The sequence below is a fragment of the Macrotis lagotis genome, chromosome 2 (assembly GCF_037893015.1).
Source record: "Macrotis lagotis isolate mMagLag1 chromosome 2, bilby.v1.9.chrom.fasta, whole genome shotgun sequence".
In the NCBI taxonomy this organism is placed as follows: Eukaryota; Metazoa; Chordata; class Mammalia; order Peramelemorphia; family Peramelidae; genus Macrotis; species Macrotis lagotis.
Genome location: NC_133659.1, coordinates 214472566 through 214616744, shown reverse-complemented (window position 1 = coordinate 214616744; position 144179 = coordinate 214472566). Strand labels below are relative to the sequence as shown.

The following is a 144179-nucleotide window of genomic DNA, read 5'->3' as shown; positions in this document are numbered from 1 at the left end:
ATTTAACTGCCCCTTTTAAAATTATCATTTCTTCCCCCTTTTCCCCCCTCTTCCACTCATCTTTTTTTTAAAACTTCCAGAAATTCTTGTTGTGGTTTAGTACATTTTGCATTTTTCTTTGAGGCCTTGATTGTAGCTGTTTACATTTTATTGCTTTCATCAGAATTTATGCCTTGGTCTTCCCTGAAGTAGCTACTGAAGTAGCTTTTCATGGTCAAGTTCTTTTTTTTTTTGTAATTTGTTCCTATTTCAATCTATTTCTTGACCTTAGACTTTAATGTTAAAAACTGTATCTTTTTTCTTGGGAATGGGGAGGCACTGTTGCGAACTTCAGGAGTTTTTGTGCTGCTGTTTCTAGAGCTGATTTGGGTTTTTTCCCCAAGTTTTTGCTGCTTCTGTGATCTGAGGAGAGGTGTAATCATTGTTCTTTTAGTCTGTGTTCTGGTACTAACATAGAAAGGATCCTCTTCCACACAAGTGCTAACTCTGATCTATGCCCTAGAACTGTGACCCAGAACTGCATTTGAGCATGCCCATTAGTACCAGCTGTACCCAGTTCCAGCACAGAGTTCCCTGTAATCTCTTTTTTTTTTTTTTTGGTTTTTGGAAGGCAAATGGGGTTAAGTGGCTTGCCCAAGGTAACACAGCTAGGCAATTATTAAGTGTCTAAGACCAGATTTGAACCCAGGTACTCCTGACTCCAAGGCTGGTGCTTTATCTACTACACCACCTAGCTGCTCCCCTCTAATCTCTTTCTGACAAGTTGTCTGATCTTTGTTTACAGAATTTTTACTGAGCTAGTCTATAAATTGGGCCTAACAGAGTGCTAGTAATCAAATGGCAGTTTAATTAATTGCTTTAATTGCAAGGATCAAATTTGCAAATCTGAGAATTTCTCCTGATTAGAGATCCTCCTTGCTGAAGTGGAAACACATATTATTTACATGATCGTAAGTGGGAAGGGAGGGGAGAAGGTGTATCATAAATCAATCAGTTTGGGGGCAAGCGTGATCTTCCTAGGATCAGCCCACCTGTGCAGGACAATACAACAATCACAGCAAGTCTTGGCCATCCAAGTAGGACAGCACAAGTGTCCTTGAGTCCTATGGGAATGGCCAAATTTATTGTATCTTCTTGGGTACAAAACAGGTTATACGGTTTTCTGATTCACTTCACTTAACATTGGCAAGTACAACTCAGTGAAAGAATGCAAACCTTATAAGGATTAAAATGAATCTTTGCTTTGCTCTCACTGATTCCCAGACCAGAGACTACCTGTGAAAAAGGATCTCTAGAAACTAAAGCATTATTATTAAATAAGAAAATCATAATTCTTTTAAACCTCATTGCCATCATCACTGGACTGAGACTCCTAAAGTTGTTACTTTTGCTCTTTCGACTCCTCAAAGCCTGTTGCTGCTAGCAGTGCACCCTTCTGCTATGATTGCTGTTGGCTGCCCCCTATTTGGGTGTTATAGACCTTTCCTGCTGACCTCCTAAATTATTTTAGGCTGGAAAAATATTTCACTCTGACCCTTTGTTGGCTCTGCAGGCCTAAAATTTTATTTGAAGAGCTATTTTAAAGTTGTTTGGAAGAAAATGTTGTAAGCTTCAGCTGGTTTGCGGCTTCTCCTTAACCAATTCCAGGGCAACTTTCTATGATTATAGATTCAATTGCTGCAGGAGGTGGTAGGGTTCTTTAGCTATGGAAGAGTTTGTCAAGAGAAGCAAGCTTGAGATCACTGGGTGGATCTTGAATAAAGTAGTGAATCTATGTTTGAAAGCCATAGACAAATTATTGTTTATAATGATTGAAGATCGGTTTTGATACCCATGGTCTGGTTTTGTAAAGGTAGTAATGATACTCAAGGTTCAGTCAAAACTTGTCCTTTGTGAGGCACCATGAAGGTGATCATAGTTTGTCCTGGACCTTGCAAGCTTCCTCAAAGATGGCTCAAAATTGGGAAGGAAGGAAAATTCAAAGATATACTGTTTTACAGCATCTGGGGAATCCAGTAGAGTGTGTCAACTACAGGAGATACAATGGTGAAACATTATTCTAAGCACATGAATTGTTTATTATTTAATGTTTCTGCAATTACATGCTAAAACAATTTTTTTGTTTCATTTGAATTCTAAATTCTATACCTCTCTCCTTCGTTTTCCCCCTCCCTACAATGGTAGGCAATCAGATATAGGTTATACATGTTCAATCATGTAAAACATTTCCATCTTAATCATTTTGTACAGAAGACTCCAATTAAAGAAAAAGAGCAAAATAAAGAAAATGAAAATAGTATGCTTTAGTTTGTATTTATACAATATTAATTATGTTTCTGGAGTGCTAGTATGCTTCATCATTTGTCCTTTTGGTTTGTCTTGGGTCATTGTATTGCTGAGAATAGCCAAGTCATTTACAATTCATCATATTATATTGCAGTTGCTGTATGCACTGTTCTAGTTCTGCTTACTTCATTTTACATCAGTTCATGTAAATATTTCTAGTTTTTTCTGAAATCTTCCTGTTTGTAATTTTTTGAAGTACAATAATATACCATCACAATCAGTTTGTTTAGTCATTACCCATTTGATGAGCATGCCTTTGATTTTCAGTACTTAGCTACCACACAAAAATTGCTATAAATATATTTTTTATAAATAGGCCCTTTTCCCTTTTTTGAAGTCTTTGATATATTAAACCTAGCAGTGGTGTTGCTAGATCAAGGGATATGCCCAGTTTTATAGCCCTTTTGGCATAGTTCCAAAATAGGTACATGAATATTACCAAAATTTTTCCATATTGTAGCAGATGTAGGACCCCAGATGAAATGGAAAGCAAATTATCCAGCTTTATGAGGATTCCAGTGTGGACACTATTAGACTATAGTGATTTGGCTGCAAAACTTGAAATACAATGGTTCAGGGAAAAAATAAATACATCTTTCTGAATATAACAGCCTCTGAACTATTATGATTTTCCATGGGTAGTCCAGGAATCAGCAAACTAATGTTAAGGCAGACCTTGCTTCCTTAATATAAGTAGAAACATGTGGTCCTGGGAAAATGTACTAAGTGGTGAAAGGTTTGGATTTGGGTTCTTAAAGAGACCCTTCCCTGCCTTCTAGAATATGGGATGTTCTTTTCTGTTCTGAGTGCTTTGGGAAGGGAAGGAGAAGTCTGTGTGAAAAAAATGGCATTTACCAGGATTTCAGGTATAATCTGTGATGTTTTAGGAACCTTCATTAGATCTGAAAAGAATCTTAAAGGTCATTAATCTGTTATCCTTATTTTACAGATAAAGAAAATGAGGTCCAAATTAGGGAATGACTTCTGGAAAGTCACATAATACATAAATGACAGAATGAGGATTTGAAATTAGGTGCTTAGATTCCAAAATACCTTTATTCTTTGGAAGCAGTTTTGGTTTCAAGCAGATTACCTAGTTCTATTCTTAGGGGTTTATTGCTCAGAATAGAAAGTTTATGGGGAGAACAGGTTCTGTGGTTGGAAGGATAGCCCTAGTGATCAAGCTGAAGGTGTTGCCTACACAGCAAATGACTGTGGAGTTTGGGTGAACTAAAATGGAAGAAGTTACCATCACCATAGACTAGAGGAAGACAGTGTGAGTGATCAGAATCTATAAAAGATAAGCATCTTTTGCCCCTCCTCCCTTCAAAGGATGCATATACACTCCTAATTTTAAAAAAATTGAAGAACAATTAACATTTATATAATAGTCTTTCATATACAAAGTATCTTATATATATTTGAACCTCATAAAAATCCTATGAGAATTGGTATTATTGTTCCCATTTTATTTTTTTTACTGGACATATGCCCTTAATCAGTGCAAGCTATGTTTTGATTAATATGAATAAAAGTTTCCCCTGGACTGGTTGTATGTATTCAAATTCACAGAATTCAAAGTAATAATTATGTAAAATGTGATAATGGATTATAGGACAATGGAAAATACAGTATAAATTTAAATGATGCAACAACTTTGAGGGACATTATTTGCACTAATTAGACCTAGCTGTTTAGGGAATGTCAGGTGAGGAAACTCCCTTTACCAATGCAACAAAGCTTTTATTCAACTTACAATCATAAGAGAGTTATTGGTATATTGAGAAGTTAAGTGATTATATCACATGTTCAGTAGAGGCAAGACCTGACCTGGTTTGCCCCACTTTAAAATAAGTTCTGTATCTTCTATATCATATTGCCTCTCATCTGGCCATTTTATAGATGAGAAAATTTGAGCTTTGAGAGACTAAATGATTTTTCCAACATATGCTTGGACAGGAATAAAATACTGATTTGCCAGATTCCAAGATTCCACCCACTCTTCTATGCTACCTCTTGAAGTTTCCAATAAACCATTGCACCACCTTGTTAATACCCTCATGAATATGTTGGGAGAGGAATCTATCTACTTGCTTGAATACTATATTAAGAAATTAAAAATCTCTAGGTAGAAAATGAATTTTCCCAACTTGGTAGAGAGGTGATATTTTATAAGATAGTGTACACATAGTAGAAATGCTCAAGATAAGTAACAAAAAAGAGCAGAATGTCATCAATATAAAGTACCATGAAGCTGTTGAAGAAATCAAAAAAGAAATGACAGAAGAAATTATACCTTAGTTTGGCCTTGGCCACAGAGCTTTACAAACTGAGTTCTGGTGTATTATACATTGTATTTATGATGAAGCACAGGAACTGACTGGCATGGTGGTAATAATATTTTTGTTTTTGAATTTTTTTTGTAAGGCAATAGGGTTAAACGACTTGTCCAAGATCACACAGCTAGATAATTGTTAAGTGTCTGAGGTCAGTTTTGAACTCAGATCCTCCTGACTCTTGGACTGGGACTCTATCCACTGTGCCACCTAGCTACCCACTGTGATAATATATTTTGTGTGAAAGGAACAACTTTAATTAGGTAATATTTCACCACCCAAAGATGCAGAACACACAATAGTTTGCAAAGCTTAGGAAAGGCATGTTACAATGGGCATTACTATTCTACTAGGGGAATAAAGAACAAACTCAGAAAACTATAATTGATATTCTGAGATAAACATACCAGAATATTGCAAAATAAGATGTTATAAAAGATTTGAGGAATACATCTCTTAGCTTTTAAAAAATAATAAGAAGAAGGAATAGGGAAGTTAGTAATAAAATTCTGTTTAAAAGACCAAGAATGACATAAACAAAGAACATGATACATGGTACATTTACGATGCAAGGGACTAAAAGTAGGTCATTTTGACTAGCACTTAGAGAGTGTTGAGGGTGATAACAATAGACAAAATTGAAGAGGTATGATGATGCTAGATTTTGAAGGGCCTTGTGAATGCCAGACAAAAGTATCTGACTTTTACTTGGGAGATAAAAAGAAGTCACTGAAGATTTTTGAGCAAAGAAATGATGTCGTAAACTCTGTTCATTCATTCAACAAGGTTTTATTATGTGACTATACTTAATATGAGGTATTGTACAAAGTGAGAATACAAAGACAAAAACAAAGCAATTCCTTCCAAGAAGTTTATATTCTAATGGGGGAAAGGGGAGGGAGCCACATGTATATAGACACATAAATACAAAATACATACAAAATATGGAGACTACCAACTACAGCAATCAATATTGACCTAATGTGAGAGTGGAACTTGGGTACAGGTACAAGAGATGGAGTGTCATCAATGGGAAGCAACAAGTTTGGCTAAAATGCTGAAAGCATGAGTGAGATCATTGTGTAATAAATTTGGAAATGTAGGCTGGAATCTTATTATTGGGGGGGGCGACCAGACAAGTTTGAGAAAAGAGGGAAACAATTGGAACTTTAGAGGCAGACAGGTGGCTCCGTGAATAGAACACTGGGCCTGTAGGTAGGAAGACCTGCATTCAAATCTAGTCTCAGACTCTAACTAGCAGTAGGTCCCTGGGCAAATTACTTAACCTTTGTATGCTTTAATTCACTGAAAAAGGAAATGGCCAGCCACTCTAGTATCTTTGCCAAGAAAATCCTTTGTAAGGTCAAGAAGAGTCAGATACAATTTCATCAATAAGATGAAAACTGTAACATTTTTAGCAGAAGGTGAAGAGGGATTGGCCTATGCTTTAAAATGATCAATTTAATTGCTATAGAAGAAAGCCAGAGAGAGAAGAGACTGGAGGCAGGGATACCAAGTGGAACACTGTTACAATGTTCTGGTGAGAAGTGATTTATAGCTTAAACTAAGATGGTGGCTGTGTGAGTGGAGAGAAAGGGATGTATGTGGGAGATACTGTGGAGAGAGAATCAAAACATTATTCCTGAAGTGGCATGATTGATGCATGTATTTGTGAGACAAACAATAAAACTTTAACTGCTGTAGTTTTTTTACATTAATTTCTGAAATACTATATCCCTTTTTCATTTATTTTAATTGGACATAATTTTGCTCTTCTGAATTTTGCATGTACTATTGTTTTCCACTTTAAGGAACAAAAAAAATTATTTCTTTTTTATACAATATGTGTGTACATACATTCACACATAGGTACATATGCAGGCACACATATTTGCACTGATTGTTAAGGACTTTTTCCCTTGTTAGTAGCTTTTGAATATTAGAAATTTATTTTCTTCTCTTATGGAATCTGAGGTAGATTTTACATGTAAGAGGAAAAAAAAAACAAAATATATAAACATTTCCATTAGACCTTTGATACCAGATTTGAGGGACTAAGCCAAGGCCAACCTTCTTGCATTTTCCAGGGCAAGCATTCTGTAAGTGTTCATTGTTGCTCCATCTTTGCTCTTATCTCAAAAACTTGTCAGCAATGTCCCATTCTCTCTGTTCAATGATAACCTCAATGCTAAGTGTCTATCTGGACTCAGATGGTTCTGTGGCACCTGGCATCATAAATAATATTCTTTACATCATTTTGGGTAGCCAACCTTGAATAAATAAAGGACTAGTTCACTCCCATACTAACATCTCTACCTACTTTCTACACTCAAAGATCTCAAAGGATAGATCTGGAAGCAGAAATAGCAAATAAAACTCACTCTGTAAATGAGTCTTAAAGACTTCCTAGCTGTGTGATGCTGGGCAGATTTGCAAAAATGGACATAATAATAATAATACCAACCTTTCAAGGTTTTATGGGGACTGAATGAATTAATACTTGTAAAGTGCATAATATGGAGACTGGCACAGTAATAATGTTTAGTAAATGTTTATTACCTTCTATTCCCTCTTTTCCTCTCCTGGCAAAAAACAGAGCCTGTTCTGTAAGAAGCGTTTTCCAGTCCTTCTGACTTTAGTGCCTTTCCACTGTGATTATCTACCAATTTATTGTGTCTATATCTATATACACAGTTGTCCACATTTTGTCTCCCCCATTATATTGTGAATTCCTTGGGAAAGAGTATTGCTTTTCTAATTTAATTTTTTTGTTAGTGTTCATTTCCCTCCCTATTCTTTTTTTGTGTCCCTACTATTTAGTAAAATGTCAGGCAAATGGTAAGCATTTGACTGAGTATAGTGAGAGGCCCTAACTGAGAATTGCAGAGGGGAGATGGTGGCTGCAAAACACCTGTTAAGACATGTGGCTAAGTGGGGAAGTGGATAGAGCACTGGCCCTGGTGTCAGGAGTACCTGAGTTCAAATCCAGACTCAGATACTTAATAATTACCTAGCTGTGTGGCTTTGGGCAAGCCACTTAACCCCATTGCCTTGCAAAAACTAAAAAAAAAAACAAAAATAAAAGACATATTGTAATAGCTCAGGGAGGGGATTATAAAGGTCCATTCTGCTGTGGTTGAAGTGAGAAAAGAGAAGAAAGGAGAAATGAGAAGATGCTATGAAGGTGGAATCAACAGATCTAATCGACAGATTGGATATGAGAGGTAAGGGAGAGGGTCCACACAAAGGTAACACAGAGGTTGGGACTTAATAGACTGGATCATTGGCATATCCAAAAGAAATACAAATTATAGAAAGGAATGAAGTAGACAAATTCTGTTTAAATTTAAGTTGTAGTAGGACATTCTGGTGGAGATTTCTTAAATGTAAGCTAAGGGAACCTTGAAGAACCTAGAAAATCCAGGAGTGGAGGTAAAGAATTGAAAACAATCTAAAAGGAATTAATAGTTGAAACTATGAGAGTCAATGTGATTAACATGTAATTAATACAGGAAAGAGTGTAGAGATAGAAGAGAAGACATAACGTTTTAGAGAATACTCATTGCAAAAAAAAGAAACATCAGTGGAAAAAGGCAAGATGTTAGAAGTGAGAGGAGAAGCAAGAGATTTTAGTGTTTCTGTAGTCAAGAGGGAAGATACCATCCAATAACCAAGAGTGACCAACTATGTTAAAAGCAGGAGAGAAATCAAGGAGGATGAGGAATTTTTTAAAGTATTTCAACTTAGTTTTAGTTTATAGGTGACATTTAAGAGACAAACCTCAATAAAGTGGTATGAAGATGGGTAGCAGATTGCAAAAGCTGAGAAGAAAGTGTAGTGTGAAGAAGTGGGGAAATTGAGTAAACATAACCTTTTCAAGAATCCAAGTCAGGCCAACATGTATTAAACATTGGCACTGGGGTTATTAAGACTGTAAAAAAACCCAGCCCCTGCCCTCAATGAACTTACATTCTACTGGGGAGATGTAGAGAATAAACACATATATGAAAATCTTTTTTTTTGTAAAGAAAGGATTGATATTGGGAAGCCAATCAAATTGAGAAGGCTCTCTAAGCAACTTGTTGATTATGGACCTTTGTTGTTAGGTTACTAAGTGGCACAGTAGATAGAGTTCTTGATTTCAGGTCAGTGAAACCCAGGTTTGAATCAAATTTCACCTAACTACAGTGTGAACCTTGTCTGTACAAAATGAGTTAATGTAAAGTATTTATAAACCTTAAAGCTCAATAAAAAACACCTAGCTGTTATCACCTCCCCAAGACAAGGGAAGTTCAAACTCTAAAATTATTTCCCTCTCCAAATTTTCTAAGCTAAGCTCCTAGAAAAAGTTACTTTTCTATTTGTGTCATTTCTTTACCTTACTTTTCAGTCCTTTACAAAATTGCTTATCTAGTCATTCAACTGATGTGATCTCCAAAGTTATCAGTGATCTTTTCATTGCAAAATAAGATGATCTTTTCTCAGTTCTTATTCTTTTTGACTTTGCATTTGACATTATTGATTCTCTCTGTCTGGCTACATACAGAAAAAGGACTAATAAATAGAAATATATATATATATAATATTATATATATGTATGTATGTATACATGTATCTATCTGACTGTCTGTCCATCTATGTTTTTTGTCCTTTATTCTCAAAGAAGCTCCTGACATCAATCAGTGAGGTGATGCCATGACTTGAAAGCAAATTGGTTTAAGTGAGGGGGTATGCTAAATCAAAAGCCTCATTTTCTCCTCCAGAGTCTTATGGGTCCAGTGATTAGATATGGATTAAGATGACAGAAGATGACCCTAAATGCAGCGGGAGACCTTGGCCTTTTAAGGATCATTCCCAGATCGTAGTTTGACTGAACCAAAACCCATTCAGTGATTGAGGTTAGGAAGCCAAGAATGACTTCTTTTACTGAGTCAAAAAAAATTAAACTGAGAGGACAACACTCTCAGGGTTTCTCCATGATTAAGGCAAACAAGAAAGAAATGAAGTCTAATAGTGGCCATTGGAGTAAGGTTGGGGGGGTGGAAAAGGGAGGAGGAGAAAGGGTGAAGGGGAGGAAAAAAAAGAAATTTATATGGTAACTTTGTGGTATATTAAAAAATAGCAAGTTGTAGATATATATGTATATATATATAATAGTAGATTTGCAGTTTCATATGCAATCTTTCTTTTAATTATTATACTATGCTACAAAAATATTTTATTTCATAAATTTAAAATAATTTTTTATTAGAAGAAAGGAAAAGATGTCTTGAGGGAAATGTACCATATTTCCCCAAGTATAAGATGCACCTTAATTTTGGGGCCCAAAATTTGAAAAAAATTACATAAAGTTATTGAATTCAAGGTTTATTCATCATACAATTCATACAGCTCATCTCTGTCAAAAACTCCCATCCATTAGCTTGTCCTCATCTGTGTTTGATGATGAATCACTATCTTAGGAAAGGCTCTGACTACTCTCTTGCTTGTGCTCTGATCTATGGTTGACCACATGAATTCCCTGGGAAAGTCTGGTGTGTGGAAGCATGCTTGATCCATTCCATTTCATGAACCTGAAGATTAATTGTGTCCTTTGAAATCAGTCACTGCTTTTTCATCAGCATTTCTTCTTGCCTCATGCTGAACCATCTTTGTGGACACAGGAATTCCAATTGCCCTTGCTCTTTAATTCATCTCTTCAATTCCCTCTCTAACTCAGGTCATTTGGTTGATTTGCTCTCAGGACCTTCTTCTGCTGTGGTATTTTCAGTAGGATTTCTTCATCCCATAACCAGTCTTGGATTGTTTTCACAGTTAGAGGAGGACCAAACTGACTTTCAGCAGCATGATTTCCTTTCACTTTTACAAACTAGATCACTTTGAACTTGAATTCAGCATTGTTTGAAAATCTTTCCTAAGCCATTTCTGGGCAGAGTGTGGCAAAATGTACCCCAATATACCAGTAACAAATGTGAAACAATGAGCAAAAAGACAAGCACGAAAAAAGTGGGAAATGCAAGTAAAAAAAATCTACAACCATTGTGTAAAACCCTCCCAGTTTTTAGACCCCAAATTTTTTGGGAAAAGGGTGTGTCTTATACATGAGGAAATAAGGTATGTTAGGAAGAGAAGATGAACTGGTTATAAGACATAGGAGAGAAGCAATATATTGACAGCTAGAGTGTCTTACTGGTAAGCATGAGATGTTAGGAGAAATTGCAGAAAGTCCCTAGCACATTGGATTAAACCCATTGTGTTGAAATTAAAGAGTAATAATCCATGTCAGTTTGAAAGGAGGTATCCAGTGGAGTATGCCAAGGATCTCTATTTAACATTTTTATTAATAATTTAATAAAATATGGATGGCATACTTATTAAATTTGCAAATAGCACAGAACTGGAAGGGATGGTTAATATACTGAATGACAAAACCAGAATCCTAAAATATTCCACTGATTACAATACTGTACTTAAAATTAACAGAGATAAATATCAAAATGTGTATTTTGGTTTAAAAAAATCACAAAATAGGGCTGTTCATCTGAAAAGCCTGAGGGCTTTTAGTGGACTGCAAGCTTAATAATAGTCAACAGTGTGGTGCTAGCAAGAAAATTTAGTAAACCAGTCAGAAAATTTAGGGCAAACTTAGGTTATCATTGGGAATTGTATATTATTGAGGACTAGAGAGGTGACTGACAGCTGCAGTGTACTCCTCCTTGGTTAGACCAAAACTATAGTATTGTGTTCTGTCTAGGCTGTACATTTTAGGAAAACATTGAATATAGGATATGGAGTACCTAGAGGAGGGTGATTAAGACAGTGTCAGGACAAGAAGAAAAACTGGTTGACAGAACTGGAGATAGTTTTCCTGAAAGAGAAAACATTTAGAAATAGATGTCATGAAAGTATTCAAGTATTTGAAGGTTGATCTGAAGAGAGATGGCAAGACAGCACAGTTACTTGGGTTATGAAGTCATGATCAAGAGGTCAGTTATTCTACAGAAAAATCACAAGATTAAAGGTCAAAACTGAGTTTGGATTCACTAAAATCTTTGGTAGCATCAGGGAGAAGGATTTTAAGTAGGCTAGGGTTAGCATCCAGCCAAAAACAATGATTTTAGATGGGAATGCTAGGGAGAATGTCCTAGAGTCTAGCAGGGCCTGGCTAACCCCAAACCACAGAACAGGAGGGTTATCACCACTGATTATTTTAACCTCTACAAAATTTATTGCATCTGCCCCCTTTTCACATGGCTATTACTCTAGTCCAAGTAGGGAGTTGTTCATTCATTTCTGACTCTTCTGACCCCATTTGGGTTTTTTTTTGGTAAAGATATTGGAGTGGTTTGCCATTTCCTTCTCCAGATGAGAAACTGAGATAAACAAGGTTAAGTGACTTACCTAGGGTCAGATAGCTAATAAGTATCTGAGGTCAGATTTGAACTCAGGAAGATGAATCTTTCTGATTCCAGGTCCAGCACTCTATATGGCACTACCTAGTTTCCCAGTACAAGTAGTCCCTAGCTTTAAGAGTTGCTAAAGTGATCTCCCTAAAGTTACAGGTCCAGTCTTGTATGTCATTTGCCAGCTCAATAGCCTATTGAATTTAGGATCAAATATAAACTACTTTGTTTGAACTACTCCCAACCTACTTTTGAGGTCTTTTTCATACATGACTTTCACACTCTCTTCAGTCCAACTACATTGAATTTCCAGGGTTCCCTTACAGACAAAATTGCTATCTATTGTCCTCAGACTTTGAATGATCTCTCTCTCTCTCTCTCTCTCTCTCTCTCTCTCTCTCTCTCTCTCTCTTATTTTCACCCCTTAGAATTCATTGTTTTCTTTAAAACTATATTTAAATCCCAGCTTTTCCAAAAAATTTTTAGTGATAGCTGCTTGTGACTTCTTCCCCCCATTATCTTTAATTTATCTTGTATATATTTTTGCATTCTTATACATGTATTGATATTGTCTTATCCTAGAAAGAAGGTAAACTTCTTAAAGGTAGATATTGTTTCATTTTATCTTTGTAGTCACAGCACATAGCATGTTTCCTGAAACATAGTAACTTTATAGGGTCTTTCTGTCGTGCTTTTATGTAGCCTGTTAAATTTGGGTAGACAAGGGTTGGCAGGTGTCTGTTGGCAGCCAGAGATAGCTAGTACCAATGTTAATAGAGATGTTAAATATAGCATAGACTAGGCTAACTTTATTTACTTGTTCATTCACTCATTCATTTAACTATTTACTCATGTATCGATCAATCAATGAATTTATCTATCTGTTTGGTTGGTTAGCTAGCTTTTCTGTAAGTCTTTTGGTCTGTCTAGTTATGTAATTTCACTAACATAGGGAATGAAGTCCTTGGTGAAGAAACTCCTTCTATCAAAATTCAAGAATCAGAAAATTGCCTAAAATCATGAAATGTGAAGCAGTTTTCCCAAAGTCATGCAGCCAGTATGTGTCAGAGGCAGAATAACAGGTACTTATGACTTCAAGGCCACTCTTTTATCCACTGCCTCTTTAGTTAATTATGAGACTAAGCTGGCTGGTAGCCTCTCCTGTTGGCTTCTTTTTGGGTAACTTGAATGAAAGAATGAGTGAACAGATAAATGAATATGGATGGATGGATGGATGAATGAATAAGCACTTCTTAAATACCTACTATGTTCCTAGCACTGTGAATATAAATACAGAACTGAGACAGTATACAATGCTAGGAGTTAATATTCTAAAAATAGGAGACAGTACATTGTGAGAGTAATGAGTAGGGAAAGAAGCCATAGGAATGGTGAGTTGAGTCTACAGAAATTAACTGCAAGTCCTTTCAGTTTCTAGTCATAATTAAGTATTGGATTGGTTTCTATGTCCAAAGCAAAAGGTGGGAAAAGAAGTAGACAGAAATAATATATGTGGTGATAGGGTGAATAGCAAAATGCCCTGGATTAACTATTGCGACTGAAGTTTTGAGGTTGGCTGATATAATGTTAGATAGGTTTGTATGGACTCATTTATCAATCATGATGTTTCTTCCTGAATGGATGAGCTACTTTAGGCCTGGTCTCTGAAGGTCTTTCTCAGAAAATTATCTTTCACTTGAAGATAGGGTAATTATGGCAGGACCAATGGCAAAATATTCTAGATTGGTGAATTTTAAGTATATCAAAGCCTGCAAAGATTCCTGGGGGTGGGGAATTAGTCTGAATTTGCACTTACTCTTCTCTTTGAGAAGACAGACCATTTTCCTTTTCCAAATAACTCATTTTGAATATCCGTTCTCTTCTCTTTTATTTATCTTAGAGGACAAGATATCTCTATTTCTCATTAGGGCTAATTTATTTACTTGCATCCCTTGATTCCATTCATAATTCCTTTGGGAACTTGTTCTAGTTATTGCTGTCATATCTTTCAATCTCTCCCTTTTTGGCTGTATTTTTCATAAATGCAAACTCCTCCCCTTCCAAAAAAGATTACATATCTCTAATTCTTAACAAAATTCTTCTAGCCTATCTATCTATTATCCCATTTTCCTCTTGCTCTTATTGTTAAATATATTGGAAAAATTTATCTCTCTCCAATATTTCTACTTTCTTTCCACTGTCCTCAGTATCTTGTAATGTGTCTTTCCTTTACCTCTCTACTAACACAATTCTCTCAGACCAACAACATCAAAATCACCAAATCAAATGCAATTTTTGTGGGCTATTTACCTTGACCTTTTATCTACATTTCACATTGTGACATGTTCTCATGACCTCTAACTTAGAGAACTATCCAAGAGAATGGGAAAGGATTCAGATGTTAAGTGTCACTAACTTTGTAATAAAAAAAATCATCATTGTCTAAACTCTTTGGTTTTTTCTGAGCTCCACACTTTAGGTGGCTCACTTTATGGTCTGATACATAAACTTCATCAAAGACAACCACAACACAGGTGTTGTAGGAGCTTGACAATCATTATAGAGTGATGGTCATTCTTATAGAACCCCCAAGAGTTGGAACATGACAGAGTTTCAAAGCTATTATGCTTTCCTACATCTTCACACATTTCTTAATTGGGAGAAAGGTGTCAAGAAAGAAAGTGAGCCCCGATAACTAAAGAATAAGAGCTCCACTGTGATAAAAATCTTATTTAAAATATATGGGGAACTTTTTTGGAGTAAAGAGAATGATCTTAATGATTTTGTGATATTAGTAGGATGCATGTTTGAGGAAAGCAGAAATGTCCCATTACAAAAATCCATGGAGTATTGCCAAATATAGCCCAAAGAAGTATTATCAAAACAAGGAAAGTAAGAATGATTTGTCCTTTGGTATTAGACAATTAAAAAGAGAGATAGAGGAGGATATTTCTTAAGTCAGAGAACCTTTTATTGGATTTGTTGTTTACTCATGTGATGAGGTCAATGTTAATGGAGGTAGGGATTAATAGTTTTATAGGTAAAATGATTCCCTCTGATCTAGAGATAGCTTCTCTGCAGAATGACTTAAAACCTATAGAAACTGGGATAGCTAGGTTGCACAGTGGATAGAGCACTGGCCCTGGAGTCAGGAGTACCTGAGTTCAAATTTGACTTTCAGATACTTAATAATTGCTTAGCTGTGTGACCTTGGTCAAGTCACTTAACCCCATTGCCCTAAATGTAAAAAAAAAACCCTATAAAAATTAGAATTATAAAACAGGAAAATAAACACGAAGTAGATAAAATAAGTGGACATTAGAGCAAAACATAAAGAAATTTATAGCTTACTATATTACTTCCTCTCCCCCACCCCCACATGCCATTTTTTTTTTTGTGGAGAGAAATGTCTGGGAATCATAGTGTGGGTGGGCTTTTTAAAAAAAATTAAGAAACTGGAGTGATTAAAAGAGAAATTTACACAGTATGCAATAAGGGTGTGTTCTAATGGGAGTGATTTAGAGCATTTGTCAGTTGCATAATTTTATCCACTGGGAAATCTTACAGACTTTATGCTCTTGCAAAATCACTTCAGTCAACTCAGGCCCCAGATGGGGATTGCTCTTTATTTCTTTAAAAATCCTGCACACACAATCTCATAAAGATTCCTTTTATATCAAGGATTTTTAACCTTTTTTTGGCTCCCTTTGAGAGTATAAACTTCTTCTTGAAATAATGTTTTTAAATGTATAAAGTAAGTTACATAGGATTACAAAGAAAACCAAATTTTTTTAGGTTTTTGCAAGGCAAATGGGGTTAAGTGGCTTGCCCAAGGCCACACAGCTAGGTCTGAGACCGGATTTGAACCCAGGTACTCCTGACTCCAAGGCCGGTGCTTTATCCACTATGCCACCTAGCCACCCCAAGAAAACCAATTTTTAATGAAATAGTTACCAAAGTATTTCTTTAAAAAGTCCAGGTACTCCAGCTTTAGGAACTCTGCCCTATGGCCAGTTCCAAAGGAGAATAGTGGTGAAGGGAGTGAAAATTTAAAATCAACTGACCTGCCCACAACTTTCTATTCCTTATGACCATCTTGCTTTAGGTTCAGTTAGATCCAGTCTCTTGGAGTAGAGCTGTACCAGAATGAACCAGGTCTTAGCTATGATTCTTTTAAGTCCAGAGCACTCTATATGCCTGGGTCTACCAATCAGTGAAGTTTGAATAGATTCATGTAGCCCCAGTTACCTTGGATAAATAGGGATGTCCATATAAATAGGAACTCTATATAAGATGGAAGGAAATATAATGCCACTGCCATGCTACTCTTTCCTGAAAGGCTTGTATCTGCTTTATTAAATGTGGAGATAGATAGGAACATGACTGATGGTTTGCTTATGGGGTGTTAATAACATGGTAAGGAGAAATCCAGGACCAAGGTAGTAAATAAAGATCCTTCTACTACTCTTCCTTTCAAACTAATTATTCCTCAGCCTAACCTCATTTTTTGGAGTCTTTCAAGTCTTTGTATCCAAATATGAAGGACTATTGAAATGAGTTCTCCTTGAATGAAGTCTGAGTTCCTCTATGACTAAAGCTGTTTTAATTGGGGGGGGTTGTAGTAGGAGTGGGGGTGCAGGAATTGGAAGCCATATGCTTCAATTTTATGGTTCAAAAAGGATTACTGACAAGCATATAAGTGGTTAGAAGGTACTGGCAGATGGATAATATATCAGTAGCTTCATAGGGATATTCCAATATCTTTGTGGAATAAACCACTGAAGGAAGGACATCCTTGTTCAGATGGAAGTAGCTAGAAGAATTCCTGTTTCGGTTTCAGTAATGGTAATTGATCAGGAGAAGTGTAGTGTGACATGACAATTAAGGATTCATTACCTATATGGGTGTTTATGATAGCTTTTTTGCCATTTATTGTGGATAGAGTCATTGTAAGAAGCTCTTGACGTTACTTAAATTATTATGTATAGTTCATATTAAAAAATGTTAGCTTCTACATGTTGACCAATATTCCTCCCTAGTAATGTAGATGGAAGTTGTAGTATTTATCTCTCCATATAATAACCTTGTATGGAAGGTATAGAAGGCAAATAATATCTACTAACTGAGCAGAGATTTTGAGAAGATATGAATAAAGTCACTCGTAATCTTGATTTTTTTTAGCACAGTAAACTGAACCCTATGAACTATATGGGTTTATTGATCTCAACTTTTTCTTTGTTCTTGAGATCAGTCAAAGAGTAATTTATATTTATTTGGGAAGGAGTTTTAAAACTTTGATAGTTCTTCCTTGTACTATTATATTAAAGATGTAATTTTGACTGAAGTGGATGATGCTATATTAGCAGAACCTATAGATTAGGTGGTAGATTATGACAGAGATAAGGGTTGGAAGATTATCTTTGATTTTTCTAAGAAATTTCAGGGCCTATTTTACTTAGTTAAATTTTTAGGAATTTGTTGGATTTGGAGACCTTAGGTGATTTCAGATATATTTCATATTAAGTTATTGAAACTTGCTTCTTCCAGTTTAAAAAAGGAAGTTCAGGAGCTTATTGTGCTCTTCAGGTTTTTAAGAAGTCATATTTCTTATCTGGATAGTTTTATGGGCTATATTTACTGAATTATTGGTGAATTTGCTTCTTTTTGCTGGGGACCACAATAAATTATGACTTGGTATCCATCAACCAACCAATCAATCAAGTATTTATTAAGTGCTTACTGTTGTCAGGTACTGTGCTAGAAATTGGGAATATAAGTACAAAGAATGAAACAATCTCTACTCACAAGAAGTTTTCATTCTAATGAAGGAGGCAATAAACACTTTCTAAACAGGCATGGCAAAACAATAAAGTAAATAAACACAAATGTATACAAAAGTAATTTGTGTGTATATGTGTATATAGAGAAATAATAGAATATAATAGATTATGTATAATATATAATATATAGTAAATAGATAATATATAGATTAGATATCTATATATGACATTATATATAGATAATAGATGATATAGTAGATATGCCTATCTATTATAGAATAGATAAAATACAAGGTAGTTTGGGAGATATTAGCAAGTGGGGGGGCTCAAAAAAGGCTTCATATAGAAGATGATGCTTGAGTAGTATCTTCAAAGATCTAGATTCTACAAAGTAGAGGTAAGGAGGAAATTCTTTTCTGGCATGAGGGATGAATAGTTCAAATTCATGGAGAAAGGAGATGGACTATAGAGATGAGGCCAGTTTGGTTGAATCTTAGAATGAGGAAGAAAAAGTAATGTCCAATTAGTCTGAAAAGATAGGCTGTGGAGAATTAGAGGAGAGAATATCCATAAGGAGATGATGGTCAACAGAGTCCAATGAAGTAGTAGGCAGAGAGGGATGAGACCTGAGAAAAGACTATCAGTTTGAGCAATCTAAAATAGACTGCCCAGCAATCTCTTACCTTGTGTCATTATCATCCTGTGGGATCTATATTTTTGAAGATTTCTTCTTTATAGGGACCAGACTGAGTGGACCTTTTGTCAGATACCAAGGAGTAGTTAGTCCAAATTACAGTTAGACTTTTGGAGCTATAAGTTCCCTAAAATGACCACTCATTACAATATGTGAAAAAAATAGTTCCTTGTATGTCACTGGATCCTGTTTGCTGCTGAATAGACAGAAAGGATCATACTATTATCCTTCATCCAAAATTGGCTTCCATGAGTTCTGTAACGCATGATTAAAAGCCTTTTGGGGGGGGTCAGGATCATTAGAAGAATTTTTCATTTTCAAACTATCTTGATGGGGAGTTTATATGGAAAAAGGGGGAGATTCTTTATTTAGCTTACTGGTAGTAATAATATTGAACCTTTAGATAATCTAGCTTCTAGCTAGATTTCAGAGAATACATAAACTTGGGTGGGAAAAATTATATATATATATGTATATATATATATATATGTATATGTATATATATATATACATATATATATTACTCTTTATGCCAATCAGTGTCTACCTTTAAGGATAAGTAATGTATGATCCTAAGTAGTTCTTTACTTATTTCTGATTAATAAATAGGTTATGTTTGCATTATTCCATTAAAAGGCAAGAAGTTCCCTCCACTGAAGGTGTTACTTATCCAAGTTATGGGACTGAAGTTTCAATTAAGTCTGATACTGATAAAGCCAGAATTTGTCCTTCTACATGAGCCCATTTGTATTATTGCCTCTGATCAAAGTATCCATTTTACTGGAAAGAAGACCCAAAGTATTATTATGTTTAATGAGTTTTTCATCTTCCCCATCCCTATGCAGCTGATATTGTGGTGCACTGGAATAGATTTTTTAAGACAGCAGCTTTATCATGATACCTTTGAATATCTGAGTTAGGTATCCTATCTTCTATAAGCTGTGTATCTGATAAATCAGTAGAAACTGAAAAAGGGAGAGAGTGAGAATTTTCCACCCTAGTAGTTTCTTGAATCTAATTATCAGTACTTTTCTCATCAGAATGGACTGTATACATTCACCTTTACAAAGCTTTTGTTCCTTATAGAATTCTGGATAACACAAGGAAATGATTCAAAACTCCTGAATTGACTCCCCTTCCTTTTGGATAACTCCTTTAAAAATGGATTTGAGAGACTAAGAGTGGAATTATTGGGAGGGGATTTTGTTTTTTAATGACACGGGGGAAATTTTCTTTTTCAACTATGATGATGGGGAATTTATATGGAAAAAGGGGATTCTTTTTTAACCTATTGGTAGTAATAATGTTGAATCTCTAGATAATCTTGCCTCTAGCTAGATTTCAGGGAATTCATAAACTTGGGTGGGAAAAATTAAATATATATTTTAATAAATTTTGTTTCTTTGTAATCCTATATGTTGCATTTTTAAGCTTTCAAAATATTCTGAGAAGGAGTCCATAGGTTTCACCATATTGTCATAGGGGCCCAAGACACATAAAAAAGACACAAAATAATGGAGAGTTTTCATTCACTTTCTTTAGAAAAGAACAGAATAGTCATTCAGTGGTCTCTAAAAGGGAGGTTTTCATCTCTGATTTGGTTCTTACTGAAAGGGAAGTTTTGGTTGGTAGGCAGAGGAACACTGAATATGAGTTCTAGTATCAATTTAGGACCAAGTACAAGCATAAAATCAATTCACTTACCAGTTTTAAATCAGATTATCTAATTCTGTACTAGTGTTAGAAATATCATTCTTTTATTCAGTGCAATGGATGTTCTGATGCTATGTAATCCTGGCTATCATGATGGTTTTTATCCCTCCATTTTATGAATTGTTCCAATATTACTCCCTTGATATTTTAAGAAGACTAATATATATATATATATATATTTTATATTTCTATGTCTTTTATTTGTTTTAAATTCTTCCTCCAGTTGTAAAGGTTGCTTTAAGATTGCTGTGATGGTGGACTATCCTTGACAGAATTTTAGGATCTTGTCATGAAAGGGTGGGATTTGATAGGTCTTACCCCTCTAATCATTGAGAATGGAAGTAAGTGTACAATCCTGTAACTGTTATGATCACAACTCAAATCTATTTCTCTTTTCTCCCCTAATCCCCTCCTCCCACTCCCCATTCCCGCCATCTCTCACCCCTTTGTACAGCAGTGCTTTAAATAATGGAGGATTGAAGCATAAAGAAGCTTAGCTTATTGAGATTGATATTTCATCTTAGCTATTGTTGCCCACCAGGGGAATACTTTCATGTTCCAGTTGCTATGGTGACTATAGAGGGAGTATTTTATCTCTCTCTCTCGCTCTCTCTCTCTCTCTCTCTTGCTTTGGAATTGTGTTCTTTTTAATCCTTTCTTAATAAAGGTGGTCTTAATTGTGTTTTATGCTCTATAAGGGCTTATTGTATTTTTAACCTTGAGCCTGCTTGAGGAATGGTCTACAATAATGGGAACACTAAACCAGACATATAAGGAAAGCCACATAGAATAATGTTCCCCTTCCTTTCCTCCTCCCTCCAGCCCTGCATTGTGTAGAGGTCTGACGTAGTTCTTTTGCTTTTCTTAGGCTGTCATTATACACAGTTCTGTTGTTTCATTAGAATTGGACAACCTAAAGAGTAGCCAGGTCACTTGTTTTTAGAGGGAATGTTAAATTTAAAGAGGGAGAGAGAGCTGTAAGAACTGGCTTCTCCTTGCTTTTATCTAGTGACTATACGTAGCTTGAATGTGAGAGAAGGGCTGAATGGTGCTTTTGTTAAGGGTATTGAAAATTGCAGTCTACTTGTCATCTATTTCAACTTCATTGCCTCCCTGATTGTGCTGACACTCTCCACTCTTGTTTTTAAAAACTCCACACTCTCTAGATTCTTCTCCTGCTTTTTTATCTGATCGCAGTATTTCACTCCCTCTTTTTCGTCTTCTTGGTGATTTCTTTAGGTGCTTACCAAGTCTTCTATTATCTTTTGCACAGCTTACTTCCAAAGTTTGATCTCTAACCTTGATTCTCTCTAGGGATCTAGATCTGCATCTTCATTTGTTTTTAGAATTTCCTTAGCTTTCTCATTAGCATCTCCAATTTAATATATATATGTATATATATATATATATATATATATATATATATATATATATGAGTCTGTTATATCTCTGCAAGAAGCTGCTCTTTCATTTTCTCTTGTGACATCACAGGTGATGTCTTGATTCTTATTTGAATTGAATTTAAGTGAGTCTTCCTGAGTCATCAAAGACAAAGTCAAAACAAAGCTCAGGAGGCAGTAGATACATTAGTTATCCTTGGCATCTTTGATGCCTGACCAAGCTTTAAGTGTTCTACAGATGCTTTAGTCACCTTCATGGCTATTGGAACAAATTGTTCTCATCTGTCCATTCTGCTTGGGAAAGTCTTCATATACTTGGGGCAGTATTTCCAACAATAGAACTGCCATTTATTTAATCACTCAGGGTTATCTTTGATTCTTCTCTTTCTTGCCCAAATCCAATCAATTGCAAAAATCTTATTTTTAATCCTGCACAGCACCTTCCTCTTTTCCCTTTTACACTACTGTCTAGGGCTTCATCATTACCTGTATGGATTATTGGTGTAGTCCTCTTTCACTTTTCCCCTTCTCTGATTCATTCTTTTTTTTTTAGATTTTTTTTTAAGGCAATGGGGTTAAGTGGCTTGCTCAAGGCCACACGGCTAGGTAATTATTAAGTGTCTGAGGTCGGATTTGAACCCAGGTACTCCTGACTCCAAGGCTGGGGATCTATTCACTGCGCCACCTAGCTGCCCCCGATTCATTCTTTCCACTATCGTTTGCTCTATAATGATTCTATTATTGAGTGTGGAGACTTTCAATATACTTTCTTTTTTTATGGGGGGGGACTATCAGGGTTAAGTGATTTGCCCAGAGCCACGTAGCTAGTGAGTGGCTGAGGCTGGATTTGAACTCAGATCCTCCTGTCTTGAGAATCAATATATATTCAATATTGCTTCTGAATACACTTTAATCTTCATTAGGAATGTATTTGAAAATTTAATTTTGTTATTCATTTGCAGGAAACTTGATTTATAATTTCCATTAATAGGAAAAATCACCCAGCACTTGCTGCTTTCAATTCCTTTTCTCTTCCTCCTTCCTGAAACTTTCGCAAGATGGATATTGACTTCAACACTCACCAGTGAGTGCTAATTGTCAAATGTGATAGCTTTATCTCAGTCTTCATCCTTCTCAATTTATCTGATGCATTTGACATCCTCTCCTCCTGCTTATTCTCTCCTTTCTGAGTTTTCATCATGCAACATACTCTTTCCTGTTCTCCTTCTACCAGTTTGACCACTCTTCCTCTGTCTCCTTTGTAGGCTCATCATCCACATCATACTCCCTAGCAGTGTGGTTAATAAATGCTTCTTGATTGAGAGATAATTGTTTCCCATAGAAATCAGAAGATCATAGAATGCAATTAGAAGGGACCTTAAACTTCACTCAGTCAAAATCCTCATTCCCATCAGGCAAGAAACTCTTGCTGAAGAAGATCACACCAAGGATGGAATAGCCTCCTTGAACCAGGGCCCCCAATACCAAATCCAGTACTCTTTCCACTACATGCAAACCATGGAAGTATGACTTTCTAATAATTTGAATGTTTCCTAAGGGAAAGCTGTGTTTGAAATCTGCAAATTTGGGAGCAATTTGAATATTCTTTATTCCACAAGAAGCAAAACATCCAGCATGACTGAATAACACAAACAACATTTTGTCTTAATTATTCTCACTGGAAGTCTTTGAATTTGTCCTTGGTAAAGAGTAATCATAAACCCAATTCAGCACAAGATTTTGGGGGACTTTCTTTTATTTTAATTTTACTTCCCTCAGTTTCATTTATGTTTGCTAGATTTATTTAAGGAAATAGGAAAAGAGGCTTTGGATTAAGAGCAGTAGATACTTAGGGATAGGAAAATCTTACACTGAAAGAACAATATGGCAATGCTTACATATTGTGATATAAGAAATTCATTGAAAAATGTCATCGATAATCTGGTATTCACCTATCTTTAATCATTAAGAGGGAATCTATACAATTCATAAGCCATCATGACTTAAAAAAATTAATCACCTGTTATCTCAATAAATCCCACCCAAATTCAGCTATACACAGCTTCTCTTCCTGTTTTTTTCCTAGTTCTCCAATAAATATGATTTGGCATATGGAACAAGGCTAATACTATTGACAGAGAAACCAGTATGGTCCTTGGTCTTTGTTGGAATGGTGCCTATAGTGCAGATGGATAGGAATAAAAACCTCATTCTTTACTGAATAAGCAGCTGTCACTCAAAGAATGGAGGAGAAAAGGTTTAATATTCCCAATTTTCTGCTTCTTTCCTCTCAAAGCCTTCTGAGATTGTCTCATCAAAATATACTAACCTTGTAGTTTGAGTGACCCTTTAGCTTCACAGTATCCTATTCCCTTCTTTTGCACAACAGCTGAGAGCATATTTATCAGTCCCTTCTCTCTTTCCTCTTAGGTGTGAAATCCTGTGTGAAAGAAGCTGTCTTTAACCTACCATTGCACTATACCAGGCATGCCATAGAGTAAATGTCACCTGTGATGTTTATCACAGAATACCCTTGGGAGGAAAAAAATAAAACCACTTCCAATTGGAGTTCTCTATAGCATTTTGTTGCCTTTTTCATTTTGTTCACAGTCTGCTTTTTTTTTGCCCTTGACTGTTAGCTATTAGATAAAAGAGGGACCATCATAAATCAAAACATGTTTTGTTTGTTGGCCTTTTCCCTGCTAGGACACTCATGGTTCATTCTTTTGGTTCTGCAGAAACACATGCGAAAGGAGTACAAAAGCACAGAGCAAGATATATGTGCCTTCCAGTAAGATTTAATTAAAGTCTTAAAATCTTACAACAATATTTCTGCAACAAAGTCCCCCCCTCCTCTATTTTTCCTTTGAAAGTAGCAATCAGATCAGTAAAGGATAGAGCTTGTGAAGAAATGGTGATCAAAGGAATCATTTTATCCTTGAATTTATCCCTGTTTTCCTCCCCCATCATTAGAGTTTTGCAACCAGGCTTGGAGGAATATTTCGACATGGAGTTCTGAGAGTTGATTAGATTATGTGTCTGAAAAACAATCCAATTTCTACCATTCTGAGACAGTGGTGAAAAGAGCTTTTTTTTCTTTATAAAAGATTTTTCCTCTCTCCCTTTCTACTTTTTTCAAAATGGGTGGATGGCTGAGGAGATTTTCCCTAGATGATACAAATGACACTAGAGCAATCTATAAAAAATGTTCTAGGTGCATTTATTAGAATTCTTAGGCCTAATTTTACTTAAGGCTTCTAGTTTCTTTCCTAATCTTGGTTCCATCATGAAATAACAGGTCCCAGGATGGACGGTTTTCATCTACAACAGGAACAAGCAGTCCTCCTATGTGGAGTCCAATGTGTTTGTTTTTTTAATACCCCCGGGGGGGGGGGGTCTTTAATGCAATATATAACTTAAAGGGAGAAAAAACAAAGGTGAAGTCATAGTGAATTTGGAGTCAGTCGAATGCGGGCTCCCACGGCCCCAGAGTTGGAATCATAACTTTGCTACTTCATGCTGGGAAGGGAGTCGAGTGCCCCCTTCTTTAATGGCCTCAGTTTCCCTGTGTGGAACATGATGGGGCTGGCGTCTTGGAGGATGCTGGTGCTGCCCAGAGCCTCCTGGGCCGGGCGCGGCTGCCGACACTGCAGCGATCGCCATGGCAGCAGCGGGCTCTGCCGCAGCCCCGCCGCAGCCCCCGCCGCAGCCCCGCCGCAGCCTCCGCCGCAGCCTCCGCCGCAGCCCCGCCGCAGTCCCGAAGCCTCCGCCCCGCCCCCGCCAGGGTCTGCAGAGCGGAGAGCGCAGCTGCAGAGGCGCCGCCCCGCCCCCGCCCCGCCCCTCCGCCCACGTGAGGGAGTCTGGGGCTGGGAGAGGGGGAGACGAGACGGAGCAGTCGGCAGAGGCGGAGAGCGGAGGCACAGCGGCCCGGGCAGGAGAGGTGGAGCCCGCCGAGAAGAGGTGGAGCCCGGGGAGCCCGAGACCGACGCACCGGCCGCTACAGCGAGACGGAGATCGAAAAACGAGGGAGGAAGAGTCGGAAGAGGAGAGGGTGTGTGCAAGCAGGTGAGTGGGCCGGGGGTCGAGGGTCGGGAAAGACCCGGGAAACAGGAGGGGGCATGGGGAGCAGCGGAGCGGGGCTGCCCGGGGAGCCCGCGGCCCAGGGTCCCGGGAAGGGGGATGGGCTTCCAAGGCGAGGCTCTCCGGAGGGGGAGGGGCGGCGGCCTTCCCTTTAAGGTTGCCCGGGGCAACCACCTTGACCGGCTCCGGGCCCATTGACGTCAGAGATCGGGCGCCGATTGGTCGGGGCTGTGTGGCTTCCGGTGGGGGGGGCCTCCGCGCAGGCCGGATCACCCGAGAACCGCCAAGCTGGAGGGGGGAGACTCCAAACGAGTGCAGGGCGGCTCCCGGCCGCCCACGCCGGGCAACCCCGAGCATGCGGCGGCCGCCACCCCGGTAAGTGGGGCGCGTCCGGGCTCCGGCCTGGGCCGCGCTTCGCTGCGGGGCCCCACCGGTCGTGGCGGCCGGAAGGATCCAAGATGGCGCCTCGGGAGCGCTCGGGGGCCGGGCCGCACCCACCCGTCCCTCCCCTCCCCCTCCCCTGCCCCGCCTCCCGGGTCCCCCCCAGCCCCTTCCCCTACCCCGGCTCCCTCCGCCCCTGCCGGCGCGCGCGTGCGCGCTCCCCCTTCTCTGCCTGCCACCCTCCCCTCCCCGGCTCTCCGAAAGACCAGCATCTTAATTCGATCCAGTCAAATAAAATGTGTCAAAGCGGTGTCTGAGCTTTAAACTGCCGTTCTCGTGATAATTACCCCTCAGGAGAGGCATTGGTTGGAGCGCTTTGCCGATCGAAGCGCTATAGACGTGTTGGCTATTGTTATTGCTATTGTTGTGTGCTGCTGTCATTATTATTATTCTCTATTGTTTCTGAAATGGCCATAATAGCATTTTGTTTCCAGCCCTCCCACCAGCTTCTTGCCATCTTCAGCACTTTGCTTTTTTCCTCCATTGAACCGCATTCCCTCCAAATTTTCCTTATTCCTCAGATTTTTTCGTCTCCTCTCTCTGCCTTCCCTGCCCCCTACTGTTGTCTGCCAGCTACGACTGGATGGGAATCGGCCTCCTGTTTTCATTCTTTTACGGACTATCTTGTGCGCATAAACGAAATGGACGCTTTTCTCCTGTCTCTCAAAACCAAAAAACTCAAATCGATTTATGGTTAAATGACTAATATGCAGTCTTGACGCATAGTGATGAATTGTAACAGTTCTCCTGAATGTGTCTTCAATTGTTCTCCCCCTAATGAATTGCAGAATTAAATCAGATCTTTTACTCTTCAAAATCTGAAATCATAATTTTTGATACTTAATTTTTCCTTTTAGGAATAACTTATTTAAATTTGGATATATAACAGCAAAAGGAGTTCCTTTTTATACTGGACAAGTTCTACAACAGTTACAATGTGGCTTTTGTTAATGGCTACAAAATCATTAATTTACTTATGTTGTAACATTGTGCCCCTTCCACAAATCAGCTCAACATTTGGGAGAGCTTAATAGGCATTGTTCTGGATCAAAAAGATTTTATCAAAACAAACTCTTATTTGACAGTCATTTGAACTGAAGGCATAGTCTCCCTTGAATTTCTAGATAAACGAAGTTTCAGGCACAACTAATAATATTCACATGACCATTGTAAACTGTAAAACAACAAATCAAAACTCTTTATTTTTATGCTATTATGGAAGATTAATATTATGAGAATTCCATTTCCAGGCAATTGGCAAGGACATTTCTATGTATCAAAATGGAGACCACCTAAACACAAAGATATTAGTCTTACCAATTAGTTCTTTAGTCTGAGATACACAAGGCAGGAATGTTTTTTAATTGTTGAGTTTGAATTGCAGTGCCTAGAAGAAATAACCTGTTTGGAGGAACTTAAGTGATTTTTAGATTCTTAAAAATAAGTCTTTGCAAACAGTTGATTCTGCATGTTTGGATTACACAGGGAGTGAAGAGAAGCGATATTTTTTTAAATTCCCTTTTATTGTACTTTTTAATTCATTATTGAGTTCTCAGTTTCCTTAACTGTAAAATGAAGGTTTTACCCTTGTTCACCTGAGGTCCCTTCTACCTTAAAATCTTTGATCCTCTGTTTTAAACACATTATGTCATTACTGTGGTTTGACTCAGAAGAATCAGGGTTGAAATTTATAATTTAATGTGTTATTATAGTGGTGACTTTTGTCATTTATAAAATGATTTCAGATTTTGAAGAGTAAAAGATCTGATTTAATTCTGCAATTGCTGGTTTTTGTGGTTTCAGAGACACCTCTCTAGGACTTGTAAATAAGTGAAGCTTTACTCCACATGGTTGAATGACCTGGAAAATGGGTGGTAGTGAAATCTAAGTATAGATGTTGCACATCACTTTTTTTTTAAGTAGCAGAGTACCATGTTTTATCAATTGTAGCAGCAAAATGCTTTTAGTGTCTCTAATTTTTGGACTATAATGAAGTCACTAAATTTTTCATTGCCAATTAAAATATTTATTTGTTTTAATATACAGCAATAACATTGTTTACCATCATGAATTGTAAATAACACATCAATAATAACTTTTCTTTTAAAATAGTATAGATTTTGTTTTTTGTGATTATGTCCACCCTAAGATCTCACAATTATTATTTTTTTTATGTTTTTTTTTTGCAAGGCAAATGGGGTTAAGTGGCTTGCCCAAGGCCACACAGCTAGGTAATTATTAAGTGTCTGAGACTGGATTTAAACCCAGGTACTCCTGACTCCAAGGCCAGTGCTTTATCCACTATGCCACCTAGCTGCCCCAGATCTCACAATTATTAAGAAAAAATGTTTATGATGAAAAGCCATGAGGGCAGCTAGCTTGTAAGACTACTTATTGTTGACATTTATCATGGAGGTTGTTGAATTAGGATGTATTCCTAATTACTTTTTCAAAACAGGCTTTGCTCTTTAGTTTTAAGAGGCCTATAATATAACCTTGTTGGAAAGGTATTGGTTTTTCAATAATGGCTTCAATTGAATGTATAATAGACTGCATAGTGTAATGGAAGGAGTAACCAGAGGACATGGGTTTGACTCTTGCCTCTCTCAATTCTTTTATGACCTTGAGCAAGTTGCCTTGACTCTTTTGAACTCAGTTTCCTTATTTGGAAGAAATGGGGTTGAACTGTATTAACAGCTTTTAAAATATGGTCTGTGGATCCCACCATAATACTAAAAATATTAAAATGATCTCTCCTTTTGCAACTGCACATTGGCAATGTGAAGCCAGATTTTCTTTACACACTTCAACCACAACAACAGATTGAAATGCAGAAACAGATATGAGAATTTATCTTATCTTCTGTTAAGCCAAACATTAAAGAAATTTTCAAAAATATGTAAAGCATGCCATTCTTGTTACATATATGTTTTGTCTTGGAAAATATCTTTCATAAAAATGTTAGCATTTAATGGTTTCATTATTTTAAAATGGATTGATATATTTTTAAAAATTGATGTTTTAATTTCTTGTGAGGATCAAATAAAGCAATATTTGTTTTTTTAAAAAAATTTTCTAACTACATGCAGAGTTTTCAGCATTCATTTTTTTTCTGATATTTTGAGTTTGACATTTTTCTTCTTCCTCCCCTTGACAGCAAGTAATCTGATAGGGTTATACTTGTATAGCCATGCTAAACATTTCCATATTAGTCATGTTGTGTAAGAAGACAAGACTCAGAGCAAAAGAGGGGGGGACATCAAGAGAGGGAGAAAAAAAACGTAAAACAAGTTTTAAAAATTGAAAATAGTATGCTTTGATTTGCATTCTACACAATTAAGATACGGTGAAACGAATGAAACTTTCCTCAAAGGGTTAACTTTTTAGCAGACTGAGGAATAATTGTTGAAAAATGTAGTTTCATAGTTTAGTGTATTATCTTAAAAGTTTTCACTATAACCAATCTTGCTTTATGGAAGAATGTTGTTTAGCTGCATCTTTGGTTCTCCCCCGCCTCCCCATTCTGATGGGGGAAGAAGGGCATGGGAGAAGGGAAAAATCAAAGATGAAGAGTTAACAGTATTCCATTAAGAAGCAAGGCTAATTCCTAAGGCAGAATTCAATTGCTGTGAGCCACACTGACACTGACGGAATTGTGCCTAAGATATTGAATAGAATAGAAATTCAATTTTGATTTTCTCTTTCTAAATAGTTGATGCCATTATATATGTGTGTGTACATTTTCCTTTCAGCTAAAGACAATGGCAACTAGCAGCGCCAGTACTGGTGAGGAGGAGCGGAGTCTCCGGGAATGTGAGCTCTATGTCCAGAAGCATAACATCCAGGCACTCCTGAAGGATTCCATTGTGCAGCTCTGTACTGTCAGGCCTGAGAGACCCATGGCATTCCTTAGGGAATATTTTGAGAGACTGGAGAAGGTAAAAAAAAAATCAAAAGCCAAAAATGTTGGAAGGGAAAAATGAGATTTAAACTTTTGCTAAATTTTAATTGCTAATCAATCTCACTAATTTGTACCCAATGGCAGGGTAAATCTTTGTTTAATGAAAAGTCTAAAGTAATCATTTTTTTAAAATGGAATTGATTTAACGTTTTTAAATGCATGTGTAATAATCTAGGTTAACAGGATCTGAAAGGACAGTGCCTTCTATGTACATACATTAAGGAATGGTAAGTCTGGTACACAATTAGCCAGTTACATAGTTAGATTGAATGAGTATATCAAAAGTTCTTGAGGATGGAATTTTTCTTAAATAACTTAAATATTTTCCACAAAATCTCTTATTTATTCAGTTTTGTAGCTTCTGTTTAGATAGATATAATTAACTGAGGAGCTCCTTTTTATTAATAGTATCAATCGAAAGTTATAATTTGTTTTTATATATGATGAATCAAGTTTACTTATTCTAAAGGGGATGGAGCTATCAAAGGAGCTCCAGTTTCCACTTTGTTTTTGGTCACCTGCTTTTTACCTTTATAGAAAGAGAAATTAATCCAGTTTTCTCTTTCCAGAAAGTGATCTAGGAATATCTGTTATCTTTCTGTTTTGTGTTTGTTTTTGAACTTTTTATATTTGTTCTGTGACTCATGGTGCATGTTTTTCAATACTTATTATTTTCTCTATTAAAGATAAACCTTAGATTTACTTTCTTCCCATGGACTGATGAATGAAACAACTGGAGAAGTCTTGGTCCCCCTCTCATAATGTTTTTAAATGCCTTAAAATAAAATATGTAGCCTTACAAAGCCAAACCAATTGCATTGAGATATAATTACAAAAATATTGAAAAAGGAAAGTTTACAGACCTAGGTTAAGAACCCCTAATTTAGAATCTTTCCAGTTGCTACTATGGATGGACAGAAAAGTTAGCTCAGGATCCACATTGAAATTTTGATTTGGAATTCTGTTAAAAAGCTAAGAATAATTAAAAAAACTAAAAAAATAGATTAAGATAGACTATTATCCACTTTGAGAAGCAATGTTATGTAGGAGATAAGAGGGCTTACTTTGGAGTCAAAGATAGATTTGCATCCTGCCTGTGAAATATACTAGGTATATGATCATGGTTAGTTAAATCTTAAGTCTTGGAAATTTTCTAAGACAAGGGACAAATGCAACCATGACATAAGTCCTGTCAAAATAATGTCACTGGTATTATTAAAGTTTAGAATGAGGAGAGGCTGGTAAGGAGAGTGAAGGTTAACAAGTTTTTTTTTTTTTTCCATAAACTACATTGAGACAAAAAGGGTCAAAGAAGTGATTGAACTTGAATATGGATGGGATGATGATGATGACAGGATAAAACAGACTTTCAGGGAATTGATATCTAAGAGGGTTTAGAGAAAGTGAGAGAGTACCTACTTGACTTTGATAATTTAAATCAGCTGACCTAAAGAAACTAGATCTATAGGTATTGAAAGAACTAGCAACTTTGTAAGAACAACTTATAGCAATAGCATATGAAAGATCAGGAGATGGAATCATACTATTGGAGAGGGGCATTTGTTAGCTCAATTTTTTAAAAAATTGGAAAATTTTACAAAAAAGCAGAAATGTTATATTCATCAACTTTGTAGGTCAAAGAACATTGATGGGGAAATAGTTGACACAATGGATGACAGGGTCTAAGTCATGATAAGTTATGACACTGGGATAGATCTAATAAGATTAATATTCCGTAGAAATAAATAGCAAGCCTTATATTTGGTTACCAAAAAAATTAGTTTCACAAGTACAAGATGGAGAAGAAGAAGAATGGTTTGAGCTGTTGAGAAAAGATTTGTGTACTGAAAACTCAGAATCACAAAAATTTGAGAGTTGTAAGAGAACCTCATTGACCATCTAGTTCAACAGAGTAATTGTCAGAGTAATCTCTTCTATTGCCTACCCAAGAGGTTGGTCATCTAGCCTTTGCTTGAAGACATCCTCCAAAGAGGAAGAATCCACTTTTCTCTCAGAGCAGCCTGTTTCACTTGGAATACTTAGAGTAGTTAGGAAGTTTTCCTGACAAGACAAATTTCTTAGCAACTTTCACTAATTGCTCTTGTTTCTGCCCTCTGGTGCTAATTGCTCCTCTGCATGACAGCCCTTCAAATACTCTAGATGATTATCATCTCCCCATTCCCCAAATCTTCCTTCAATTACTCTTCATATTACATGGACTCAAGGTCCTTCACTATCCTGGTTGTTGTCCTTTGAATATTATTCTTGCTTATCAATGTCCTTTTTAAACCATGGCACCTGAACTGACCACAGTACTTAAGATGAATTTTGATGAGAATAGAATACATTGGAATTATTAGCTCTATTCCCAGAAGCTCTGTCACCTTAATGCAAGTCAAGATTCTGTTAGCTTTTTGGTGGACACGTCACACTGCCAACTTAATGAGTTTTCCGTTAACCAAAACTCTTAAGATCTCTTTCAGAACAACTAAGAGTTTTCCTTATATTATAGTTATGAAATTAATTTTTTTGTACCCCCTCTGTAAGACTATAGATTATGAATTCTCAAAACCTGGAATATATAATGGATAAATTTCAAGGGCTTTGTGAATTTGGATGGGACAAACCTCACACTGAAAATTTAGTATTTCCTTTAATTAGTGTAGGCATCAAATGTGATTCAAGACTTCCTCAGACTATCAAAAGTGTGCATTACACTCATAAAAAGGATTAAGAACTTTTGCTGTATTATGTGATATGTTGGAGGAGGAGAAGAAAGGGAAGAACAAATAACACAGTTTGTTAATGTGTTGCTAAACAAAAGGTGGTAAGAAAACAAGTAATTGAAGTGAATTTTTTGTGAAGAATTTTTAATTTATTAATTTCTATAAACCAGATTGTTTCTTATGTGTATTAAAATAAAAGAGTCTTTGTTAATGGACATTGTATCTAAATTGTGTTTGAATAGTTCTGCATGGACCATTAACTGATTATAATTATAATTAGCATTTCATCATCATAATACAGTGACATTGCACATCAGCTTACATTCTAGTGAAATGCATTCGTTTATTAATAGGTTCTTTTTTAAAAACAATTTCTTTAAAGTTGTTACTGTCTCTGGTTTGCTTTGCTTTTAGTATGAAATAATTATAGCCATAAAAATGTCGTTCATTTTTTACTTTGACCACCTCAGTATTCTAACCCTTGATACTTCTGGTTTCAGCTGTCACCTCTTTATAGATGACTCCTAAACTCAACACACCTAAAATTATTTTTTTGTTTTTTAGGTTTTTATAAGGCAAATGGGATTAAGTGGCTTGTGCAAGGCCACACGGCTAGGTAATTATTAAGTGTCTGAGGTCGGATTTGAACCCAGGTACTCCTGACTCCAGGCCAGTGCTCTATTCACTGCACCATCTAGCCACCCCCTAAGATTATTTTTAACCATTAATCGGCTACTTCTAACTTTTGACACTTCTTTGTGGGTGCCATTAGTTTTAGCCTCTTTGCCTGTGATTGGAACCTTGGGATTACTTTTTTAAAATTTAAGGCAGTGGAGTTAAGTGACTTGCCCAAGGTCACACAGCTAGGCAATTATTTAAGTGTCTGAGACTCTGAGGCGGGATTTGAACTCTGGTACTCCTACTCCAGGGCTGGTGCTCTATCCACTGAGCCACCGAGCTGCCCCTGGGATTACCTTTTGACTCTTCTCTCTCACTTTGTTATATCCAGTCAGTTATTAAAAATCCTTTAGATTTTAACATCTTTACATCTATCTACTTTATAGTCTCAGTGGCACTAATTTTATAGTACCTAGAGCTTTCAGTGATATAGCAAGTTTTTGTGACTGCTTTTTCGCTCTCATAAAATTTATTTTTTATAAACGTTTATTACCTTTCTCTCTACTGTGAACTTGAATAGACAAAAAAAATCTTTATTTTCATTGAACAATTATAAAAAAGGGAAGACATAGCAAATAAAATTCAGCAAAACAGATTCTTACATTGGTGGTATCTAAAAATAAATTTCTTATTTTGCATTTTAAGTCCATCACCTGTCTATCTTGTCAGGATGTTCAATTCTTTAGGATAGTTTATCATGGTATTGACCATATTTCCAACAACTTTCAAGGATTATTTTTCCTTATAACATTGTTGTTATTACATATAAATTTTTCCCTTACCTTCTGCTCATTTTGCTCTGCACCAGTTCATAGATTTCTCATCAATTTTCTCTGAAGTTGTCCATTTCTTAATTTCTTTATAACACAACATTCCATTACTTTGGTTAACATGTCATGATTTGTTTAGTAGACCTGCCACTAAACAATTGTTTGAGTTTTTGGCTTTGAAAAGAGCTGCTATAAATTGGTTCCCCCCCTTTTTTTAAAAATCTCTTTGGGGGCACATAGTGGGGAAGTATATGGTTTAAAGTGGTATGTAGCTGGGTCAAGAAGTATGTGCCTTGTATTTATAGTATATAATAACTTTTTTGGGCAGAGTTTCTAATTGCTTCCCAGCGTGCTGAATTTTAGGAGTGTTTCTTTTTTTTTTCCATTTAAAGCCACATTTTATTTTAAAAAATTTTTTTTTAATTTTTATTAAAGATTTGAGTTTTACAGTTTTCCCCCAATCTTGCTTCCCTCCCCCCACCCCCACCCCACAGATAGCACTCCGTCAGTCTTTACTTTTTTTATTTAGGAGTGTTTCTTATGGAATTTCTCAATATCCTCCCCCCCCTCTGGATTTAACCCTTTTCTCATCTTCAGTAATAATAAAGGGAAAGTAGGATGATTTTAATAAAATACTGGGTTTTTTTTTACAACAAATGATCATGTGCCTAGAACATATCTCTTTAGCTCTCTTTTTTTTTTTTCTTTTTAACTCCTTTTAGGAAGAAACCAAACAGCTTCAGGCTCTGCAGAGAGCAAATGCCCAGTCTGAATCAAGGGATGAAGAAATTTCTCCTCCACCTCCCAATCCAGTGGTTAAGGGTCGGAGGCGAAGAGGAGCTATCAGTGCAGAGGTGTACACTGAGGAAGATGCTGCATCATATGTTAGAAAGGTAATTCTGCTCGACTTTATATGCATGACCATCCAAAGGTTAGTGTTGACTCTGTTTCAGACCAAGGACAGATTAGACAGTTAGGAAAACATACTCATGCTGCATGCAAGTAAGCCCTAAGGCCAATGAAATTGCCATTTGCTAGTTGAATCTGGAAAGATTATATGGCTTCCATATATTATAAATACCTGTGGGAAATAGTTCATATTCAATGGTCCACTTAAAACTTTTGAGGACTGTTCTCAGTGGTCAAATAATAGTCATCTCATGTTTGTTGATAAATGAAAATCTTATTTTGATTAAGCAGAAACTTGAGGTTCATTGCACTCTCTGTTGAAAAATCTTGTCAATAGATAATCTACAGGCTGCCCTTAACATTTTTTATGCCATTGGTTTACAGTTGGGATTTGAGTCTTTTCCTTCTTTAAGCATAATGTGTTATGGAAGAGGAAAGTAGGTATTTCTCTCTTTTGTTAGGTCAGAATCATATTAAAAGCTGAAAGATACTTTAGAGGTCATCTAGTCTGACCCTCCTCCTTTTGCAGATGGGGACAGTGAGATCCAGAAAGGTTAAGTGACTTGCAGGATGATAAGGTAGTAAACCATAGACAAGATTTGAACCCAGGCCCCACTGACATGTCTCATGATTGTTAAGCCTTTCATCTGATTCTGCTAAATTCTTTCCTCTCTATGTATCCTTTTAGTCAGTTTAACTTTTTTTTTTTTGCAAGGCAGTGGGATTAAGTGGCTTGCCCAAGGCCACACAGCTAGGTAATTATTAAGTGTCTGAGGCCGGATTTGAACTCAGGTACTCCTGACTCCAGGGCCGGTGCTCTATCCACTGCACCACCTAGCTGCCCCCTAGTCAGTTTATCTTACTTTCCTGGCAGAAATAGTCCCATGTCTCCTTTTTTTAAAAAAAAAAAAAAATACTTTTTGGGGCAGCTAGGTGGTTCAGTGGATAGAGCACCGGCCCTGGAGTCACGAGCACCTGAGTTCAAATCTAGCCTCAGACACTTAATAATTACCTAGCTGTGTGGCCTTGGGCAAGCTACTTAACCCCATTTGCCTTGCAGAAAAAAAAAAACTAAAAAAAAATTACTTTTTTTCTTACAGATTCTTAGCTATCAGCACTGTTAGTTTTGCCAACTTTTAGATAGTATTTGCCTGTATCAACTAGTTTGAGACTCATTTTTCATATACTTGCCATGGACAAGTTGTTTCATTTTTTATGTTTAAAGTAGAAATCGGCCTTACTTGAATGCTGAATGTATTAATCATTAGTATTTGTTATTTACTGTGAGAATCACAATTGTTGGAAGACTATCATGGTAAATTTTTGGAAGAGTGTTGTTTCATTGTTCATAAGTTCATTTGGTATTAAATTGTAATATAGATAACAAAATGTATATTAGCAGTTGTGGCACTAAATCTTTAATTTTTTTTTTTTTTTAGGTTATTCCGAAAGATTACAAGACTATGGCTGCTTTAGCTAAAGCCATTGAGAAGAATGTACTGTTCTCGCATCTTGATGACAATGAGAGAAGGTTGGTTTTGGTTTGCCTTGCAGTTTTAGCATATTTGGTTTAATTTTAAGCATTTACATAACAAACATTTAATAAATACCCTCTCCAATCCAGTCATTCTTAAAGATCTCACTTTCAGTTTGGGGATGAGAAGGGAACAGCATGTACAAATACAAAGTAATTTTTGGAGTGGGGAACTTGTATTCTTGAATAGTAGATTATCTCCCTGGAGGTGTATGAAGAGTGAGGCTCAGAAAGGTCTTTTTTCCTGGATTAGTATGAGTTTATCATTTCTTTTGGTAAATTGCCATAATTATTTTTGTAGGTAAAAGTTAAGGTGAATGTAGATAGAACTTTTATCCCTTTGATGGCAACTTTGGCTAAAATATTCAGCAATTCTAATCTCTATACAAGTTTGCACTTTCTTAGATGGAGGCATATTTTGAAATTATAACATCAGAAGTACTTCTCTCCATTGCAGTGATATTTTTGATGCCATGTTCCCAGCCTCCTTTATTGCTGGAGAGACTGTAATTCAGCAAGGTAAGAATCACCATTTCTATGTCCCTTTTTTTAAATCAGAAGAATTTTTTTTTTAATCATTTCACTTCTTTCTTGAGATTTTGCTGATTTTTCTCATTTGATTAACTGGACAACAAACATTTATTAATTAATACTCTGTCCCATGATAAAAAAAAACAATTTGAAATAGTACCTGCTCTAAAGAACTGTACTTTTACATATTCTTTTGGTGGTTGACAACATGTGTCTATGTGCATATATACACAAAATATATAAATGATAAATATAAGGCAATTTTTTGAGGTCAGTGTGTAGTTGGAGGGAAAAACTTAAAAGTAGGAGATTAACCCTTGAGATAAACTTTGAGAGAAATTAGATATTTTAAGAGGCATATGGAGTGCATTATTGGCCTAAGGAACATCCTGTGTAAATGTATGTAGATGAGAAGTCCTGTGAATAACATCAGTGTGGCCAATTTGACCTAACTATGGTGCATGGAGGGGCTTGATGTATAATAAACCTAGAAAAGTAAATTGAGGCTAATTTGTGAAAGTCTTTATTAAAGAGAATCTGCTTAGTACTTAAAGATAGGTGGTATCTCCCCACCTAACCCTGAGTTTTCTCTTCACCTGATTCTCTTACGAAGTAGACTTAAGGGTCTTTACCATCCTGGTTGTCCCCACGGTACACACTTCAGATTAAGCCGTGTGCTAGGACTGAACACAATACATAAGGTGAGGTCTGACCAGTTGAGTCAGTGGGAATTATTCCTGTAATTTGTGTCTGTCTTAATGCTATCGAAGATGGTGTTAACTTTTTTTTGTTACCAATGTTGCAGTAGTGTAGGGAAGAATCTGATCTAGAATGATGACATTGAAAGTGGAGGTAAGGGAATGAATAGGAGAGACATAGAGGTAGAATCAACAAGACTTAACACTAGACTAGGTGTGGAGGATGAACGAAAGCAAAGAGTTTGGAGATGACTTGAAGCTTTTAATCTTGAGTGACTTCAAAACTGGCATTGTCAATAATGAAAATAAAATATTAAAAATCAGGGATGATGGATTTGGGAAGGAACAAACCTCTTTGGATATACTGAATTTGATATGGCTCTGGGACATCTAGTTAAAAAAAATTGGACATATAGTCCAATAGGTAGTGGATAATATGAGATGGGAGCTTTGTAGAGGGACTGGGGCTAGATATGTACATCTGGGAATCATCTGTGTAAAGATGCTAATTGAACTCATGGGAACTAATGAGGTCACTAAGAGCATAGAGAGAAGGAGGCTCTGCAGTTTTGGAGTATATTGATACAGGGGAAAGGTTATCAGGAACCATCCATCAAAGAAGACTTAAGATGCTGTCAAACTGGTAGGAGAAAAACCAAGAAAGGACAGAGCATTCAAGAAGTAAGATAGTGTTTCACTCTGTCACGTTACAGAGGTCAAGAAAAATGAGTCAATTTATGCCTCCTAAGGACTTTTCTCAAAGGACAGATGTCTCTGTAGATTTGATATTCTGTAGTTGTCCCATTCATGTAATTGTTTTTTTCTATATAAGGACTTCATAAATATGCTTTTTTGTATTAAATGTTTTAATATAATCTCTTTTAGGTGATGAAGGAGATAACTTCTATGTGATTGATCAAGGAGAGATGGATGTAAGATTCAAAATTATTTTGATCAGTTTTTGAGTCACAAATGTAATACTATTTCATTGTCTTCATACGATAGCAAATGCTGTTGCTAATGGCCAAAGAAATAGGTGTTTTGTTCCTTGTCTCAGAAATCAGTATAACTGGTATTCATTCATACCCTTTTTCTAAGTAGTTTGATGACCTTTTTTGGAGAAATTGGCTGGAGGTGCTCATTATTTCTTTTTTGTGCTTCATTTCTGGTTCTGAATTCTGCTCTAGATTAATGTTCTTTAACCTTCTTCCTGCTCCTGTAGATGGTCCTTATTAGATAAATAAAATACATAGCTAACTATGCTTAGTGTCAGCTATGAATATGGTTTTCTTAGTTCTGATTTCTTAAAACATATATATATTTGATATTCTGAAGTAAAAGTACAGGATCCTGAACTTTTGAAGACAGACATTAATCCAGAAACTATGCAGTCATGTCTTTTGACTTTTTAGGTCTATGTCAACAATGAATGGGCAACCAGCGTTGGAGAAGGAGGGAGTTTTGGAGAACTTGCCCTGATTTATGGAACACCTAGAGCGGCAACTGTCAAAGCAAAGACAAATGTGAAATTATGGGGCATTGACCGAGACAGCTACAGGAGAATCCTTATGGTAAGAAATTGGCTAGAGTTCTCATTTGCTTGCAATTTCACCACGTGGTGTTGTTAGGAAATTTCTTATGGCCATAACTGGTTGTCAGCTTAAGATCTAGATACTTCAGTCTCTTGTCACTCATTTATAGAACTATGTGTAGCAGATCTTTGCAATTACTTAGTTAACATCTACACTACATTTAAAAAAAAATTTAATAAAAATATTGTTTTCCAATTGTATACAATAGTAATTTCTAATAATCATTTTTTTGCAAGGTTTTGAATTTTATAATTTTTCTCCTTCTTTCCCTTCCCACCCTACTCCCCCCAATAGAAGGCAGCCTGATTGTCTTTACATTTGTTTACATAATATGTATATATATCAAAATTGAATGTGTTGAGAGAAAAAAACATATCCTTAAGGAAGAAAGAAAATACCAGAGATAACAAAATTATGTAATACATAAGATGACTTTTTAAAAATTGAAGATAATCTTTGGTCTTTGTTTTAACTCCACAGTTCGTTCTCTGGGTACAGATGCTATTCTTATTACAGATCTCCTAAAATTGTCCTTGATAATTGCATTGTTGGAGTGAGCATTTCCATTAAAGTTGATCATCACTCCCATGTTGTTGTTAGTGTGTACAGTGTTCTTCTAGTACAGCTCATCTCACTCAGCATCAATTCATGCAAGTTTTTCTAGGCTTCTTTGAAATCCCATCCCTCCTGATTTTTTTTTTTTTTTGCAAGGCAAAGGGGGTTAAGTGGCTTGCCCAAGGCCACACAGCTAGGTAATTATTAAGTGTCTGAGACTAGATTTGAACCCAGGTACTCCTGACTCCAGGGCTGGTGCTTTATCCACTGCATCACCTAGCCACCCCAACCTCCTGATTTCTAATAGAATAATAGTGCTCCATCACAGAGATATATATCCAACATAATAATTTGTTAGCCATTCCCCAATTGATGGACATCCCCTCAATTTCGAATTCTTTGCCAACACAAGAAGAACTGCTATGAATATTTTTGTATAAGTGGGGATTTTATCCTTTTTTCATGATCTCTTCAGGATACAGCCCCAGTAGTGGATTTGCTGGATCAATTTTTATTGATTTTTATAATAATATAATATAATGTAATATAATGTAATATAATGTAATATAATATAATATAATATAATATAATATAATATAATATAATATAATATAATAATATAATATAATTTGGGTATAATTCTAGATTGCTCTCCAGAAAGGTTGGATCAATTCACAGCCCCATCAACAGTGCATTAGTGTCCCAGATTTCCCACATCCCTTTCAAAATTGGTCATTATCCTTTCTGGTCATTTTGGCTAATCTGAGAGGTGAATTCACTACATTTTAAAAAAAAATGACTGAATTATTTTTCTCCATGAACTTCATTTTTTTATGGCATATTTTTTTTACAGCATGTTTTTTGTGGCATATTGGATTTTTTATGGCATATGTATTAAATTTTAATTCCTATTTCTTTTTTTCAGGGAAGTACACTGAGAAAGCGGAAAATGTATGAAGAATTCCTTAGCAAAGTCTCTATTTTAGGTGAGTTGGTGGGCCATGAATATTGAAATTAATTTACTGAACTATTAATGATACTTTGGTATAAAATAATAAGAAAATAAATATTTTACTGTTGTCATAATTCATTGGCATTTCATCTTGAGTGTTCTTTAAACTTGTTCTTACTAATCATTGTGACATGTAGCTTCCATGTTATAGATCTGATTTACTTAGAAATCAGTAACTTTACAGTTAACCAGCTTTCTTTTCAGCGATTATTTTTTTTATTTTTTTATTTGTAAACTTTTTTATTTAAAATTTTGAGCTCCAAAGTTTTTCTTTCTCACTCCTTCCAAATTAGATACAGATTATATATGTGTAATTATGTAAAATATTTCTATATCATTTTGTACAAGATGATGCGAATAAGGAAAAAATGAAAAAAAGTGAAAATTAGCATGTTTAGTCTGTATTCAAACAATATCAGTTCTTATTTAATCTCTCACACCTCTGTTCCTTATCTGTACAGGGAAGGGATTAGATTAGAAGGTATCTAAGGTCCATTACAATTTTGAATCTTTAATTCAATGACACATGTTGTCATTACTCTCTTATGACATTCCTATCTTTGGGAACAGCCTGAGCAAAGGTATAGAGGTGTGAAGGCACAGGACATTTTTTGAAGAACAAAGACTGCTTGGTAAGGAGTAGTAATATGAAATGATGTTGAAAAAATGTAGAATGACTAGTAAAGGAATGAACAGTGATCTGAGAGAAAAGTTGGGAGAGTTTATAATTGGAAGTGGTACATAACAGTATAAAAAACTGAAAAAAATTAAGTAGGATATATCTATCTGTCTATCTATATGTATATATACACACACATATATAAGGAGGCCTCCTGAGTAGGAAGTCATTGATTACCTTTGAGACTGTAGTTATGAATAGATAAGTGAAAACTAAATTGCATAAGACACTGAATAATGAAGTGAAGGTGAGACAGGAAGTATAGATGACATTCTTTTAAAAAAATATTTTTCCAATTATATGTAAAGATTCTTTTCACTATTCATTTTTGTAAAGTTTTCTTACTTTTCTCTCCTCCTACTCTAAGATAGCAAATAATCTGATATAGGTTATACATGTACAATCATGTTATACATGTTTACATATTAGTCATTCTGGGAAAGAAGAATCAGAATAAAAAGGTAAAAAAACCACAGGAAAGAAAAAATAAAATAAAATTTAAAAAAGTGAAAATAGTATGTTTTGATCAGCATTTAGATTCCATGATTCTTTTTTTGGAGGTGGATGGTATCTTTTGTCACAAACTTTTTAGAATTGTTTTTGAAGACTTTATTGCTGAGAAGAGCTAAATCTATAATCATACAGCATTGCTGTCAGTATATATAATGTTCTCTTGTTTCTCTGCTCACTTCACTCAGCATTATTCATGTGGGTTTTTCTGAAATCTCCCTGCTTACCATTTCTTACAGAAAAATAATTTATTATGTTCACATACCACAACTTGCTTAACCATTCTGCAGTTGGTGTGCCTATCCTCAATTTACACAAAAAATATTTTTTGTACATGTCATAGATGACATTTTCAGGAACATAGCTTGAGCGACCCTTTAGCTTCATAGTATCCTATTACCTTCTTTTGCACGACAGCTGAGGGCATATTTTTCAGTCCCTTCTCTCTTTGGTTTTTAGGTGTGAAATCCTGTGTGAAAGAAACTGTCTTTATCTTACCATGCCAGGCATGCCATAGAGTAAATGTCACCTGTGATGTTTATCACAGAGCACCCTTGGGAGAGAAAGAGACTTCCAGTTAGAATTCTCTATAGCATTTTACTGCACTTTTCAGTTTGTTCACAGTCTTTTTTTTTTTTTTTTTTGGTCCTTGACTGTGGCTCTTAGCTATCAAATATAAGAGGGACAATCATAAATCAAAGTATGTTTTGTTTATTGGTCTCTTTCCTGTTAGAACACACTCAGGCTCATTCTTTTAGTTCTGCAGAAACATGAGGAAGAAGTACAAAAGCATAGAGCAAGATACATGTGCCAACTAGCAAAATTTAATTAGAGTCTTAAAACAATCCTTCTGAAACAAGCCCCACCCCCAACTTTTTTCTCTTGAAGGTAGGATTCATATCAGTAAGGGACAGATCTTGTGAAGAAATGGTGATCAAAGGAATCATTTTATCCGTAAATTTATCACTGCCCTCCTCCACCATCTTATCAATTTTGCAGCCAAAGCTTGGAGGGAAATTTCAACATGAACTTGATGAGAGATGATTAGATGGTGTCTGAAAAAATAATACACTGAATTGAGGATGATAGCATAGCATAGGGTGGAGAGGAAAATTCTGAAGAGGGACTAACTTTTGAGAAATTTGAGAAAGGGACTATGAGCTTGATGGAGTACAGTAGCAGTATGACAAACTTATTAACTAGAAATAAAGGCTCCAGGGAGGATAGCTTGTGATAGATTGTAGAAGAAATCTGATACTTTAAATGTGCTATTCCTGTCAGAAAGATGACAGGAAAAAACCTAAACTCCCCAAATTTGTAGTGACTAAACTGTTGAATTGATTTTGGGGGCTTCTCCCTCTTAACATGAGGTGTTTCATAATTATTCTTGACTGCAGTTTTTGAAGATTTTCATCTTGTAGTAGTCAATTTTTTAAGGATCGTAAGTATAGGACAGCATATATTTCAAATGACACATTTATTATTTAAGAAGATTAATTAAAGTTTCAATTTCTGAAGTGTATAAATTGAAATTTAGAGTAAAATAAATTAGTAGGAAACACATGGGAATGAATCCAAGCTATGTACTTAAGATACATGGATATAAAAATAGTTGTTGGAGGCAGTTCTTTAAAGGGGAATTGACAAAATCTGGATCTAATCTTAAGCCAGGTGAACCTATGAAATAAATAATGACACTAGTCATTTTGGGCCCTCTGTTTAGTGTGGTCTTTCATGACTGAATTGCACAGATACTTTTAAAACTAAAGTACCTGAAGTTAGTTTTGAGCAAGTACTTTCCTGAAGTAAATATCTTAAGAGCCGAGGATACTTCATGATTTAGTGATGCCATTCTCTGGACAGTGGGAGGAGAGAAACAACACTAAATAATACAAAGGACTCTCATTTTTTTCTTTCAGAGTCTCTGGACAAGTGGGAGCGTCTTACAGTAGCTGATGCATTGGAACCTGTTCAGTTTGAAGATGGGCAGAAGATTGTTGTGCAAGGAGAACCAGGAGATGAGTTCTTCATTATCTTAGAGGTGAATAAAAGTTACTTACAAAGGCAGGAAAAGAAACCTAAATTTGGTATTTTTTACAAATACTTAGACAAGAAAAATAACATGTAAAATCTGAACCATTGAGTTCTGAAGATAGCTGCTGGTCTATTAAGGTATCCAATACCTTTTGAGTACTGTTTTGTTTGATACCCTGGCTAAAAGCTATTGCTTAGATCTGAGTTTAGCTGCTGAGACAGAAATACAGTCAGGGCATTCCCTAGATGAATTATATCATGATTGTCAATATATATATAAATATATATATATATATATATATATATATATATATATATATATATATATATATATAAAACTAAACAGCTAAACAGCTCATTCATTGATCATGTTTTGTGAATAAATGAATGAGTACATTAATGAAGAAAAGGATATTTTCTGGAAGACTTCATTTTTTACATTCATGAAATTGTGAAGAAAAGGAACACAACACTTAGATCCAAGAGGTTTGTAGAAACTCCCAGATCACTGACTGTTAGAGGTTGCTGGAAGGAATTCTGTTATAAGAGGGCAGTGAAGGCACCTGTGAAGTAATGGGGAAAAAACTCATTATTTTCTCACATTAAAAACTCTGGTAAATTTGAAATGATCATAGAATATTTTGCTGAGATGCTGAAATTGTATAAAAAGACTAAAAGATTTTATCAAGCTGTTATCTTGATAAAAATGTACTGGTTTTATTGTAGGGTTCAGCTGCTGTGCTGCAGCGTAGGTCGGAGAATGAAGAATTTGTTGAAGTAGGAAGATTGGGGCCCTCTGATTATTTTGGTATGTGATTAATTCATAGTCTTATTTTCCCAGAAAGAAGCTACTGTCTTCTTTTTTTTTATTTTAGGTGTTTTTTTTTTCAAGGCAAATGGGAGTTAAGTGGCTTGCCCAAGGCCACACAACTAGGTAATTATTAAGTGTTTGAGACTGGATTTGAACCCAGGTACTCATGACTCCAGGGCCGGTACTTTATCCACTGCGCCACCTAGCTGCCCCTTAAGCTGCTGTCTTCTTTTGGGGCTTCTCTTATGCTTCTAAGAGGAGCAACTTTTGCTATGGATTTCCTTGACTTTCAGGAAGGCAGTACAGGGCTTGAATGTTCTTGTTCTAGACCACTTGGTCAGTAAGTTACAAAAGCAAGAACTGCAAGTCATTTGCCTGATGCTTGGGATATCATTACCTTCTGTTCCTTTTTTTCCTCTGCTCTAATTAATAAATGATTGAAATATATTCATTGGTAACTAGGAGGTCAACTAGCTACTAGTTAGACCAGGAATAAGGAAGACCCAAGTTCAAATCTGGCTTGCAGGCACTTAACCTCTGTCTGCCTCAGTTTCCTCAACACACACACACACACACACATACATACATACATACATACACACACATATTTTTTCTTTTCCTGTAATTCTTCTGTTTCTTGCTATAAGCAGCAGAGAGACTGACTTTGAAACCAGAAAACCTGAATTTAAGATCAATCTCCAACATGTACTAGCAATGTGATTCTGAGTGCTGACATTAAAAATTGCAGAGAATATTCTGAATTGCACTGTTTAGAGGAAGATTCTTCCTGGAAACTCCCTAATGAAATCATTGGTTTCAAACCCTATTCTTACTATGTTAGTAATCTTCTAAGATAGGATTCTTATTTGGACTCAGTATTTTAAAAACATAAAATGCTTAAGATTTATAAAAGAAGCTAAATTAATATTGAAATGAAGTTAACAAAATCTTTAAAGAAAACAAGTTCACAAATCCCAGTTTAAGAATTCCTGGCCTAGGAGAATGATGTTCAAATGGTTTGATGTTAGCCTAAGCTCTTATTTTTCTCTTTTCTTCATTCCAGGTGAAATTGCACTTTTGATGAATCGTCCCCGGGCTGCCACAGTGGTTGCTCGTGGCCCCTTGAAATGCGTTAAGCTGGACCGACCCCGATTTGAACGTGTTCTTGGCCCCTGCTCAGATATCCTCAAACGCAACATCCAGCAGTACAACAGCTTTGTATCACTCTCTGTGTGAAATATGGCTCCCCCTGCTTGAGCCCGTGCTTCACAAATCCTTTTTCTCATTTGCAGCACCACATGGCTATTGTGATTGTGACTTCTGTCTGTTTATATAAAAAAGAGAAAAAAGTTGCTTTCATTGCACCATTTTTAATTTGGAGCATTAGTTGTAGTGCTCTTTGTCCAGTTTAATAAATAGAGTTATATGGAGACTTTGCTGTTACTGCTTCTCTTTGTGCAGTGTTAGTGTCCAACTTTTGGCAGTGAGTGCCATGCTTTTTGGTGAGGGCAAATCCCAGCACCAAATAAATTGCCATAGAGTAAGAATATAACAGTGGAAAATTTTTAAAAAATGAAACAATTTTTCCAGTTATTGTAAGCATATTTTGAACTGTGGTCATAATCTGCTGTTTTTTGTTAACAAATGACTCCTTACTAAGCTTCTCTTAATGTTTAAAAAATGCATGGGTACTCTAATTCTCAGTGCAGTGGAGAAGCATTTTCTTATAGTCAAAATGGTAGTTTAGAGGTAGCAGGAAATGTGCCCATTGTCTGCTGGTTTTCAAATGACTTAATATGTTTGGTTTCTTAAAAACCATTAGATTTTTTGGTTGTCATACTTCATAGCTTGCTCTGCCGTTCATACCAGATACTGAGGTAACTTCCCTAATTTATAGAAAAAAAGCATTTTGCTTGACATTCACATTAGCAACTTTTTGATCTGATTCCAAATCTTAGATGCAAAAACTGGATGAATGTTTAATTGCATTTGTCCAATGATTACAAATTTTAGAACGAATCCTCTATTTACCCAGTTAGTGCCAAATATTGTCAGGCATTGGACACAATAAAAGAATTTGAGATATTATTTTTGTTCTCACCTTGTAGCCTTTGCTTCTTGCATAACCTCATTTAACTTCTAAGATTCTCTGCCTGATTCCAGGAGATGGGTTTGACTAGAAGTGTATACATGTGGAAAACCTGTCACCAGGAAAACCTGGATTAATGTGGAGGTACTGTGGCTAATGTGGCAACTGTGAGGTGGATCAAGTATGGTGTCAGGTACCTTGATTTATTTTTTTCTTCTATGTTACCCAGAAGTTATATTGGGTTTGGAAGTATGTGTGTGTGTGTGATCTTAAGTTTATGTAAAACACCATGTCAAGCTTCCTTTCACTTTCAAACTAAAGTTCTCTGACAATTTTTATTTTTTAGGTAAAACTTTTCTGAAACTTTAATATATTTCATTATTTACCAATTTTGTGTTATATATTCTAAGTATGTCAGTAATTCTCAGCAGTTTTTTAAAAACAATTTCACAGTTTCATAATATAAGCAATTTTAAAGTTTCATTTTCATTGTACTCTTATAGAGGGAAGTTGAACCTGGAATTGAGAGAAAACATTTTTGTGTTTGTTATGCAACAGACTTTAATAATTAATGTTTTCTGTTTTTTCCTGGATATTTGCATTGGTCACAGTGTATTTTGTTCTAAGATTTAAGTGATTTTCAAACTGTTGGTTGTAAAATTTATTTCTAAGGCATGAGCCTTGGGAAATTAAGAAGTCATTAGGTATAAATACTCTGTTTTTCAAAAGAATGTTGGGTGAGGGTTTCCAGTACTTACCTTCATGTATGAGTTTTTTTTCTTTGCAATTTAAAAAAAAATTTTTTTATCTGTATCTAGGTTTTTCTTCTTTCATTAGGTATTGTAAAGTCTGATTCTTATTAAGATGTCAGAAATGTACCTAAATGAAGTTTAGAATGCCACAGAAATGCACACTTTCCAGTATATATATGTATAGATCTATATACATGTAGCTATACTTATTTAGATAAATATAATAATGCTTGCATCCTAATTAAATTTCCCTGCTGGATATTTTAATTTGCGGTTTTTACTCCCTTTTTTAGCTTTACCTAAAAGATTCTCAGATAAGCTAAGTCTCGGTTAAACATTAATCAGTGCTAGCTTTACTATTGTGTGCAGTCTAAATATGTTTTAAAAACTACAATTGGCATAGTTGCTATAACTAACATTCAGGGCTTTAGAACTCATTTTTTAAAAGCTCCATTTAGCTACAGCCCTAGAAAGCAATCACTAGATGACCAGTGGACCATTTTTGTATTGTTATCTATCAGTCTGTATACTGTATATCTAATATATTATATTGCTTTTGTTAAAGATTGTCCTAAATGGCAGATTAAGCAAATAAAAGTGATTTAAATTATTAACTATAATCATCTTTCCCTTCCCCTTCAATGATAATCTTTTATCCCAGCAAACAGAAATGATTATAATTAGAAGTTAATTAGGGTTAGGACTGTGTTAATATACTAAGAAGAGTTTACTTTCAGAGAGACCCATCTCAATCTTTACCAACCAAAGAATGGATCTGAAATATATTTTAATCATAAACTTGCTGCAAATAGTCTTGGGCAGACTACATTAATCTTAAAACTTGAAAGGAACCTTTGGAGCAAAAACCTTTGGAGCAAAAGGTTAATAATTTTGAGCTTTTTTCCCTAAACTTTACAGAAAAATAAAAACAACCAAAACAAAAGTTGCCTAATCAGCATATTAATTTGGTGTAAAACTTAACATATTGCTTAGCTTTATATTTATCTTCGCACTTGCTTTGCTTCCAACTGGTCACTCCTCAGATGTTTGACCATGGACAGAAGCTACACAGCAGTTTAGTTCATGTGAATGTATTTATCTCTCCTCACATGTAATGGAACTTAAGGCTAGTATATTCAGATGTTGTCAAAAAAGCATTTTTTACATTTATATTGCTTTCCAAGGCAAACAGGTTAAATGTGTTCAGTATTGTTTTGGGGGCCATGGACAAAATAGATAACAGCCAAAAGAGAATCCAACTCAACAGTAGTTCCTTTGGGTGGATCCCTAGTTATGTGCCCTTTGCCAAAGCAGAGCACTAAAATGATAGCTAAAATTGGAGCTTTTCTTCTTTCCAGGGCAGAGTATGTGTCTTACTCCTTTTTTGTATCCCCCATGGTGCCTTTCACATAGTAGGAGCTCAATAAATACTTATTGAATTTTCACCTACATCATGTTGCTACAATTTTTCTTGACATGACTTTGTGATTTTAAACTGAATTTTAAAAATACAAGCATTTTTACCCCAAACTGTAAATTCATAGCTAAAAGTGCTGTTTCTTCCCATTCTTCCCAGTATTGTATAAATATATAGAGTAACCAGATTCAGAAAAGCTTGGATTTAAGTCCTATCTCTGATACATATAGCCTATGTACCCCTAAATAAGTCTTTTAAGATTAGAAATTGCAACACGATTGCTCATTTGTGTTATTAAGTGTTCCCTATACCTAGACCAATGAAATCACAGATCTGGACCCCCCCCCCCCCCAAATTTCCCAGTATATTTCTAGGTGAATTAAAGTTACATTGAGAAATGCATATTTAGAGAACTCCTTATATCCCCCAACCCCCTCCTCCCCCCCCAAAAAACCAACTTGTGTCATAAAAGCTGTTGGAATCTGTAGACATGAGAATAAGGTATTTTGGGTTTCTTTTACCCTCTTAGTCCACAGGATATTTCCTATTAACAGCTCTGCTGTATGTACATTGCTAAAATTGTTTTCTTGACTTAAGGTTTGTGACCTCATTCTTGACCCACCCAAAATTTAAACACTAATAAGTTGAACTCTATTCATTTTGCAAAGTTTTTCTACCTTTGCATTTTTTAGGTAGAAAACTTAAACAACTTTATGAGTTAAGAAACAAAAATCTACCACTAAATGGAAAACCTTTGTTTTTGTTTTTGTTCCTAAAGCACATTTGAACTTGACAAGTTGTACCCTTCAACCTGACATTTGGAGAAAACTAAAACTAATTCTCATTCTTCCCCCTACACAGTCCTATTGGTATTCAGTTTTTTTTGGCAGTAAAACATGAAGGTTTTATTCAGAGAAGGGAATATGTTAATTCATAGGAAGTTGAGCAGGAGTTTGTTAACCAGAAATCATTCAAAATGAATATGCTGAAAGTTATTTCTAAGAATGGCAGTTTTGGTTTTCAGGCATTTTTAATGAATGAAAGCAAAAGCCCACCTTTTTCCTTTGACTTTTGGTCAGAAAGAATCTTAGAATATCAAGCATGAAGGAAAAGATATTTAGTACCCTGCATAGACAAATTTAAATTCCTAACTTATCATTTCCTGGACTACCTGCAACTCTAATGCTTCTAATTGGATTTTGTGAGTCCAGAGGGGAGAAGGGAGGTGGAAAAATGGAGGCTAAGGGGAAAAAAAAATCCTCTTTGCTTCCTAAAACATTAAAAAGTTCCTGCCTCTATTCTGCCCCATCTCACCTTGTAGAGGTAAGAAACTGGTTGCCTCTTTCGGGTGCTTCAAAACTAGCCAAATTTATGAATATTGGGGTTTTGTAGCAGTTAAATGACTTATTTTAAGATTGGAATAAGTTTGTGCTAGTCTGAGGTTCTACCACTGTGACCCCCTTAACTGAAGAATAGCTTCTATTCCTTTAATCTGAATCTTATACCTACCGTTTAGTTAGTATTCCTTCTGATTGTCCTGTTCACTAAAGCATACAGATGAAATAAATAAGAATGTTGACTAACTAGGAAATCTTGTGCAGAATTATATCTCAAATTATCAGAATGAAGCTCTTTTATAATTAATTTGACTAGAATAAGGATAAAATTGCACGAAGCAGTATTGACCTGAGACAAACTCCTAAATTGTGTATACAGGTAAAAAAGCACAGCCTCACACACCTTGTTTTGACTTGAAAATGATGGCACACCCTAGGAAAATTGTGCTATTTCTCAAAAAAAGTTTGTCTTTAAAGTCTTCCCACAGCTCTGCTTTTCAGGACCCAGATGGAAAAACCCTTTAAGCACCTGGAATTATTTTACCTGCTTTCATAATATCCTGTCAAAACAGGAAAATAATTTGTTAGTCTCATTTGTCAGGTGATGACATAACTTTAGGATAGATGTCAGTATGGTACTTCAACTAAACAATTGCATTTAAGTTTTTTTTTTTTTTTTTCTGGAATGAGACTAACCCCTATTAATGGATTTCAGATTTCAGCAAGTGGGTAGAGAGGTATTTAAGAAATCATACTATTCCTGCTTGTGTGGCAGACCTTAAAGATAAATCCATTTTAGACCATTATGGTGACTGGAAGTATATGAGACTCACCTAGCTATGACTAATGAAAGTCTTCTGTGAGTTGCTAGGGGCATAGGAACACAAAATCCACCATTGTCTTCTAGCAAACTCAACCTTTGTTTGTACCTGGGTTAACTCCCTTTTCTTTCCTTCCTGTATCCCAAGATTCTCGTACATAATTTGTTTCAAGATTAAATGCTGTCTAAAATAATGTACTTTTCCCTTTTCTGATGTCCAGAAAGACTCTTAATGTATTTTAAACCTACCTCACAGGGTTGTTGTGAGGCTAAATGTATGTAATAATGCTTTTTGCAAACTTCAAAATCTCTATAACTGTTACTCTGCCTCTGCTAACAAAGCTTCTGATAAAGTGTGTCTTTGGAATGCATTGAGAGGTATCACTGTATTTCAATTGAGCTCTTAAGGTGGGAAGGAGGGAAAAGAACTTGAAGTCTTACAGTCAGGTGACTCTACTTGATCTACTTTTTATTTTATCCTGCCTTAGGGATCCTACAAATTTTTATTGAAGTTGGGCAAAGCATTACTTTTTCATCATTCCAAAAATCAAAACTAGAATTGAGGGAGTAAGTGTACACTTGGATTTGATTTTTTTTTTATTCAAAGTCTCTTGTTTGTCTCAAAACCTCTTGTTAATTCCTTTAACCAGAAGCAACGTGCAAAAACTCTTGAGACCTCTGAGGATAACTGATTTAGACCCCATTTCCCCCCTGGGTTCATGTCCTATGTTAGCTTAAGGGGGGCAGTATTGTGAGCTTTGTGGAGTTCCTGTTGTCTAGGAAAAATATGGCAACAGCTTGCCTTAGAATTATTGTCTCAAAGAATGAAGTTCAAGATGGGGGAGACTTTGTTGCGGTATTGGAATCAGCTGAACTCCTGACACCTTTTCTGAGACTGATGTCTCAGCATGGACCAGCAATACAGACAGCAGTTGAAGTTGTTAAGTCCATTTCTTCTCACCTGGGATCTTTTCTTAAATTTGATGTATCCATTTTTACCTCCAGACCCTAGCTTGCCAAATCTACTTGATCAGACTTTGGGGCTAAAAATTCTGATGGTTCAGTGGCTACAACATTCTGCTCTCCATGAGTCCTTATGCATCCTTCCACTGTCCTTAGGATGACTTGTAACCTCCTGTCCAGGGCAAGAAGGTGGGGTTCTGTGAGGATAGGAGAGAGATGGTCTTCTTGAAGTGACTCTCTCATCACATCACTCAGCCTATAGTCTGGATCAGTCAGCAGCTGCAGGTGCAACAGTGTTTTCTTTTTTATCCTGAAATGACAAGGAATTGGGAAGGGGAAACAAACAAAAGGTTTTTTTTGGGGGGGGTTCGTTTTTTTAGTACCCACACTAGCTCATCTGCCTTATAAATGTACTCAGAGATTTCCCCTTCTCCCAAGACATAGTCTGGTGAAAACTAAGTAAAAGGAGAAGATGGGACAAATGGAAAGTTTACCCATATTTTCAGAACCTTTTGACTAATTTTTTGTTCTTGGCTTCAAGACCCTTCTGGTCTTTATATATTGAACGTTGCAGATGAAAATATCAGACCAGAAGTTAACTTTTTATTTATGTCATGTACCTCTTTGGCAGTCTGGCGAAGCTTATGTTAACCTTTTTTCAGAATTAGGGTTTTAAATGCACAAAATTTAAAAAGAAACCAATTATAAAAATATCGAAAGATCAAAACATTGTTTAAAAGTTCCTAAATCCCTAGATTAAGAACCTCTATATTAGATAATGTGTATGTATGTGCTACCCCATTGCTATAATGTGACTATTAAACTCGAATCAAATTCAGTGTGGGCTTTGAATCCAGGAACATTCCCAGGTGGCTTAATACTGATTTGGGAAGAGATGTAAAGTAGGTAAAATTTTGAGTCCAGCTTTTACATTTTAGGGTATTGTTTTGTTTTTTAAAGACTGATTACTCATTTCACCAAGACTGGAAATGCAGGCTCAACCCCACCACTAATAGGCACAGAGGCTCTTGACTTCCATTTCCAATAAGGACTACTTACCTCTTCTTTAGATAAAACCTGGTGGCCTCCCCCTTCCACCCCCCTATTTCTGGGGCTTCATAAGAATACCAAACACTGGACACCAGACATTGAATCAACATAGCCCATTGCAGTTAGGGTCTGATTTATCAGCCTCATTATTCCCAGTAGTTGGGATTACAGGCTCAGAGAGAAACCCAACATTTTTTCCTATGTTAATGGCATATATTCCTTGATTTCTGGACTTGCTGGAATTTCAGTTATCTGGTCCTGAGTTTCCCTTTGTTTCACAAACAGGACCTGCTTGTCCTGATAGGATAGAGAGTAAAGTGAAGGTAGAGGGAATGGGATGACGATGGGTGAAGATTTTTATTTATGAAGAAAACTTGATCACTGATTTGAAAAGTCTCAGCTGGAAATGAGAGGAGTTTGCTAGATATATGAATAATTTTTGTTTTAAATTAAAACGCTGAAGAGAGGACAATTTTTTTTTTAGGTTTTTTTAAGGCAAACAGGGTTAAGTGGCTTGCCCAAGGCCACACAGCTAGGTAATTGTTAAGTGTCTGAGACCGGATTTGAACCCGGGTACTCCTGACTCCAGGGCCAGTGCTTTATCCACTATGCCACCTAGCTGCCCCTGAGGGGACAGTTTTATATGACTGATTCAAACAGAGGAAGTGTCATTGATGCAAAATAGATACTATCCAGGGAGAAACCAGCTAGGTAAAAATTTGTCAACATTTTCCTTTGATCTGTCACTTTTTTTAAGAATTGAATTTAAGGTAAAAGAACAATACAAATCTGATCTTTAATGCCAGGAAAAATAATGGACTTCGTATCAACTATATTTTTTTTTATTTTTTAGGTTTTTGCAAGGCAAATGGGGTTAAGTGGCTTGCCCAAGGCCACACAGCTAGGTAATTATTAAGTGTCTGAGACCGGATTTGAACTCAGGTACTCCTGACTCCAGGGCCGGTGCTTTATCTACTGCGCCACCTAGCCGCCCCTTTGGTATCAACTTTAAAAGTTTTCTTGGTTTCTTTAAATTAGGTATTTTAAAGAAATAATAGTAATAACAGTATTTATATAGTGCCTACTACATGCCAGTCATTATGCTAGGCACTTGACAAAAAAGTTACTTTGCTAGTGAAATAGTTTCTCTTCAGTCACAGAAGGGAGGGCAGAATGGAACATAGAGTTTATTTGGTCTTTGCCCTGTCCAAATCCAAAAGAATAAATTCTGGGTTTCAGAGGCCTTCAGTAGTAGCCATTCCACAATCTCTTCTGATCACCTGTTATAATGCTTAACTGCTTAGAGGGTGGATAAAACTTACATGCAGCACTGGGAGAGGGGTGAGAGGATGGAGAGCTCATCATGGGAATGGCGCCCAAACCTAAGAGAAGATATTGGTTTGCGGGTGAATTAGGATCCCCTTAGAACAGGACATTATAATAGAAGCTTTTCCCCATCTCCACCCTTACCTTAGCTTTTTTTTCTTTTCTTTTTTTTTTTTGGAAGCAGTTGGGGTTAGGTGAAGGGAATAAGGGAAAAGGAATAAGGAAAGAAAGCAAGGGCCCTTTCTGAGCCTAGGGCTATTCAAGGTAAACTGCCATATAGGAACCAAAATCAGGTTCTAAAATATTCTTATAAGTGAAATATTTTTAATACCAGAAAACTATGTTTACTAGAGCATGGAGTTACTATGAAGTTACAAAATATCTAGCAAACCCATAGAGTTGGGGTTAGGAAAGAGCACACAAATGCCTTGTCTTTTTGCTGGTAGGACTTAAGAGAATTCCCAGAATTGTTTGAGTGGATTTTGGTATGGATCAGAGAAGAGGATTTTTTTTTAAATGATAGGGAGGGAAGGGAACAGAAGAGATGTTTCTTACCCTCTGGCATTATCCAGGTGAATGAGGAACCCATCATCCCCAAACTTGGTGAACATTTCATAATGGTGACGGTCCATGTTTCCTATATGAAAAGAATATACTGAAGGCTATCAGGTCAGTCTCCTGACTTCTCATTCCTCTCTCGATGAAGAGGGACAAATAGTTCCAAGAACTGCAATCTGTCCTAACTCATGGGTATAGGACTGGATCTAGGAAATGAGATGAGAGACCTGAGGGCTGTTAACAAGGGCAGCCCAACTAGAGTTGATCCAGAAGGTGAGTTGTTTAATGAAAGACTTGAAGCCTTGGGGTCCCATGTAACTGACCAATGAATAAACATATCCCTCTGAGTCATTTCTGTTTTCCCTAATTTCTTCAGCTAAAAGAACACTAGAGTCTGTCTTTAGCAGACACAAAGATTCTTGGAAAGTCAATTTGTGGCATGGAGTTAAATGAGAAAAAGGTTTGTGCCTTATTTTTTTTGGCTGATTGCCATGTTTTGGCTTCACCCTTGTTGACTTTGGACAGATAAGTTACCTCTCTCAAGCTCAGTTCCTTCCCCTGGAAAATGAAGGGGTGAGGTGGATGATGTTTATTGTCTTCAGCTCCAAATTTAATAATCCTACCCATTTATTTCTTCTCCAGGGCCTAGTGAATAAATGGAGATGCAACAATAGTAGGATGGAGTTTCTTGGTCTTGGCTCTTGGATGTAGTCCTTTCTGTTTTTCAAAATACTTTTATATCCAGGATCTCATTTTACCCTTTGAGGGAGGTGAACTAAGTAAGCATCATCATCCTTTTTCTTTTATTTTTTTTAAACACATCTGGGAGACTCAAGGACCCTGAATGTGACATGGCAGAGGGAGCAGATCCCTGGGAATATGTGAGTAATTGTTTGCTTTTCTGCCATGCCTTTTAAATTAAAAAAAAATTGCCCCAAAGATCAGAGATTGTACTGAATTCTATTTTCTGAGTAGCTTTATATCAACTTATTAAATTAGAAAGTAGGTAGTGAGGTTATGATCCCTTTGTTCCCTGGAGGGATAGTATTATGTGATAAGGCTTAGATATGTTAAGTAACTTGCCTAAGATCATACTGCAAGTCAGAAGTAGAGCAGATCTAGACCCTAGGCCTATTTGAGAGGCAGTATAGTATAATAGAAAGGACACTGAACTTGGAGTCAGAAAACCTGAGTTTGATGCCTGGAGTCTGTACCAGCTATATGACCTTGGTCATTTAATCCCTCCCAGCCTCAGTTTGTAAAATGGGAATGACAATACCTACCCTGTCTACTTCAGAAGGTCTTTGGGAATCAAATGGGGCAATGTTTGTAATGCACTTTTAGACCATATGCAAGGGATAATAATGTTTGTCATTTTTTGAAGACCACATCAGGGAGGTGATGCCATGACAAGCATATGAATTAGATTTGAGTGAGGGTGAGCACTGTGCTAAATCCTCCAGGGTCATCTGGGTCCAGTGGCCAGGTGTGAATCAGGATGACTGGAGATGACCCTGGATGCGAGGCAATCAGAGTTAGGTGACTTGACAGCTAGTAAGTGGCAAGTATCTGAGGCCAGGTTCAAACTCTTATCCTTCTGAATCCAAGACAATTACTCTGTCCACTATGCCACCTAGCTGCCCTTTTAAGCTGTAAAGTGTCATGTTTATAAAATACTTTACATGTACATATATGTATATGCATATATATATAATGTAAAGCAGGAATATTTTTAATACCAGTATTGCTACTGTTATCAAAACAATAGACAATATATTTTGATTTGCCATTTTAGTGAGAGGTCTGCAGTAGTTTGGTAACATTTACTAAAGCATAAAAATCACATGTGGCCCATAGGCTGCATTTAGGATAACCCTGATGTAAAGTATTATATGTATTTATGTATATTTGTGTGTATTTACATATGCATAAACATGTAAACACTTTATAATTAGAAAGTTGGTTGGTTGGTTGTTACCCTTCATTCTCAAAGAGGATCAAAATGAGAGAGAGACAATATCAGAGACAAATTACAGTCTGTCAGATTGTGACTGATAAAACAATATGAGCTCAATGCTCTACCATAGGATGGGCACAAATAGTCCATGTGAACATTTAGGGTGGATTCTCTTAATTTCTGCATCTCATATTTCTTTTGAGGACTTCAATTCTGTTTTGCTCCTACAGCATATTGTCTTCTCTGATGAGGCTATGTATGCCATTTTGGGTGATCCTGTGCCAAGGCCTCTCATGCCATGCAATCTATTCCAAAATTCTTAAGAGAGGCCTCAAAAGTGTCCTTATAGCTCTTTTTTCTGATTACTGTTGCCATGTGTGAATTCTCCATAAAGTAGTCCTATTAGACAAGTAGTTATTTGACTTTTGAACAATGTGGTCAGCCCGTTGGAGCTGAACTGTTGGCAGTAGAGTTTGAATGCTTGCAGTTAATAAGTATATTGTAAACATTATCCCTTGTCCCAACATATCTAGGAGATAGGGCAGTTATTGTTATCTTCACTTCACTTACACATGTATTACATATCTGTACGCATATTTATGTAGGCAAATAGTTAAGCACACACACATATATGATACATACTTGCACACACATTTTTGACTCAGACCCATGATTTCATTAGTTTAGGGAACTCCTTAATCCAGAAACTCAAATGTCAGCAACTCTTATCAAAACTCATAATTTGAAAGAGTTGCCCTGTCAATGAGGATTTAAACAACTTATCCATGCTTCCATAATTAAGTATGTGTCAAGGTCATGACTTGACCTTAGATTTTTCTGACTCCAAGGCTAGTCCTTTATCCTCTACATCACACTACTTCAAATGCTGTTTCAGTGAGATAATTTTATGTTACCTATTAAGAAGTCAAAGATGGCCATGTCGATGATGTTGAGGAGTCGGTTGCTGCTATTATATGGATAAGTTTGCTTCACTGAGTCACAATACAATGGATTCACCTCCCACCTGAGGAAAAGAAGAAGATCCTGGGGGGCTAAAATGTTCCAGAGATGTTCCAGAGCCCCTTCTATTTCTCCCCACCTCCCCATTAAAGCTATTCATCTTCTCCTTCTTGGCTTTTTCTCTCTGAACACGTATGTTTCCTGGCTAAATATGCCCAACCTATTCAGGCATAGCCAAAGAGTCGATTCCTAAAGACTTAGACTTATTATTTAGAAGAGTATGGATCTATTCTTGAGAATGGATCCTGGTCTAGAGCTTAGAACAGAGACCACATCAACCAGAGAGGTTGTTAACAAATCTCTTTCAGTCCTTGAATGCATAGAGAGGGTAGATATGGGAGAGCAGCACAAATTAGAGGCCACCTTGGAAGATAGCTTATGTGATATAGTTACAAATTGGACAGGGAGAAGAAAGACCTTGTAGGTGCACTAAAGAATAGCTACAGTTTTGCAGCAGGGATGAACATTGAAGCAGACTTGGCAGGTGACAAGTCAGTCTGATCTTGAAGCAACGTTGCAATACCTGGAACCCAGTAAATGCTTAATAAATGTTTATTGAGGAGAGATGGATGACTTTGGGGGCTACTTTTGAAAGTGAGACAATACTACGGGCTTTTCATTTGGTGGCCACATTTACTAACCAGAACATGAACTGCAGGACTATATGACTTGTATATCATTAGGACCAATGGACTAGCTCCATTACCTGCTCCAAATTCCTAGTTTCTGTAGGCACTTACTCCTCTTTTCCTGCCAGTGAATAAGATCGGATCCATGGGCTGGGCACAGAGAGTCTTGGGGCCAGGTTGAGAGATGGCAGGAATGCTGAGAGGGAGCCTTCCAACAGGTGAGGGTTGCCACAGACAGCATATTCAGTCTTGCACATATATGGACACTTAGCAAAGAAGCATACATTGCTGGCTAGATGAAGGGGGGGCAGGGAAGAAAGTAAGAACAAAAGGATGAATTTAGTAAGACACTTTGTTTTTGTGGTTACAGAAAACTATTAATTCAATAAAGTTACATACACAGACAGTTCTTGCCTTATCTAAATTTAGTACTAGATTCTTTATATAAAAATTCAGAAAGTCCATGTTCCAAAAAACTACCTATTAACACTTAACTGTATAGTAACTGTTAACATTTTACTGTATAGTACTATACTCTAGTTCTCTCTCCCCTCCTGTCCTTCCACTCTGTATTCCCTGTGTTCTGTGACCTTCCCTACGTCATAAAAAACAAACAAGCAAACAAACATAACAGCAAAACTTAAAAAATCCTCTCCATATGAAAGCAGAAGACCACCAAGAGAGGAAACATTTCCCCACTTATGCCCATCTGCCCACATGTCCCAGCCTTTATTACCCCCACTCCCCCATTTTCTTTTGATTATAACCAGGTCCCTTGCATATTCCTTCCTGTGTTCTTCCTGCTTTTAGTTCTCTGTGCTTGACCCCCACATGCTCTACCTCCACAGGCTGGTAGTCCCCTTCCTCCCTCCTTTCTTTCTCCATGTCTTTGAACAAATTAGCATAATGTAAAAATTAGTTTAGTAGAAATCTGCAGAGGGTCCATTTATGTAAAATGAAAACTGTACTATCAAATGAGCTAACATATGTAAAGTGCTTTGTAAATTTTTTTTCATATAAATGCCAACTAATATTAATTATTAGAAAAGGGGGAGAGCAAATGGGAAAAATAATAATTCCATTCTCTGGCTTGGGGGATATAGTGCTAAGTAAACCAAAGATTTTTGAAAAAAAATAAATGAAACTTAATGCTTTAAGATTTGACTGTGGTGAGTACTTTTATCACCATGCATCTCTCCACCCTCTTATAATAGAAAGACTTTACTGGTCATCAAATCCTTTATTTTTCAGATAAAGAAACTGAGATCTAGAGAGGTGAAGTGTCTGACTTGCCTTAAGTCATATGGGAAGTTAAATGTTAGAGTATGGAGTTGGACCCAGGTCATCTGACTAAATAAGCCCTCTTTCAACTTTTTTATGATTTTCATGAGTTTTTTTTTTTAACAAAAAAAGAGTTTTTCCACACTTAGCCAGATTGGTATTCAGGCAAAAGATAAAGAATATGTTATTGAGCTGATACTTGAAACTTTTCCAGAATCAAAGGATTTGGAGAAGTCTGTATTCTGCCTCTGAGAAGTTGGTTCAAACCAAGACATGATGAAATGTGGTAGGAGAATTGGTTCCTGCCATTTAGGCTAGGTTAGTTTTTCCTTAGAAGGCAGGGGAACCATTCTACAGAGTTAATTGGTCCAGGAGAATAAGACTTGAGCCTGTAACATAGCTTCAAAGTCAACTTGATGAAATTTTGACTGTTGTATTGGTTGACACACTCTCTTGAACATAGATGAGGGGACCTACATCATCTTCAACCAGTGCTGCATCTTTGATGAATAGCCTTTCCATTATACTGTTAAGTAAATTTCTTTTTGTTAACTTTATATGATCTCTCTCTCTCTCTCTCTCTCTCTCTCTCTCTCTCTCTCTCTCTCTCTCTCTCTCTCTCTCTCCCCCCCCCCCCCCGTGTGTGTGTTAACTATATAAGAATTTCATTTAACTCTGATCCCAAGTTTTGAGTCACTAGACTGACCTATGTCAGGCCTATCCCAGAATATGAGACACTGGGAGAAAGATGTCAAAAGAGAAGGAGGGGGCAGCTAGGTGGTGCAGTAGACAGAGAACTGGTCATGGAGTCAGAAAGACTTGGTTCAGATCCAACCTCAGACACTACTAGCTGTGTCACTTAATTTGATTACCTCAAATTTAAAATAAAAAAAGGAAAAAAAGAAGAGGGTGTGAAGGAAAGTAACATGAAAGTTTAGTGGATAGAGAGTTGCATTCAGAGTCAATATGACCTTATTTCAAGTTCCATCTCTGATAGATGATATGATCCTTGGGACTAAGAGAATAAGTGACTAAGATCTTTGAGAGTTCTCAAAGACTAATTTCAGATCTGCACTAGTTAAAAGGGGTTTCTCATTGGAAGCTCCAAATAAAAAAAAATCATGTTCTGTTTAAAACATTTTTTTTCCCCGTTGGAGCAGTTACTTACCTTCTCTGAGCCTTAATTTCCTCATCTGTAAAAAGGAGAGGGGTTGGACTAGATGATTTCTCAAGTATCTTCCAACTTAAATCTAATATCCCATGAATGCTTTCCTAACCAAAATAGTTTTTAAACATTTCCAGAATTGTGTCATTAGACCCTCACAACTTGTAATTTAGTTAACCAGGAACCTGGGTGATAGTTTTGATAACTTCCATTGGGAGGAATGACACATTGACCTCATTCTCATGGTGTCCTTGCTTCCTTGTTATAATGTCCTTATGCTTATAAAGACTCACCATCTACTGGCTTGATTATTGTCAGCAGGATGCAAATGTGTTTAAGGTGGTGGGTTCAATACCCATTCAGTTCAGTTAATGCCAGGTCACGCAGAACAACTCTTCCTTAGCCACAGATGGCACTCATCAATCCTCAAAATATCAATTGGTGAGAAACTAGGATGATTGAACCCAAACCTTCTTCTTCACCATTAGAAAAACAACTCAAAGTATATACATTAATGATTAAAAATGAAGGATGATAACTCCATTTCCACATTTATTCACTATAATTAGTCTCTAGAAGGTGTTGGAGCTAGTGTACTATACCTGGGGAGACAAAGAAAACACTTTGCAGGATTTCATTCTTGGTGACCTCCAAAATTTCCTTGGTGACATTTAACAGCCTCCCCACAGTTGGGGGGACACGACGGAAATCCAGAATTCTGAGAGAGAGGGAGTGGGCATTAGTTCTAATACCTGTGTCCTTTCAATGAGTCTCTCCCCTCCCCCAATCTTTCTTATGGAACCTACCACTTTCTGCTTCCTACAATAGTTGCTAGAAGTCCTAGAATTGAGTTCTACCTTTCATATTTACTAGCAGTGTTCTCATGGGCAACTCACTTATACTTTCTGAATCTCAATTTTTTATGCATAAAATAGTGATATCATTAGTCCCTTCCTCCTAGGATAATTATGAGTATAAAATGAGATCATTTATGTAAGCACAATAAAAAAGCTAGTCATTATTATTATTATTATTATTATCATCGATCAGTGATTCCATTGGTAATTAGAGGATCCCTTCTACAATATTATTGTTACTATGACCACTATTACTACTCCTTGAGTATAGCAATGATGTCTATCTTTATAACCCCAGGCTCTAGAACAAGAGTTTCCACTTAATTGTTGTGCAAGAAATGGCTATTGAATCTTTTTTATTGTTATATAATAGAGAAGAATTCTTCCCCCCTACAATGCCACACACACACACACACACACACACACACACACACACACACACACACACACACTCACTGTGAGAGACTGGTGATTGAGTCATCAAGAGGTAGAGCTGATGGTATCTTTCATGGATTTTCCAGTTTTAAGTTAAGTGGGACAATGATCCTACTTCATTATTTTTCTTTGGCCATATTAATCACCCTCCTGACTGAGTCTGAGAGAACTATTTCTTCATCTCCAAAAGGAGCTAGGAAAATTGGGAACACACTTTCAATTTACCATATTTGATTTCCCCCAAACCTCAATAGCTTAGGGCAGAAATCATTCTCCCTAATTCAAAGAGAGGAGAACTATGACTTAGAAAAGCTAAATTTGTCAAAAAGATGTTGTTAATACCAACTAAATACTTCTGTAGTAACAAATTTTGCAAAGAACTTTCTATACATTGAATTATTTAGTCCTCTTAACTCTGTGAAATGGATGGTCTTATTATTCCTGTTTTACAAGGGATAATAAATGATCTCCAGATGATTTAGCTAAGGAAACAAGTTCAGAGAAGGTAACTTGTTTAGGATCACAGAGCTAATAGATATGGAAGATTTAGAACCAGCTCTTGCAATTCCAATTTGAGTACTTTATTATTACCACACACTGCCTCTAGAAGCAAGTTAATAGTTAGTTGAGGATTCCTAACTACTGAATGTGGTATCATATGCTTATCTCTACAAGTGGTGAGATGGGGAATGTATATGATGGGAATTCAAAGGAAACAGATCAGTAGGAAGAAAGGTTAGGTGGCCAGAAGGGGTTGCTTGGGATCCACTTCCAGGACTGTCATCCCTCAGCCTTCCTTTCAACCCCATCTACTTGGTCTTCAAGCTAATAATACCCACCGGTCTAGATGGAAAGCTGCAATCTCAGCATTGTGCCTCTGAAAGTCAATGAAGTAGAAGTAGTCTTCAGGTGTCTCTTCCTCCCGTTGCTGTCTGGAAGAAAGCAAGGATCTGGGTCTAGATGGTCTGGGCATATACACTGGCTCCTTCATTTTCCTCTTGAAGCCACAGAGGAATAGAATGTATAAAATCTTGAAAACAACATTGATCCTTTTGGACCGTGCTTTTTGAACTATCTCTCTATTGCATCATCCTATAATATCATATGTTATGATTTGGTGAGTATGTATCCTATTCCTTACCCTAGACCAGTGTAGTCAAACAGAGAAATGGGAGCTCCTAAACCATACAAAAGGGTCCTTGTGGGTTGAATGCTGGTGTAGAAAAACACATATTAATATTATGTTTGTTCTATTGTATTTTTCTTTATCTTGATAAATATTATCTAATTAAATTTTAATGTTTCAGGACAGTAGGAAGTGTTTTTTGTAGGTTGCAATGCAGCCTACAGGACACATGTTGGACACTTAAGTCTTACACTCTAAACTCCATATTTCTTACTTGATCTTTCTTCACTGGTACCTAGCACAATGTTCTGTACATGCTGATGCTTCCTATGCTGGATGAAGTTAGGGGGCAGGTTCAATCTCCACTCTTGATAGATAAAGGAACAATAAATAATGGAGCCCTATAATTGACCAAGGTCACACAAGCAATGAAACAGCAGAGATAGAATTAGAACTCAGGTTCCTCGTCTCTCAGAACCAGAACTGGATCCCAAGTCTCTTGATTCCAAGTTTAGTACTTTGTCCAAGATAATATCTACAGGTATTATATTGCATCAGTTAAGAGTTCTTGGACAGACAGAATCTGAATTAGTTGGAGAATCAAACAATCCTTAAAAATGACTTTGAGGAATGGACTCTCAGATTATTGGCAAGTAGAAAAGTACAAAGATGAGACAGAATGAGATAACTCATTAGAAATAGACTTTCTTTCATTGATGAAAACTTACTATCTCCCTGCCCCTCATCCTATCTGAGTCTAGAAACTAATTGCTTTGAATGTTCTTTATAGGGCTAGGGAAAGTTCAGATATGGAAGGAAGCTTAGAGCTCATCTGGTCCAACCTCTTCATTTTATAGATGAAGAAAGTAAAGCCTAGTGGTTAAGTGAAATTAAAACTCTGACACCAAATTCAACATTTTTTCCCCCACTATATATCAAGCAGTCTCCTAGAGAAGAGGAGATAAGAGGACCTGTTTCTTTTCTAGATCTTTTCAGGGTTCTTCCCACAGGACAACCTGTCTATGAATGAATTCTCTAGGAGACTGGAGGCAGGTCAGTCAGCAAGGATTTATTAATTACTTCATACATGTGAAACTATGTGAGGTGCTAGTGCTACAAAGAAAGGTGAAAACATTGGTTTCTAACCTCAAGAAGTTCACATTCTGATAGGGGATATATGTACTATGTACAAACAGGAATCCTATCGCTGGAATATGACCATGATCATTAACAGATGAAGACCACATTAAATGTGAATATTGGTCTTTGGATTCACATTGCCAGGAACGAATGAAAAATAATGCCTCTGGAATAATTTCATAATGTAAGGATGGGTTAATGAGGTAGGCTACATAAATAAAATATAACACAGGCAATTTAAATAATTATTGAAGCGGCAGACAAAAAAAAAGGAAACGACAAAATCTCTTCCTAACTTTCCACACAGAACCAGAGCCACACCAAAACCTTAGCAATACACAAAAGCAAGATCTCTCTTTTTAAAGGGAAGGATTTGGGGAATAGCACTTCCCAAATTCTCCATAGAATACAAGAACTGGAAGGGGCTTTAGACATCTCCATTTCTATCTCATTTTGAAGATGAAACTTAAGTCTAGAAAACATAAGTGACTTGTCTAAGATCACATAGCTGTCCATTTGTAGAACTGAGATTTTTTCTTTCCCGGTCCTTGTCACTACACCATGGTCTACCTGCTTACGTCCTAAGATTCTCCTCCTCACATGGAAAAATATTGGGGATCTAGTTAAGTCAGCATCTTTGTGTCCCATCAAAAGAAAGGGTATTCTAAGTTGTAAAAGAGAGATAAATTGCATTTCCCTTGTGGCTCTCCATAGTGGGAACCAGTGGGCATTAAAGTTTTCTTTGTCTTCCAGCTCACAGACAACATAATGAAGAATTGTGTTCATATATAGGAAAACATTTAGATGTTTTTACTTAATAGCTATTTGCTCAGGGGAAGTTATATGAAAGGTATCAAACTCTACATGACTGAACTGGAAAGTTTATGTTTCCCTTCTGAAGTGTGAGAAGTTGTTGAGGCAGAGCACCCCAGTGGAGCATAAGGTGGACAGTAGAAGTGAGGAAGGCTGATGCTTACCTCATGGGTTTGAACATTGCCTTCCCGAAGTCTTGGAACCTCAGAACCAATTTCAAGTGGACTCCACTGGGCTTCACAACTGGGATGGTGGTATAGGATAGAAGGTTGAGTTTAGAAATTTCCTGGTCCTAAGGTTCAGTTCCTAATCTTGCAATTAATTGATCAGGTCTTAAATCCCTCCCAGTTCTAGGATATTAGTTTGACTCAAGTTAATTCAGCAACCTTTATTAAGCTTCTAATAAATTCAAAATACTATAATAATAATAATAATAATAATAATAATAAGGTTGGAAGGCCTTCTATAATGCCCTTAGGGCAAATCTTCAGGAGAGTGCTAACTTCAAGCATTTTTTTTCTTTCCCCTTCTGGAAAAGAAAACAGTGCAGGTGTCTCTTTACTGTCCCTGGTCTTCACTGAAACATCTATGGGATTTTCCTCTAAGAATTGTAAACAGAATCCAGGTTTTGGGCAAGGATCCAGGCTTTTAATTTTATTCTTCCATCTTTGAAAGTATTCAAATTAGGTGTTATTGTTATCATTGAAACACTCATGCCTTGGAGCATAAATACTATGTATGGTGATTGATGCCTTTGCATTTTTTATGTATTATGTGCCAAGACTCTACCTGGTGCTCAGTATGTTTGAATGGGTGGTCAAGCCCCTAAGCAGGGGTCAGACAGTGGTGGGAGTGTGTCACTTACTCTGGGTACAGTCACATACCCCCAGCAAAGCCTTCTCATCCTGACTGTAATCTGTAAAGGAGAAGAAGCAGAGTGAGACCAATCTTGCCTACCTAACAGACATTCCTGCTTGACTCATTGGCATATTTGTATGATTCCAAATGGAGAATAGATGACCTGTCTCTTTAATTGCCAATAATCCTGAGTTCCCTATTTCCCTCTCTTGCTCCCTATCCCAAGACTCTGTAATTCAATGGAACCTGTAATAGATATCTGAAAGCACTGAAAAGAAGATCTAAATTCTTATTCCATCTTCCCTAATTACCTGCTGGGTGAACTCTGGAAGGTTCCTTTATCTAGGAAAATATGGTGGTCAGTCTGGGACATGTCAAAAGAAATGAATTTTAATCTTTTGTCTATCACATACTACCTACATATCACTATCAGAGTAGCTTCACCTCTGGGCTGTAATGTCCTCATTGCAAAATCAAGGAACGGAACTAGATTAGAACATCTTTCAGGTCCCTTATAATTCTGACACTCTCTGAACTTGTTTTATCATGCTTTTTTTAAAAAATGGAAAACAAAACCAAAACTCTACTCTATATCTAGGAGGCAGTAGCGTGTTGTAGAAACAACGCTGAACTTGATTGTCTGGAGACTTGAATTCCAGTTGTCTGACTAACCAGCTGTGTGATGATGAGCTCATCACTTCCCTACTCTGGGACCCAATTTCTTCAGTTGCAAAATGAAGGAATTAGAATAGGTGATCTCTATATTCTCTTCCAAATCTAACACTCTGTGTATTCTATCTCATGAAACATTTGTGAAAATAAAAGATTTAAAAATGTGATAACTTTTAAAAAATTAAAAAAACATTCTAACAATATAATGGGTTTCTGTTAATGTATAAAGTACTTCAAATCACTCCCCCTTCAAGGGTTAAGCTATTGCTAGACCCTAGGACAATGTCCCAACCCCTTGATGAGAACTGATAAAAACCTGGTTAATTCAGGAAACCTCACCAGCACTGATGGTAGGGAAGTGCCTCATGTCATGAAGGAGTTTGTTGATGGTGGAACTCGATCTGGAGTACAATCCATGGCGATTTATACCCAGTTGGAACTGGACCCAGCTGGCCTCCTGTTGGAACTGTAGTGGAGCCTCTGGGGAGGTCTGGTTGAGTTTCTCTTTGTATATCTTGTGTCGTCTGAAAGAACATGCTAAGATTTTTCATTGGAGGATTGAGAATCCAAATTCCAAATATTTTATGATCTAAAACTGGGTTAAATGAATAAAGATCACCTAAGAACTACAAGATGATTGTTGGAGGAAGCAGAGCTAGTCAAAAAGACTTCATTACTATGTGGTTGTCATTGTGTTGGACACTGTGAAAAAAAGGAACAGAAAAGGAGGGGAAGGAAAGGATTGAGAGAAGGGAGGAAGGATTTTTATGGTGCTTACTTTGTACCAGACACATACTTGTAAACACTTCACAAATATTATCTCATTTGATCCTCAGAACAATCCTGGGAGGTTGGATGCTATTATTATCCCTGTTTTACATTCTAGGAAACTGAGGCAGACAGAGGTTAAGAGACTTGCTCAGAGTCACAGAACTAAGGTATCTAAAGCTAGATTCAAACATAGTTCTTACTGACTGCAGTCCCCAGTACTTGAAACACTTGGCATCTAGCAGCAAGAAAACAAGAAAACAAAATCCTCCATGAACTTACAATCAATAATGTGCTAAAGTTAACTTGACTTGAGTCTTTTAAATTTTCAGTGTAAGCATTTATATTTTGGAAATCAACACAGGCTACATATCAGGGCTGGATTTATTGATTTGTCAATTGTTTTAAGTCAGTGATGAGAAAATGTAAATAATGCAGATTAAACTTAGAAGGCTGTCCAAAAACAATTTTTTTTCTTTTTGAAGAGCTGATTGTTAAACATTTAACACAACCCTGCTTACAAACTATTTGGGGGAGACAGAATGGTATATACATGAAATAAACAGAGAAAAATAAAATTTCATTTAAAATCATTAGAGCTTATGGTTCAGGTCATAAAGTCAGACCAAAGGGACATTTAAAGTGACAAAGTAGATAGACTTTGGGTCTTGGAATCTAAAGGATCGGATTTTAAATCTGGTCTCAGACACTTATTGTAACCTTGGGCAAATTATTTAGCCCAGGTTGCCTCAGTTCCTCATCTATAAAATGAGCTGGAAATGGCAAACTACTCTAGTATCTTTGCCAAGAAAACTCCAAATGAGGTCACAGAAAGTTGACACAACTGAAAATGATTAAACATCATTACTTATAAGCCTAGGGTAGTGAAAGATCATTATGGAGAGGTTTTATTTGGGAAGAAGGTCTTCAACTGGTTTTTGAAGTAAAGAGTTTTGATTAGTGGAGAGATAAGATGATAAGGAAAGAATAGGCATAGGGTGCTTGAGAAGTTAAACCTGGTTTGTATTGGGAATTGGTGGGAGATACAGTTGAAGACATACAGAAAAATTTCTGTGTTAGCAGTGACACCTTGGGAAAGTCAGTTTCATAATTTGTAAAATTTAATTTTTCTTATCTCTAAAATGTTAACAACTGTTAAAGTGTCTCTTGAACTTGTCCTTTTGTATTGTCATATTTCTCAGAGCACTGGACCCAAAGCATGCAGGAATGCCTAAATATGTCAAGGATGAACCTCACCCCCACCTCCCCAGCTTACATAATTTAATTTTGTTTGCACCCCAAGCAAGACTCCTTGTGTGTCCATAGGAGTCAAGATAGACCCCAGATAGTCTACTCTAGGCTTGCATAGCTGGAACTGTGTTATATAAGCAGGCCATATTATCCTCATAGTCTAGCAGTTCCTAAGGGAAAGGAATATGGCTTTTACTATCACCTTCCTCCTCCACTTCATGAGGGGTTTTGTCCTTTTCCCACTTTTATAGTGCAGATTGGATTTTCTCCTCTTTCCTTTGTTCTGTTGTTATAAATATGCGAACTTTTGTATGGATTGTGAACTCTTTGGGTTCCTCATGCATACTCATTCCTCTTGTAATATGCCTAATTTTTCGTGTAAGGATTGTCTGTTACTAAAAATCAAGGGTTTTGACATGACTTATAATGACTTTCATCCCATAGATCAGAGTAGCACTACTTATGCTTTTTGGTCTCAGAACACCTTTAGAGAGACTTAAAAATAATGGAGAACCCAAAGAATTTCTATTTATTTGGGTTATATCTACCAATATTTACCATAATGAAATAAAAACTGATATAATTTAAAAATATTTGTCAATTCATCTAATATAATAAAATGATAACACAAATAGCATTTTTTTTTTAGGTTTTTGCAAGGCAAATGGGATTAAATGGCTTGCCCAAGGCCACACAGCTAGGTAATTATTGTCTGAGACCGGATTTGAACCCAGGTACTCCTAACTCCAGGGCCGGCTACACCACCTAGCCACCCCTACTATGCCACCTAGCCGCCCCTCACAAATAGCATTTTAAATGAAAAATAAATATATTTTCCAAATAAAATAATTAATGAGAATGGCATTGCTTAGAAATCTCTTTATTGTTCAATTTCAATTTTTGGTGATATGTTGTTTTGGTCAAAGTATGGAAAGAAAAATCTAGCCTCATACAGATATATAGTTGAAATGAGTAATGTATTTTTTTAAACAGGTAAATGCTGTTTTAACATTATTATGAAAATAGTTTTGACCTCAGAGATCTCTTGAAATAGTCTCAGGATCCTCAGGAGTCTATGGATCACACTTTGAGAACAGTTGGGTTAGACAAACTTCTAAAATGTCAGGTTGCTGACTAGAATATGTGGGTAGGTTGTCTTAAAGCAGGTAGAATACTTAACTGCTCTCTCCTCACCTTCATTCATGGGCAGTGTGGCAACCAGGATTGAGTATCCAGTGGAGAAAATCTCCTTTTGCTGGAGGGGTTTTAACATCATAATTTCAGATGTTACTCACAGTTCTTGAATTGAATCACCAGATAGGGGTACTGAAAGAACTGAAAGATTTCTTTCTGAACAGGCTTGGGGCTGGAGAAAGTTTTTAGTTGGGCTTGGCAATAGCTTTTGTGACTCCAAGATTATAATCATTTATAGAATTTATGTGAGATTTTCATGAACTATATTGACATAATAAGAGTAGATGGGAATTAAAAGACATTCACTAACACCAAATCAGATAATAGCCAACCTGTAGAGTGTGTTAGTAAGGCAGAAATAAAGGGATTAAAAAAATGACAATGTCGGGAAGTCTTTTCTAGCAAGCAGATGGCCCCAGTCATTCAGCCAGTCAATTAACATTTAATTAAGCAAGTACCATGTGATAAGTACTGGTGATAAAAAAAGAAAAAAGCAATAGACAGTTCCTGCTCTCAAGTTGCTTACAATTTAATGGAAGAGACAACATGCATTTAGGTACAAATAAGCCATACAAAGAAAGTAATAGAAGGAAGTCACTACAACTAAGAAGGATCAGGAAAGACTTCTTGTAGGATATAGGATTTTAGCTGGATGAAAGCCAGGGAAGCCAGGAGGTGGAGATTAGGAGGGAGAACTTCTCATTAGTGAAAATGTCTAAAATCAAGGAATGGAGACCCTTATTTGAGGTCCAGCAGAGAGGCCAAGGTCACTGGATTTCATTGAGGTGACTGGAGTTTGGGTAGTCTCAGGTGTAAGAAGACTGGAAGGGTGTGATTGTGGGGCAGGTTATGAAGGATTTGGACCACCAGAGGATTTTATATTTTATATTGAAGGTAATAGGGAGCCATGTATGAGGAAAGGTAAGAAGGCCAGTTTGGACATAATGTACATGAAGAGGAGAACTGTGTGATAGAAAGTAACATGAGGATGAAGCTAGTATGTGAAGGGCTTTAAATGCCAAAGAAATTATTGTTGTTGTTCTAGATCAATACTACTTAAACTTAAGGCCATAAACTATCTTTATTCTTTTTTTTTAAGATTTTGATAATTGTATTTCAATATAATTGGTTTCCTTTATAATTCTATATATTTTATTTTATGCTCTTAAAAATCAAAAAGGGTCCATAGACTTCCCTAGACTACCAAAGAGGTTTGTGTCACAAAAAGATAAATCCCTGTCCTCCCCCCCTCCCCACCCTAGGAGTAATAGGCAATTTTTTGAGTGAGGGTGAAGTGGTCTAGTTTATGTTTTAGGAATGTTCCTTTGACAGCTATGTGAAAGATGGAACTTTAAAGAAACATGAGTTGAGGAGAACATTTAGAAAACTATTAGAATAGTTCAGGTGAATGCTGATGAGGAGCAGAGCAAGGAAGGTGGCTTCATGAGTGAATAGAACAGGTCATGATTGTAGGAGCAATTTGCTGGAGAAGACTAGAGGGATCAATGTTGAGGGGTTGACTTTAGTAAGAGGAACAATGTTAATGATTCTGAGTTGTATAGAAGGGAAGAAAAATAGTATTTATAACAAATGGCCTTGATTTTTCAGTAAAGTATGAAAAGAGATATTCAGTTGGAGGTGAGGTTGGGAAGAACTCAGAGAGGAGGGTATAGGAGCATGGAGGAGAAAAGAAGTTTGGAATAGCCAAATCAATTTTCACAACCTCACTTTGCTTCAGAGGTTGACTCATAGCTAGTCAACATAAGAACCAGTGTGGTGTTTTGTTTTTCCATTTTTGTTGTTCAGTTATTTTAGTCATGTCTGACTCTTTATGACCTCATTTGGGTTTTCTTGGCAAAGATACTGGAGTAATTTGTCATTTCCTTCTCTATCTCATTTTAAAGATGTAAAACCAAGACAAACAGGTGTGTGAGCAGAAGAATCAGCCCAGCTGACAATCAAGAGTGAATGACCTCAGGCCAGGGTAAAGCCCACCATTGATTGAAGGCAAAAGAATTCAATAGCTCCAACTCCTCCCTTCAAGCTAAGTGACTTGCTCAGGATCACACAATTAGTAAAATGGGTGGAATTTGGGTGGAATTTGAACTCAGGTCTTTCTGACCCTGGGTCCAGAATTTGGGTGGAATTTGAACTCAGGTCTTTCTGACCCTGGGTCCAGAATTCTATCCACTGAGACATTTTTCCATTTTACCATGCTTCTGTTTTACCTCTGCTTCTATGAAACTCTTAGGAATAGTTTGTTGATAGAAAACCTAATTGGAACTTTCCAGAGAGAGAAACTTCAATTTCTCAAACCCCAAATTTATGCAAATTGATATATCCCAGGACACCCCCTAACACACGGAGCTCATCAAGGCTCTCCCAGGTCCCAGGTAGACTATCGGTAAAAATCCCCTCAAAACCACTACTTGTGAGCACCCATCATTTCTTGTATAATAATAAAGCAAAAGGTATTTAAACAGCAAAGAAAGAAGGGAAAACTCCCTCTCCCCTCCCCCATACACAGAGATACATATAAACAGATTTCCACAACACTGATGGGAAAGGGAACAAAAATGAACAAGAGACATGGATAGGAGAGCATTACATGATTATCAGGTATACTCAGATTCTGCATCCAGGAGGAAAATCCTTTCTGCCTCTGATATAGCTTGCTCCTGCAGAGCTACTTCTTTTATTTGGTCAGCTAGAGGTGAACCCACTAGAATACTGGACCATAAATCAGAAAGACATAAGTTCAAATCCAGCCCCAGATGCTTACTAGTTGTATGACCCTCAGCAATTCATTCAATCGTCATCTCTATTAATTTCCGCAAATGCATGATTGTACATATACAACTTTTGCCAGATTGTTAGACACCATGGAGAGAGGAAGGGATAGTAGAAAAATGTGGAAACTCATAACCTTACAAATGGATAAATGTTGAAAATTACCTTTGGATGTAGTTGGAAAAATAAATAAACTGTAAAACTGTAAAATAGGGATAACTGTAAAATGGGGATAACAATAGCCTTCCCCATGGTTGTTGAGAAGATCCAGTGAAATAATATTTGTAAAGTGCTTTGCAAACCTTAAAGTACTGTAAAAATACAAGTTCCCCTATGCAGGTCTGCAATAGGACTGAATTCTGTAGGTCTTCTCTTGCTCTCTGCTGTTATGAACTACCCTTGCCTGGCCTCTTCTTTATAGAGGAAAGAAATCTAATTTTTTTTAGATCATAGCCCCAAGAACTCTTTCATTTTTTGCAATTAAGATCTATCCTCCTAGTCATCCATTTTCTTTTTTTTAAATATTATTTATTTTAATTTGAACTTAAGAAATAAAACAAGTATTTCCAGAATAGAATAGAATAGGAAAAAAAGATTGTACAGGAAACTGTAAATCTATTATGTATAACTTGCTATTCCTTTTAAATATAATAAATTTATCATGTAGCTTTCTTTTTTAATTTTTTCTCCTTTTTTCCTTCCCTCCTTCCACAGCATGTACTTTCTCCTTCCCTCCAATGTGATTATCCATTTTCACAACCTAGGTGCCATCCTCTCTTTACTGTCTCACCCTCTTTCTATTTAGAATACACACCCACATGGATCATAGGGGTATTCAGTAGAATCTGCCCTTCAGTGTGAGGGTTTGCAGATCCCTTTTCAGGTTGTGCATTCACCTTTTTTTTTTAGGTTTTTTTTTTTTTTGCAAGGCAAATGGGGTTAAGTGGCTTGCCCAAGGCCACACAGCTAGGTAATTATTAAGTGTCTGAGACTGGATTTGAACCCAGGTGCTCCTCACTCCAGGGCCGGTGCTTTATCCACTACATGCATTCACTTTTGATGTATGACTCTCACCTGTGGCTTTAAGAAGCTGTAACATGTATTAAGGCCATATCTGGTATAGTGTCTCAAAAAGGCAGGCTAAACCAGGTTGGGGTAGCTTCAAACTTGTTGATGAGTTAGGGTCATGTTTACCCTAAATAAGACTCTTCCCACCTTGGAATGGGTGAATGAAAACTGTTGCAATATCCAAGAAGGTAGGAGTTCCAGCCAAGATGGAGAAGAGAAGACAGGTACAGTTCTAAAGTCCCCTGATCCTTCCTCATCTATCATATGAAAAAAACTTCTTAACAGAAATCCGACCCACAAAACCCAGAAAGAAAAGCCAGAAGAAAGAACATCTACCTCAGGATTTGTCTCTGGCAGTAGCATTGGCCGAATTTGGGCAGGTGAGTCTGGGCTCAGAGGGCGGTTCAAAGCCGGATCAGCCATATTAGCAGCTGAAGTGGAGCTGGGAGTCTGAGGGCCGGAGAGCCAGACCTGCTGGATCAGCAGTGGGGCTAGACAGCAGGGGCTTGAGTCAACTAGGGAGCAGAGGCACTGGTGTTGGTTCTGTCCCTCTGGAGCTTGCCAACAGGGCAGTGGAGGAGAGTTCGGGTGCAGGGTTACTGTGGACACCATCCCTGGGCTCCTCTGGTCTGAGGAACTCTGAGTCCACACCTCCATTGGGGCTCGGGCCTCTACCCAGAACAAACATTAGCAGACTAATTCTGCCTCAGGCCCAGGTGTGTGAGCAGAAGAATCAGCCCAGCTGACAATCAAGAGTGAATGACCTCAGGCCAGGGTAAAGCCCACCATTGATTGAAGGCAAAAGAATTCAATAGCTCCAACTCCTCCCTTCAAGCAAAGGGAGAAGTCCTCAATCAAGGTCACAGACACTCCAGAGAAAACAACCAACACCTCCTACTGGCCAGCCAGAGAAATTGCATGCAGCGAGTAAAGCCTTTAGTGATCCCAAGCCCCTGTGAACCAGCCCCTCCCCAACTTAAGGTCTTAGCAAAATGAAGAAGGGTCAGTGGAAAGGTGGATCCATAGAAAACTTCTTGGAAGGGAAAAACCCTAACTCAGAAAGACCTAGAACCTCTGAGGAGAATACGATCTGGTCTTCAGCACAGAAAGACTTCCTTGAAGAAATAAGGAAGGAGTTTAAAAATCAACTGGAAAATTTGGGAGAGATAATTAATACCTTGCAACAAGAAAACAAATCCTTAGAGAATACAGTTGGACAAATACAAAAGTAGACTAAATCTCTCAGATCCTCAATTGGACAATTACAAAATGAGAATAAATTTCTCACATCATCAATTGGACAAATACAAAATGAGAATAATTCTCTCAGATCCTCAATTGGGCAAATGCAAAAAGAAAATAATTCTCTCAAAACCACAATGGGTCAAATGGAAAGCTCTTTCAAAAAGTAGAATTGAACAATTGGAAAAGGAGTTGCAAAAGGTTAATGAAGAAAGCTCCTCCCTAAAAAAAATGGAGCCTGCAGAAACTAATGACTCCATGAGACAGCAAGAGTCAGTTAAACAAAACCAAAAAATAGAAAAAATAGAAGAAAATGTAAAATACCTCATCAACAAAACCACTGACTTTGAGAATAGAATGAGGAGGGCCAACCTGAGAATTATAGGACTTCCTGAAAACACTGAAGAGAAAAAAAAGCCTGGACTTAATATTATAGGATCTAGTGATGGAAAACTGCCCTGATATCATAGAACTGGAGGGCAAAGTAGTTATTGAAAGAATACATCGATCCCCTCCAGAAAAAGACCCCAAAATGAAAACACCAAGGAATGTTGTGGCCAAATTCCAGAACTATCAGATAAAAGAGAAAATCCTACAAGTAGTCAGAAAGAAACAATTTAAATATCAAGGAGCCACAGTAAGGATCATGAAGAACCTGGCTGCATCACATTCATTAAGGGATTGGAGGGCCTGGAATGAGATATTTCAAAGACCAAGGGGCTTGGAATGCAGCCAAAAAAATCTACTATCCTGCAAAGCTGAGCCTTTTCTTCCAGGGAAAAAGATGGACATTTAACAAAATGGAAGAATTCCAAAAATTCCTGATGAAAAGACCAGAGCTAAATAAAAAATTTGGGCATCAAACAAGAGGTTCAAGAGACACATGAAAAGGTAAAAAAAAGGGGGGGGGACGGTAAAAGGAAAAAACTGCTATCCAGTAAGTTGAAACTGGCTATATCCCAGCATGGGGAAAAAGATTTTCATAAATCTTGAGAATTGTAACTCTAACAGAGAGAATATACCTAGCCAGAAATGATGGACATTCATGATCTATCCATGAGACTGCTATCTAATGGGATGTAACTGGCTTTAACTCCACTTGGGAGAAAGACTCTAATAACTCTCAAGAATTTTAACTCTATTAGATAGAATATACTTAACTAGAAGTGACAGATATTCAGAATTTTCTATGACTCAGATAAAATGATCTAAAAAAACACTACCTCCTTAAAAAGGGGGACAGGAAAGAGATGGGAGGAGGGGAGGGGACTGAATGGGGTAAATCTCATTACACTAAGAGGTACAGAATACCTATGGTAATAGAGGGGAAGAAGGGAGCAGATGAGAAACATCTGAATCTTCTTCTCATCAGACTTGGCTTAAAATCAACCTACACATACTCAGTTAACTTATAAAACATCTAACCTTTCAAGTATTAAAAGGGGAAAAGGGGAGGAGGGGAATGGAGAAAGGGAAGGGGAGTGGGGGGAAAAAAGGGAAATAAACAAAAAGAAGGGAAGGGAAAAGGGAAAAAGGGAAAGGGGAAAGAAAGGGGAGGGGTGATATAGGAGGGCAAACACACTGAAGGGAGTGGTATTCAGAAACAAAATACTGGGGAATATGGATAAAGGGGAGGAAGGGGGAAATACAAACAGAGGGAAGATAGCATGGAGGGCAATAAAGAATTAGTAATCATAACTTTGAATGTGAATGGGATGAACTCTCCCTTAAAATGTAAGTGAATAGCAAAGTGGATTAAAAACCAGAATCCTACAATATGCTGCTTACTCATTTGAAGCAGAAAGATACATATAGAGTAAAGGTAAAAGGTTGGAGCAAAATATATTTTGCTTCAGCTGAGGTAAAAAAAGCAGGGGTAGCAATCCTTATCAGACAAAGCAGCAGTAAAAATAGATAGCATTAAAAGAGATAAGGAAGGAAACTTTATCCTCCTAAAAGGTACCATAGACAATAAAGTTATTTCAAAATTGAATATATATATGCACTCAGTGGGATAGCATCCAAATTCTTAGAGGAGAAGCTGAAAGAACTACAGGAAGACATAGACAGCAAAACTTTACTAATGGGAGACCTCAACCTCCTGCTCTCAGATCTAGATAAATCGAATCATAAAATAAACAAGAAAGAAGTTAAGGCGGTAAATAGATTGTTAGAAAAATTAGATATAGGGGGTGGAGCCAAGATGGCGACATGAAGGGATCGAGTCTTAGGAGCTCTCTGATAAAAACTCATAAACTAAGGACTCTAACTAAACTTTCGAGAGACAGAACCCACAAAGGGACCCACTGAGGCAGTTCTCCTACTCAAGGTAACCTGGAAAAGAGCAGAAAGGCTCTGCTCCCCAGGGCCGGAGGAGCAGCCCACCAGAGGGGTGGCCCACCAGAGCCAAAGAACTTCAGCCTCCTGGAGGCAGCCCCAGGGTGCTGGGAGCCTCAGCTCACAGCAGCAGGGGAGTCTCCTGAGCTGCACCCTGGGGAGCACTGGCACAAAGTGGGGCAACAGTGGGGGACCTCTGCCAGAACAAGCATGTGGAGGCCAACCCTCAGGGCACACAGCCAGCAGCCTGGTCTTTCGGCAGCCTACACCCGGAAACAGAAGCAGGTGGAGCCCTTAAGCAGGAGCCACCAGGGCATGAGCCCATTGAGCTGAGGGAGGGGAGTGAAGAGAGACTGCAGAGCTCTGTCCTCTGCCCCTGGAACAGGACTCTGGAGCTCTGACCACATTCAGATCCTGATCCCAGGCCAGGTCCCCTCATAGAACAGCAGGCCCCCCCCCCACCTCAGCCCCGTGGCAGAGGGGGGCGCTTATGGTCATTCACAGACCAGGAGGGAGGTCAGAACACCACACACTGAGACCCTTGTGGGAGTGTCCCAAAAGCTCAGGTAGCACCCGCAAAAAAACAGGCTTAGGCTGGGAAAATGAACAAACAAAGAAACAAGAGGAAGACCATTGAGAAATATTTTGCAACTGAGCCCAAGAAGGATCAAAATAGTCTAAAGATGAGGAAGCACAAGCTCCTGCATCTAAAGACTCCAAGAAAAACAGAAATTGGGCTCAGGCTATGATAGAGCTCAAAAAAGACTTTGAAAATCAAACGAGGGAGTTAGAAGAAAAACTGGGAAAAGAAAGGAGAGAGATGCAGGAAAAACATGAAAATGAAGTCAGCAGCTTAGTCAAGGAAATCCAAAAAAATGCTGAAGAAAATAGCATGCTAAAAACCAGCTTAGGTCAAATGGATAAAACAGTTCAAAAAGTTATTGAGAAGAATGCTTTAAAAAGCAAAATTGGGCAGATGGAAAAAGAGATAAGAAAACTCTCAGAGGAGAATAAATCCTTCAGACAAAGAATAGAATTCAGGGAGATTGATGAATTTACCAGAAATCAGGAATCAATACTTCAAAACAAAAAAAAAAGAAAAATTAGAAGAAAATGTGAAATATCTCATTGAAAAAACAACTGATATGGAAAACAGACTTAAGGAAAGATAATTTGAAAATTATTGGAATACCTGAAAGTCATGATCAGGAAAAGAGCCTTGATATCATTTTCAAAGAATTACTACAGGAAAATTGCCCTGATATTCTAGAAGCAGAGGGCAAAATAGAAATGGAGAGAATCCACTGATCCCCCCAAGAAAGAGATCCCAAAAAACCAACCCCCAGGAATATTATAGCCAAGTTCCAGAACTCCCAAGTCAAAGAGAGAATATTACAAGCAGCCAGAAGGACACAGTTCAAATATCGTGGAGCTGCAGTCAGGATCACACAGGACTTAGCAGCAGCTACATTGGAAGCTCATAGGGCTTGGAATACAATATACCGGAAGGCAAAAGAGCTTAGAATGCAGCCAAGAATGAACTACCCAGCAAGGCTGAATGTCCTCTTCCAGGGAAAAAGATGGACTTTCAATGAACCAGGGGAATTTCAAAGGTTCCTTTTGGAATGGCCAGAGCTGAACAGAAGGTTTGATCTTCAGATACAGGACTCAAGTGAAGCATGGAGATTGGAGGAGAGGGGGGAAATATGAGGGACTTAATGAGGATGAACTGCATATATAGAAAAATGATACTGATAATATTCATATGAACCTTCTCAGTTAATAGAGCAGGTAGAGGGAACTTTTATAGTTGAAGCACAGGAGAAAGCTGAATTCGAAGATAAAATATGGTGTAAAAATGGAGTCAATAAGAAAAAAAGGGAAATGGAATGGGAGAAAGAAAAAGGAGAGAGGGAATAGTCCAAGATGTTTCACATAATAAGATTTTTTTTTTGTTACAATGAGCTTTTGCAATGATATGGAAGGGGGAGGCAAGGGGGAATGAGGGAACCTTTGTTCTCATTAGAGATGGCTAGGAGAGGAAACAGAAAATATACTCAATGGGGTATAGACATCTGGAGTAAGAAGGAGGGGGGGAGCAGGGGGAAGGGGTGGGGATGTGAATAAAGGAGGAGAGGATGGACCATGGGGGGACAGTGGTCAGGTATAACACATTTTCTTTTTTTTACTTCTTGCAAGGGGCTGGGATTGGAAGGTCTGTCCAGGACTGTAGGGCCAGGTGGATTCTGGGCCTAAGGGGTGGTATGGGGGCTCAGGGCTTCTTGGCCCCAGGACCAGGGATCTGTCTGCTGAGTCAGTCAATGACCCTACAGCAGAGTCAGAGTGAAAGGAGAGAGAAAATATAGTACATGGTAGTGGAGAAATAAGAAAGGAGGGAGTTGCGATTAGCAATGGCAACATTGGAAAAATATGGAAGTAACTTTTGTGATGGACTTATCATAAAGAATGTGATCTACTCACGACAGAGTTGATGGTATTGGAACAAAGACTGAAACAAATTTTTTGTTATTATTATTTGGGGGAGGGTGCAGGGCAAGTGGGGCTGGGTGGCCTGCCTGGGGCCACATAGCAGGTTGATCATTGGGTGTCTGGGGCCGGATTCGGACCCAAGTGCTCCTGGCTCAAGGGCCAATGCTCTGTCTGCCACCCAGCCACCCTACTATTATTACTATTTTATTTTATTTTGGGTCTTTTTTTTTCTTCTTTTTGATTTTTGCAGGGCAGTGGGGATCGGGTGGTTTGCATGTCACATGGCTGGGTGATTATTGGGTTTACGAGGCTGGATATGGACTCGGGTGCTCATGGCTCCAGGGCACACCAAACATACCAAAACCTATGGGATTCATTCAAAGTGACTCTCAGGGGATATATTATAGCTTTAAATGCTTACATGAATACATTGGAGAAAGAGGAAACCAATGAGCTAAACATGCAACTAAAAAAATTAGAGAAAGAACAAATCAAAAATCCTCAATTAAATACCAAATTAGAAATTCTAAAAATTAAAGGAGAAATTAATAAAATTGAAAGCAAAAAACTATTGAATTAATAAATAAAACCAAAAGTTGGTATTATGAAGAAACCAATAAAATTGATAAACCTCTGGTCAATTTGATTAAAAAAAAGAAAGAAAAAAAACAAATTGCTAGTATCATAAATGAAAAAGGTGAACTCACCAACAATGAGGAGGAAATTAAAGTAATAATTTGAAATTATTTTGCCCAACTCTATGCCAATAAATTTGATAATCTAAGTGGAATGGATGAATATTTACAAAAATATAAGTTGCCCAGGTTAAATGAAGAGGAGATTAAATACCTAAACAACCCTATCTCAGAAAAAGAAATTCAACAATCCATCATTGAACTCCCTAAGAAAAAATCTCCAGGGCCTGATGGATTCACAAGCGAATTCTACCAAACATTTAAAGAGCAATTGGTTCCAATTCTATATAAACTATTTGGAAAAATAGGGAAAGATGGAACTCTGCCTCTTTCTATGAAACCAATATGGTGCTGTTACCTAAACCAGGAAGAGTTAAAACAGAGAAAGAAAATTATAGACCTATCTCCCTGATGAATATAGATGCAAAAATATTAAATAAAATCTTAGCAAAACAATTACAAGTTATCACTAGGATAATACATTATGATCAAGTAGGATTTATTCCAGGAATGCAGGGTTGGTTCAATATTAGGAAAATTGTTAGTATACTCAATTATGTCAACAACAAACCTATCAGAAATTATATGATCATATCAATAGATGTTGAAAAAGCTTTTGACAAAATACAGCATCCATTCCTACTAAAAATACTAGAGAGTATAGGAATAAATAGACTGTTCCTTAGAATAATTAGCAGTATCTATCTGAAACCATCAACAAGCATTATATTCAATGGGGAGAGGCTAGAGGCATTCCCAATAAAATCATGGGTGAAACAAGTATGTCCATTATCACCACTACTATTCAATATTGTATTAGAAATGTTAGCTTAATAATTAGAGAATAAAAAGAAATTGAAGGAATTAGAATTGGGAAGGAAAAGACAAAATTCTCACTCTTTGCAGATGATATGATGGTCTACCTAGAGAATCCCAAGAAATCATCCAAAAATCTACTGGAAACAATTAGCAATTTTAGCAAAGTTGCAGGTTATAAAATAAACTCTCATAAATCCTTAACTTTTCTATATATGTATAGCAATATACATCAGGAAGGACTAGAAAGAGAAATCCCATTCAAAGTAACCTCAGACAATATAAAATACTTGGGAGTCTATTTGCCAAGACAGACTCAGAATCTTTTTTGAAAGCAATTATAAAACACTCCTCACACAAATTAAATAAGATTTAAATAACTGGGAAAATAGCAACTGCTCATGGATAGGGAGAGCTAATCTAATAAAAGTGACAATTCTACAAAAACTAAACTATCTGTTTAGTGCCCTACCAATCAAAATTCCAAAAAAATTACTTGAATTAGTTAGAAAAAAAGTGTAAGTAAATTCATATGGAGAAATAAATAGTCAAGAATTTCCAGGAGCTTAATGAAAAAAAAGTGCAAAAGAAGGTGGCTTAGCCCTACCTGATCTAAAATTATATTATAAAGCGTCAGTCATCAAAACTGATTGGTATTGGCTAAGAAATAGAGTGGTGGACCAGTGGAATAGATTAGGTGTAAAAGAAGGAGATGATTATAGTAATCTGCTGTTTGATAAACCCAAAGAGTCCAGCTATTGGGATAAAAACTCCCTCTTTGATAAAAACTGCTGGGATAATTGGAAGTTGGTATGGAAGAAACTTAGATTAGACCAACACCTAACACCCTTTACCAAGATAAGATCCAAATGGTTACAGGACTTAGACATAAAAAATAATATTATAAGCAAATTAGAAGATCAAGGACTAGTTTACCTGTCAGATCTATGGAAAGGGGAGCAGTTTATGACTAAGGAAGAGTTGGAAAACATCACCAAAAACCAAGTAGATGGTTTCGATTACATTAAATTAAAAAGCGTTTGCACAGATAAAACCACTGTAACCAAGATTAAAAGAAATGTAGTAAATTGGGAAACAATCTTTACAGCTAATGATTCCGACAAAGGACTCATTTCTAAAATATACAGAGAACTGAGTCATATTTTTAAAACAAAAAGCCATTCCCCAATTGACAAATGGTCAGAGAATATGCAAAGGCAATTTACAGATGAGGAGATCAAAGCAATCCATAGCCATATGAAAAATTGCTCTAAATCATGAATTATTAGAGAAATGCAAATTAAAGCTTCTCTGAGGTACCACTTCACACCTCTCAGATTGGCCAAGATGACCAGACAGGATAATGATCATTGTTGGAAGGGTTGTGGGAAATCTGGGACACTATTGGTGGAGCTGTGAACTCATCCAACCTTTCTGGAGAGCTATTTGGAACTACACCCAAAGGGCAACAAAAATGTGCATACCCTTTGACCCAGCAATACCACTACTGGGTTTATATCCAGAAGAGATGATGAAAAAGGGTAAAAACATCACTTGTACAAAAATATTTATAGCAGCCCTGTTTGTGGTAGCAAAGAATTGGAAATCACGTGAATGTCCTTCAATTGGGGAATGGCTTAGCAAACTGTGGTATATGTATGTCATGGAACACTATTATTCTATTAGAAACCAGGAGAGATGGGATTTCAGGGAAGCCTGGAGGGATTTGCATGAACTGATGCTGAATGAGATGAGCAGAACCAGAAAAACACTGTACACCCTAACAGCAACATGGGAGTGATGTTCAACCTTGAAGGATTTGCTCATTCCATCAGTGCAACAATCAGGAGCAATTTTGGGCTGCCTGCAAAGGAGAGTGCCATCTGTATCCAGATAAGGAGATGTGGAGTTTCAACAAAGTTCAAGGACTATTCCCTTTAATTAAATTTTTAAAATTTATTTTTATTAAAGATATTATTTGAGTTTTACAATTTTCCCCCAATCTTGCTTCCCTCTCTGCACCCCCCCCCCATGGAAAGCACTCTGTCAGTCTTTACTTCGTTTCCATGTTGTACCTTGATCCAAACTGGGTGTGATGAGAGAGGAATCATATCTTTAAAGAAGAGAAGAGAAGTCTAAGAGGTAACAAGATCAGACAATAAGATATCTGTTTTTTTCTAAATTAAAGGGAATAGTCCTTGCACTTTGTTCAAACTCCACAGCTCCTTATCTGGATACAGATGGCACTCTCCTTTGCAGACAGCCCAAAATTGCTCCTAATTGTTGCACTGATGGAATGAGCAAGTCCTTCAAGGTTGAACATCACTCCCATGTTGCTGTTAGGGTATACAGTGTTTTTCTGGTTCTGCTCATCTCACTCAGCATCATTACATGCAAATCCCTCCAGGCTTCCCTGAAATCCCATCCCTCCTGGTTTCTAATAGAACAATAGTGTTCCATGACATACATATACCACAGTTTGCTAAGCCATTCCCCAATTGAAGGACATTCACTTGATTTCCAATTCTTTGCCATATTCCCTTTAATTTAGAAAAAAACCCCAGATATCTTACGGTCTGATCTTGTTACCTCTTAGAATTCTTGTCTCTTCTTTAAGGATATGATTTCTCTCTCATCCCACTCAATTTGGATCAAGGTACAACATGGAAACGAAGTAAAGACTGACAGATTGCTTTCCATGGGGGGGGTTAGGGGAGGGAAGTAAGATGGGGGGGGGATTGTAAAACTCAAATAACATCTTTAATAAAAATAAATTTAAAAAAATATCCATGAAGGTAGCTAAAACAGGAACTGTGGAGTGTTTAGAGGCGGGAAGATGCCAAGCTCATCTACTTTGGATTTGTATTACTTTTGGAATTTTGTTCTTCCATTGCACTTCAGTGACTCAGAAAGAGACAGTGAGGCTGACAACTTTGTGCAGCTCTGTCTTACTTAAATCCAGTTCACTTGCAAGTCCAGACAACACCTGTGATGTCATAGTCCTCTTTGAAACCAAAGGATGAACATTTCTTTTTAATTTGTTTTCTTTATATTTATTCTACATAACTCATAAGTGCAAACTTCTTTGGAAAAAAATAATTTCATTCTGGATATTTTTATACCTAGAGCCTAGCACAGAATGTGACTGGTGCATAGTATGTACTTATAAATTAAACGTTCATTGAATTGAATTGAATTGAAACAATATTGGGGCAACATGGAAAAAGTTCTTTTTTGACAGTCACAATGATTGTCACTATCCTTAAAATCCTAATATTTTAAAGAATGAAGTAATTGTGGCATAGAATTTGGACATTTTATATCATATTGAGTAGAACAAGAACCAATTAGGAGTGGTTGTCATGGAAACTACAGACCAGGAAGCCAATTACAGCTCAAAAAATACTACTCTTCTGGGTAATAACAAAGTAATTGTGCTTTTAGGGAAAAGAAAAATCCTTTAGGAAAATCCTATATTTGAAATAGTATTTTTGTGTGCCATATTTTAAGCCATTAAATGGGACCATTAGTGCTCTTTGGCATCTCCAAACTATGGACCAATCAAAGAGATCTTAGGATCCAAAAGACCTTGCAATCTGGCTTTTGACTTCATTAGGAAACTGAAGCTACTGTCTCCAAAGTTAATAATGATGTTTTAATGCCAAGGCCAATGGCCTTTCCTCAGTCCTCATCCTTTCTGATTTTATAGCAGTATGTCAATTTTGACAGTCCTTTCTTCTGGGAGAGTAATGCCTCTTGGAATGCCTCTTTTCTTTTAAGCATCAGTTCAAATGCCATCTCTTATGAGACTTTTTCCAGTCTTCTCAACCTTTTCCCACTGAAAAGTTACCATGTATGTATTTTAAATCTATATACATAGATACACATGTTAATTCCCCTACAGAATGTAAGCTATTTAATTTTTTCTTTCTAGAACTTAGCACAATATTAAACACATAATAATAAATAGTTTTTGATTAATTAAGGATTCAGCTGAACCTTCTGTGAGTTCACTGAGAACAGACAGTAAATAGTAGCTAATTTAATGAGGCTTTTCAGAAAGGGCTATTTTAAATTCTGTTCCTGCTCAGACAGGACCAAGTTTGGAAGGTGACTGAATGTGAGGGTGGGGTAAGAGCAGAGGGATTGGGCACGTTGGCTGCTCTAGGCAAGTAAATACTCCTTTGCTCTTTAGATGTGGGAAAATGAGAACATCTGGAAGGTGCTAAAAGAATTACTCCTTCTTCTTGAATTCAGTGGTGGCAGAAACAATTTGGGGATGGGTAGTGTTAATAAGCCAGGTGCTGTACTTCAAGGAGAGAAGGTGAACAGGGTGATTCAGGGAGGATTAGGAAACACTGAAGGATTTCAGGAATCCTCCCTTCATTTATCATTTAGCTTTAGACAAGGACCTGAAAAACATCATTTTATTCAGCTAAAAGTGGGAACAATAGACTAATACATGTACAAAGGCAGGAATGGAGAGAAAGGACATTGAAAAGGAACAAAAAACCATCTATTGAAATGTCAATTTATTTCTACACCAATACCTCTAGGGTACAAAAATCTTTCAGTTGGTTCATCCACATTGAATGTTTTACACAACATTGTAAAGCCATTATGCATGAAGAATGAATTATTTTGCTTTTTTGGGGGGGAAATATCAATGTTTCAATACTCAGTAATTTCAAGACAAATTGGGGTTTAGGCTAAAGATCGTGACTGAGAAATGAGAGAGGGCAAAGGGTTTGTAGACTATTTAGAATATACATATACATATACACATATTCTTTATTATTTTATTAACTTCCCATCATATAACCATTCCTTTTAGTTTTCTTTTAGTTTTTTTTTTTTTGGCAAGGTAATGGGTTAAGTGGCTTGCCCCAGGCCACACAGCTAGGTAATTATTAAGCGTCTGAGGCTGGATTTGAACTCAGGTACTCCTGACTCCAGGGTCGGTGCTCTATCCACTGTGCCACCTAGCCACCCCTGAACCATTCCTTTTTATAAACAGACTGATAAAAACCAAAGCAAAACAAACTGATAAATTAATCAAATTTAATGGCACAGGCAGCATTTTGTGCCTATAATGTTCTATGTCTTCTTTGAGAGGAGGAAAATAGTTCAGTTCTTTGGAATCTAAGATTACCCATTAAATTAACTAAATTCTTATGTCTTTTATGATTGCTTCCCTTTGAATTATTATGGTCATTGTCTATATAATAGGAAGAAAGGTCAGTAAGAACCCAGTCCTTAGATATTGAGAATTTGTTCTGCCTGCCACAATGTCTATGTGAAGGTTTTGTGAACCTGATTCCAGAAATGACCTTTCCTTCTCTACTTAAGATTCTCTTTGTTCTGTCTGATTACTGCATGGTGAGGAGCATTTTACTTAACTGTTAAACTAGAACAGAGTGTGTTTAAAGTCTGGAATGGAGAAACTCTTTCTTCCTTAGTGGTGATCAAAGACAGAACTGTTGTAAACCTCTGGATTAAAGGAATGGTAGTAGCACTAGTGATTGCTTTATCTCCCCCACTTAGTAGCCTAGTGGCTATGAAGATGTGATACCTTCTCTTTTTTGTACCTTGTTTTTGTTCTTAGATTTTTGAGTTTCTGAGATGGAACAAATCAGGTTATGTGTGACCTTGTAAGATTTGAAATGTCAGAAGATTTACCAGAAGCCTAATACCTGTAGATCATAGAGTCTGTTGATAGAACAGTTAAGATTACTGAGGCTCTAACACAGAGGAATAATAATATGGATTCTGCCAAGAGATACATTTGATGGGAGCAAATATTTGCAGCAATCATTTTGAGTCCACTTTCTTCAGTCAGTTGAATTTTGAGATTCAATTCAAATCTTGGTAGTGAGGATTGAGAAAGTAGCTCCAGTTTCTACAATGATCATGTTGATGATGATTGTCCTTCCTTCTTGAAGAAGACTACACCATCAGGGAAGTGATATCATGACAAGTGCATTAATTGGATTTGAGTGAGGGGATTGCTGTGCTAAGTCATTAATCTCACTTTCTCCTCCAGAGTCATATGGGTGGCCAGATATGAATCAGGACAACTGGAGGTGGTTCAGGATGCAAGGCAATCAGGGTTAAGTGACTTGTCCAAGGTCATACAGCTAGTGTCAAGTGTCTGAGACTGGAATTAAATTTCTATCCTCCTGACTCCAAGGTCAGTGTTCTCTCTACTGCACCATCTAGCTGCCCCAAGTTTCTATGCTACATATATGTAACACTCTTAGCTTTGCTTTCTTTGTCTAAATTGACTCAAAATTTTTACAATTTCTCTGAATTCCTCAAATTCTTCAAACTGTTTTTTTTTAGTTTTTGTAAGGAAATGGGGTTAAGTGATTTGCCCAATATCCTACAGCTATGTAATCATCAAGAGTCTGAGGCTGGATTTGAACTCAGGTACTTGCACCACCTAGCTGCCTCCAAATTGTTCTTTAATGGTATAAAGTATTATTTCATGAGTTTAGCTACACCCTACTTGTTGGGCACCCATTTTAGATCTATTTTTTGATGTTCTCTCAAAGTACTGTTATTAATATTTTGGTATATTTGGAACCTTTTCCTTTGTCTTTTGATCCCTTAGGGATATAGGTTCAAAAGCAGTAACAGTGAGTCAAAGATCATAAACAATTTCACTACTTTTTAAAAGTAGTGGCTTTCTAGAAGAGTTGGACCAGTTAAAAATTTCATTTACAGTACCTAATTTTCAGCATTACTGTTTAGGTCTTCTGTCATTTTTGACAGCTTGGTAGTGAGTTGGTACATTTTTTATAGAGTTGATAGTTTTCATTTTTTCTTTGGAGAATGGTTCATATCTTTTGATTCATCTTCTGTTTTATAAGAATACCTCATTCTAGAAGAATTTTGTTATAACAGCAACTATTGCAGTGGAAAGAATACTGATATGAAGTCAGGGGAATGAGATTCCAGTCTGGGATCTGCCGTGAATTGGCTAAGTAACTGTGGATAAATGGGTCTCAGTTTCCTGCTCTAATAGTCTAAGGTTCTAGAATGTGGGTTGGTTTACATGATCTCTAAGTTCTTTCCTGCTCTAATACTCTTAAGTTTCTAGAATTATTTACATTAAAAAAATTTTAAATGTTACTTGAAAGACTTCACAATGAGTCAATCAATGATTAGATTATGAAAAACATCAGAAAGGGATATAGTAGAGAAGCAGTGAAATCTTGAGTTTGATCTTCTTCAAAGCCTTTGGAGCTCTGAACCTGCTAGAAATGATGTGGTTGTTAATGAGTAAGTCCTTGGTATTTAATAAGATAGAAAACATTTCAGAGATTTAGTTCTCTATACTTCAAGAATCATGTGGTAGAATCATAAGCTTGAATTTGCTACAACCGCTTGACTCTAATGGGGAAAAAGTAACAAAATATCATTATAAAAATGAAATAATAAGAGAATCCAACAGGAATGAAATTATATATATATATATATAATATATATATACACGCACACACAGATACAGAGAGAGAGAGGGAGGGAGGGAGAGAGAGAGAGAGAGAGAGAGAGAGAGAGAGAGAGAGAGAGAGAGAGAGAGAGAGAGAGAGAGAAAGCCATTTTCGTTTGGGTTATGGGTAAAGTTTAATAATTTGTGACCAAGAGTTGGCATAGTTATAGACATTTCCAGTTATCATCTTGAGGCAGATGGGACCAAACTGACATGGATTTCAGACTCTGAAGGTAATCTAGACTAATGCCATCATGTTGTTGTTCAGTCATTTTTCAGTTATGTTTGACTCTTTTTGAGGGTATTTCCTGGTAGAGACACCAAGCTCATTTTGCAAATGAAGAAACTGAAGCAAAAAGTGACTTGCCCAGGGTCACACAGTTACTAAGTGTCTGAGGTCAGATTTGACTGCACGAGCATGAGTCTTCCTGATTCCAGGTCAAGTGCTCTGTCTACTGGTACACCTAGCTGTCTTTCATAAAATGGCATAAAATCATAGAATCAAAAGGGAGAGAGACCTTATAGTTGTCTAGTACAACTGATAATGGAATAAGAATATTTTATAACAATTGTGTCAATCCTTGTGAGCCATATACTGACTTAGAAAAATGATAGATTAATATTAACTATGTTATATTGTATTTTTATTCATTGGGTGCTCTGCACCCTCTTTTTACAACTTTTCATGCAGTTTCTTTTTAACTTGGAGCAATGGCCAGTCTATTACATCCCAATAAAGCTCATTATATATTTCTGCAGCTTTAAAATAGACATCTCCAAGAAGACACACACTCTTGAAGAAAGAGAGAAATCAGAATGAGTGAAGAATATTTTGGTAATGATCACTTGAGAGATAGACAGAAACAACACTGTCATTGAAGTATACTGTAGACCACTTGAATTGAAAAAGAAAAAAAAAGGAAGAGTTTCTGGAAAAATCATAGGTCTGAAATGTAGGCATGAAATATAAATGATGGGAGACTTCAATCATAAGGACCTCTTTTGAAATGGAATCTCTGCCAAAGGATCAATTAAAGAAAGCACAAGACCACTACTCAGAATGAGCAGATAATAATAGGCAATGAAAAGAAGGTATAGTGATTAATGATTATTTTGCTTTCATGATATTCATTGGGTTTTATCATGTTGTCACATTCTGTCACCAGACATCACATGCTGATACTTGCCTGGCATTGATGGTATGCCATGGTGCCTTGCTGATATGGGAAGAAGTGAAAACAGTTTAAGGCCAAGAGACTCTCAGAGACTATTTCCAAAAGTCCTATCATTCTGGACATGGGGTGAAACAATTTTGGTAAAGGTGAGTGAGAAGGATGCCTTGAATAGCATACCCGTCACTATAATAAATATAATTGTGCAACTCTTGCCTCCAATTGTTTGGTTGGTTGCTATGGTCTTCTTTGATACTGAAGGATTAGCAGTAGTGGAAAGGAAAGAACATAAGAGCTTGATGCTCAAGACAATTGGGGAGATATTGAGAGAACACCTATCTGCTCACTAGTACCTATCTGCTACTAATGAGTTTAATAACCAAACCCAAAGGAATATGTTTTGGGGTACTGAAAAACATGGTAGATATGATTTTGAATGAGTGGCAGTGTTCTTTGAATGTTAAAGAATAGAAGAGGTACCATAGTACTGGATAAAGGCAAAGATTCTCCTTTTTAAAAACAAGAGAGTGGGCTATTCAAATTGTAAGGGAAATGACCTTGACTTCAAATCCTAGCAACTTTCTCAAATGTATTCTTTTTTTTTTTTAGTTTTTTTTGCAAGGCAAATGGGGTTAAGTAGCTTGCCCAAGGCCACACAGCTAGGTAATTAAGTGTCTGAGGCCAGATTTGAACCCAGGTACTCCTGACTCAAGGGCCGGTGCTCTATCCACTGCGCAACCTAAGCCACCCCTCAAATGTATTCTTAAAAGAATAGTTAGTGAGCACCAAGAACAGGTTATGCTTTCATGAAATAAAGTGAGCAGAACAAGGAGAACATTGTATACAGTAATAGTAATATTGTATGATGAATAACAGTGAATGACATAGCTATTCTCAGGAATACAATGCTCCAGGGCAACCCATGATGAAAAATGCTAGCCATTTTCAGAGAAAGAACTGATGTCTTAATATAAACTGAAGCATATTTTGTTTGTTTGTTTGTTTCTTCCATTATCCCTTCCTCTTTCTTCCTTTCATCCTTCCCTCCCTCCCTCCCTCCCTCCCTCCCTCCCTCCCTTCCTTCCTTCCTTCCTTCCTTCCTTCCTTCCTTCCTTCCTTCCTTCCTTCCTTCCTTCCTTCCTTCCTTCCTTCCTTCCTTCCTTCCATTCTTCCTTCTTGTACAAAATAACTAATATGAAAGTGTTTTACATGATTGTACCTATATAACCTATATTAGATTTCTTACCATATCAAGGGGGGGAAGGTGAGAGAGGGATGGATAGAATTTGGAACTCAAAAACAAAATGGTAAAAATTGTTTTTATGAAATTGGAGAAAAACAAAATATTAAAAATAGAATGTGGGAAAAAAAGCAGGTCTTGACAGACTAACCTAATTTCTTTTTTCTTACAGAAAGATCTACTAGACTGGTAGATCAAGGGAACAGTATAGACATAGTTTTTCTAGATTTTAGTGTAGTTGATATAATCCCAGAGGTTAAGGGGCTTATAAACAGAGATATTAGCTAATAAAGTACAAAGAAGTGTTTTACTACTGTCATTCTTTTATGGCAAGTGAAAAATATCTTTGATTAGGTTAGAAGGCCAGATGGCCATTGGTTACAAAAGGATAAGCCACATACTACTAAAGACCCTTAAAAAAAATTAAGGCTGCCAGATATTAGGGAACTTAGAGAGTTCAAGGCATGCCTCTATCAGAGGACAGGAATAGAGATATAGGGGAGGGGATATTCTCTTGCCTCATGAACTTTTTGCAATTTGGAAAAGATCTAGCAGGGAGATTTTTGCAGAATTGAACTGATTGGATTGTCAAATAATTCAAAGAATTCAAGGGTCCCCAGGAGGGAACATAGACATATACTGTCTAGATAGTGATAACATTCAATGCAGGAATCAACTTCAAGAAATTTGACTATGGAAGACAAATAATAGAGACAATTGTGGATTCCTGGAGAAGGTATCCTAACAATTGGAGCTTATTTATAAGGGAGTAGAAGTAGGGAGCCCAACTGAATGTTGAAGTATTTGTGCCCATACAGGGAAGCATGGTGAGGATACCATGATAAGAGGAAGGAATTGGATCACACTGAAAAGTGTGAGGTGCCTAAAGGCAAATATGCTAAAACCAAATATACAAAATATATCTTCCTTGTTACTAAGTGTGCTAAAAGTCTGTGCCCACTCTTACTGATACTTTGTGTTTTAGTGAGAAAGCTTGCCATGTGTTTATAAAGGAAAAGTTTTATAACTATATTCTAACTATATTCTTAGTAAAATCTTTGCTTTGAGCTACTTATACCTATTAACTAACTACTAGGTGAAACTCAGTTATGTAAGTTTAAGAGCTATAGCATAAGCAGTTGTAGGCCCACAGAGAACCCTTGACCCTCGGTTAGTCAGCCTTCCTGGGTATCCAAACTGCAATTCTGAGTGCTGTGGAAAGGTAAACTAATTTTTGACAAACTCTTTCATATTATTTCTTCGGAAAAGATAGAAGGATGTGGGCTAGTCAGCTAGATGGATTCAGAATTGTTGAATAGCCAGACCCAGAGAACAGCCATTAATAGTTTGACATGAACTTGGAGAACATTTCTAGTGAAGTTCTGCAGGAATCTATGCTTAGTCCTACGCACTTTAATATTTTTATCTATGACATAGATAAAGAGATGAAAGGTAAACTTATCACATATAAAAATAACACAAATCTGTTAACAAACAAACTGGGTCATAGAATTCAAAGAGATCTTGACTTGGGCTGAACTAAGTAAGATGAAATTTAATAGAGATAAAAGTTTTGCACAAGTTTGAAAAATCAGCTCCACAAATGTAAGATGGTAGAATTATGGCTAGATAGCAGTTCATCTGAAAAAAAAACTTGAGGGTTTTAGTGAAATCCAAACTAATATATATTGGCATTTTATTATGGTGAAAGTTAATTATATCTTTATCTCTGAATTGAAAGAGGCATAACATTTAGAACTAGAGAAGTAATAGTCCTATTATACTCAGCCTTCATCATACAACATCTGGAGTATTGTGTACTGTTGTAGGCATCAAATTTAGGAGGGACATTCTTGAATTAAGATCCAGAATCTTCAGAAAAGGGTAACCAAGCTAGAGAAGGGCTCTTAAGACCATGTCACATGAGAATAGTTTAAAGAAACCAGGTATATTTAGCCTGAAGAAGAGATGAAAACTTGGAAGTGAAAGCTGACTTTAAATATCTGAATGATTATTATGTGGAAGATGAACTAAATGCATTATTCTTAGCCCCAAAAGGAATAAATAGGAGAAATAGATGGAGATCATAAATAAGTAGACTAAAGTTCAATTAAAAAAATTAGTATATATTCCTTCAGGGCATAGTGGGCTCCTCCTCATTGGAGGTCTTCAGGAAGAAGTTTGATGATTTCTAATTTTGTGTGTGTGTGTGTGTGTGTGTGTGTGTGTGTGTGTGTGTGTGTGTGTGTGTGTTGTAGAGAGGATTCTTGTTTAGGTAACAGTTGAATTGGATAGTCTCAGTAATCCTTTCTAATACTAATTTAATTTTGTGTGCCTCTAATGGTTAGGAAGTTTTTCATTGCATTAAGCTCATTCATCTACTGATCTTTCTAATCTATTTCTAGTCCTCTCCTCTGGGAACAACAGAACAAATTTCCCTTTATGGCATGAAATTCCTTCATGTTTTTCAAGACAAGCATCATAACCTACCTAGAGCTTTTCTTCTCCAAGTTAAAATTTTTGGTTTGCTTCTAGTCATTCTTAGAAGATATGGTCTTAAGGTTTGTACACCAGGTTGGGTATACAAGGTATTTCTTAAAGTACTGTGCCCAGAACTAAACAGAATACTCTATGAGTGATCTGACCATGGTAGTGTACAATGGTAACAACATTTCCCTTATTCTGGTGACTATGCCTCTCATATATAGCCTGAAATCATGATACACTTTTGGCTTTCTGTCACACACATTGTTAACTCATGTTGTATTCACAGACCACTAAAACTTCTTAGATCTTCTATGGATCCACATTTCCTTCATCCTATACTTGCAAAGTTATTTTACATTAAGAACACCAGTTTCACATACAATAAAAAGTATAGGTTGACTTTGCATATAGATTCACCTCTCATTGGAGTTTCAAACAAAATCGTTCTGAAAGTCAAGACTGAAAATATTTCAGCTTTTTAGTTGAAGAGTAGGTAGTGGAGACGAAACATTGCACTTTACTTGGAATGATAAGTCATCAAGAATTTTTGCTGACTGTTCAGTGCTTCCCGTTTTGTATATTAAGGGTTTTTATGTAAAATATTGCCTACACTCTCAGACATGGTTGATGTCTTTAGTAGTTTTGATGAACTGCTTTCCCTCCTCCTCTTTAAAAAAAAATCCTTGTTAAATGGTATGGTTCATTGAGTGAGGGAAAGAAGCAGCAATATATTTGGATGTGAATGTGATATAAAAAGAATATAACATAATATAAAAAAGAATAAAAGGCAAACACATATACATCATACATCTCCCTCCTGTCATTATAGAGGCCAAGGAATATAGGTGTGAAAAGCTTCATATACTGCATTTCCCCATGTATAAGACACACCCTTTTTCGAAAAATTTGGGGTCTAAAAACTGGAAAGTGTCTTCTACATGGTTGTGTGGTTGTAGATTTTTTTTACTTGCATTTCCTGCTTTTTTCCTGCTTGTTGTCTTTGTATTCATTGTTTTGCATTTGTTACTGGAATATTAGGTTACATTTTGCTACAATCTGCCCAGAAATGGCTCAGAAAATATTTTCATACAATGCTGAATTCAAGTTCAAAGCGATCTTAGCTTATTAAAGTGAATGGAAATAGTGCTGCTGAAAGTCAGTTCGATCCTCCTCCAACTGAGAAAACAATCAGAGATGGTTATGGGAAGAAGAAACCCTACTGAAAATTCCACAGCAGAAGAAGGCCATGAGAGGCAAGTTAGGAAAATGGCCTGATTTAGAGAGGGAATTGAGATGGAAGAGCAAAGGGCAAATGGAATTCCTGTGTCCACAAAGATGGTTCAGCATGAGGCAAGAATTGCTGATGAAAAAGCAGTGACTAATTTCAAAGGAGGACACAATTGGTGCTTCAGGTTCACTAAATGGAATGGACTGAGCATGCATCCATGCACCAGACTTGCCCAGGGAGAGCTTGTGGTCAACCACAGACCAGAGCACAGGCAGGAGAGCAGGCAGAGCTTCTCCTAAGACAACGATTTGTCATCAAACACAGATGAGGACAAGCCAATGGATGGGAGGTTTTTTTAAATAAGGTACTGGGGTTAAATGACTTGCCCAAGGTCACACAACTAGATAATTATTAAGTGTCTGAGTCTGGATTTGAACTCAGGTCCTCCTGACTCCAGAGCTGGTGCTCTATCCACTGCACCACCTAGCTGCCCCTGGATGGGAGTTTTGACAGTGATGAGGAGTTGCATGTAATGAATAAAACTTGAGGTCAATAACTTTATGTAATACTTTTTTTTTTCAAATTTTTGGCCCCCAAATTAAGGCACATTTTATCTTGAGGAAATACGGTATTTTCAGATACATTCAATGTGCTTGTTGGTCTTGCTGAACTATTTTTTCCTCTCTTTTTTTTTAAAAGTCTTTGTTACAAGTTATGGTTCACTGGGTAAGGAAGTGAGAAGGAATATATTTGGAACAGAATGATATTTTTAAGAAGGCAGTACTATAAAAAGAAGAAACTGCAAACTCAATTTGTTTTTACTTGTGTTTAACCTCTACTTTAATATTTCAAGGTTCTATAATTTCATAGGTAGGGCCATTACCTTTGCCAATGCAAATGTGTTTGTGGTGTCAGGGAACTAGACTCACTAATCTTGGACTGTATCTGGTTTAATTTAGTGTTATTATTGTTATCATCCTTAGGACTGAGTCAAAAACACATCCTTAGGACTGAGTCAAAAACACCCCCTGTGGATACATACAATGAAAGATGGAGTGAAAATGTGAAAAATATTATTGAGATACAGAGTCATAAATAGGAATTCTTGCCTTTGGGGCAAATTCAGGAAAGGCTGATCACGATGTTCAATGTTCATTCCTATCAGTAGATTAGAGAATTCAGTCAGGAGTATGGAAAAGGTTGAGGAACTGGGAGGCCAGAATGTATAAAAGGGGCAGGATTGGGATGGAGAAAACTGTTGCTAAACTTATTAATGAGAAAGGAGAGTTGTCTAGAAGTTCAGGGATAATATCAATAAAGAATGAATGGAATGAAACCAACTTTAGAGGAGGAGAGGGAGTTGTAAAGTGATGTTTGCAGAAAAAAGATCTGAAAGTGGCAGGAGGAAGCAAAGAGTATGTAACTGTCTGGCACTAATGTGAAAGAAATGGCAGTCAGCTTTGGAGAGGGTACCAAGATATATGGTGCTTTCAGGAGAAAGGTTTCAGTGAACATCAGAAAGTAAAAGGAATATGAAAGGAAGAGATCTAGAATGAAGGGGAGTTTGTTAAAGTAAAGAAGGATGCCAAAAGTACAATGGAAAGGTGGGAGGAAGGAGGAAAAAAAAAGGGAACAGATGAAATCTTTGTTTTCTATGAAGGGAGTTGTACCAGCAGAATTTCTTTTCTTTCTCTTGATCATCATGGATGTGCAAATGGATAGTCTAGGCAACACGTTTTTCTGTCCACTGCACAGTAGGTAGAGAGTAACTCAGTGCTTGTCTTTCATTTCTAAAGAGGATCAATGACACCAATCGAGTGATGTCTTGATTTGCAAGAGAATTGGATTTAAGTGAGGCAGAGCTATGCCAAGTCATCAGATTCACTCTTTCCTCCAGAGTCATTGGGATCCAGTGGTAAGACTTAAGTCAGGATGATTGGCAATGGCTCTGGATACTCTGGGAGACCTTGACATTTTTAAGTTAAGGTCTTTCCATGGTCTATTTGTCTGGGGCAACATTGCTTTAGTGATATAGAATAAGTTAGAATTTAGGCAAACAATGACCTAGTTTTTACAAAAGAATCCAGTATGATGGATAAAGTGTGAGTCTGAAATAAGGAAGACCTGAATTAAAATCTAGTCTTAGACCTTGTGTGACCCTGGAGAAGACCCTGTGATCCTGTATCTTTGCCATAAAACCCCAGAAGGTATTATGAAGAGTTGGATAGGACTGAAAACTGACTTATCATCATCATCATCATCATCATCATCATCATCATCATCAACAGCAGTAGGTAGATCTGCCTGGGACATGATTGCAGTTTCACCATGTTCAGCTAGCACTTTGTGGGAGATTTTGGGGAAGAAAAGGAAGCAAGCCCTACTCCAATCCTCTAAACTAGCTGGCAATGTTAATTATGGCTTTGATTATATGAAAATGATATGAGAGTAGATAAATATATATATATATATATTTATATTACTAACTAGATTGAGTGCAGGGATCAAATGAGGTGATATCCATATACTTTCCAAACTTTAAAGCAGTATTCAGGGGTTCTTAACCTTTGTGTGTGTGTGTGTGTGTGTGTGTGTGTGTGTGTGTGTGTGTGTGTGTGTGATGGATTCCTTTGGTTGTCTCGTGAAACTTGTGGCTCCCTTCTCAGAATGATATTTTTAAATGAATGAAAGAAAATGCATAGAAGAAATCAAATACACTAAAATAGTTATCATAATGTAAAAAGAAAAGTTAATGGATCAAGGTTAAGAATCCCTGGAATATACATACATATATATATATGTATATATATATATATATATGCATATACAATTGTAATCCTTATTAACATCTTCATTTTATGTACTGAAACAAACATTGAGAAATATATTCTTTTTCTGGTGAGAGTGTGTGGACCAGAATGGCAAATTGCACAACAAACTGTACCTTCATCAGATAAGGGTGAATCTATGTGAAATTTGCTAGTGTCATCACAAATAGGAGGTCACAGAATGCTGACAGGGCACCTCCCTGTCTGCTTCTAGCCCAAGGATCATAATGGCACATTTCTAATTTCAGTTATTTCAGTCCCTCCCACCACTTGGTCTTTTCTCTTTGTTCTGAGAACTGAGGTTTAGATGCCTGTGTTTTTTTGGAGGGGAGGGAAGGAATCATCTTCCTGGACTTAGCAGGTGACTACTCTTCCCCCTCACTCTAGATTCCCTAAAGAACTGTTCTAAAAGATAGGAAGACCTGACATACAATGACTGTAGGACCTTGGGCAACTCCTTTCAACTCTCAATGCCCTCAGGTAATTCTCTTCTTATTCAGTCATGTCTAACTGTGACCCCATTTTTTCTTGGTAAAGATACTGGGATAGTTTGTTATTTCCTTTTCCAACTCATTTTTATAGATGAGGAAACAAGGTTAAGTGACTTGCCCAGGGTTTCACATCTAGTGTTCAAGGACAGATTTGAACTCAGGAAGTGGAGTAACACTCTACCCACAGTGTAACCTAGCTTCCCAAGGTAAATGTCCTAGGCAGCTCAGAAAGGATGTTGCTAGCACTGGTAGGGGGGACTAAGTCCTATTCCTATCCCCTGTCCTCAAAACTATAAGTACAGTGGAAAACTTCATCCTTTTCATTGCTACCTTTGGCCCAGAAAGTTATCTGCTTGCATTAGTTTACAAATTAATTCCATCTCTTAAGTCGATAAGTTGTAAGACCATTGAGATGAGACCCACATGTAGAATCATATAGGACATGAGTCCTGGAAGGGAATTTAAAGGTGATTTAAAGATATTTTAAAGATAAGAAAACGAACTCAGAGGCAACAAATGATTTGTCAAAGTCAAACAGCTAATTACTATTATAATTACTTATATAATGACCTTTTCCCAATCTCATTCTTCATGTACTCAGTACAATATTTGACATTGTTGACTTCACATTCTTGGTGTTTCTTTTTTACCTAGCCTTAGTCACTAAATGGGTGTTGCCTCAGTCAAACAGTGACTTAAGGAAGACCTTAACTTTAAAAAAACAAGGTCTCCTACTGCATCCAGGCTATTTCCAGTAATTCTGATCCATATCTGGCCACTGGATCCAAATGGCTCTGGAGGAGAAAGAGAGACTGGTGACTTTCCACAGCCATCAGCCCTCCTCCCCATACACTTAAATCCAATTCACTTTTATGTCATGGTATCACCTCCTTGATGTTTTGATCTTCTTTAAGAATGAAAGACAAACAACAACTACTAAAACAGCAATAACATTTCCTGTATTCTCTTCTCTCTAGGTTTTTTGTGATATAGCTCTTTTGAGTTTCCTGCTATCTACCTCAGCATTCCTTCTCAAGCTCCTTTTCATTATCTATATATTACCTATGACTAAGGATCTGCCTCCCTGCCCATTTTCTTTATATCGCTTAGTGAATTCCCATGAATTCCATGTAGATTACTCCCAGCCCCATATATCCAGTTCTAGTTTCTCTCCTGAGATCTAGTCCCACCATCATCTTCTACTAGCTGTTGGACATTTTGAACTGAATGTCCCTTGAGCATCTCAAACTCAACATGTCAGAGACAGAACTCATTTTCTTTTCCTTACAATCTAACTTTTCCCCAAACTTCCCTATTTCTACTGAGGGTACCACTACTGGATCAGTTACCCAGTTTTTTAACTTCTGTAGCAACCTCAACTCATTATTCTCAGATATCCAATCCCATACAAGATCTCATCTGTCTACAACATCTCAAGTCCACTCTTCTAACATAGCATCAGAGTTCAGGACTTTATCACCTATCACCAGAATAATTGGTGTCCTAATTGATCTCTATTCTTTAAGTTTCTCCTTATTTCAAAGCATCCTCTACAAAGCCACCAAAGTAATATTCCTACAGTGTAGGTCTGACTATGTCACCCCCTAACTTGTAAAATTTCAAAGACTCTTTGTTTTTCCTTCAATCAAAGTAAATTTCTTTGTTTGACATTTTTACAGCTTGCATCCCACACAATAAATACTTATTGACTGACAGATTCTTGGATAATACCATACTTTTTACTTTTCTCTACATAACAATCAAGTTCCCATCTCAGTACTTTTGTACTATTTCCCCTATATGTCTGGAATGCTCTTTTCCAACTTTTGGAACCTTTGTTTCCTTCAAACTTCCTTCTTTCTGCTCAAATACTACTTTCTGCATGAAGCCTTTTCTAGTTCCTTCAAATGCTAGTGCCTTCTCCCCACCATCCAGGTATCTAGTATACACTTTATATGTTTAATGGGCATGTAGGTGGTAAAGTGGACACAGCAGCAAACCTGGAGGCAGGAAGATCTGAGTTCAAAACTGACTCAGAACCTTATTAGCTATGTGTTCCCAGACAAGTCATTTTACTCTATATGTTTCACTTTCCTCATCTGTCAAATGAGCTGGAGGAGGAAATAAACCATTCCAGTAATTCTGCCAAAAAAACCCCAATTGGAATCATGAAGACTCAGACATGACTGAAAACAACAACATGTTTCATATATGTATGTATATATTGTCTTCTCCATTATAATGGATGTTTCTTGAGGGCAGGAACTGTTCCACTTTCTTCTTTTTATTTCTAGTACTTAGGGGAATACCTGGTTCTTAATAAATATTTATTTCATTGATTGATAGTAGTTCAACCAGAACTGAACCTAGCTGTTCTGTTTTCAGTCCAGTTTGTTTTTATTGGTGACCTAGTACTCCTAAATTGAATTCCAAAGGATAAAATAGACTATTAGAACTAGAAGGACCTTTTTGTTCTCTTCTATATCTTTAGTTTTGTTGTTGTTGTTGTTGTTGAGAAAACAGGTTTAGGGGAAGAGATTAAAAGTTTTTAATGCTTATCAGGCTTTAGATAGCCAAAGACTGGTTATATAAAAATTTTTTAAGGACCTGATGAAACATGAATTTCTTTTACAATTGAAAGCTATCTTAGCAGTCATTACAGTTTACGAGCAGTTAGTTTAGCTACTTTAAGAAAAGAATAGAGGCAGCTAGGTGGTGCAGTGGATAGAGCTTCAGCCTTGGAGTCAGGAGGACTTGACTTCAAATACATCCTCAGACACTTAATAATTACCTAGCTGTATGACCTTAGGCAAGTCACTTAACCCCATTGCCTTGCAAAAACCAAAAAAAAAAAAGAATCATATTCAAAGTTAGGGAGGCAACAGTTCCAGTGGACTTTGTCCTAGTCAGACCATACCTGGTGTATTGTGTTCAATTCTGGGAAAGGCAGTGATATGCTGAAATAAATCCAAAGAAAGTAAAATGGAACCATAGGGAGATTCTTTAATATGAAGGAAACAAAGACCATCAAGAAAGGTGGTCTTAAGGAAAAAAAAAAAATTTGATGGTCTGTCATATGACACGATGATTACTGTTGTGTGACCCACAATATAAGGAAACATTTTCTACACTTCTTTTAAAAAAATAATATTACATGTAAAATTTTAATATTCAATTTTTATTTATTTTGAATTCAAATTCTATCCCTGACTCCCCTTCTCTTCCTTCCTCCCTGAGACAATAAGCAATCTGATTCAGGTTATAATATGAAGTCATATAAGACATAGGAAACATCTTCTAGCAATTATAGCTGTCCAGACTTCATTATGGAGGTATTCCAGTTGAGTTGGATGACTAATTGTTAGATATGTTATAAAGTGGATTCCTCCAAACATCCAAGGTCCCTCCCAACCCTGAATTTCTATGAATTTATTTAAATCTTAATCTATATCTATATCTATAGGTAAACAGTCTTGGTTTGACAAAGCACAGAAAAATTAGTCTTGATTTGCAAATATAACAATCCTTACTGATTAATCTAAATGTCATCATTTAGGTTCTCTTCACTAGCAAACTCACTGTTTAAAGCCAGCAAATAAGGAAATATATAGACATAAGTCTGTTTTTTTGTTATGAAATTTTTCCAGTGTATGTACATGTATAGTTAGAAGAAAAATACTTGATAATTTAAAAACTTTGTAGTTAAAAAAATAAAATTTTCATGGGAAAAAAAAGAGTAGTCATAAGTTAAACTTTGTCTTAGCTTTTGTTAGTGAAGTTAATAACAGAAAAGTTTGGTTTCCCTATGACCTTTGTCCCTCTACAAATCAATCAGTCTCTAAGTTTTCCCTATCTTATCACTCCTATCTTTTCTGTGCACATTATCACCAGCCTAGGTCAAATTCTCATTACTTCTCTTCTGAATTATTTTAATAGTCTCTTTACTGGTTGTTTAATTCAGCACTTACTGAGTCTAAAGCTGTGTGCTGAAAGCTGGAGGAGCTAAAAAGATAAGTAAGTCACAGGTGCTGTCTTTGAGGACCTGATAGTAATATGGAAGGTAAGACTTTTTTTTTTGCAAGGCAATGAGATTAAGTGACTTGCCCAAGGTCACACAGTTAGGTAATTATTAAGTGTCTTGAGGTCAGATTGAACTCAGATCCTCCTGACTTCAGGGTAGATGCTCTATCTAGTATGTCACTCAGCTGCCCTAGAAGGTAAGACATCTTTAGATGAACATAATAAAATTGTAATATGACAAGTGTATATGAGGAATAGAATGAATATGATATCAGAATAGGCACTAAATTGTTGAGAAAGTAGTAATTCTTGAATAGCTCACATCTGGATTATTTGTACTTTATTACCCTTCTCCTTCCTTCTTTACCTTAAATTCAACTCCTCAGTTTTCTGATTTCTAATGATAGTACCTTTTCTAGTGATAGTACTGTCACCATGCTCTAATCTAATCAGCCCTGAAGCTTTTGAGACATCTCTAACTCTTCCTTCTTTACTAACCTTTGCCACAAGATATTTAATCATGTATAGGTAGAAAAAAAATACCTGATAATTAAAAACTTTGCAGTTAAAAAAATAAAATTTTCATGAAAAAACGAGTAGTCATAAGTTAAGCTTTGTCTTAACTTTTGTCAGTAAAGTTAATAACAGAAAAGTTTGGTTGCCCTATGATAATTGTTGTCAAGCTCTATTGATTGTATCTCTACAGTCTCTCTCTCTCCCTGCCCCCACTTCTGCTCACAGTGTTACCACCCTATTACTGGTTCTCCCTACCTCCAGCCTAGGCTTTTTATAATAGTCTCCTAAATGATCTTCCATTTTCTGCTCTTCCCCTCCCCGCCGCCAATCCTTCCTATATGCAACTTTCAAAACATCTTTCTAATGCACACATCTGATCATGTCATTCCCCTGCTTATAAATCTTCATTGACTCCCCATTGCCCATAGGATAAATAATAACTCATTTATATGATCTCTTTAATTAGCATGCAGGATCCTTTGCTTTTTGATTCCAAGCTTCCTTCTAGGTTTAATTTCATAGTATTTTCCTTTTAAACTCTAGTCAGTGAAATATAGCCGAGATCTGTAATGCACAAAAAAGGATGTTTTGGAACAGAGACTCTGAGAAATCTGCATGAAAGTGATTGGGATGGTGCTGGAAGAGGAATGCCAAAAGGAGGAAGTCATATCCCAAGCTGGAAGGATATATTGTCTTCCTTTTGAGGTTAGGTTTGGACTTAGCATGAGATTTTAGTTTGTTTGCTCTCTTAAAAGAGTATAAGAAAAGTAGGTGTCTTGATAATAGTGCATCTGAGACTGAACTTAAAGTCAGTCTGTAAATTGCCCATTATTTTTTAGGCACTATGCTAAAAACTGGGGGATACAAAGAAAAGCAAAAGACAATCCCTGCTCTTAAGCGTTCACAATTTCTTGGAGGAGACAAAGTGCAAACAATTATGTACAAGTGATATACAGGATACATTAGAAATAACCAACAGAGGAAAGGCACTAGAATCATGGGTGATCATGGACAATCTTCCTCTAGAAGTTATTATTTCTAATTGGAATGAGAAGAAATACAGGAGGTAGAGATGAAAAAAGAGAATATTACAGGCATTGAGGACAGCCAGTAAAAATGACTGACAGGAGACTGGTGGGGGAGGGGGATGGGAGAGGAGAGAGGCATTAAGTCTAAGAAGACTGGAAAGGTAGGGAAAGCTTTGAACACTAATTGGCATTTTGTATTTGATTCTGGAAGTGATTGGGAGGTATTAAAGTTTTTCTTTGGGGAGGGGGCATGAGGGTATAGATGATACTGAACTTTAGAAAACTCACTGAGAGGACAGATAGGACTGGAAAGAGACTTATGGCAGGGAAATCAATTATCAGGTTATTGAAATAGTTCAGGTATGAGGTGATAAGGGACTGAACCAAGATGGTGGCAGTGTGAGAAAACTGGGCATATACAAGAGATGTTATGAAGATAAATTCAACAAACCTAGAGGTCTAGTTGGGTGAGGTGTCCTGTAAGAGAACATCCTCTTTCCAAGGCTCTTAGCAGAGAAGGAGGTAGATGGCTCCTATCTGACTTCACTCCCTCAAAGTTTATTCTTCACTTCTTCCTTGAGAGTAGGAGTTAACAGTTAGTCCTGGTTCCTAACAATGTACATCATCACAATTCTGCTTTCCCCTTCTGATTTCTTTTTATTTCTTTTTGCTATTGAATGTACCACTGTTAGATAAAATAAAATTGAGAGTGTGCCTTGTTTTGCCTTGTTTTGGGGGAAGGATGGAGGTTAGAAGGGGTTTATGCGAATCCTGAATATAAATGAGTAAACAAGCCAGCCTATAGATTCAGCAACTAATGTTAGGCTAGAAAATAGGTAGATATTTTTCAAATAAGTCTGGTCCTGAGTGATTCCATCCTGATGACATCCCCCAGAATGTTAGCTTTAAAACGTTCCAAGGTTAAAAGGAGAAATAAGGATTCTTGCCTGTGTATATACACACTCATGTGCACGCGTGTGTGCACACACACACACACACACACACACATACACACACATGCAGAGATTTTAATTAAAACTTTCATTCTGCTGTACAACACACGCAGAAAAGTATAATATTCTTTAAGGAAACCAAAAGGAGGATGGACAGAACTCTGAGATTCTTCTACCCTTAGCCCTTGACCCTGTGCTAAAAGTGGAGACTTCATTTACCTTACTGGAAGATTTTGCAAAAATCTACAATATGCTATACCTTCATAAATAGGAAATTTCAACCTAAATTGGACTACTGAGATAATAAGTTATAAGATTTTAGAACCAGAAGGGAACTTAAATAACATCCAACTCAACTACAATATTTGCTATTCCCTGATATGGTCCTCTTTCTGTTTCTGGGTATTTATATAGGCTATTTCTCATGCATGTATGAATTTCCTTCACACCTATGTTGTTATTATTATTTAGTTGTATCCAACAATTTGAGACCCAATTTCGAATTTTTTTCAAAGATACTAGAATTATTTGTCATTTTCTTCTCGAGCTCATTTGATAGATAAGGAACTGAAGTAAGCAGGGTTAGTGACTTTTCCAGGGCGACACAGTAGTAAGTGTCTAAAGTTGTATTTGAACTCAAGTTCTCTTGGCTTCAGGGCCATCACTCTATCCACGGTGTCACTTAGCTTCTCACACCTAAGACTTTCCTTTTCTTCAAGTTCCAACTCAGTATTATCTCCTCCACAAAAACTTCTCTCTCAAATTTTTAATAATTCTTTGTTTGGCTCTTTCAGTTCTTCCTATCACATGCGACCTAATAGTAGTCTTGTAGGACCCCTTATTGAAAGGTCATCTAACAGTTCTCTTTCAATAATCAAAAATATTTTCTTAGGGTCAAGCTTTTGTTATTATTAGACAGCATTCAGGTTTTAATTCATATTGTAGAAGTCATTGTGTATAATATTTTCTTGGCCCTACTTTGCTTCAATTGTATCACTTTATCTAATTTTTCTCATGTGTCTGTATTATTCATACTATTTGTCTCTTCACATTACTTCTTCAGAAATTTTTCATTATATCATGTACCATAATTTGTTTGACCATTCCTTGATCAATGGTCATCTACTCTGCTTCTAATTCTTTGTTTTAACAAAAACTGTTGCTATAAATATTTTGGCATATATAGGACCTTGCTATTTTTGACCTCCTTGAATGTATTACTATCGATCACTATCAAATTTATTAAGAAGTCTACACATATTCTTTCTCCTTTCCCACTACCTACCCACTAAATTTTTAAAAAAATTTTATTTAAGGCAATGGGGTTAAGTGACTTGCCCAAGGTCACACAGCTAGGCAATTATTAAGTGTCTGAGGTTGAATTTGAACTCAGGTCCTCCTGACTTCAGCACCAATGCTCTATCCACCATACCACCTAGCTACCTCTACTCTTCAGATTTGCAATCTGACTTCTATTCTGGGTACATGACTGAAACTATTATTGTCACTGATGTCCCTAAATCCAAGGTCTTTTTATTCATTCTCAATGACAATCCTTTTGCAGCATTGATATTTTTGACTATTCCTTCATTTTGAAACTCTCTTCTCCTTTGACTTTGCTGACAATGCTTTTTATGGTTATTCTCCTTCCTTTCTGATCATACCTTCCTTGTCTCCTTCATAACCTTTTCCTTTTTTTTCCCCTTAATTTTATAGATATTCACCAAAATTCTGTCTTCAAACTCTTTTCTTCTTCTAAATTCTCTGCTTTGGTAATCTTGTCTATTTTCATAACTTCAACTGTAACTTCTGCATGAATGACTCTCAAATATCTATCTCCAGTCATGATTTCTTTTGGAAGTTATAGACACATTTCCTCTGGCCTTAGGATTTCAAATTTATTTCCCCAAATGAATCTCAGATCTGATCTTCCTTTCTGACATTTTTATTTAAATTTAACATTTATTAACTATTCACTCTAAGGCATTGTTTTCTTTTAATTTCTCACTAACACCACTATTCTTTCTTTGACACTTTTTTCCATGTCCCATGAATTCAATTAATGTTTTGCCCATTCTACCTCCATATTCTCTCTCATACCTGTTGATTCAGTTTCACTATCCCCATCTTAGGTTAAGTTTGTTACTACTTGATTGAATTATTGGTCACTGGGCCACTAGTCATTCCCTCCTCCAATACATCCTATGCTTGTCTGCTGGAGTGCAGTTAGACCTGGGAAGGCCCTTAGAGATTAATTGTTCCTGATTTTACAGATGAGGAAACTAGTAAATGCCATAGATAAGACTCAAATCCAGATTTTCTCATTTAAAGTCTTGAGCTCTTTCCACTACTCCACATGACTCTCTTCATTTTCCTTCACATATCACATTCATCTAACATCTATATATCTATATCTAATATATCAACATTTCTACCATATATACATATAACTATGCATATATATACATACATGTATTTTTATTATAACAACAATTCAACAACAATCAGCTTTATTCAAAATTCTAACTTGATGATGATGATGATGATGATATATTTGTCCTTCATTCTCAAAGAAGACCATGACATTAGGGAGGTACTGTGCTAAGTCACCAGCTTTACTTTCTCCTCCAGAGCCGTTTGGGTCAGTGGCCAAATATGAATCAGGATGGAGATGACCCAGAATGTGAGGCAATCAGGGTTAAATGACTTGTCCAAGGTCACACGGCTAGTAAGTATCAAGTGTCTGAGGCTGGATTTGAACTTCCAGCCTCTTGACTCCAAGGCCCGTGCTCTCTTCACTGAACCACCTAGCTGTCCACTCAAAGCACTAAGTTTCATTGGGGGGGGGGAGTTGTTCTTAAATGGGCAGCCTAATAAGTTGATCAAATTCTCTGAATGTTTCCTTTGCTTATTATGATATTTATATGTATTATATGTATGTATATATACATATATGTATATATGTATATATCAAAATGACTGATATGTCAAAATGACAAATATCTTCCCTGAGCATTAGATAAATCAAACAAAGGCAAACAAATAAGCTTGGGGGCAGTAGTTTTCCCCTAGCAATAAATAATCAAGACAAGAAAATGCAGAGATGGCAAACATTCTTTCGGCAGCAGGAGCTCAAATAGAAAGCATAACTGAAAGAAGCTGGATATTAATGGATTAGCAAATAGCAACCCCTGGCTTCCAGGATAATGCATAAAAGAATAATGGATTTATGGTGGCAACCACTCAGCCTTTGTGCTATGTTTATGCTAAGGATTGCATGAAAGGCATGGGTCTATGGTGACCATCCCTTGGAGCATACATTAAGTCACCTTGACCACTCCTGGGGATATATGTAGCAAACCCTAGTTGCTCCCTTGGATCCCCACATTGTGATGGCTGAAACCAAAGGGAGGGGAGAAACATTAAGCCACTTTATAAAAAAAAAGTGATTTTGCCCTTTAGCCTCTCTTCCTTTGATTCTTAAATTGGGATCATGTAATTCTAGAATTTCCCAAGAGAATGGAGGACCAATTCTTTCCCCTCCTCTACTTTGGCAGCAAGAAAACAAGGGTACTGCTTCCATAAAACTGGGTTTGAGTCTTATCTATTCCACTTACTAGTTGTGGTATGATCTTGGACTTCAGTTTCCTCATCTGTAAAATCAGGAACAATTAATCTCTAAGGACCCTTTATTTATCTCTTCTCTTTTGTGTTTTGTTTTGGTTTTGCCTGATTGTTGGTTACTGAGCAACAATCCTGAGATGTATATCCTTGGAGCCTACTTCATGAATTTTAAAGGAACAAAAATCTTGGATTTCAGAGAAATACATTCTCTATATCTCCTCTAGCACTTTTTGATGAAGAAGACAACTGTGAATAGAAGATTAAGTCCAAATCTTAGTTTGACTTTCCAGAAAACAGATTTGGAAGAAACTGTTTGGTCAGTGCAGAACCAAGGTGAAATGCTAAAAAATGCATCAAATTTTGTTATCTTAAGGATTGATTTCCTGAGAGTTTAACAGTAGTTAACTCTTTCTAGCCTGAGTCTCTGACAAAATGTGCTTTCATGAGTTTTTTGTATTTAATTTTGCTTTTGTGTAGAGGGAACAAAGTATTATTCTACACTTGATTTTCCATTACAATTTGAGTAACTTCCTGGTTCCTCACCTCTCTTTAGGGACACAAAATGAAACTGAAGCTTTGAGTAATTTTTCCTAAGTCAGAGACAATAAAACAGCCTGTCTATTCTTTTTTAGATATCAGACCTCCTAGTGTCCTGAGATAAGAGGAATTCCTTAAAGGAAAGGAAGAGAATTAATTAATTCAGAGAGGCCTGAACCCAATTAAATATATTATGACACTAGGAATGACAATTTTCATGCAATTGGCTTTGTGATTAGATTCTCTTTCCAGGTCCCTATGTATATTTGGTGAGCAAATACCCTGATTTTCCAAGAGCTAATGGTTCCAGTACCTTTTGTCCAGCTGACTTGAAATGTAAATATCATGCCCTCTTCTTTTTCCAAGAGTTTTTTGGTCCAGGTGTTTTTTGCTTGGGATCCCATACTTCTCTATTGAGGAAATTGCTTTCATATTTTATTGAGGGAAACCTTTGAATCTTGTACCTTTTCTTCACAGCAAAGCTGAAATAAGATCCTTTCCTGATTTCTTTCCAGTCTGTGGGAGCAATTTTGTTCAATTCACCATTTCAGGGCATGCCAATTTGATTCAATGGGTATTTGTTATGCACCTACTGTTTACAAAGTGACATTCTAGGGCCCCAAAATGAAACAGAACAATACCTGCCCTCAAATTTACATTCAACAGGAGAGCTACCATATGTGCAAAGAAATATAGTTTAGTAAATAATAGGCAATTTGAAAAAAGAGTGCACTAATAACTAGGAGGGATTCAACGAGTTCAATATCTAAAATCTACAAAGAATCACAGTATTTCACTTAGAAGGGTACCCTGAGGACATCTGGTTCAATCTCCATATGAACAATAATTGCTTCTACAATGTACCTGACAGAAGTCATTAAGCCTTTCATTGCAAACCTCCTGGAGGAGGAGTTCATCTTTTCTAGAGGTAGCCCATTTCATAGTTGGCTAGATGAAATGGTTAAGGGAGTTTTCCTGTATTGGAACCTTAATCTGCCTCTCTTTGACTTTCATCTCTTGTGCCTCATTCAGTACCCTAAGGTGAAGGTATCAAATATTCCACTCCATTACAGGCCACCAGATCAAAATGTAACTGGGCAATATTTAACAAAATTTTTTCAAAATGTGGTTTTTCTAAGACAATGTGCACCCACAGGGATCTTTCTGGATGGTACAATTGCTCCCTTTTCCTTATGAGTAGAACTTCATTGCTGTAAAATTATACAAGTTCTGGTTCTTCTTTCAACTATTGCTCCTTTAGGTCAAGTTCACCATGAGTTGTTTCTTGTCCAACGCAGAGATGGAATGCTTGTTTTTGAATTGATGAATAGCTGAATGATAGAGGCAGCTAGATGATACAACATGTTATTCCTTGCATTCTATTCATATTTACTATTTCCTCTCTTGGAATTTAAAGTTTCCTCAGATCAGCAATTGCAAATAATTCATTTTGTTATTCCTTGTGCCCTATCACCAAACATAGCCTTATGAAAACCAAAGAATTGATAAATGTTAAATGAATACATGAATGAAGCCAGTATAATCCTTGATCTATATTAAAGTTACTTACATTAAACCTAACAATCTGTATTGATAGAATGCCCTTCACTAACTTTATTCTGGTCAGTTCACTTTGGTTGTTCAGTCATTTCAGTGACTAGATAGTGACTAGTCTGAAAGTCTCTCTGTTCTATCCTGGCAAGCATTTAACAACATTTTAATAGAGTTGGGATCATCTTAAAGGATGAAAACAAGACTCTGGGAACTCATATATGATTTATAGGTCTTGTATAGATTTGATATAAAGGGGAAAAATCCTACCACCATGAAATTTCATTTTTGTTGTTCCATCATTTTTCAGTCTTTGTGATTCTATTTGGGGTTTTCTTGACAAAGAGACTGGAGTGGTTTGCCTTTTCATTCTCTAGCCCATTTTATGATGAGGAAACTGAAACAGCACTAAATGACTTGTCCAGGGTAAGGGTCTTCTGGATTTGAACCCAGAAAGATGAATCTTCCAGACTCCCTATTTAATAGTCAGGAAGATCCCAGTTCAATTCTGCCTGAAATATTTATTATCTGTGTGACTGTGCAAATCAATTATCTTCTCTGCGACTCAATTACCTTCTATGTAACACAATATGGTTGAACTCAATGAGCTCTAAGATCCCTTCCATCTCTGATCTTATTATTCCAGGAATGTTAGAAAATCTCTCAGTTTAGGCAAGTTCTTGTTTGTCAACCTGGCAAGTGTTAAATGATGGGTCATTATGGTAGAAATATTGATTGAAAATATGCCAACCTCTAACATACTGTCAGAGTGTTGCAATTGGAGTCAGGAGGGACCTGGGTTCAGATCTTAATTCCAATTTATTAGTTATAAGATCCTGGGCAAGTCATTTAATAACCTCTCTGAGTCAATTTCCTTATTTGTCATCTGGGGATAATAATGCACATAATAGCTACTTCCCAGGGTTGTTGGAAGGCTCAAATGAGATTCAATTCATTTTAATTCAACAAGCATTTATTAAGAGCTTATAATTATATAAACAATTTTTCAAAGTAGAAAATGCTAAGTAAAAATCAGCTATTATTACTGAATTTCAAAGAAGCTTTGGAGAGGACTGGAGGTTATCCCAGGGCTTATCAGTTACACTGATAGAAAATAACGGAGGAAGAAAATCAATGCAGAGAATCAATGCAGGGAGATACCTGCATACAGAATTTTGTTCCTCTAGGAAGATTTATTGAAAAAAAAGTTCTTTATAACATTAATTTTTCATTAAATCTTATTAAACACATTGCCTAGAAGGTAATTGCTTAGTAAAATGGTTGGTTTGATTATGAAAATATTATCACTATGAAGACAGTAAAAACTAGCTTTTTAAAGTATAAAGAGTATAAGATTTGGCATCAGAAAACTTGGGTTTAAATCCAAGTTCTGGGATTACTTCTTTTGTGACCTTAGTGAAGTCACTTAATCTCAAAGTTCCTTATCTGTAAAATGCAAAATGAGAAGGTTGGACTCAAAGACCTTTCAAGGTCCATACAGCTCTAAATCTATGCTCCTATGATCCTACTTTAGTGATTGGTGTTTTTCATGGAACATGCATAGATATTCATAGTTGCATTCTAGTCAATTTTGTAGGAACTTTGAAGCTGCTTTTGACCAAATGGTGACCCATTGCTGGTGTTTAAATATGGCGCAATAGACTTGAGTATTTCCATAGTGTGGGATGCTGCTGGAGTTACCATTCTCTTGACTATGACTTTCCAGGTATTCAGATGTATCTGCAGTGAGCCATGGAGAAGGACAAGTGCTTTTCTCTAAACTTCATTGCAATCCCACCCAGGTGGTAGCTAGGGTCAGAGGGCTACAAGTAGGCAAGTTTATGCCTAGATTCCTGGTAACAGTTGTCTTTTAGTTTCTTCTTTCCTTGAATTAATGACCCTTGTGGGTTTGGAAAGTCTGAAGATCTTCAAGTAAGGGAAGTAGTATTGTATAATAGCAGAAAATCAGTGGCAGAGTCCATTGGAGTAGTTAGTTGCAGTTACTGTACTGGCAGAAAGGAAGTTTTTATTTTGGTGGAATTAGCTGCTGATAAAAGGATTGGTCCAATCCTGGCTATTTTTCTGGCAGATAAGTCCTAGGAGTGGTTAAGACAATACTAGGATGAGGTAATATTTAAGATGGCTAATTAGCAGCATTGTAAAACTGGGTTCTTATAAGATTTATAGAACTGACTGTAACTCAGGTTACTGAATTCTATTATTTTCATTCTGTTAATGTATACTGTGACTCTATGTTTAACACTTCTTTCTCTATAGGAATAAAGTAACTTTCCTAGTCATACTGTGTTTTGGTTCCTTTTTTTCCTACTTTCCCTTTGTGGGGAAACTCAACGCATGAGTCATAAGCAAAACTCTCTAGGGATATCCCAGGGTGGGATATGTTAAGTCTATCAGCATAAAGAATCTAACCCATTAATTAGATAGATCCAACTTCTTTAGTCATGAACTCTGATGAACCCTTATGGTTGTACAGCATGAAGTGGTACATATCTCAGCCAGTGTGGACCCATTTGAGATTTCTCATTGTTAGATTATCATTTTCTTCTAATAATAGTTTCCCCTCAGAGTTGCTAAGTAAAAATAACATTTTCAGAGTATAGAAAGTAGATTATAGCACCTCAGTTGCTATTTTAGTAGCAATGTTTTAATTCAATGACTTTAAAACATGAGAATAAAAATCATAGTAAAAGTAACTCCCAGTAGCATAATGAGAAGTGATAAAGAAAAGACAGAAGTTCCTTCTCTCAGCATAGATTCCACTTTGAGTAGCATTACTGTTAGTATCATTAAATAGTATGATACTGTTTAATGATACTGTTAGTATCATTAAATGGTATGATTAAATAGCCCCAAATGATGCTAAACATCAGCACTAGCACCTTTCCTTTCCATGACCAACAAACAAATTTCCTGTCCTTTTTTCTAAAGGAAGAGCAGGAGTTAAAAACAGAGGAAGATTGTTAGGAAGCCTGATTTGATTGAAGAACAAGGGCCATAATAGAGTATAGGATCCCAAATGGGAATTTGAATTAGATTCAAGAGGCAGTAGAGCCATTGTACTTTACTGAGCAAGAAAGTGATTGAATGAGAAAGGTCATCTAAAAAGATTATTGTAATGAAAAAGAACACTGAATATGGAGTCAGAAGAAAAGAGACTTGAATCTTAGTTTCTTCAATAACTCGTGGGCAAGTAAATTCATATTCCCTGGTCAGTGATATTTCACCTTAATGGGTTAACCTAAAGTGACACTGTCTTTACCATTAAACACCAACCCTTATTTTTCTGAAATTACATCAACTGGAGGCACGGGAATCAACTGGATAGAAACTAAATACCAATGCCCCACACACTCAGTTTTCCTATTGGAGGTTTTTGAGAGGTTTCTCTTTTGTTATGACCTTGAGGAATTTGAAGCAGATGACCTCTAAATTCTCATCTGTCTCCAAAATCCTGAGAAATATAACAAAAGTCATTGTTGCACATTGGATAGAATACTGGGTGTGTGGTAACAAGATTCAAGTTTGCCCCTAATATTTACTTGCAGTGTGACCATGGACAATGTATTTGCTTCATTCATCTGTATGTGCCTTAATTCCTCAGGACTTGAACCTCAAACAGATTTACAATTTAACAACTAAGAGATTACCTCTGAGCATTAAATGAGCCTCAGTGATAAAACATTAAGGATTTCTCCTTTGTTTAATTTATATTATAATTTATATATAACATATTATTATCCACAGACCTCCTCAACAGTGCTTGGGCAACTATGTGGTACAATCACTAGAGTGCCAGAGCTGGAGTAAAGAAGATTTGAGTTCAAATTTGACCACAGATACCTAGTAACTGTTTGGCCCTGGGCAAGTCACTTGACCTTTTTTGCTTATGAAAATAAGCTGGAGAAGAAAAAGGCAAACCACCCAATATCTCTGCCAGGAAAACCCCAAATAGGGTCATGAAGAGTCAGACCTGACTGAAATGACTTGTTTGCTCAGGTAACTTACTATATATATAGTATATATATAGACTAGCCATGTGACCTTGGGTGAGTTTCTTATCCTCTTTAAACTTCAAATAAGATCTTTCTAAAAACTGTTAGCAAATTCCTGAAGCATAGATGTCCTCTCCCCTTCCTTCCCTTCAACTTCCTTATCCGTACAATGCGAATATTAATAATAATGATACTACCTCTCAAGACTGTTCTGAGTATCAAATGAAATAACAAGCATAAAATGTTTTGTAAACCTTAATATGCAATGTACCAATATCATCATGATCATCATCATCACAAATCTACACAGCAGGAAGAGAATCTTAGAGGCCATCCAGCTCAATCTCAAGGACATAACAAAAGGGAGAACCCTTAAAACTTAGTCTAGGAAAATTAAGTGTGAGTGAGGTTCTGTCCAGTTGATTGCCTTGCCTCCAGTTCATGTAATACCAGAAAATAAGGGCTGATGCTTAATAGTAAAGATGGAACCAAGCTAGGTTACCCCATTAATGTGAAATATTGATCCTGGAATAATTGGTCAAGTCCCAGACTTGAAACTCCTTTATATAATGTGACCATTGAAACTATATTGTAGGGAGGCATTGGGATTTTTCTCTTCCCTCCCTCCTACCCACAACTAGCTATATTAACTGGAAGTGGAACTACTAGCTCAGAAGTAAAAACTCTCTATACAGCAGTTTAGGATCAATTCAAGAGAATTATAGGCACAACTGAAGGAGCAGAGAGACACATTAGATGCATTCTCCTCTATATCAAGGAGTGTGACCCTGGAAGCAAAGAAAAGAGCTAACTGTAGTTTCAAGGGAGAACTGATCCTGACAAATGGGAGTTTATCTTGTGAAATGAACTCCATGAGAAGAGGAAGATCATAGAGGCCTTGAAGTACAAGGCATGTGAGTTGCCTTGCCCATGTGTTTGCAATATGTGACTTATTGCCATTATACTTAAAGTTTAAGTCTATTCTTTCTACAAATGCTATGTGGATTTGTGCTTATGGGAGAGAGAATGTTTCATAGCTACTCTTTTTACTATGCCATTTTAGTCAATGTCATTATTGTGAAGAAATTTTATCTGCCAGTTGGTTGTTAAGGCAATAATAATGTTTTTTAAAGAAGACCATGACATCAGGGAGGTGATGCCATGCAAGAATATGAATTGAATTTGAGCGAAGGGATGCTGTGCTAAGTCACCAGTCTCATTTTCTCCTCCATATCTAGATACAGTGGTTAGATATGACTCAGGATGACTGGAGATGCCCTGGATGTGAGACAATCAGGGTTAAGTGATTGGCCCAAGACCACACAACTAGTTTTTGATTTCAGGTCCTTCTGACTTCAGGGCCAATACTCTACCCACTGTGCCATCTGGCAAAGTTCCTTGGTGGCACTCATGAACAGATGTGTGGACATATACTCTATCTCCTAGAACCTAAGAGTAGCAGCTTTTTTTTCTGGGGAGGTATCTTGGAGGGGACTATATATAAGTTACCTATATATAAGTTACACCTTAAGGGACTGTATCTAACTTGAGGTAGCTAAGTGATGCAATGGGATACAACCTTGGACCTAGAGTCAGGAAGACGAGTTCAAATGTGTTCTCAGATACTTACCAGCTTTGTGATCCTGGATAATTCACTTAATCTCTGTCTTTCTGCTTCTTAATAGAAAAATTAAGATCATAATAATATATATATCTCTTACAGAGTTATCATAAGAACTAAATGAGATGGTATTTGGTCCAGAATAAGGACTTCCTTCTTTCCCTCCCTTCCTTCCTCCCTTCCTCCCTTCCTTCCTTCCTTCCTTCCTTCCTTCCTTCCTTCCTTCCTTCCTTCCTTCCTTCCTTCCTTCCTTCCTTCCTTCCTTCCCTCCCTCCCTCCCTCCTTCCTTCCCTCCCTCCTTCCTTCCTTCCTTCCTTCCTTCTTCTTTCTTTGTCAAAATTTAGTAACTCCTCTGAGTACTTTAGGAAGTTAAAGATTAAAATTTTAAATACTCAAAACTCAAATGAGTCTTTGACCTTCTAGAAGTCTTTCTAGATTTGTGAGATCTCACTAACATTGATTGAAATCTAGCCATGCCACCCCCTTCCATGTGACTTATCTTTGTCTTCCCATAAATTTGCCACACAACATGCTGAAGGCTTTCCTTGCTTTTTCTTGACATTGCAAGAGTGTCAGTGCTGTATTCTTGCTCTTTTTCTTGTCATACCCCATTCTTGACACTTGGCAAACCCATATTCTCTTCCCATCATTTAATTCCTTGATGACACCATTTCTGTTTCATTTCCTCATTGGTTATCTATTGCAGTTTGCCCACCATTCCCTTCTGTAATATTTTTGCAGTGGAGTTAAGTGACCTGTCCAAGATTACACAGCTAGGTAATTAAGTGAATGAGGTCAGATTTGAACTCAAGTCCTCCTGACTCCAAGGCCAGTGTCCATCTGCATATTGCAACGCCCAGCTGCCTCTTGTGCTACTTATTTTTAGCTTTTCAAAGGAAGTTATATTCCATGTCTTCCTGCAATAGGATAAATTATCTGTAGGATAATAACATTAAAAAGAGGAAAGTTTCCTTTCATGGGAAGTTTAGGGTCAATAAAGGCATTTTCCAACTTTCCAAAGAAAATTCAGACCATTTTCTTTCTATTAAACTCTGAGTTCATCTTGTTGTCTACTATATTGTCAGACTCAGTTTTATTAACTGATGGGACAATCTTCATAAAGTATTACTCTGATATCTTATTGTGGCATTAAAGTGACCTTGGGTTCTCAAAGGCTATGCTAATGAATCTCTAGCTTTGGCAAATCCTACCATGCAGGAAAGGTTACAGATATTGCCCTAGCCAAAGATTGAATCTGTTTCCCAGAACCAATCTAGCAACATATGACAAAGCACATCATCAGTAGGTTGTTCACCCAGTAAATTAATTTGACCATGGCAATTCATTAAAGAAGGGAAAGTTTTTATTGTGAGCTTTATCTTCTTTTGGAGTGTCAATAGTAGAGTGGCAGAAAAAAACCAGAAAGAGCTTGCTAAAATTCACACAATTTTTAGACCACATAATTACCCTGAATTTGACTATTGGTGTTTTTAATGTAAGATTCTTATTTAATGGGACAGCTAGGTGGCTCAGTTCTGGACATTGTCCTCTCTGGTTTGGGGCAGACTAGTTGGGAGGAGTAGTCACAATTTTTCATATGATTCTGATTTGCTTTTTCTGTTTCTTACCTTGATCTCCATTCTGCTCAATTACTGCCATCTTTCACCTCCATCAAAGATGAGAGGAACCATTAAAAAGACATTAAAAAAGTTTATGATTTTAAGAGGACAGATCTCAGAGTAGAGGTATTTTTATAGAGGGAAGCCTGCTGGTTAAGATTTGGAGAAATCCAGGGAATGAATCAAGCTGGGAGTGAATACAAATCTATTGTAAAATCTTATGAAGAAGGATGGTCCATTATGAGCACATCTCATAAAGGAACAAGAAACAGTACACAACAAAATCAGTTTAAAAAAAATTGGCAGGACTCCAACTAATCAAAATTATCCTCAAAATGGAAGAAGGAATACAAAAGGAAAATGGGGGTAAATTCCCATAAATCCTCATAACAAACTGTTTATTTCATCAAGGACAGAGAAATCACATTTATGACCTAACACCACAGTCTTAATGTGTATTTATAAAGGAAGTGGAAATAGCACCGAAGAGACCAATGGGATGGGTGATGTTCAAGATGCTGTTTGTGGATGAAATTGTGCTGTTGGCATCAAGTCCCAGTACACTGATGAACCTCTTGGAAAAGAACTAAAATGACCTACAGCTATTTGGCTTATTCTTCCACACAGGTAACAATAAGTAGATGAAGAATGCTTATTGCACAAATTTTAACATGCATTGAAAAGAGTTCAATTTTAAAATTTAATCATGAGCTTATTTCAAATTTTAATTACATGTCATACAACTAAGCTTAAGGACATCAAAAAAGTGTCTTTTACAATTTTGAAATCTTTTGGAGTTTTGGAGTGCATATGCATTTACTCATTGAATCAATCCCTGTAAGTCAAGAAGTTTCCTAATATAATGTACTTTTGGTCATTGTACTTTTGTAGACTAGTAAAATATTAGACCACTAATTATATAGGTTGTTAGAAGGGAGTTCACAAAATTTTTGAAATGGTATGCAAAGGGGAATTGAGAGGAGTAGCAGTAAAGGATACCTAGAAAACGACCTAAAATCACTTAGGAACTGAACACAGGTATCAAGCAACTGGAGATTCTCCTTGCCGGCTGCTCTACAAATGGAAGAATCCCACTAGAGAAGTGACTGTGGCTATCTATCCCAAGATGCTGCTGAGACTTCATGAATTTTTTTCATTGTTTTTTTTTCCTTTGTTTTATCAGTGTAAATGTTCCTGTTTCCTACTTTTTAAAATTGCTTACTTGCTATCAAGATGGTATTTTAATACCTTCTTACTCTAGATAAAATCAAGATATAATTTTAATTGTATTCTGAATATGCATCTTAGAGAGAATGGATGGAGGGCCTACAGGGTAACAATCTTCATCTTTGATCTGTTGACTGGAAGTCATTCTAATTTAGAGATTTCAAACTTTTCTTATCCATAAAATGGGGATAAGTATCTAGTACATAGAAAACAAAAATTGTAAGGTTCAAATAAGATCACATACACACATCATTTGTATACCATAATATATATATATATATATAAAATATATATATAGTGTTTTATAAACTTTACAATTTATATTTGTATAAAATATTTGTATATTCACACACACACATATATACGTGTATATATATATATATATATATATATATATATATATATATATATGTATATACAAAATTGAGGATAAGGGACTATGTTACAACTGCATTTCTTCTGGGTAAAGGGAGCCATTAACTGACAAAACCCTTTTGCTGATGGCTATACACATTTATGTCAGCTATTATTATTAGGCTACTCTCTGGGACTTTGACTGAGGAGGCAGTTTCCCTTCAATTCACACTCTCTCTTTTTGTCTCCTTTCTTGCTTCAGCTCCCCTATCAGTCTCTAACTCTCCTCATCCTACACCTTACCCTTCACAAAACAAATTCAACCAATTACCCCTCATCTTTTCTTTAATAATTGAACTTTTGAAATCAGAAGCTTGCTCAACATTCATGCTGCTTTTATTTGGCATCACTTCACTGATGTCATGGTCTTTGAAAATGAAGGACAAACATTAACTTTTGAAAATCTTTTTATATAGTTTTTTGTAATTTTCATATTTGGATTAAGGGCCATGCTTTCTTTCAGTGTCAGCAAAGATGTGGGAGTATAGAAAAAGATAGCTTTTGACAGTGTTTGTAATGCACATACAAGACTCATATACACACAGAGAAGCCACAGTGCATACCTAGAAATCTGAAAAATGGGGAAAATTTGAACTATAGGAAAATAGGATCTATAGAGATATCCCGATGCATGCTGTTAAAAAAGAAAGAAAACAAAAGGGAAGATAGCATAGTGTAGGAGAAACGACATTAGTTTTGGGTGAGTGGGTGTTCTCCATTTTACCTGGGTTCCAATTCTATGGCCTAAGCATAACTGATTGATTTAACCATCTATTTTCCAATAAGTAAGTTTGGAACTGGAGATACAAAGCTAAAAACTGAACAGTCCTTACTCTCATGGACCTTGCATTCTATATTGCTCTTCCCTTTACCTTATTTTCCTAAGACAGGTCTTAAATTAGACTTTGCCTCTCATTGTGATATTTCAATTGTCTATCTTATAGCAACCATCTCACTCATACTTTTATTAACTTGGGTTAACTCTGGTTAAATTCTCAGGGCACAAAGTAGAAGAAAAAGAAAAAAGAACATATTGGAATAAAGGAAGAAGACATACCATAAACACTGAGTATCAAATATAATTCCAAATTTTAAATGACCCCATGATAAGATATATCCTACTTTTGAAGATCTTAGTTATTCCCTGGGGAGGGGGAAGGGAGGGAATGGGAAGAGGGAAAAACACTCAGATAATATTTGACTTTTGGTGATAAGATATTTAAACTGGGTAAAAGTATTTTCTCTTATCACTAAGCTATCTGTTGACCCTACAAAGCCTTCCATCCTCCCACCCAAGTGACAAATTTTATCTGCTAGTGAAGTAGCAAAACATGTTGACTTAAATTTAATGGACCATGTCACACCTGTGTTTCTTCTGGTAAAGGGAATCATTAAAGCATTATTTTTAGAATGATTTACTCACATATTATGTTGCAGCTTTTTTTGGGACATGTATTAAAGGTTTAAAAAACAAAAGTGGATCAGTGTCTAATAAAGGAAAAATAAACCAGCAAAGTATATATATATCAAATTAAGGTAGATTTAGACTTCTGTCAATATTAAAAATCTGAACTAGGCTCTTTATCCTTAATCTACATCATTAATACCTACCTTGCATTTTGCAGAAGGGACTTGTTTCATCAATAATTTCACATTCTGGGGCAGCTAGGTGGTGCAGTAGATGGAGCACCAGCCTTGGAATTAGGAGGACCTGAGTTCAAATATGACCTCAGACACTTAATAATTACCTAGCTGTGTGACCTTGGGCAAGTCACTTAACCCCATTTCCTTACAACCCCCCCCAAAATATAATAATTTCACATGCTGGTAATAATACTCAAAAGATAAAAATTTTAAAAAATGATTATATCTCACAATTGAACTACAAATATCATTGGAATTCATGAATCTTTTAAATTTCAAGGGAAAAAGGAAAAGAGGAGAGGAGTTATCCAAAATCTAGGATGTTGAATATATTCCTGGGTCCTATTATGACCATGGTGTAATTTTATTATAGCTTCTAGTCTCAGTCTTCCACTTTTTGAAAATGGGAAGATTTGTACATTAGCTCCTTTACAGTGATTATGATAGGTTTAAACTGGTGAAAAAAGATAAATGTCTGATAAAGGGTATTCCTTTTATTGATATTCATTTCTGCTCTATCTTTAACTGTTATACATATGTATTATATATGCATATGCATATACATATGCAACACATGCTTATCAGCATTATGTTGCAATTTGAATTTAACAAAAGGGTAAACTGAGGCATTTCTCTGCACAAGATAACATTTATTAGTAGGGTCATGCTATCTGTCAATAGATGGATCAATGACTTGCCTCCATTCCTACCAAAGACTGAGCAAAGATAGTTTAATTTTTATATATTTTGGTGAGTATAGAAAAAAGAACAGAACAGGGTGGGTGATTTCATGGGATTAAAGGCATTATGACTGTTTGTAGAACTGAGGTGGAGGGATCAACATGATTGGTTGGAAGTTTGATAATGGGAGCTAGCAATGACTGCTCATTTTTTTCTCATGAGACTTCCCTTATGCTCATTGTTTGAGTCTGGATGTGAGCTAGCAGGCCAGCAGACTTTTAGACAGCAAATCAGACATCCTTGAAAGATAGCATGGTGGAATAAAGATATCAGGCCCAACTCCCTTTCTTTCACACAGGCATCTCTCAAGATTAGTAGAATTACTTGAGGCAAGAACTCAGTAATCAGCATGAGAGTTGAATTTCTAGAATTAATTCCAATGAATTCTGAACTAAGGTTCAGAAACAAAGAACCTTGACTTAACCAAATACAGAATAAGAGCAGTTATAGGACAAACAACTATTTGTAAATAGGATCAATAAGAAAATGATATAGGATGAATCTTAATCTTCTCAATTATATAAATGCTTTTCCAGTAAGCATTTAGTTGAAGGTATGAACCTTTCTGTCTTTTATCAGTTCAAATTTCAGTCACCAGGAAGCTATCTGCTCTTAGTACAGGTATCTTGTCCATGAATAGCTGCATAGTCATCAAAACCAACCAACTGCTGACCAACTGTCATTAATTTTCACTCAAATCCAAGAGTACCTGGTATGACAGTGCTTACAGTCTCTAAAACCATTATTTGGAGACACTATGATGCAGATGTGACCTGGTAATTACTTCTGCAGGTGCTGCAACTCTTGCCTCCTCAGCAGCCCCAGCTACTCAAAAATCCAGAAGAGAAATTCTTACCACAGAAGTCCACTTGTCATATGATCCAACAATTAAATCAAAATGACATTAAAGATGTATTATTATCTCCTTTGCCCTACACCTTAAGGGCAACGGGGCCTTTTCTTTTTACTTGCAGTTAAAACCTATATATATGTTCTCTAGTAGAAGGTGAGCAACTTGAGGACAGGTACTTTCTCCGTGTTTTATTTGTATCCTACAGTTAGCTATTAGCACAATGTTTTGCACATAATGTTTAATATATGCTTTTTCATTCATTCATTTCAGAGAGTGGTAGGACTTCCCACCAGTCATACAGAAATACTAGTTTCCCACTGCTAGTGATCACATTAAGGTCACTCACCTCAGATAATTTCTTATTGCTAGGTTGTTTTTTTGTTTTTTTGTAACACATAAACTGTGCAACAGACGGCTTAAAATAGATAGCTGGGCAGGTCGGCAATTATGTTTTTGCTCTCTGCCAAAATTCCCACTCCAACTTTGAATTTTCTGTTGCACCAAAATGGTATAGAGAACACTAGAGGTCATAGTAGTCAAACCAATTTGGTCCCCACACTTCCAAAAATGAGTCTCAGGTGACTCTCCCCACAACCCTTTCTTAGATCCAAAGGAGTTTGCCTTTCAAAGGATGATTTTTGGATATCCCAAAGGAAAAGACTTCAGTTTATAGGATTATAGGTTTAGAATAAGAAGAGTTCTTAGGAGTTAGAATTTAACCCCTGAGGGAAAAGAGTACTGAGTACAAGGCCTAGAAACTGGTAAGGGTTAAAAAAATTTTAAATGAATTTTATTCCTAATTTTACCAGTGAGGAAATGAGGACCAAAGAGGTTATGAGACTTGTACAAGGTCATATAGATATTTAAGTGGTAGAGCTAGGATTTGAATCCAAAATCCCTCCAAATTTAGCACTTTTTTCACTGTTCCACTTGCCTCCTTAAAGAAACCTTGTCAAACTTTCCTTCCTGGATGAAAACAAGGAAATGTTGAAAATTACAGCAACTGAGAAGTAATGTTGTACATAATTAGAAATGAAATCCATTGATGCCCACTTCCTTTTCCAATATAAAACTCTTAATAATAGAACTGCAAATAGGTTTCATTGATTTCATTCAAGGATATTCTCTTTGGAAATAATGATGATGATTTCCTATCCTCTCACTTCCTTGAAAGTGTTGCAAAATGCCTACAGTCCTACAAAATGATCTCAAACATTCAGGCTGTGACTAATGGGAGAGGAGTAGTGTATTGCTTCAACAAAGTTATTGGTTAAGCTATCTTCCTTCCAGAGAGGTAACACAATTTCATGACATCTTATTGTGATTTTTTAACATTAAAAAGAAAAGAACAAAAGTAAACTTTGAGGAAGTGATAGAAATCTCCATTTTATAGAGAAGCAGCATGGCACAATGGACCGGGAACCAATGTGGAGGAGGGAGATGTGAGTTCAAGTTCTGTCTCTGACCTATACAGATGTACAGATGTACAGATGTACAGAGTGACTGTGGACCTTTATCCTCAACCTTTCAGTACCCTCAAGATAACTGTCTAAATTGCAAGTGATGGATGGAGTTGTGGACAGTATATCAATAAAATAATAGTTACAGGATTCAAAATAGAGCCCTTATTACCCATATATACTATTTTCCATTAAATGGAACTACAGAAAGAGCACATCAACTACTCTCTTCTTCCCTAGCTCCTTTCCTCCCTCCCTTCCTTCAAGTGTACTTGATACATTCTCTCTCATTTAAATTTTAGTTTAAAACACTCCTAAGGAAATATCTCTCTGTTTTCAAGCTAAGAGCAAAAGTTCTCAAATGTGTAAGGGGTAAAGTTTTTGTAAATGAGTCAACATAGAAAGACAGCCTCTCCACAGCCACCCTCAAATACCCTTCTGTAACCCTAACAACAAAACATTATTTGACTACTATATGGTCCCTGCCTTTCTCTAATGTCCTATTTTTTCCTCCCTTTGACCCTGGCCAGGAAGAAGAAAAAGAGCAGAGAGAGAAAAAAGGGGTGGGTTTAAGCAGGGCTGGATCTCGGACCAATTCCAGAGCCACTCGAGTTTGCCCCAAGGCCAAAAATGCCTTCACGTAGTTGATGTCCTTGGAAAATCCATGTAGAGAAAACTACCACTGAGCAGAGGCTTCCCTACAGAACCAGGAAAGGAGAAAGAAAAAGTGGGGCAGGGACCCAAAGAAAGGATGTGAGGCGGGGAGAGAGAGAGAGAGAGAGAGAGAGAGAGAGAGAGAGAGAGAGAGAGAGAGCGAGCAGACAAGAGAGCTGGGGAATAAGGACAAGAGCCAGCCAGCTTGTGAATTATGTCAGATATATAAACTGTTCCTGTACCTTTGAGCCTTCTCCAAAACTAACCTCTGGGAGTCGTTAACGTTCGCGGGGCATGCAGTGTGTCCAGGATGGGCACGGGGAGTCATCAATGCTAGAGGGTCCAGGGGGCGCACGTGCGTGTGTGTTTGTGTGTAGAGGATGGTCATTTGGTCACAGTGCCCAAAGAGGTCAGATGACTGGTCAGTCGCCAGTCTGAGTTAACGGAGGCCAACCCTAAGGGACCCAGAAGGCTGGGCATCGGGGAGTGCTGGCGACGCCGCCTGGGGGAGCAGCGGGGCCCCATCTCACCTGTTCCAACGGGCCACCTTTCTCAGGTAGTAGCGTAGCGCTTCCCGGGGGGACAGCAGCGCGTCCTCGGGTCCCTGCAGAGGCAGCTCCTCCTGGACGCGGTAGAGCGGGTGGGCAAAGAGGCCGTGCAGCTTGGAGGGGAGGCCTGGGCGCCCCGCGCTGCCGCCGCCCCGCTCAGCGCTCTCTTTGCCCCGTTGGACTTGGGAAAAGTTGAGAGCAGCCTGTCCGGGGCGCGAGGCGGGGGCCGCAGCGGCCAGCGGGGCCGGCGTGGAGGGGCCCGAAGCTGGGCAAGAGCAGCCTCCGGGACCTGTCCGGGGTCCCAGCTGAAGCCGCACTCGGGGCCAGAGGTGGAAGTAGAGGTCGGCGGAGAGCAGCGCCCCGAGCAGCAGCAGGGTCAGCAGCCGGTCCCGGCGGAGCCCCGGCATGGCGAAGCTGGCCAGTGGCGAGGGGCCGAGGGGGCCAAACTGGGGCCGGGGGAGGCGGGCTCACGGCCCGAGGAGGAATGGGGGAGGCGGGAGGCTCCGGTCAACGAGGGCAGGAGCAAGGGAGGGCTGGGGAGCCCAGGGCGCAGGTCGGGGCTGGCCGGGGAGGTTACTGACCAGTCTGTCAGCGACAGCCGCCCGTCCAGTCTTCGGGGGTCGCGGCCACAGGGTGGAGGCAGGGGAGGGGGAGCCGGTGACCGGCTGCTCTGAGCCTTCTCCTCTCCCCTGCAGCCAGGACACCCGCCCAGAGCAGGTGAGGCCGTACCGTGCCCCGGAGCCCCAGGCTAGGGCCGGTCACTAAGTGGGGTGGGGTGGGAGGCGTCGAGGTCCAGAAGCAAAGGGGGCCACCAGCTCCGGCCCCCACGCGAGGAAAGCGGCATCTGCGTTGCTTGAGACTCCTCTCCAGAGGATGCTGCCGTTCTTCTAAAGCGCTCCTGCCGATCCTTCAGCAGGCAGCGGGGAGACCGTGCCCCGGGTTGGCAAAAAAGAGGGCAAGCACGGGAGCGGACGGTAGTGGTGGGGTCGGCAGACGGGATGGGCTTCGCCGAGCTAGTTCTGCCAGTCCTCTTGCACTCCCAGAGGCAGAGGTAAAACACTGCCTTCCCCCGGGCTCTGGCTCAGAGCCCAGCCCTCCACCCACTCTTAGCTGGCACCTGCCTTTACCGCAGTTTTCCAGCCAGTTCTTGATTTCGCTGACCAGTTCTGTCCTTTCACTTCTTGGCTGTCTATGCCATTAAACTTTCTCCCATTCTTTGGATCCGTACTCTTTCTCTGAACTTTCTAGCTGAGGTTCAGCGGCGGTTTGTTGCAGAATAACTCGGCAGGGATAGAACTCCTTATTTTTATATGTTTAAATAAAGTTACACGAACAAGAATAAAAACTGAAACAGCTGAGGTGATGACCCGTTTCCAATGGGCTCTTTCAGGTGAGAGAGCCTTTAGGTTTTCGCAATGTAGAACCCCCAGGTATGTGCTGGGTGCCACGATGGGAACTTTACAAATACATCTTGACTTGCTGATCTTTCCCCAAAGCACCCGTTGTAACTGCTCTCTTCATATTTTCCCAGTTTGTTTTTAGTTTGATTTCATCTGTGCCAAGTACTGGCTGAAAGTTTTTTTCCTGGAACCGGGGGATGGGGATGGGACTCCTTTCTGAAAATTTGTAAATGTAGAGCTGGGAAGGGTTCTTTTTGGGGTGGGGTGGGTGAACTATCTTGGGGGAGGGGGGAAAGGAGTATCAAAGGAGTAGAAATTTATTATCTTTCCTCCTAAACTCTCCACTATTCTGAACTTCCCTGTTACTGTCAAACTCACCACTATCCTGACAGTCAATCAGACTTGAATCCTTGCTGTCATTTTTTAGTCTTCCTTCCTACTCACCTCATTCATCCAATCTATTGCCAAGTCTTTCACTTAAGTCCTCTGCTCTCCTCCCTCACAGTAACCTCCCTGGTGCAGTTGTCTTCTGGGTGGTCTCCTCATCTCACATCTCTCCTCATTCCAATTTATCTTCTATTCAACTGCCAAAGTGGGTTTCCTAAAGCACAGGTTTGACCATGTATCTCACCACTCAAAAAAAAAATCCATTGGCTTCCTATTACAGCATCCAACATAAAATGCTCTATTTGGCTTTTATGACCCTTCAAACTTGGCTCCTTTCTGCATTTTTAGTTTTTTTACATTTACTCTCTTCCACTTACTCTACAATCTAGCAACACCAAGTTTCTTGCTGTTACTTGGAAACTTTATTCCCTCATATTATTTTGTGGCTTTTCACTGGAAATGTAAATTCCATTCCTGGAATGCTCTCCTTTCTGGTTACCCTGGCCTCCTTCAAGACTCAAATCAAATTCTACTTTTCCACAGGTGGCCTTTCTTAATCAATCCCCTCCACCCTTCCAGATTATTCTCTATATGCACTGTACATATCTTGCTGTTTCCTCCATTAGAAAGTGAGTTTATTGAGGGCAAGAATTTTCTTTGTGTCTTCAGAACTTAAAAATGATACCTGTCATATAACTTGTAAGTTTTGCTTATTTTCTTGATCTGGATGGCATGATGGTTACTGATTATAGAAAGATGGAAGAGTTGCTGAATTTTTTATTTGATTTCTATTGTTTCTACAAAGGAGAGAACCAAAAATGACTAAAAGGAGACACTTCCCAAGATAAGTTACAGAGACAATAAGCAGACTTAACTAAATTTGAACCATTTGGTTCAGATGAACTATACCCTTGAATCTTGAAATTAATTGACAGATATGATTGATGTGCTACTGTCAGAGATAATTTGAGAAAGCATGGAAAATAGGGGAATGACACAAGGCTGGAGAAGAGCGAATGTCCCAATTTTCAAAAAAAAAAGAAAGAAAATGGAATTTGCAAACATATAGGCCAGTGAACTTGCCTTGAAAAATTCCTGGAAAATTCTGGAATGGATTATTAGAAAGATTCTTGGCAAGCCATCTAGAAAAGGAAATGGCAATTGCAAAGACTGGCTAACTCCATCAAGAATTGATGAAACATCTTATTTATTTCACTGGAATAGTAGGAGAATTCTGTAACTACAATTTACTTAGATTTTAGCAAAGCATTTGATAAAGAATCTCATACTTTCTTCTACTTGTGTAGAAGTTGGAGTGAATTGAATTAGTAATACAATCTGAATTTAGAATTGCTTGGATGGACAGACTAATAAAGCAGTTGCTGATGGCTTCAATATCCCATGTGATGGTAGATCTCTTGTCCAGGAAGTCTCCAGATCTATACTAAACTGTGGGCTGTTTAAAATTTGTTCAATAACTTTGAGTAAAGACATCAATAGCATATTTATAAAATTTGCAGACAACATCAAGTTGGGAAGAATGATGTTTGAACTTGGTCTTGAAGACCATCACATCAGGGAAATGATGCCATGATAAGCACGTGAATTGGATTTGAGTGAGAGGGTGTTGTGCTAAATTATCACCTTTACTTCCTCCTCTGGAATCACCTGAGTCCAGGGGACAGGATATGAATAACAACTGGAGATGACCTTGGATGTGAGGCAATCAGGATTAAGTGACTTGTCCAAGGTCACATAGTAAGTGTCAAGTGTCTGAGACTGGATTGGAACTCCTATCCTCCTGACTCCAAGGCAAGTGCTTTATCCACAGTGCCACTTTACTGCCCTAGTTGGGAAGAATCTCAGGATCCAAAACAATCTCAAAAATCTAGACCAGAGATGTCAAACTCAAATGGAAATGGACTTAGAAAACCACAAATTAATATTTTCCATGTTGTATTTTTTTTTACTTATTTTGTTAAACATTTCTCAATTATATTTTCATCTGGTTCAGTCAGCATTTGAGAGTTTTTGTGATGCCAGGTTGAATCTAATAAGATGAAATTCAATATAACTTTAAAGTCTTACTTATACTCAAGTACAAAAAACCAAATTCACAAAAATACACTGAGGAAGACATGGATAAACAGAAATTCTTATGAAATAAAATATAGAGGTGGGTCAGTGAATTTCAAGTTTGATCTGAGTCAAAGACTGACAAATTGCCTTCTGTGGGGTTGGGGGGAGGGAAGTAAGATTGGGGAAAAATTGTAAAATTCAAAATAAATAAAATCTTTAATTTAAAAAAAAGATTATCCAGTCCAACCTCTCACTTTATAATAAGAAAGTAGCCATTGAGATCTTGGGCTTCATTAAGAGAAGGTAGAGTTTACAGGAATAGAGAGGGGATAATCTCCTTGTACTCTATCCTCATTAAAGCTCATCTGGAGCATTGTATTCCATCTTGAGTACCATAGTTTAAAAAGGAAATTAATAATCTGGAAATTGTGTTCAGAAGAGGGCAACTGAGATGACAACTTAAGTAATATGCAAAGTGGTTGCATGGCATCCATTATTGTCTCTATGCCAATGGCTTACCTAGTCTTAATTTTTCTCTCCATGTCCAGTCTTGTATTTCCAACTGCCTATTAAACATTACAAATTGGTTGTCCCATAGACATTTTAAATCCAACATGACCAGAGAACTCATTTTTTTTCTTTTTCTTCTTTCAAACTTCCCTATTACTGTTCCCTACCATGAACCTTTCAGGACCCCAGGCTTGTAACCTAGATGTTATCCTTGCTTCTATCTGCCATTCCCCATATCCAATGGTTTCCAAGATTAGTTGATTTTGACCATTTCAATATCTCTCAAACATTCCCCCCTTCTGTCCTCTGATACTGCTACCAGATCTTCATCTCTTTATCCTGTACTATTATAGTAGTCTGTTGGTTTGTCTTCCTATCTCCACTTCTGTAAAGTGCAGGTCTGGCTCTATTATGCCCTATACTGAATAAACTCCATTAGCTTCCTATCACCTCTAGGATGAAATATGGAATACCCTATTTAATATTCAAGGCTCTTCATAACCTACCCTTTGACACTGGCTTCCTTGATATTCTTCAAATAAAACAATCTCTTGGTTCTGGGCATTTCACTGGCCATTTCCTATGCTTAGAATTGCTTCCTCCTTATCGCTAATACTGGCTTCTCTGGCTTCCTTCAATTTCCTTGTAAAATCCTATCCAGGACAGCTAGATGACACAATGGTTAGAGCTCTGGCTTTAGAATCAGGAGGATGGGAGTTTGAATCCAGCCTCAGACTTTCTGTATGACCTTGGGCAAGTCACTTAACCCTGATTACCCCAGATCCAGGGCCATCTCCAGTCATATCTGGCCCCTGGACCCAGATGGCTCTGGAGGAGAAAGTGAGGTTGGTGATGGTATAGCATCCCCTCACTCAAAGAAGAAGACCCTGATGTGGCCTTCTTCAAAAATGAAGGACAAACATTAAAATTCCATGCTCTCCAGAAGTCTTTCACAATCCCTCTTCATTCTAATGCTTTCCCTCTATTAATAAATTCCTATTTGTCCTGTTTTGATTGTACATGGTTGTTTGTATATTATCTTTCCATTTAGCTTGTGAATTCCTTCAAGGTAAGGACTGTCTTTTGCCTTTCTTTGAATCCCTAACACTTAGGTCAGTGCTGTCATGTATTAAGTGCTTAAAAATGCTTATTTATTTATTTGTTTATTTGTTTGTTCATTCATTCATTCATTCAGGTTTTTGCAAGGCAAATGGGTTGAAGTGGCTTGCCTGAGGTCACACAGCTAGGTAATTATTAAGTGTCTGAGACTGGATTTGAAACCAGGTACTCCTGACTCCAGGGCTGGTGCTTTATCCACTGAGTCACCTAGCTGCCCCTTAAAAATGTTTATTGACTGATTGAAGGAACTAAATTTATTTATTCTAGAGAAAAGAAGATTTGTGGGGGGAAGACATCATAGCTGTCTTCAAATATTTGAAGAGCTATCATATTCTGTTTTGCTATAGGAGGCTAGAACCAAGAGCATTAAGTAAAAGTTGCAAAAATGGCAATGTAGATTTGGCTTCAAAAACAATTTCTAATTAATTAGAGTCCAAAAGTAAGAATGGGATGCCCTAAATGACAATTCAATCTCCTCTTTAGAAGTGTTTAGGACAAGACTGGATGACAACTTGTGGGATATGTTGTAGTGGGGATTCTTTTCATTTTTAAATTAGACTTGTTGGTTGTTGATGTCTCTTCTAACTCTTTAATAGTGAGATTCTCTGATCCAGTCCAAGTGGCTTATTTTAAATATGGAGAAACTGAGGCATAGAGAGATTAAATGATTTACCAAAATTTACAGGTAGTAAGGGGAGAGAACCATGTTCTCTGACTCCAAGTTCAAGGTAGTTCCCATCTCATTTGTCTACCCCCAGTTCATACAGGCAAACGGTAGCTGACCTAATCCAAAGTGTTGAAGAAGTCTCAGAGGGGCAGAGCACATAACAATGGTAGTCTACTTGATATCAACATTTGACAAAAACCTGAATAATTATATATTCCTCCACGAGAAAGACACACACAGGTTGTTATCAATTTATGAATTTTTGAGTTAATAATTTATTACCTCATGCTATTAATACAGAAATGATCTGAACACTTTAGTCTCAATTGGGATAAATGGCATTTTGAAGAGCTCACTGGATTTAGACTCAGGGGAACTGAACTTTCTTTGTCTTTGACTCTCTGAATAATCTTGGACAAGTCACTGGGCTTCTACTTTCTCATTATAAAATGAGACTGGATATAAAATGGACTGGATAATCTTTTTTTTCTTAATTAAAGATTTTATTTAGAGTTTTACAATTTTCCCCCAATCTTACTTCCCCCCCCCCCCACGGAAGTCAATTTGTCAGTCTTTACATTGTTTCCATGGTATACCTTGATCCAAATTGAGTGTGATGAGAGAGAAATCATATCCTTTTTTTTTTTGCTTTGTTCAAATTCCACAGTTCTTTATCTGGATACAGATGGTATTCTCCATTGTAGACAGCCCCAAATTGTCCCTGATTGTGACACTGATGGAATGAGTGAGTCCATCAAGTTTGATCATTGCCCCCGTATTGCTGTTAGGGTGTACAGTGTTCTTCTGGTTTTGCTCATCTCAACTCAGCATCAGTTCAGGCAAATCCCTCCAGGCTTCCCTGAATTCTCATCCCCTCTGGTTTCTAATAGAACAATATTGTTCCATGACATACATATACTACATTTTGCTAAGCCATTCCCCAAATGAAGTACATTTACTTGATTTCCAATTCTTTGCCACCACAAACAGGACTGCTATGAATATTTTTGTACAAGTGATGTTTTTACCATTTTTTCATTATCTCTCCAGTTATAGACCCAGTAGTTGTATTGCTAGATCAATTTTTGTTACCCTTTGGGCATAGTTCCAAATTTCTCTCCAGAAAGGTTGGATGAGTTCACAGCTCCACCAACAATGTAATAGTGTCCCAGATTTCCCACAACCCTTCCAACAATGATCCTTATCCTTTCTGGTCATATTAGCCAGTCTGAGAGGTGTGAGATGGTACCTTAGAGAAGCTTTAATTTGCATTTCTCTAATAAGTAATGATTTAGAGCAATTTTTCCTTTATGACTATGGATCACTTTGATTTCCTCAACTGTAAATTGCCTTTGCATATCCTTTGACTATTTGTCACTTGAGGAATGGCTTTTTTTTTTTTAAATATGACTCAATTCTCTGTATATTTTAGAAATGAGTCCTTTGTCAGAAGCATTAGTTGTAAAGATTGTTTCCCAGTTTACTACATTTCTTTTGATCTTGCTTACAATGGTTTTATGGACTGGATAATCTTAAAGAAAATAAATAATAACAGGCATCTAGTGCTTTTGTTGCAAAGTACTTTATTGCTATTTCATTTGATCTTGACCTTTCCAGGTCTAGATCTATGATTTTAAAGATACTTGTGTGCAAGAAAATAATTTTAGTAATTATATGAAGGGATGAGTTTTTAATAGTATCACTTGATAATCAGTTGGTTATGTAGGACTGGAGTTCAGGAGAGACAAGGCTAAATACGCACACACATACTCACACACATGCACACATATGCATATGTATGTGTATATATTTGAATGTATATATATTATATATATATAATATATACATACATAAATCATCTGGGAATTAATTATGTAAAAATAATAGACCCAGGGGGTGCTGGAAATAGTCACAGAAAGAATGTAGAAGGATGAAAAGGGGACTGGAGAACAGAACCTTGGAAGACACCTAAAATTAGGAGGCATGACATAGATGATGATCCAGGAAAGGATAATAAGGAGTAGTAAGGAAATCAGAATCAAATCAAGAAGGAGCAGTGTCACAAAAACCTAAAGAGCACAATATCCACTAACAGGATCCTTTAAATGGTGCAGAGAGGTCAAGAATTATCCAGTCAACAAACATTAATGCCTATGTACCAGCTGTTTTCCTAAGTGCTGGGTATATAAGTACAAAGAATGAAACAACTCATAAAGAGCCTTCATTTTATAGTGCTAGGGACAACAATTCTACAAATAAATACCAATTAAATAAATACAACTATATACAAAGAAATTAAATATAATCTTGCTTGGGAAGTAGGACATTAGTAATAGGGAGTCATTAGACAGGAAAGACTTCCTGTAGAACTTTGCATTTAAGTTGTATTTTAAAGGAAAAGAGACATGTGGAGGAAGTGAAGGTGGCATGAGGAAAGACAACACGGAAATGGGAGAATGGAGTGTTGTGGGTTAGGAACAGAGGGAAGACAGTTTGGCTGGATTACAGAATGCATGAGAGATGGAAAGTGATGTTTAGAGAAGCTAGAAAGAGGTTTTTAAAAACTGAATAGAGTTTATATTTAATTCCAAAGACAGTAGATAGTCCCTGGAGTTGATTGAGTAAGGGACATTCATGGTCAAGATTGTATTTAAGTGAAATTATTTTGGCATTATTTGGGGAAAGATGAGTCTGAGAGACCAATTAGGAGGTTGTTGCAATAATCTAGATAAGAAGTGAGGAGAATCTGAACTAAGGCAGTAGCTATGTGAGTGCTAAAGGAAAGAGAATGGATAGGATAAGAAATCACAGGATTATGCAACTCACTGGATGTGTAGGTGAGGGAGAATGAGAAGTCCAGGATAATGTTGAAGTTATGAATCTAGTAGATTACAAGAATGGCAGTACCTTCCATAAAAATTTGGAGGAAGGAAGAGTTTGAGGTGGGTAGAAGGTAATGAGTTTATTTTTGGACATGTCAAGTTTATGATATCTTTGGGACATCCAGTTTGAAATATCTAATAGGGAGTTCAGGGGAGAGACTGGGATTTTCAGAGTCATATGATATGAGTTAGATTACTGTATCATATGTTTTCTGGGTGTATATAGGTGTGTGTATATATATGCAAACACATAATATATATGTATATAATATTTTAAATATGAATATGCTATTATAACAAGCTTAAATATACATATAATGTTATGTATATATATATATATACATATATAGCTATGTGTTTATATCTGTGAATTAGATGCATGGAGATGATATGGGGGAAAGTGTATGAGGAGATGAGAGGGTCTAGAACTGAACTTCGGGGAACAACCACAGTTAGAGACTGGATGATTAGGTAACAGAAGATATGGAGAAATAATGGTCAGAAAAAATAGAGAATAACAAGGAGAGATTAGTGTCTTGAAAATTTGGTAGATGGTATCCAAGAGGAGAGGATTATCAACAATGTTAAATGAAGCACATAGGTAAAGGATAAAATGAACCTGACAAAACTCCACCTAGCAGGGCAGCTAGTTGGTACAGTGGATAGAGCACCAACCCTGGAGTCAGGAAGACCTGAGTTCAAATGTGAATTCAGACACTTAATAGTTGCCTTGCCAAAAAACAAAACAAAACAAAAAAAAAACCTCCATCTGGTTTTTCAATGAAAAGATCATTGGTGACTTTGGAGAATGCTTTAGTTTCAGCTGAATAATGAGGTCAGAAGCCAAGTTGAAAGAGTTTTGAAGTGATTGAGAGAAGATGAAGTAAAGACAATAAGAATAGATAACTTTTTGGGTTAAGTCTGAGAACCAGAGGAAAGATATAGAAAAATAAAGTTTGAAGATGCTAGACTAGTTAATTAGTTTCCAGCTGGATATAAAGGAGATGGTGTGGGAACTGGATTTGAATCTTAGCTCAATGATTTTTAGCAATGTCATTGTGATTAGACCATATCAACTGTCTGATTCTATTTTGTTATCTGAAAAATTGGGGGAGGTAATATTATGTTCATGTATGTCACAAGATGATTCTGGAAAAAAGGATTTCCAAACCTTTAACCCCTATAGAAAAAAAGGGAGCTTTTATTATTATTATTAGTGATAGTGTAGGGGTAGGACAGTAATGACCTTGGAGAGATTAGAAACAGTATGGTATTACTCATGCATTTTTTGTGACTGATACATTCTTTTTGTTCTGAAACCTAAGCAAAATTATTTTTTAATAAAAATTTTTTTAAAGGAACTGGTTCATACTTCAAAAAGACCCACCAGAGCAGGTCCCATTTTTAATTAAACATCTAATTTTTGATCCCTTTTCTATGATTAAGTACTGGATTCTCAGGGATCAATCCCTAAAACACAATATGTATAATATATATATTATATATATTCCCATACATACATACATACATACATACATATATATGTAAATACACAATGTTGTTATTGAGTCATTTTAGTCATATCTGACTCTTTGTGATCCCATTTGTGATTTTCTTGGCAAAGATATCAGAATGGTTTTCATTTCCTTCTCTAGCTCAGTTTACAGATGAAAGAACAAGCAAACGGGGATAAGGGACTTGTCCAGGGTCACACACAGTTAATAGTTTGAGGCTGGATTTTATGAAGTCCTGAAGATAAATCTTCCTGATTCTAAGTCCAGGGATTCACTGTGCTACTTACATTAATCATAACATGTACATACTCAAATATGCACATATATGTTTGTGTAAGTATGTGTGTTTCTATATTAAAGCCTATAAGAATGTTTCCAGAGATTTCTGAATCTTTAGCACTGAGGTATTCTTGTGGGCTATTCTGTATATATAATTCTCATACTTCAGTACTTGTCATCCTTTTTACAAACTTATTTCAGTTATTGAAATGTAGCACTTTTTACATTTTAAGTGTAAGGGGTAATGGGTGAGCCTTTTATTCTCTCCACCCTCCCACCCCTAAATATAATGGGCCACATGATCTCTGGCTCATTGTATTGAAGGATTTTTTTTTTTGAGATGATGAAGTAATCCTTTCATAATCCAGGAAGAACTGGATACTTAAATGAATAGAATTTTTAAAAAAGAAGCAGATTCTGCTTTCCCACTTTTTTTTGTCTCTCTCTCCCAGGGAAGCTAGATAGCAATCACAATGGGTAGAGCACTGGCCCTGAAGTCAGGAGGACCTGAATTCAAATATGGTCTCAGATACTTACTAGCTTTGTGACCCTAGGCAAGTCACTTAATCTTGTTTGCTTCAAATCTACTGTCATCTTCAGTCTTCCTGATTCATATTTGGCCACTGGATCCATGAGACTGGTGACTTGGCATAGCCCCTACCTCACTCACATCCAATGTCATGGCATCACCTCCCTGACATCATGATCTTCTTCAAGAATGAAGGACAAACATCCTCCTCCTCCTTTCCCAAATGCTTTCAATGGGATTTCCTGTGAGTGGGGGGTAGAGAGGCCTTTTCCTCCTGGTAGGAAGTCATGTTGGCTATTCACATATTTAACAGACTGTCATGTGCTGCCTACATGAGACTCAGCATGGACCTCAAGGCTTGTGTTTCCTTCCCAGAGCAGAGATAACCAAACACCTATCTGGAGACTAATGTTTCTATCTTTGGAGACAACCTCATGAGTCTGAGAAGTTCCTAGGGTCCTCAGCTGGAGCTTATTGGTATCAGGAAGAAGTTTCTATATCCTGCTAGGGGAAGATGAGTCCAAGACCTACCCTGACTGACCAGAAGACATAAATCTTCAGGGGATTGTTGGACAGGTACAATCAAGGTGAAGGTGAATGTCTATTCATAGTTTCTATTCATAGTTTTTAAGTGTTTTATGATTAGTATTTTAAGTTTCAGCCTCCTAAGAATATAAAATAGGAATTATAGGCTACTTTATCATATTTAACACATTTTGTTAGTATATACTTATGGGTCTTTAGAATTGTTTTTTTTAATTTATTTTTTATTCTCATTTTGTACAAATTTTTTTTATATTAATAAAATATACTTGTTTACAAGTAAACAAAATACCCCTCCCCCAATGAATATAGATAGACTTGCTTGGGCAAAAAAGTAAAGGGGAGAGAAAAAAATTAAAATTAAAAAAATAATAGTAATAATTGTAGGTATGGCCAGGTGGTGCAATGGATGAAGCACCAGCCCTGGAGCCACAAGTGCCCGAGTCCATATCCAGCCTCGCACACCCAATAATCACCCAGCCATGTGACATGCAAGCAACCCGATCCCCACTGCCCTGCAAAAACCAAAAAGAAGAAAAAAAAAGACCCAAAATAAAATAAAATAGTAATAATAGTAGGGGTGGCTGGGTGGCAGACAGAGCATTGGCCCTTGAGCCAGGAGCACCTGGGTCCAAATCTGGCCCCAGACACCCAAAGATCACCCTGCTATGTGGTCCCAGGCAAGCCACCCAGCCTCACTTGCCCTGCACCCTCCCCCAAATAATAATAACAAAAAATGTGCTTCAGTCTTTGCTCCAACACCATCAACTCTGTCGTGAGTGGATCACATTCTTTATGATAAGTCCATCACAAAACTTACTTCCATATTTTTCCAACGTTGCCATTGCTGATCACAACTCCCTCCTTTCTTATTTCTCCACTACCATGTACTCTATTTTCTCTCTCCTTTCACTCTGACTCTGCTGTAGGGTTGCTGAGTGGTGCAGCAGACAGATCCCTGGTGCTGGGGTCAAGAGGCCCTGAGCCCCCACACTACCCCTCAGGCCCAGAATCCACCTGGCCCTATGGTTCTGGACAGGCCTTCCAATCCCAGCCCCTTGCAAGAAGTAAAAAAGAAAATGTGTTATATCTGACCATTCTCCCCCCATGGTCCATCCTCTCCTCCTTTATTCACATCCCCACCCCTTCCCCCTGCTCCCCCCCTACTTCTTACTCCAGATGTCTATACCCCATTGAGTATATTTTCTGTTTCCTCTCCTAGCCATCTCTGATGAGAGCAAATGTTGCCTCATTCCCCCTTGCCTCCCTGCTTCCATATCATTGCAATAGCTCATTGTAATAAAAAAAAAATCTTATTATGTGAAACATCTTGGACTATTCCCTCTTTCCTTTTTCTTTCTCCCATTCCATTTCCCTTTTTTTCCTATTGACTCCATTTTTACACCATATTTTATCTTCGAATTCAGCTTTCTCCTGTGCTTCAACTATAAAAGCTCCCTCTACCTGCTCTATTAACTGAGAAGGTTCATATGAATATTATCAGTATCATTTTTCTATACATGCAGTTCATCCTCATTAAGTCCCTCATATTTCCCCCCTCTCCTCCAATCTCCATGCTTCACCTGAGTCCTGTATCTGAAGATCAAACCTTCTGTTCAGCTCTGGCCATTCCAAAAGGAACCTTTGAAATTCCCCTGGTTCATTGAAAGTCCATCTTTTTCCCTGGAAGAGGACATTCAGCCTTGCTGGGTAGTTCATTCTTGGCTGCATTCTAAGTTCTTTTGCCTTCCGGTATATTGTATTCCAAGCCCTATGAGCTTCCTATGTAGTTGCTGCTAAGTCCTGTGTGATCCTGACTGCAGCTCCACGATATTTGAACTGTGTCCTTCTGGCTGCTTGTAATATTTTCTGTTAGACTTGGGAGTTCTGGAACTTAGCTATAATATTCCTGGGGGTTGGTTTATTGGGATCTCTTTCTCGGGGAGATCGGTGGATTCTCTCCATTTCTATCTTGCCCTCTCCCTCTAGAATCTCAGGGCAATTTTCCTGTAGTAATTCTTTGAAAATGATGTTAAGGCTCTTTTCCTGATCATGACTTTCAGGTATTCCAATAATTTTCAAATTATCTTTCCTAAGTCTGTTTTCCATATCAGTTGGTTTTTCAATGAGATATTTCACATTTTCTTCTAATTTTTCATTTTTTTGGTTTTGAAGTATTGATTCCTGATTTCTGGTAAATTCATCAGTCTCCCTGAATTCTATTCTTTGTCTGAAGGATTTATTCTCCTCAGAGAGTTTTCTTATCTCTTTTTCCATCTGGCCAATTTTGCTTTTTGAAGCATTCTTCTCCTCAATAACTTTTTGAACTGTTTTATCCATTTGACCTAAGCTGGTTTTTAGCATGCTATTTTCTTCAGCATTTTTTTGGATTTCCTTGACTAAGCTGCTGACTTCATTTTCATGTTTTTCCTGCATCTCTCTCCTTTCTTTTCCCAGTTTTTCTTCCAACTCCCTCATTTGATTTTCAAAGCCTTTTTTTGAGCTCTATCATAGCCTGAGCCCAATTTCTGTTTTTCTTGGAGTCTTTAGATGCAGGAGCTTGTGCTTCCTCATCTTCAGACTGAGTATTTTGATCCTTCTTGGGCTCATTTGCAAAATATTTCTCAATGGTCTTCCTCTTGTTTCTTTGCTTGTTCATTTTCCCAGCCTAAGCCTGTTTTTTGGGGTGCTTCCTGAGCTTTTGGAACACTTCCACAAGGGTCTCAGTGTGTGAGGTTCTGTCCTCCCTCCTGGTCTGTGAATGAACATAAGCGCCCCCCTCTGCCATGGGGCTGAGGTGGGGGGGCCCTTTTGTTCTATGGGGGGGCCTAGACTGGGATCAGGATCTGTAGGTCTTTAGAATTGTAAGCATTTTTTTCTTTCTTTTTTTTTTTTGCAAGGCAAATGAGGTTAAGTGGCTTGCCCAAAGGCCACACAACTAGGTAATTATTAAGTGTCTGAGACCAGATTTAAACCCAGGTACTCCTGACTCCAAGGGCGGTGCTTTATCCACTATGCCACCTAGCTGCCCCAATGCCTTCATGTTCCCTTTGGGGTAGACTATATATATGAACCATACCTAAGCTTTACATGATTTTTTATTCCCTGGTGCTATGGGGGAGAGTCTAATGGGGGTCCATGTATAGGCCCAGAGCTGAGGGCAAACATCCAATCCTAGTGAATTGTTTTATAAACATTAAAAAATTTTCAATTTTAAACTCAAGAGAAATCTGTACACTTTAAAAAAAGTTCCAAGTCACAGAACTGTTTCTTATTATCTCCTATGAGTCCTGCCTTTCCGCCTTCCCTTCTATCTCCTCTTCTAACCACCATGCACTTAGCCTGTGGATGTTGCCACACTACCACACCCTTGGCCTGGTCTTGCACAAGGACTACCACATCAACTGAATCTTGGATCATGTTCTGGATGCTGTGCTGCATTTCCCTTTAGCTAATTTTAACACTCAGAAAATGCTGCATCATTGAAGTTTAGCTCTAAAGGAGGTCAAAATACTATCACTTAATTTCCTTGTTATAGACAAATGGTAGGGCAGATCTGCAGGTTTCTCCTTATGTTAGTTCTTCAGATGACTAGACTCCCAGATACTGTGGGCAACTTTAGGAAACTAGTGCATCAAAACAATTTATAGAAAAAATTTCAGAGTGACATGGTGGTAAAATGCAATTAAAGAGATCTGGGTCTGAATCATGACAATGATAATAATAATAATAACATCATAATAATAACTAGTATTTATATAGTGCTTTCTGGTTTGAAGAGTTTGAACAATAATGGGAGGTCCTATTATTGCTCATTTTGCTCATTTGCTATTATTACTCATATATCACTCATTTTAATAGATAAGGAAACTGAGATTTAGAGATTTTAAGTCATGTACCTATAGTCATACAGCTTATTAAGTGTCTGAAGCAGGAGGTCTTCTTGTCTTCATATTCAGCATTTTATATGCCTGCCTATATGTGAAACCTAGCTATCTGTTTTTGTTTATACTTGGGTTTAGTGATAATTCCATATACTTTCCTCTTGGAGGTAAAATCTCTGATAGATAAAACAATTTTAGAATCTTTGATCTGTACATTACCTTGCAAGCTCATTGTATAAATCAGTCTGTTGTCAGACAGGGTCTCATATAAACAGTATCTGGTAGATTTTTTAAGTCTTCTGAGAAATGAAATTTCATTGTGTCCCTTTGGAACCCCACCTTCAAGGAATTCTTCACTGTTGAACCTCAATATGAATCTCTGATGAAGCAGGTTATAGACCAAATTTCATTTCTAGTTAAAATCCCACCTCTCCTGTGAGCTAGGTTCAAAGTACAAGACAAAAAGGGAATGCTTTTTGTAATCAATCAATCAATCAATCAGTCAATCAATCAATCATTATATATTGATAACATATTTAGGGGACTATGTTCAGTATTATAAAAAGAGAGGCTCAGAGAATATTGGAACAGGAAAGGGTCTTAGAAATAATTTATTCCATAATAGTCTCTGTCTTAAAGGAGCTTACATGAAATATTTAGAAAATCCTGCAAGAGAATTCTTATGTAGAGAGTTGATTATAGGAGTCCTCTGATTAAGTTGGAGAGCTTATAGGGAAGAGAGCATTTATTTGGAACTTTGATTAGTTCTCCTTATGAAGGATGAGGGCTTACCCTTTTGACTCAATCAAATTCAGTAGATATTGATTGGGGATGAATCAGTCAGCTCAGACAAAATATTACAGGAGGACCATCACTTTCCTGGATGATAAAAATGGATAAAAATACTTGGATCTTGAGGTTAGAGCCTTGAATTTCAGATCTATCATTTACTCCCCATATGACTTTTGCAACGGTACATCACAGACATATTAATAATATCAGTACTTGTTATAATGATTATCTGCAATCACGAGTAATCATCTCTTGATGTTTATATATATATATATATGAAACCTACATTATTATAATAGGTGAGACTGATTCAGATTGAATGTATTAACTAAACACAGAACATATTCCATGCACACATTATAACTGTACTTATATATTCAGAATACACAAGCAAAATAATCACGAATAGCAAGAAAAACTCACCAATATAACTCACAATATCAATATGCTTATTTAGTAACAAAAACATGCCTAATTAACAGCATATTCATAAGTAGCAATCATTTTCAGCAGACAGAGCTTTTTACATGCAAAAAACTAATGATAACATCCTTCAGCATTTGCAGTTATGTGTAAGGCATACATTAAAATGGGCAAGCATTGGAATTATCTAGCTACATTATGTACCTGATTCTCTTGCAACACTGAAATTTAACCTGATAAGTTAGATTATTCTAGCTCTTTTGTGATATACTGACCTCTCTGAATGACTGATCCTTATTCATCAGATCTATAAGCTTACTGTACTAACCTTTACTTTTTTATATTTAGGGCATCAGGAAGCTATTTCTATAACTCAAGCTGACACCAAAAACTTCTTTGGGAGACTTCAAGGTCACACTTATATACCCTAACCTAAGTCTTTGTCACTGTTGCACCAAATCTTAGTCCTTTCATTGACTGTAGAGGAATTATTCTCAAGTATTTCTCTTAGAATGATTAGAATGTGATGTTCACTTATGATCCACTGTCTGATATAACAGCATTTTCCACATTCTAAATTGCTGGAGAAGGTTCTAGGAGTCTAAATGGGATGGAGCCACAAGAAACCGTCATACTTTTCTCAAGGGAATTTGACATATCATCATAGAGTTTATAAAGGAAAATAAATAGTTCCTTCTCTCTCATTGTATACTGCCAGTGGTTTTCTTATATAATACTGTTGTGATTTCTCTTCCCTTGGTTCTTTCTTTTCCCAGGTAAAAAGGTTATGCTAGTGGTTCTATTTCTCAACATGATTCTGTGGCCCATATCCATGAAGGTGTTCTGAAGGTGTAGTAGTAGAGGATGAATTTTCCTGAGTTGGTCTACCTTCTGTATTTAGCTCATTGGTCAAATATTTTCCCTTTCTCTAGCAACTATTCAAAAATCAAATGTTTATTTGTTGATATGTTTATATGTTGATGTGATAGTTGTTAACTATGTCTTTAGCTCCAGACATCCTCATAGAATTGTGTCAAATAAGGTAATTTTGATAGTGTTTGCTTTTTTGGGGGAATTGCCACACAGCTTTTTTTTTTT

General features: G+C 37.1%; 2 protein-coding genes and 1 long non-coding RNA gene across 7 annotated transcripts; 2 read left to right on the top strand and 1 right to left on the bottom strand.

The window, feature by feature from the left end:
* Window positions 1–25559: 25559 nt before the first annotated feature.
* PRKAR1A (protein kinase cAMP-dependent type I regulatory subunit alpha) lies at window positions 25560–51979 on the top strand. 2 transcript variants are annotated; one of them, XM_074224713.1, is made up of 11 exons: window positions 25560–25737; window positions 29946–30131; window positions 35051–35221; window positions 36677–36768; window positions 37229–37290; window positions 38886–38932; window positions 39413–39571; window positions 41073–41133; window positions 44268–44389; window positions 45109–45190; window positions 46257–51979. In XM_074224713.1, exons 2-11 carry the CDS (start codon window positions 29955–29957, stop codon window positions 46427–46429), a joined length of 1146 nt encoding a protein of 381 aa, XP_074080814.1. In that variant the 5' UTR covers window positions 25560–25737; window positions 29946–29954; the 3' UTR covers window positions 46430–51979. The 2 variants fall into 2 exon arrangements, with proteins under 2 accessions (XP_074080814.1, XP_074080815.1); XM_074224714.1 differs by lacking the exon at window positions 25560–25737 and adding an exon at window positions 25985–26127.
* FAM20A (FAM20A golgi associated secretory pathway pseudokinase) lies at window positions 46256–127605 on the bottom strand. Of its 4 annotated transcripts, none has more exons than XM_074224709.1 (11): window positions 126056–127605; window positions 67798–67982; window positions 66794–66844; window positions 66093–66171; window positions 63689–63781; window positions 62160–62275; window positions 59189–59399; window positions 58377–58486; window positions 55503–55584; window positions 54944–55003; window positions 46256–52881 (listed from the first exon to the last, which is right to left on the bottom strand). In XM_074224709.1, exons 1-11 carry the CDS (start codon window positions 126478–126480, stop codon window positions 52617–52619), a joined length of 1677 nt encoding a protein of 558 aa, XP_074080810.1. In that variant the 5' UTR covers window positions 126481–127605; the 3' UTR covers window positions 46256–52616. The 4 variants fall into 4 exon arrangements, with proteins under 4 accessions (XP_074080810.1, XP_074080811.1, XP_074080812.1 ...); XM_074224710.1 differs by having other exon boundaries at window positions 59223–59403; window positions 126056–127601; XM_074224711.1 differs by lacking the exon at window positions 126056–127605 and adding an exon at window positions 125768–126038.
* Window positions 102939–121236, top strand: LOC141514166 (uncharacterized). Its single transcript, XR_012475962.1, has 3 exons — window positions 102939–103110; window positions 119000–119159; window positions 121173–121236. It is a non-coding gene; the product is annotated as an uncharacterized LOC141514166 (long non-coding RNA).
* Window positions 127606–144179: the final 16574 nt, after the last annotated feature.

Excerpts from the sequence above, each read along its gene's own strand:
- PRKAR1A (XM_074224713.1), top strand. The coding sequence starts at position 29,955 with ATGGCAACTAGCAGCGCCAGTACTGGTGAGGAGGAGCGGAGTCTCCGG. Across the intron at positions 35,222-36,676 it reads CTGCATCATATGTTAGAAAG|GTTATTCCGAAAGATTACAA; the intron begins GTAATTCTGCTC and ends TTTTTTTTTTAG. Across the intron at positions 39,572-41,072 it reads GCTACAGGAGAATCCTTATG|GGAAGTACACTGAGAAAGCG; the intron begins GTAAGAAATTGG and ends TCTTTTTTTCAG.
- FAM20A (XM_074224709.1), bottom strand. The coding sequence starts at position 126,480 with ATGCCGGGGCTCCGCCGGGACCGGCTGCTGACCCTGCTGCTGCTCGGG. Across the intron at positions 66,845-67,797 it reads CTTCCCTACCATCAGTGCTG|ATTACAGTCAGGATGAGAAG; the intron begins GTGAGGTTTCCT and ends TCTCCTTTACAG. Across the intron at positions 55,004-55,502 it reads CACCTGGATAATGCCAGAGG|GTTTGGGCGCCATTCCCATG; the intron begins GTAAGAAACATC and ends ATCTTCTCTTAG.